Source organism: Pipra filicauda, unplaced genomic scaffold (genome assembly GCF_003945595.2).
Source record: "Pipra filicauda isolate LSUMZ 115617 unplaced genomic scaffold, ASM394559v2 scaffold187_size1440530_pilon, whole genome shotgun sequence".
Lineage (NCBI taxonomy): Eukaryota > Metazoa > Chordata > Aves > Passeriformes > Pipridae > Pipra > Pipra filicauda.
The window spans coordinates 138,955-283,133 of NW_024104295.1; the positions used below are offsets into that span (position 1 = coordinate 138,955).

A 144,179-nucleotide genomic window follows, 5' to 3' on the forward strand; every position below is an offset into this window, starting at 1 on the left:
ATGCTACGCAGTATTGAATATCTAGATAATTTTTAGTAATTGCTGAGACTTCATAGCCTAATGATTGAGAATTTTTTAATTTTCCAAATGTTAGGAATTTCAGTTGTGCAAAGAAACTTTTTGCTTTAATTATATATATTTCCTTTAAACTGAAATCATAAGCTGGTTCACTAACATGCTCCATTTGTTGTGACAGTGTTAAGAGTGCACCTTCAAAAATGGGTTTTGCGTAACTGCAAAAGTGGAAAGGAAAGCTGAGAGTTAGTTTTAGTAATTGAATAAGGTTAATCTTGTACAGTGAACTTTTTGTGTGGATAATCACAAATGTGAGCAATACCTCAATTGATGGCTGATGTCCTATTGCCACTAGTTACAACAATATAAATTATATTAACCGTGTGATTATATTAAAATAAAAAATCCTTAGATACATTTTCATGATAGAATATAATTCTTGATAAATAAGTGGAAGAAACACCTATACTTAAACAACTGTATATAATGTTAATGGTTTTATGCCAGCCAGTGAGAATCCTTTCCCCTAGGAAGGCAGCCAGAATACCAACATGATGTGGGTTGGCAGACCCTAACTCAGGGATTAATGGCATGAAGCTGTGACGGAGGAGATTTAGATTGGATATCAGGAAAAGGTTCTTCACCCAGAGGGTGGTTGGGCACTGGAACAGGCTCCCCAGGGAAGTGGTCACAGCACCAAGCCTGACAGAGTTCCAGAAGCATTTGAACAATGCTCTTAGGCACATGTTGGGATTCTTGGGCTGTCCTGTGCAGAGCCAGGAGTTGGACTCGTGGGTCCCTTTCAAATCAGGATATTCTATGATTCTTTGTTTGCTGATAGAAGTCAAAGTGCAACTGCCAGTGAGAAGTTATTTCAGTTGATGCACCTTCCTGTACAGCATCTACAGAAGCGGAGGGAGGTGTTATTCCTGGATTTGCTCCATATTACATTATGGAATACAGGTTAGTCTCCTTGTGTCTTGCAGGCCTAACACCATCAGCAACGCAGCTGCCATGATGTGTTTCATTTTACAGACTGCCATGCCACACCATGCCTTGTGTGCAGGGGATTTCCCAGACAGAAATTGCTACACTTTTACTGCGTTTAGCCTGTGCAATGAGCCTGAAGCTTCTGGGAAGAGTCGGATTTACTGTAAATGTGCAATAAATTTTGCACTTGGGAAGTATTTCAGGCTTACTGTGAATGTGTGAATCAGTTGTGCAGTCTATTAATAGCAAATCTGAAGCTTCCAGGCAGTGTCTGACCTATGGTGGGTGAATGTACAGTTAGAATCACAGGTTGGTTTGGGTTGGAAGGGACCTTTGAAGACCTTTCAGTTCACCCCCTCTGTCATGGGCAGGAACACTTTTCACTAGACCAGGCTGTTCAGAGCCCCATCCAGCCTGGCCTTGAACAATTCCAGGGATGGAGCACCCACAATTTCTCTGGATAACCTGTTCCAGTGCCTCACCACCCTCATTGTAAAAAATTTCTTTTTCATACCTAATCTAACTGTCCCCTCTTTAGTTTAAAGCCAGCACTCCTTCTCCTATCACAGTTGATCTGGACAAGAACTTCAGAAAATGCACTGCATTTCCACATGACAAGTAGCTGGAAAAGGGGACATGTTTGGGGAAACCTGGGCTAGGGCAGCTCAGTGCAGATTGTTGCGGGAAGACTTCAGGCTTTATCTTAGGCTTCTTGTTCCTTAAAGTGAAAATTGCAGGGTACTCAGCTCCTGTTGAGAGATAAGGAGGGCTGTGTAAGGCCAGAAAAAACCCCAAAAAACCAAATTTTTTTTTCATTATGGCTTTGCATGGTCTTTCCATAAGCTATGATGAGGCAGTGATGGAGTGGAAAATGTGGAGCTCCCTAAGAGGCAGCGTGTGTGTCCAAGTTTGTTCTCCTCCTGAAAGCAGAGTGTGCTGCTGTGTACACACTGTACATGTGCTTTGCCTGTTTTAATAAATCAGCTGGAGAATGAATTTTTTTTTTTTTCATTGGGAATAATTTTGCTGGCTAGTCTTGAATCTGGAGGCCATTTTTAATTTTAAGAGGATTTCTCTCTTGATGAGGTGATAACCTAAAATGGCACGGGAGGATCTAATGCAGCATGTTTTCATTCAGGGGCTCTGTTTTACAGTCAAACCTAGTAATAGAAAAAGGAAGCTTGAAAAGAAATTGTTAACTTTATATATCCAAAGATGTTCAGTTTTTTGCACATGTGTATTTATGGTTTTGAACTTTACACTATGACTTAAATGCCAAAGAAATACTTGGATCCCGTGTGGTCCTCCAACTAGTTATATATTTCCAGAATTTGTTGTATATGTAGAAATACACATATTGCATAAAAAGCATTCCAGAGAAGAAGCTAGGGAAAGCTGCCCAGCAGAGGACAGGAGGGGTTTTGAGGATGGACTCCTAACAAAACACTGAAAAAGATCATAGAATTGTTTCCATTGGAAAAGACCTATAAGATCATCAAGTCCAACCATTAACCCAGCACTGCCAAGTCCACCACTAAACCTAAGTGCCACATTTACATGTCTTTCAAATACCTCCAGGGATAGGGACTCCACCACTTCCCTGGGCAGCCTGTTCCAGCGCTGGAACAGGCTTGATAACCCCCTTGGTGAAGATTTTCTTCCTAATATCCAATACCTCCCCTGGTGCAACTTGAGGCCATTTCCTCTTGTCCTATCACTTGTTACTTGGGAGAAAAGACCGACTCCCATATCTGATAAGCTGAAGTCTCCCAGGAGAACCATGATCAGTGATTGTGGGAATTCTCCCATTTGCTTATAGACTATTTCATCTGCCTCTTCATCCTGGTTGGAAGGTCTATAACAGACTCCCACCATGGTATCTGACAGGTTCTTAAAGTTCTTAACCATAAACACTCAATCCTATTGGCACCATCATTAAGCTCCAGACAGTCAAAACCCTCCCTAACATACAGGGCTTCCCCACCTCTCCTCCTTCCTTGCTTATCTATTCTGAAGAGTTTATAGCCACCCACTGCAGCTCTCCAGTTGTGTGAGCCATCCCACCATGTTTCTGTGACAGCAAATATGTCATGGTTTTCCTGCTGCACAACAGCTTCTGGCTCCTCCTGTTTGTTGCATTGATGTGGATAGATTTGCACTGGTTCCAAGGTTAAAGCCCAAACAAAAGCAAGAGGGTAGAAGGAATGCCACCACATTAGGAAATATGCACTGACAGCTAATACTATTGCTACAGATGGATGTTTTGGGTACAAGAGCTGGTACTGTCCCAGGACCAGCACAATCGGTGCTTCTGCCCTACAAGCAGCTGGTTGTGGGTGGTGAAACTGCTCCCTTAAAATCCAGTCAGGCCATGAACATCCTTTTTCTTTGCCCTTATCTTTTCTCTCTAGAATGACTGCGACTTCCAGGGGCGTCTTTAATAACCTTTCCTTGGCACATACACCAAAGGTATGTATATTTTTTTCACGTTGTTATCAGAACAGCTGCGTATTTGTTTGCAGCCCCCACCCTCACCCCGAGGACATGATAGCAAGCTGTGAACTTCTGGAGTCAAGAATTAGTCCCTTAACTGCCATAAAATGTAAAAAAAAAAAAAATCAATCTCAGTGAACCTTGGCATATTTTTCTAATTGATGTGAATGGGATGAAAGGGATAGCTGACTTCTGTGACCTCTGCAGGATAATTGTGTATCATGTGTTGCGTGAATAAAGGGGTGTGCCATGGCTGCAAAAATGGGAATTGACACCACTCTGCTCTTTAACAACATCCATTGGTGTGTGACATCCAAGTACATTAACAGCTGTCAGCCTTCATTTCTCTTTTGCTCACCTCCCACATACTTTGTTCATTTGCATGATGCAACTTGGTGAGTGAAAAAATTTGATGCTTAGAATTGTTGTGACTCTTGTTCCAACTTATTTTCATAAATGCAACCATAATTATTAGTCTGCTGGCACTATTTCCACCTTTACCGGAGCAAGACAGCAGAACAGAGTCAGCAGAACAATTGGGCAGGCTCTTCCATGTCTTGCTGTATCAGAACATGTAGGAGCAGTGCATTGACACAGGTCTACATTACAGAAAAGATACTTATCAAAGGAACAGGTTCTTCAGTGATGCAAACTGCCATGTACATTTTTAAGACTGAAGTCTGCTCTCCAATGTTTTTTTTCAATAATATTCTCTCAAGTTGATTTTATAGTATTTCTTTCTCAATCAAAAATCAGTAGTATTGAAAAGGCTTTAAGCTAAATTAGTTTTATATTATACATTTGTGAAAGAAATATTGCTCCTGTGTTTTTATTTCATTGAAGCTTTTGTGTCTGGCTGTAAACCAAGCTTCTGCCATGTCTTACTCCTCATGCAAGGTTTTGTAGCAATTCAAGCTGAAGAGCATCATCTTACTACACCATTTCAGTCCACTCAGAGTTGAAATGGTCATGCTTGTGTTTTAAATTATGTATTTAAGCCTCTTTCTTCTGGAATTGAGAAGAAGGTCTAACACACAGAGTGTGACCTTGCCTTCCCTTCCCTTGGTTAGGATAGAGAGTTCTCCTGTTGCATAGAGAAGCTGTATGGTACTAATTACACTGTAGGAAAGCTAGCACATACTCTGCGTGTGTGCTGGAGCTGGATTTGTTCTGCTCTCATCTGGTCTGTGGGAATTTATTTGACAGTTGAAAGGATGTTTGAGCTGGCTGTTAAGTACTACAGGAGCATTAGACAAATGGGACCAAAGATACTGTTCAGGAGGTCTGCTCAAACATCTGTCTTGCTAACTAATTATACTTAACATAGTTATGCTTAGTAAATCTTTTGGTGAGAAGTTTGACTCTCCCTTTACAGCCACACTCATGGGGTAAAGCTTTTAGTACAGATACAGTCATACTGTACAAAGCAGAATGTACTTCAGTAAGGACCTCAAATAAATACTGGATATGAGCTAACAACACAGGTACTTTTACCATGATATATCCAGATCCATGGTAAGAAAGACTGGAAATATGAGTTTATGCTGGCGCTGTTAAAACGGTAACACCTTTTAGTTTCACAGGGACTAACTTTTGTGAGTCACTGATGATGAAAAGGTTATGCTTGAAGAACCTGCTTCAATAACTATTGAATTTAGATGGAGTGTTTCCTGGGCTTTAGATCAAGTTGTAATTTCTAACTCGAATTATTTGTAAGTTAGAAGATATTTCAAATGCCTCTGAATTTCTTTTGATGTGTTGAATGTGTTCCAAAGTGAATAATGGTTTGAAGGAATGACATATGCTTGACAGAGTGAACTTCAGAAATAGTACAACTTATTTTTTACCACTGTAAATCTTTGCTAGAGGAAAGTCATAGCTGAAGCCAAACCTGATTATAACTATACAGAGGGCAATACAAGGGAAGCAGGTGAGACCATTTTCTTCTACAGTGACTAAAAACCAGAGCAGTGCCCTCTGGGCTGTGAGTTAGTTTGGAAGGTAAAATTTTGATTTGTGGAATAAACAAGAACAGACTAAGCACTTATTGTAAGCAGCTTGCTTAAAAACAACATTAAGCTACAAAGGAGGTCTGTTTAAAACCACTTTGTTTAGCAAAAAAGCAGCAATTAGAATTAGAAATAGTTCACCTGTTAAAATCTAAAACCAATTTCCTAGCTGAGACTTCATGGCAATATCTGTATCATATGAAAGACCTAAATGCAAACATTAGTCAAAAAAATGTAGAAAATGTCTGGAAGTATGTTTTTATGTGATCCCTGGCTGGTTTCTGTGAACTATCTGAACTTTTCCACCTTTTATTTTCAGGATAAGCTGTGAAATGCAGCCCTCCAGTTATGGCTGGCTGTGAAATTACGTTTTCTAGGAGCTGGCAAGTCCTGTAAATCCCTTTTGCAAACTCTCTTCTTTAGTTGCACCATGTAACTAATGAATGTACATTTGGAAATCACAACAGTTTAAGTATATTGGTTTTCTTTCCAACCACTCCTTTCTCCCAGACACAGTCCCTTGTATTTATGTGGGCTGTGGCTGCCTTAAAGAGCTACACCTGCCCTGGTGCCCATGAGGTTCAGTGAGCACAATTCTCTCTGAGCAGGGCTTCAGCAGGGTTTCTGTTTTACTCACAGCTTGTGAAACTCATTTACTCCCTGACTTGTGTTCCTGTGATCCTGTTATGTCCCAGCTGCATTCTTTACATTGTCCGTGCCTATAAAGCACGGATTAATTTAAATGGATAGTTTTGATTTATAATGCATTTAATAGCATAAAGCTTGGCTGTTTGAAGATCATCTTCAGCCTTCATCTTCTGGGCATCTGTCGTTGGCCATGGTTCACTGTGTAATACTTCCCACCCCCTCGCTCTAAATTAGGGATGTATTCTCCTCCTTACTAGGGTGAAACCTGCTTTGTTTCTCCCCTTTTTGAAAAAGCTTATTTTTTAGTTTAATATGTAATAGAATTTGACTATTAACAACAGCTCTGTAATTTCCTTCCCTCCTTCTCTGAAGCCATGTTTGTCAGCAATCCAGCAAATCCTGTTTTAGTAATAACCTTGCTAGTAAATGTAGTAAAAGTTGCTCAGTGTGATGCAGGGCACTGTGCCTTCAGTGCAGGTCTGAATAATGAGTCCTATTCACCAGCACAGGAATGTATGGGACAGCAGCTCTTCTCTGGAGTTTTTGAAGTACAGAAACCCATTTTGGGAAAGCATTTTGTATTTAAAACATTTGTATTTCAGAATAGCCATTCGTTTAAAGCATGAGCTTGCAATTGCAATATATACATCAGACTGGGTGACTTCTAGGATATTAGCCGTGATCTGTTCTTCCACTGCAGCACCAGCTGCACCTAATGAATTGCAGAGACAGATGATGCACTTCCCCAAGAAGGTAAGTTAGTCCTGTTTGATAACCTAAAGGCTGGACTGAGGGTTCAAGCCTACCCCAAATGCTTGAGAAGGAGGAGGCTGCTTCATAGTGGTCCTTAAGAGAATTACAGTCTTTTCACATCCATCTTCTCATCCGAAAAGCCTGTTCTTTATTATCAGCCCTCCCTCCTCCTTGCCCAAAAGTACCTGTGAAAGCCATCTGTCTGTCTGCCAGACAACGTGGTACTCTGAATGAAGCCAAAAGGTTTGTGAGGACTGTGATGAAGAAACTGAGTTAAAAAGGTGGGAGATACAGGCTACATAATGCATGAGGAAATGTTTCTGAGTCTATCAGAAGAAAATCCCATCCAAATAAACAGTGTTTCTTTCCACAGACTGGTTTGAGTCACAGAAAGAGCTTATTTTGATCATAAAAACGTTCCATGTGGCAATCCTCGTACTCAGTCTTTCCTGTATTAACATACTACTGTAAGACACGAGTTCAGCAGTTTAATTACGTTTTGCCTGGGTATTTCCTTGAAGCTTTTACTGCATTGCTTTTAAAGATGCTGGGTTTTTCTATGGGGTGCTATCATTCTGCTCTCTAGGCTGATCAGTTCTCTCTGATTTGCTCTACTTCTAATCTTACACCACAGCACCTTTCCCATTATTTCAGGTGAGAAGGGGACTATTGTAAAATGCTTTTATGGTGTTGTCAATATAATATTTTATGCCTTTCCTTCTGCATCATAATCTTTATGGTCTGAGATTTTTCTCTGCTCTGCAAGGAAAATCCATACAGGACTGTCCTCCCTGACCCTAGAGCAGCTGCAGATAATGCCAAACTCAGGGAGTATGTTCTCTGTAGCTTCTTTCTATTTTGTTTCTCGTTCTCAGGTTTATTCCCCCTATTGGCCTCAGTACTGTCTCTGCTGCTTAAGAAAAGGTTAAGCTTTTGGGTTTATGCCCTCCCCTTACCCTAAACCCTTGTTACTGCAATCTGTGATCTTTTCTCCCTAGAAGCAAATTAATCAGTTCTCTTATCAGATTAGTCCTGTCTGATTAAGCTATCAGGAAAGATAAGTGCTCAACACTCATGCTCCTGGGAAGGTGAGAACTTGGAGCAGTGATGGGACACTACTCCACGGCTTATTAGGTGTCTGTCAGATGCCATCGTTTGTGAAGGGGTTTGTGCAGGCAGGCAGTTGTGTTGGAACAGTCTTCTGACTGCTCTGTGCTTGCCCCTAGCTGCCAAATTTGGGTGGAGAAGCAGTGTCTGTGTCCATCCCCACTCAATCTTCACCAGAGGACTAAACTGGGTGGCTTTATCCACTTTGTCCTGCAATTTGGTGGCAAACAAGACACGTCCATCTGTCAGTGAAGGCGGCAGGAACCGAGGGATACAAATGCAGAAAATAACCCACATGTGCATTTTCCTAAAGCGTGGTTTTGAGGAGTGTGTTTGATGTGGAGACTGGTGTGGAAGATCAGCAGGCTACACAATGCACGAGAAAATGTTTAGAATAGATATCAAGGCAAGACTATCTATTTTCATCCACTTTCTCTTGCTCTGGGAGCTGCATTTGACAGGAGCCCCAGGAGCCCCCAGGAGCCCTGTGCCACACTTTGGTTGTCTGAGAGCCAAACAGTCAGGGTAGACAGGAAGCTCAGCAAGGAGCTGCACTGCAGTTCAGGCCCATGGCTGACAGAGGAATTGCCACGAGGAGTGATACAAGATTTTTTAAGGACATTATTAAATCCAAGGTGCAGTTTCAAACACCACAATTCCTGAAGTACCACTAGGTTGTACACAAAGTATGTTTTTCTCCCTCCAGACCAGGACCTCCAAAAGCACCATTGTACTGCTGGCTCCAGTTTCAAGGCTACAAATGCATACTCAGCTTTCCTCCTTCCAACTGACCCAGTGCCATCCTACTCTCCTGCATCCTGGGGTGAAAAAGCAGCACAGAGATGCTGCAGCTTGTGGCATGTGAAACACAACTTGCAAACTGCTGCTCCAGAGCGCTTTACAGTGTAATCAGATCACATACTGTAATTCTTCCTTCTACACAGACCTTTGCTGACTGAAGCACCAGAGCAGTACTAAGCAGGACAACATGCATATCACTGTGCTTAACTAAAAGCAGATTCTTTCCATTGTACCCTATAAAGAGATGATCATCACTGCACAGTACAATTTGATATTTTAACACGTAAATACAGAGTCTTTGGTGCAGCTGATGTACAAATAAATTTCTATCTAAGACTTACTACTGAACTAAGAGAAAAGAGTAAAGCTCTTCAAGGCAGAAAATATTTTGTTTTCTTATGCAATTCCACAGTGTGAAGGAAGATAGGGCCCTGACCCAGTGTGTAAAGTTCAATTTAGCATTCTGGGTCTGGTTAAAGTAGGCACTAATTAATCAGACCTACTCGGCAGAAAGGATTCTTATGCATCACTTGAATCCAAGCTGCTGGGATAAGCAGGCATGTCTTGGGAACATGGGACTTTCTCTTAACCAGACTCAAACACGACCCTGCATGTGGTCCTCAGGTGGTGGAAGGCAAACTAGAATGTTTGTCAGCCCAGCAACTGCAGCCTGCCTTGGTTTGACAAATGCACTCTAGACATTAAGAGTGATCAAGATATTCTTGTAACAAAATGGCTTTATGCACCCACTTAAAAATACATAAAACGGAAAAGAAAGTGGAGTGCTTTGACCTTGGGCCACAGCACAGACCACTACACAGAGATAATATGAAATACTAGAAATGTAATGAGATGAATTACTTTCCAGGTTTGTTTGGAAGTGCCAAACCTCTTAAAACACAAGGCTTTTTACAAATGCCATTTATTCCAATAGGATGCACATTGCTACATAAAATGAGTCACTATGAATGAATCAGATTGTGTTGGAACAAGGTAGGAGCTTTTTATAAATTCAAACCATATTGAGCAATAACTAAAATGCTTAGAAACATTCAGAACACTGGGTAAAAATGAATTTATGCCACCTTGCAAAGACGTATTTTTTGTATCTTCTTATGACCAAATAATTATTTTACGTTGGATCACTAATGGAGATGAGACTAGAAACCACAAAAAGGGAATATCATTAGGAAAGCTAAGATCATGATATTGTTTACTTTGGGAAAAGAGAAGATTTTATTGCAGTTACAGCAACAATTACAGCCAAGCAGTAGCTGTGCTCATTTTGAAACTGCATTCTCTTCAAACGGCAATCATGACAATTTTTTTTTATTAGATGGTAAATGGATGGCTAGAAAATTCTCAAAACAGAAATTCAAGAAGCACCATTTTAACTTTTTTTTTTTTTAAATTAGGCATTACAAAAAATGGAATAGGCCATTCTGCCTCACTCAAGCCATACTGATCATTTTGTTAAATAAGAAAAGGGAATATTCAATTTAATATGTGCAAAAGCTAATATTTACACTGTTCGGTACATAGAGGCAGGATCACATTAAGAGAAACTGAAAGAGGAAGAGAATAAACTGTTCTCAGGGTCCACTGTAGATAGAACAAATATTAATAGGCTTAAAGTGTAGTAATGTAGTCAGGTAAGATTTTAGAAGAAAATCTTTCTAATGACAGAGCTAGCGAGGCATGGGAAGGGATAGCACAGGGAAGTCATGTAACTACCCTCCTTGAGAAAGACTAACCCAGTTTTCACCAGTGCTTATCTACAGCTGAACTGCTCTGGGACAGACTATAACTACCTCTTCGAGTCCTTTCCAGACCTGTTTTTTAACAGTTTTAAGGAAGCTATTATTAATGATTTTAATATCACATGAATGGACTTTGCCACTTGGTATTGTAAGGGATATGCTGATATCCAGAAGCAATTCCTGCCGTAGAGAAATCAGGACAGACAGAAAGAGATGAAACAGGTTTCTCCTTTAAGTTAACTGCTCTCTGCTTTTATATTTTTTTCCCCATTAAATATATGAGTTTGAAAGAAACCAAATGGACAGCACATATAGAGCAGACATTGGATAAAGGCAGGGTAAGAGGCCATCAGAATGCAACGGTCCCACTCCATGCAGGCACTTGCTAACTAGTATTACTTTGGAAAAGAAGCAGGCACAAGGGAGCGAGCTAGAAATTCAGATGATACATTTAGGTTATATAGTTGACATAAAAAATTACTGTTTCCAAGAATTTTTAATTTAAATATTTCTTTTGTCACGGTCCTTGCGTTAACAAGCCAGTTGGATCTCCTACCTGGAATCACTGCCTTCAGGTTTTCTTCAGGTGAGATGGAGAGAAAATACTTCATCACAAAAGATATTCTTTTCTTATACATTGCCATATAGACACTTCTGCTAAAGACAAGGTCCTGCAGCTGCTTGCTGCCCACCGTGGCTAATGGTCCACGTAACCTGAGCAGCATTCCTTGAGCACCACGTTCACACTAAACCCTAAGCAGATGGAGCAGCTGTGTGAAGTGCAACCTTAGATTAATACTAGAGACATCATTAAGTGAGTAATTAAGAAGCTGAATCTCTCCCCTCTCTATCACTTCACCTACTTTTAACAGAATAGCTCTCCTCAGCCACCTTGTCTTTGGGGTATATCTACCTTATCATTAATTCAGTCGTGTATTTTACAGGTAAAAATACTGCTGAAAATATTGTCTTGCTACACTTGTGCAATAAACTGAAAAGTGACAAATGCATTAAAAGAATTAAAAGTAAAGTCAGAATAAAGACAAAAAGACACTTTTCTGCCATTTACCCACAATGTGCGGCGCGGTCTCTATCATGCGCTGAAAGCCCTGACAGTCAAAGCCTTGAAATTCTAGAAGGCCTTCCCTCCTTCTCATGAAAGTTTGGGCTTATTCCCAAGTACTTTTTAAATAAACTGGTTTAGCATAAGATGACAGTTAGCAAAGTTACTCCAGGTTTTTTTAAGTTTTGTCTTATTTTTTCCCTTTGCAATGCAGGCATTTAACATCCAAAATCCATCTGTAAGCGATCAAAACCACAGGTGAAACACAAGAACGAAGGATTTACCTAGTGAGTCATCAAAGTGCTTTATTTTATAAAGCCTTGCTCATGTTTGGAGTGTAATCTAAGCACTAACATACACAATAATGAGTCTTCCTTGCCCTGTCCAAATAAACAGTTTATCAACAAGAATGAATGACAAAAATGCTACACAGACAAAAAGAATGCTTCACTGTAAATGTGTAAAATGGTCTAAAAATGTACACTTGTTGGCCGCAATTAAGTATGTACTCCAAGTATGTGTACCTTATTTTCACTTGAGGGTCTCCCTGTGGCCTCATACCTTCAGAAGCCACAGAATGCTTCAGAAAATGAAACCTGGGAGAGAACATAGACAACCAGGGTGTATAGGGAGAGGACAAAAAAAAAAATCAAGCCACAGTACCAACTTATTTAAATACATACAATACAAAAGTATACACATACATTACAGTGCTGCAGACATCACTAAGTCAAACATAACAAAAAATCCTGTGGGAAAGGTTGGGGAAAGGAGAAAAAAATTAGTACACAGCAACAGGGATAGTATTGCCTTTGGCCGCTGAAGAGAGTGTAATGGGTTGCTATTGTATAGGCTCCTCTGAAGTAAACCACTACGTAAGTTATGCACAGTTGCAGGCTGAACAGCACTGACATTAGTTATGGAGAAGGCATGCTGGCACTCCTGATCCCACTTACAAACGACGATGGGGAGGTTTGACTTCTCTTACATTGCCTACAAAATCTAACAATTTCAATAAAGAAATTTTAAAGGCACAGCTTTAGCACAGTGTATAAGTAGATAAACTTTTAAGCATATGTAAATTTGTCTCTTTCAAGCATGGAGTCTTTCAGGGAAAAATACAAGAGGAGAAGGAATACAATGTTGTTTAAAAATTTTAAACAAGTTAAACATGATCAGCACAGTTTCAGGCAATGTACTATACAATCAAACTTGAGTAAATGGTAGGACAGGTAATTTTGATGCTGAAAGACAATCCTGGGAAAAATCCCTCTGAAATATCCTTTCTTATTTTATTGTAAAAGAGTCTATCACGAAGGTGAGCGAGACATTCACTTTAGTACACTACTGCACATTACCTCTTGGAAGATGACAAAGATTACTTCATTTGTACTGCAAAATAACTTTACATGTAAACTCAAAAGTCATATATTGTACACGGCTCTGAAATTCAGAAATATCCCTGCTTTCCTAATAATGTAAACAGTAAAATTCAGGGTTCATTTTTAGAGGGATAATCTATAATAAAATACCGCTGTTTCAATAGTACAACATAAGCATTTAAACTTCAAATTCCCAGTAAATTACAAGTGAATGGAATTTCTATCAGTGTGCACATCTTTCAGGAGGGGTGAAAGATGGAGCTACTATTGCCCAAAACTATGCGCTTCTTCAGACAAGCTTTTTTTACACTTGTAACATTATTAGTTTCTATATTGCAAGAATATAAAACAAATGAAAACTTCAGGTAACAAAGTGAAATAAGCAAAGTTTTCCCTTAACATAAGTTTACTATAGCAAAAATGTACACAGCATGAATTACATCAGCTCTTTGTAAGATAAGAGATGCCAAGTCTCAGACTTCTGAGAGGCTGAACTTCCTGATGCAAAGTGCTGAAAAGAAGACAAAAACAGGAGAGGGAGATAAAAAAAGGAAAAACCACAACTGCTAGGAACCAAATGGGAAAAGCCTCTGGCACCAAGGGCTATTGCAGCTGCTTTTTTAAGGAGTGCCAGTGTGCAGGGTATAAGTGTAACATTCGCAGTAAGATCATTATTATTGTCATTATCATCATCATCATCATCATGAAGAATACTGTCATGTATCTTTTTAGTTCAAAATATAAACTGATCCACAGTTTACAACTTGATATCAATATTGTAGATTTAACATGCATTTACTCTTCCCCACCCCCACCCCACACCTCTTTGCTCATTTTTATTCCATTTCAGCTGGTAGCATCAGAGTATCTGTCACAGTGCACTCTGAGTAAGCTGTTCTATTTATTGAAATTATTTTAAATTTTTTTTTTGCACACACAAAAGAGTCAGAAATAGCTAGAACTATGCTGGGAATATCAGGCAGCTGTTAAAGCGAGTACTCCACCCCACTTCAGTCATCTTTGCCAGCAGATGTAAACAAAGGGGTTGCTTTCTGCAAGATGAGCGCTTCTCTGAGTTCCTTTTTTCCCTACACTTGTAGCCACTGCTGCTGTCCCCAGGTCTTGTGTCTGTCCTATGTAACATGATAGGTTACGTCAAGATGTTGGCAATAAAGTCCAAGAATCGCTTTGAATACTGTTCAGGATTAACAGTTGAAATTTCTGCACCAGCCTATACAGAGAATCGGGAGGGGAGAGGAAAGAAGGAAGAACCAGTGTTTTATTTAATGTTTTGTCACCGAGGGTGTTACAGTAAATTTCATGTGTAGTCTCAGAACCAGACAATACAGAATACCAGAAATACAAATTGTAATGCTCCTCAAGCACAATCTTACTGATGCCTTTTTAGGGTTCACACCAATACAGTGATACTTTGGTTCTCACCACTGTAACACCCGTCCTCCATTTCTGAAACATACTCTTTACTTTCCATACTTCCCTTTACTTTCATTGTACTTCAGTCTCCTATATGAATTTTTACTGCACAATTAACCATGCTATCCACTGATTCACCAACAGGTTCTGGTCTCTTGAGCAGCAGTGCCTTCATATAGAGAAGACTGAATTACCATACTCAGATCTGGCATGTCAACATTTGTGTAACATATATTGTTATCTGAATGTTAAATAACCTGGTTTGAAATATATGGTAACAGTTATTAACATTTTTTCAACATATATGATTTTAAACCTGGACTAACTGAATAAGCTGTACAATTGCTACTTCAATGAAGTAATGATTTCATTTATATTTTTATTTGGGGTTTACAGAGCCTTAGCCACATTTTTATTCATATTTTTCCTGTTTACCAAAAGGGGTAAATTGCATGCATGCAATTAATGAATGAACTTCAGCATCAGGTGGCTAAGGGTGGAGAAAGCAAAATAAACAAAATGGTTGTATGAAAGAAATGTTTTGCAGTAAGTTCTAATCACAATCAGCTTCAATAATCATAGTTGTTATTCACAATCTATTTCTAACCCTTATTTAAGCCAGAAGTGTGAGTTTTTAAAGTCTGCTACATTCAAGGTTAAGTAATAATTGCCAGATAATGGCTGCATATGGTCTGCATCAACTTTCAGTTGCCCCGAGAGCAGAGAGAGTAATGAGAGCATTGTTTTAGAGAGGAAAAAAACACCTTCTACAGGCCTGTGCAGGTCACATCATTCTCTACTGTAAATAAAAAGCCCTGAGCCCTTTGCTTAAAACTCCTCACATGCCCTGACCCTTTAGATACTTGGACAGAGAAGGGATTTTAGCCTCATGAACGAATATGCTCTTTTTAAAAAGTTCATGAAATTTGAACCTGAAATCACCACAGGAGTGATAATGGTAGATATAAATCATTAATTTAGAAAACTGGGCTGTTTCACCATGGTTCTTTGGTGTCTGCTGCTAAGGAGGAATTTCAGTCAAAATAAATAAATTCAAGGCAGTCAAACAGAAGTCTTCACTGAACAGTCTCTGAGTACTTAATATGTACATTTTATGTTGAATTTTGCAAATTATACTTTTTTTTTCCCTGAAGAAGTCTTGTAGAGTGAGCCACATTATATGCTGAAGAACTAACTTTCAACAGGCTGTCCTAAATAATGAAACCATCACTAAGGTCCTGCATCTGAAATAAGATTTATGACAGTTTTCGTAGTGTGGTGAACAGCTTTGTTTGCATCTCACAAATTTAGGACAAAGTCCTAAAAAGGCATCTCACTAGAGCTCTTTCTGAGTAAGAAAGCTATGCACATGGTTGAAAAAGGAGTTCCTCTCTCAGTATGTAAGCTGTAGCAGTTACTTTGTACTTTTTTATTGCACATTAAACTAGCAAAAAGTTCTGATCTATTTGCCCTTTCCCTAGATCTACTGAATTGTCCTATATCAGGACACTAAGCAACAAAAATGCATGAATATAAATGGAGTAAGAGGAAAAAGACAACCAGATACTTACCCCATGCTTTACCGTTTTTGCAGCATGGGCAGCTTTCTTTTTTGCATCATAATGAGTAAGAATGTCAATAATGGCCATAAAGTATACTTCCTTCCTAGGTGCATCTGCAAATGGCAAACACAGGGCCGTAACAATGACTTTGGAAACATCTTAATAACGAGTCCTGCCTCTAACATAGGAGACTTTATAAGACTCAATCTAAGACAGGTCAATGTCAGTCAGAAGACCACAGGCTCAAGCTGACCTTAACTGAGAGTTTAACTGCATTCATATAAAATGCAAAACTCCCTAAATGACTGTAAAATAGAACAGCAGCATACAGAAATAGGAATTATTGCTCAGTTAAAGCAATATGGATTTCATCTTCCTTTGCGTAAAAACTATAAAGTTTTATCTGAAAGGTAATGCTTCTGGGTCAACAAATAAGATCACATTTTCTTTATGAATAAAACCTTGTATTTATTCATGTCAAAGCTTATGAAAAAAACAAACAAGTAGATGACTTTCCTGTCTTGAACAGCCACAGGTAACTAGTTTCATTTAGTTTCACACACTAATATCAAACCCAGTTTCAGGCTTCTTACACACTCCTTATGACAACTTTCTTAGCTGGAACACAGAAATTGGGTACGAGTATACGAATTTTCAAAAAGCAATCAAAGAAGTGAAATATAACTTGGAATGCTGCTTTTCTCATTCTTTCTAGACTGCATTTAACAGTGATATCTTATCTGCCAGAAAAGGAACAATTATAGATACTAGATTTCCTGAAAGGGATGAAAAACCCATGAACTAACTGCTAAAGAACTGCTGAAACTGAGTATCTAAGCATTATAAGAATCTTCTGCTTTCTGCTGCACCAAAGAGCAAATTTCCTTTTCTGCAAAGTGAACTTCTATTTTGCGTTTACATTTGCCTTTACATGGTTGTAAAGACTTTAGGATTCTGATGCAAGAATCAAACCATCTTAACACACAAACATTTATTACTTCTTACTTTCATGGGATTTTATTCCATAAACATCAATAGCTGGATCGAATTCCCCTGGAGCCAAAGGCAGTGAGCTGTTCAGCGTGTTTCCTGGACTGTCTGGAGGGGTTCCAATGGGGTGGGTCCCATCACTTTCACCTTCCTCTTCACCATCATTCTCTTCACACTCTACTTCTTCCTGTTCAGCTCTTTCAACATCATGAATTCCAACCAGCAAGCTGTAGTCCATGAGTTTTAACTGAGCAAGGAACTAGGAAGTGATAATAAGCAATCTATCAGTATCACTGAAAAACATAAGCTCCACTTACAGACAGAAGGTACACAAAGGTGTCATCAGTTAAGAAAAACAGGCACTTCTAAGAGAGAGCAAAAGAGAGGATTAAGGGATAAAGCTAGCAAAGAGATATTTGATTAAGACATAGTGACAGCACACAGAGAAGTTGAAACTTATACTGTAGCCCACTCTTCCAAAATCCTCAAGGAAAAAGTTTTTTGTGTAGTGAAGGCCAGTGTGCTTGCAAGCCGATGACAGTCACTCCTGTCTTGTGTTTCAGTTAGAACCATCGAATACACTGGGCTGGAAGTGACCCACAGGGACCATCGAGACCAGTTCCTGGCCTTGCACAGGACCACCCCGAGAGTCACACCATGTGCCCAAGAGCGTTCTTCAAATGCTTCTTGAACTCTGCCAGGCTTAATACTGTGACCAACTTCCCTGGGAAGCCTGTTCCAGTGCCCAACCACCCTCTGGGATACTTGGACATAATATCCAAGACAAACATCCCCTGACACAACTTCAGGCCATTCCCTCAAGTTCTGTCACTGGTCACCACAGACAAGAGATCAGTGCCTGCCCCTCCACTTCCTATCACAAGGAAGTTGTGACTGCAATGAGGTCTCCCCTCAGTCTCCTCCAGGCTGAACAGACCAAGTGACCTCAGCTGCTCCTGGTATGGCTTCCCCTCTAGACCCTCACCATCTCTGTAGCCCTTTGGATGCTCCCTAATGGCCTTTTACCTTTCTTATATTGTAGTGCCCAAAACTGCACACAGCACTCAATTTCCAGAGCAGCCTCTATGCTATCAGGCGTACAGTGTGCTTTGATCTGGTGCTGAATCTGACCCCTTACTTCCTTTTAAGTCTCATTAAAGAATCATGAAAAAGTGTTCAAATATTCTTGCAGTGGAAAGCCATGAAGTTTTACACCACAAAGACATGAAATGATGCTGTATAAACTTGTGGAGTCCATGCTTATGGTATACAGAGAAAGTGGCTGAAAATAAAAACTATTTCAGTTTTTAGAAACTCTAAATGATTATAAAAAGGAAGTTAGAGCAGATAAGGGAAGAAAGGATTTAAGCCAGACTTTGGAACAGCGATAGTGATGGTGATGAAAGAGGTGAGTATAAATTACTAGGTAATGAGAAACTACAGTTTGTCAAAATCCTGATTCTGAGAAAAAGAGACGAACCAGAGATAACAAAGTGACTCTAAATTCTAGTACTAGCAGAAACATTGTGAGATTGAGGTTTTAAGAAGAAAGAAGAAACTGTTTTTTAATGATTTCAATATAATAAAGCAAAAGACTCTTCACAAGACTAGAAGAGATCTAAGTCTGAAGAGATGACGTACAACAATATGCAATATGAACAGATGAGACTGGAGGCAATGGTGGAAGAACTCCAGGCATATCATTAGGCACTTGGTAAACAGAGGAAAAAATTCTACCAATACTCATACAGAACAGCACAAAAGGGAACAGACTCTTGGGGAAAAAAAGAGTGAACTGCAAATTAGAAGAGAACGGCTCTTGTAAAAAAGTGTGCTACTGCTAAACAGCAAAAAGACTTAGGGAGATCAGTGCAAGGAAAAGATAATCTGATTTAAAAGGGAAAAAATACATGCCTTTTCTTAGGACACGTGAGACACCACACAGAAGGCAGGAAAACAGAGCATTTGTATACAAAACAGGTATTTGTATCCAAACAGCAGCAATAGGTATTTGTGTTTGAACACGAGAAGGGGACATTATGACTTGATTATGAGAGAAATAGAGAAGAAATATACAGAGAAACATAGAAACAAAACTTAATGACGAACAAGAACCGATATAAAGTAATATAGCTCAGAATACTATTCCATAATATATGTAACTATAAATACTATGTGATAAGATAATCATATTCTAAGTGTTGTGTATTTCTTTTCATTGTGGCTAAATGTGAGTGTTTACACATTGGGTACAAAGTGTGTATATCAGTGTGTATATTTAACCAGGGCAAAAGAACCAATAAAAGAAAAACAAGGTTAAAGAACAGTTTGCCATTGTTAAAATCAGGAGCCACTTCCCACTAGTGGTTTACATGGATATTAAACAATTCTCTGTATAAATTTTAAATACGTGATCTGGAATCTGTCATTATATTCCCAATCTAGTAAATGGTGTAGAAGATCACACACAGTCCAGTTCCTGGGGTAGGAAAGTATCTTCCACATTCCTTGCACACTCTTAAGATATTATCTGCAATCTACTCACTGTAAAAGCATTAGACAGCAACAGCAGTTCATGTTAAAAGGGCAAAAATTTTAACCCAAATAAACTTATCTCTGGGGCTTTAACATCCATAGAGCAGATTCCAGCATAATATTTTAAATACAAATTAAAGACACATTGATATTTCACAAAAGATTTATGTTTTCATCATCATCACCACCATAAATTTCTCAGTTACTATGATGGAAAGTTAGACTTACTCAAAAGCAAATTATTGGGTAGATTCTGAAGTAACAGTATTTTATTTTGTGCAGCTAATGAGATACAGATCTGAAGAACCAGACAAGTCAATTCATAGAGCCCTTCTGACAGAAATAGCTGAAAGTCTTATTAACTCACAGATGCATTTTGCTATCAAGTCTCTTCCAAGTCTGTGCCTTTCCCTTGAAAACAAATTTTAGGCTTTGAGTATAAAGCTGCAAAATACTGTGTTTAGTACAAAAATACACAAATTATTTTCAACTATGCAAACTACAGGCAACTTGGGGGAACGACTTAGTCTGATGTTTATTTTCTTTTATTAGCTGAACTAAATCAGTTATATTACATTAAATTCATACAGTAACACTTTTCTATTAAGTATTTACTATATTCAGCCAATTACAAATTTGTATGAAAGATAAATGACTACATTATGATAATGAATCCAATTGCTGTACACAAATTACTGAAGCACTCTGCTGTTGTGATACTAAGAATTATTTAAAACTGGATTTCTAATATGAAATAAGACATGCATGACTGTGAGTGGGGGGATGTTGTGGACAACAGTCTGTGTATGGCCTCAGCTCCAGTGCACCTCCACCTGTAAAATACAACTAACAACACTCACCTCTCTCGGGAGCATTTGGAAGTACTAGGCTTGTAAAGCGCTTAAGCACTAAGTAGTACCATCATTTTAACATCACATCATCAAGGCAGGAACAATGTATGGCAATCAGCTATGGCAGCAAGGCATTTATGACATCAGCAAAAGCAGTGATCAACTCCTGAAAGTTTAAATTGTGTTTCATTTAAAACAGTTATGCTTACAGTCTTATAAACAAGAGTTTTCATCAATGACTTACAGGTATGATTTCCCGGGATATCTGTAATTTGCCACACATTTTAATCACATTGAAGTGAACAGGCACATTCTTACCTCAACATCCTTTTTGAGTTTCTCAAGGAACATCTTTTTGTCATTCTCATCAATATGAATCTTTTGGCCATCGTTAATAAAATCATTGTCTTTGAATGTCGGCAGCTCTTTGGCCTAAAATAAACCAAAACTCCTGTAAGAGTGGGGTTGCAAAGAGGAGTGTGGTGAAGCTGTTGGCCCAAGGCAGCCCCGCTGCTGGCAGCAGCACCTCCGGAGATCCCCTATGCCCAAAAGGGCACCACCGAGCTGCCTCTTCTCCATGACATGCAGCTCTCCACAACTGTACCCGTGGAGCTCTTTCCTTAGTTTATCCCTCCTGAAATGGCCTAGAATGCATATGTTTACTGGGCATGCAGCAAATGGAGACAGGACAAAATCTCTACCTCAATACTTGATGTGCATTGAACACTGATTTGCATGAGCTTCTTCCAAGATGTGGTTTGTCAAAGTGACTGACAATAAATGAAGTCGAAACACAATCCATACCTTATAACAAAGGGTTTGCATCAGATCTTAGAAGAAGTCAAACTGGATTGCATTTTACATAGCTACTCTGAATGTTTACAAGCGCCTCATACATATAGAAAAGCATCAAATAAACATGAATTACAAAATTCTGCTTAGAATTGGCAAATGCCAGAGAAGACTACTGCCTCTTATTCTTGATGTTGGAGCATTAGTCGATTATCTTCAACTCTCTCATGAAGTGATTTGCAACAGTGTTAAGGAAAGACAGATAGAGTAACCGCTGGATTCAGTACTAAGACACCGCAAATGGGCTCTGTTTTTAAAGGGCAGCAGCTTGAAGGTTACTAAAAAAAACCAGCAAGCCAACAAGCAAAAGAGCAGTTCCTTCAGGGTATTTGGTCAAGCAAGCTGGAAGTAACAGTACCTCCTGCAATCAAAAGACTTTAAAAAATAAGCCCATTAAGAGCAATGAACAACCTTTCTTCCTTCCTCCAACCTTTAATCAATACTAGGGAAGAACAGATTTTCTTTAGAAAGAAAATGTTGCAGAACAATGAGTACTGCAATTATCAATGGCCATGAACTAATGAATACTCTGAATAAAATAATTTCCCCTTAATCCCAAAGTCCTTCTGCTAGGAATAAAAGACAGCTAACATCAGCCTACTGGAATGTCTTCTCTAAGTTAAACTAGTCAGACATTGCTTATAATCTCACTGGAGATGGTGTTTTTCATAAAGTTTATTTTCTTCCTATGACACAGTAAGGAAAAGAATCTGAGAGGTTCTTTTCTCTGTTCCAAAATGTACATATTGGAAAGCACAGCGTTAAAATGTGAGCACCACAGTGGACTCTGAAATGCCCTTTTAAGATCTTCACAATGGCCAAAAGTTCTTTTTGCTGTTGGGCTGTGCACTGAGGTGGCAAAAATACTCAGTTCGCCAACTGTCCAAATTTATTTTTTTGAGCTGGAATTTGTGAATTGCTTGAGATCCCACAATGCTGCTTTTGTTTAGAAAAGCAATCTTTTTCTTCCAATAACTGCTCAAAACCACTTAAGCAATTAGTAACATTTTAACAGTTATGAATCCATAATTAAACTGCATTCTGACACCTATGAACTCTGGAAAAGATAACATTCTAGTCTGGCTGCTCTGAATTATTACCGTGTTGCATCTAGAACATTTTGATATATTAAAATACCCTTTAACAGAGATCCTCTATTTAAATTTATAATAAAAGGAAAAAAACCACCCAAGCAGCTGAGATGGAGCTATAACCATTTACCCATCCCACACTCCACTTCTGTGGAGCAGTCATCCTGGAGTGCTCGCCTGATTTACTTAAAAATGATGTTGGACACTTTTTGAAGCTCACAATGAATTGTTTACTGCAATATGACTGCACAGCATGCATCGATTTTCTTTCTGGCCTCCTTACTCCACTCAGTAAGTGGTTTAGGATGCAAACGAGCAGGGGAAACATCAGATAAGCATTCCAGGCTAACAGCTGTAGAGATTATCAAACACAATCGAGCATACTGTCCCATGGACAAGAGTTAATTCTGCAGAGGCGGGACTGTGGATCCAAGGATGTTGCCAACACCGGACGATGGAATCCAGTGCGTGGGATGCTTAAGAATGGAGAGGAGATTTGGATGAATTAATTTAAGATGAAACAATAATGAAAAGAATGCAGGAAACCAAGCTCCCTTCATTTCTAGCCCAAAGTCACTAAAAAAAAAAAATCCTCAGATTATTTTTCCACCTAGTATATCCAAGTTATTTATTAAAATAGGCAGAGGTTAAAGCGAAACAAACCCATTAACACTGAAAAAACCCCCCTACTAATGCTGTTTAAAGCTGGGGGATGAGCAGAGAGGAAGGATGTGCTTGTGGTTAAGATGCTGAGATGCATGTTCGTCTCTAGGCTCTGCCAGACTTCCCGCAGAGCACAGCATCAGCCAGTCAGACCGGCGGGCAGCGTGAGGGGGAACCGGCTCTGCTACTGAACACAGTCCTGTCGCTGATAAAAATAAACTTAAATTACAAGTAATGTCTTTTTGGAAGATGGTAGAGCTGGTAAGCCCTTTGTGTGGGTGCCATACTCCACTTTAACCTTGTCCCTGATCTATTTTTAATAAAAGTGAGCTAGCAAAGCTGACACTGCTGCATTTCCTGCCTGCCATCACAAGACCCAAGGGGTACTCCCAAGGACGTTCAGGGCAGTGAGTCAGCTCTCCCAAAAAGCCAGATTCTTCACTGCCTGTGTGCAGGCTCCCCAGTCCTTGATAATCCCCCTGAGGATATTTATCTGAGGTCATTTTTCTTCACCCAAATGCCCATAGCTGTGAAGATCTGGCAAGTGTAGAACCACATAACTTAAAAGCCAGTTCTGAAGTATGTGAAGAAAAATGGAAAAGCAAAAGCAGTGGGTCCCACCTAAGAAACTGAAGCTAAAAAGCTATGTGCCAGTGGTTGCCCTCACCACGTTATTTGCATGATGCCTCCCTGCCCATACTCTTCCCTCTTTCTAGGTGTTATTAGACAGAGATTTTTTTTCTGTGTGTGCTAGGCAATATTATTCTCCCTATTTATTTAAAGCTGAATAGTTCTAGGATACTGTTGCATATATTACTATGTCCTAGATATTACTAATAACAGCCAACACTAGGAGTGATTCCAGTAGTACTTTAACAGAAATTCCTGTCTTAAAATTGATTTGTGAATTTAAGAATTAAGACCTATGAAATATACAACTAGGAGGGGCTCTTGCAGTTATGCAAAATTAATAATATATGTGTTCATGTTGAAAACTCCTACTATGTTCATTTTCTTCTTATGCACTGAAATAAATAAACAAACACAAATAGAATCATATTGTGGCAGTTTAAAACACTATTTGAATGAAAAAACTGAGACTTTGCTTTAATGAAATAATTGATATGGTTAATTTTTTATGAAGTCTCAAATATTCCAATGAAGCAAAATCCTTGTTGGAAAAAGATTCTCCTAGAATGTAATTCATTATAATGAACATATTACTGTCATTAAAGAACTAAATATTTTAAGAGCTGCACAGGAGATGAACATTTAACTACTTCCACTAAATTAATAATAGATTTTCTTTCTGAACCACCTCCATTGTTTTTAATCCCCTACTTAAAGATGCAAGAAAGGCACAACAGGTTTTACAGATATGAAATATTTATTTATAAAAAAACCCATGTTATTTGCACACTTCAGGTTTGCATTCCAAAGTTTGCCATGGTCACAGAGAATTTTAATGGCAGGAAGATTTCACTGCCTTTCAAAAGGCTGAAAATCAATAGAGATTTCTTAGTAACTAAGATGACAGACTGTGTAAAGCCTTATTCAAAACGTAAAATTATACTGTAAGAGCCAACTGATATTGTTTTGGTTAAAAAAAACAACCTTGGAACGTAGGTACCAGGTGAAGTTTTATTTCTATATCAACATGGAAATAGTTTTTGTATATTTCTTAATACGTCTCAATTCACCATCCTAGTCTAATATGTTGTAATGAATATTAGCAATTATTTTTCCCCAAAAGAATTTTTTGTGCATCGTGACATCAAAAATAATGGTCATAGCTAACAGTAATCCTGACATTTTGGAAGCAGCTTACTAAAACAGCTATAGGTTACATAAGTTTCAGTGTAAGTTTTGGACCGAAAAAGGAAAAAGACTAATTGTCTTCACAACCTAGCAGAATTTCTCACCTAACAAAGGCAAAGATTAGGTTGTAGGAGAAATGTGGCATAGCAGACTTATTTTTTGTTTGGAACTAGACACAAGTCATATTATTCACACAGCTAATCATGGAAAAATTTGGCTTACAATTTATAACTCTTGAAAATGATATAAAACATCTGCCAAGAGTAAAGGTCCACACCCTGGGCTTCTTTCAGAGCAAATGCCCACATACATCTTTATTTTTCTTTTAATACTGGGTTCACCAGCATACATGGAAGGCAGTATTTGGGGGGAAAAAAAAAAGACATAATATTAAATATAGTTTGCAGTAATTTGGAACAGGTAGTTTTGAATTGAATCAAAAAGTCTGGAGTCACTAGATCTACAACACGGAAGAATAACTTCCTTTGGAAGGCTGAACACTGCAGCTTCTTCCCTCCAGTATTTCTGTGACCTGGGTCCAAACTTTTGTACAATTTGCCTTGCCCTAGACCACAGTTTCTAAACAAACAAGGGTCTGCAGCTCCACAGTGACATCACAGGTCTGTAAAAGGCAATGGAAATAGAGCTGTAACCCTAAAATGCGGTTTGAGGGGGAACACTGGAATGATTTTAGCTGTGTAACTGTGTAATTAAGCATTTTTGTAGGACAAAAAAATTGTGCTGGATGCTGTAGATGGGTTAGGTATTCAAGCATGCACCAAAATAGAAACTGTCTTTTCAATGCTCAGGGAAACGCACCCAGAATTATTCCTAGTGTTAATGTCTTCCTGCTGCAAAATGAACATGCAACATATAAAATGCAACACAAAATTCCCCTTTTATTTTTTCAGCGTATGGAAAACAGACTTTTAAACAACAACAACAAGAAAAAAACAAAACAAAGGCAAACTAGTGATTTGTTAGGAAAAACAATAATGGGGTTGATGTCATGTGAAGGCTAAACGCTGTAATAGGAATCGGAACTCTGAATGTCTGTTTGTATCTTGGCAGTGTGATGTTTTGAAAGTTATTATCTCTGTACTTTGCAACCTTGAGATTCATTTCACAAAGAAATCTAAGACTTCACAGGTCTGTTGGGTAAGACTGGCACATGAAGCAGACTGAAATCGCTAAAAGAAATAAGTAAAGCCATGCTGTTCTGAAATTAGCAATTTTAAAATAGCAGGAAATAATAGCTCAGACTTTGGAATGATCCACCTTGAATAAAGTTTTACATAATGACATCAAAAAGCAAACAAACAAAAAACCACCAAAAAACCAAACCTGAGTCAAGACTGATTGATCTTGTTGCAATGCTCCTATATGAAACCCCTTCTTCCTTAGGTTATACTTTGCTCTCAGAAATCAGTTAATTACTATATGTTGTAATATATAAAATAAAACACAAAGCTAACACCTAGTGGCATCTTCCAATCTAATTATCACAGCTATGTATTTTGCATACAATTTAACTAAGATATAACATAACTGCCAACTACGGTAATCTTTTTCCAAAGAGAAACTTGAATATAAAATCCTTTGTTCAATTGTATTTACTATAATTTTTCTGCATTTATGCTGATTTATGAAACAACCCATACCACAGAAGTGGCAATGCAACCAGTTTTAGATTAATTTTAAAACATGTAATAATCTCTGAAATTGCTCAAGGAAGATGAAATGTGGTGGGCATCAGTTCAGTTAGGTTTTATTTTTCTTAAAATTTCCTTCTGAGCTGCTCACTCACAAGCAACATGTTTAAGTTCTTTTATCAGTACAAGCAGACTCAGCTGTTACTGCTAATTTAATGTCCTACTGCAAGTATGGCATAATTGTGAGCAGGCAGACCACCAGGGGAGTTCTGCATTATCCTCATTTCACTTAAGAGGGCAAAATTGTCCAAGGAATGAATAGAAAATGCCCACTATTAAAATAATAAAAATAAAAAGAGAACTAAAGCCTAAAAAATAAAAAGGAGCAGCTGTCAGAATTTGACAACTGTTGACACGTACCATTCTTTTAAAATTCAAGACAACTGTAAGTGCATGTTATGATACATGTTGCCAAGAAAGCAATGCCTTCTTTATTATTAAAAATATCATTTATAACGCAAATGAAAGGAATTGTGTGTTAAGGTGAAATCCAGGGGATGGAGCTTGTCTCTGCACTGACTATCATGAAATACTGAAATGACAGCTTCAGAGCTTCTCGTCAGTATGTTAGGATATTAAACAGCTGAAGACGGTCAAACAGGAGGTAAACTGAAAACAGGATGGAAAAGTACCATTCTGAAAAGTCAATCCAGACAACTTTTCTTCCTAAAAACTGATTAAAAAAAATGTTTGACTACTAGTACCTATTTTACACAACCAAACTAAAGTAGAAACATACTTTCCCCCCCAATTTCTTATATTACAGTCCACTAAGTCTTTCTGCGTAATTGTTTCTTCTTTATAAACTCAGTAAATAACAACTTGCTGACTGATAGGAAAAAGATTCAAGAGCATCATAATTTTTGCCAAATTTGCCTTTAAAAAGTAATTTATCTAAAATTTACAGTCTGTATCGGAATGTGACTGAAAGACTTCCTCTTCTGTTTTCTGACTTCTCCAGCTTTAACAGAAGTAAACATGTTATTCTTGATATTCTGGAAACCATTTGATTACTTCAACATTGGCATTTGAAATTCAATATGAATTACTTAAAAGCCTGCTTAAAACCTAGAGCATTGCTGGAAATCTTAGCCATATATTTTAGCACCAAAAGCTTCCTGTTTTATTACTGTTTCTAAGATGTGAATGGCAATAGACACCTTCAAAAATAAGTAATTAAATAATGCTACCATTAATTGAAATTATATTAGTGTCATTTCAGAATAATATTAATACATTGATGATTTAACTTGCCTCTGGCTAAAAATTAGCTAATAAGTTACTACACCAGCTACGGTTCTCAGATTGTCTGGTTTTGTTTAATCATTCAGGACAATTTCTTCTAAGATAGGAGATGCCAAAATCTCTTCAGAGAATTTGCTAAAATGTCTTTTTTTTCCCCCCTTCCTTTTCAAGCCAAAATTTTCCATCTGTTTTAACATCTTTAAGACTGATTTGAGATTCCCAGAGATGACAACAAACAAAAAGTTTGAAACAATGACATCTACTTCAGTGAAAATTGAAGTGATAAAACATGGTATAACTTGCCAGTTATGAGTAATGGACCATTTACATACTTAGGTCAACACAGTCCTCAAGGATCTGGAATCAGTGACACATATGCAGACATACACCTCATAACAGCAGCCCTTTAGAACTGCTCAGAGTTTCAAAACAAAACTTTGCTTGTCTATTTGTAGAAATATGCAACACCTTTTTTATTTAACCTTAAAAACTGCCTTGGAAACATCTGAGTAGCTTAGGTGAGTAAATCACTGCTGTTCTCATGCCTATTGCAGATTCAGATCATAGTGACAATGAATGTCCTGAACATCTGCAATCCACAGGTGCAGCATATTCTTCTCACCCTTTCAAATCAAACAGCAGACTCCAAAACTTAACAAAAGCCAAGTAATAAGGAAAGTAATATTTTTCCCTTGCTTAAATCTCTAGAAGTATTTCTTAAAGTGTAAAATGTTGTTCCCTCAATGAACTTAGAAGTCTATCCAATAATTCCCTTTCTTAAACATTTGTTCTGAGTGTGAGCTTGTGGCTTCCCTGCTGCATTGCACTGTTGTTGGAGGAGAAAGCTGTTCTGAAAGCCTCAGACCGTCTGCTTGCAACATCAATAAGCTTTGTGCAGTTCCACCTCCAAGAAATCAAACTATTAAAATAGCAAGATAAGAATTATTTCTTTTAGAGAAGTACTCAGAATCAAAGAGGAGGTCCTAGATGTGAAGTTGATAGGAATTTTTATTTGCCTTACCAAAGTTATGATTTCACATTAAATTTAGAGAATAATTGTGGTACACAGCTATACAAAACTACACAATTTAGTTTCAACTTAGGTATAAGCAAGTTCAATAGTAATTTTGCCATGAACTTCCATGGGAACAAAATAAAGGTACTGTTTCTTTGAGGTCCTTACTTGATGTATTAACTGCACTATGTGTGTACTATTATTAATCTATTTATTATTACGAGGCATATTCCTAAAACTGCTCAAAACTACTGCACTAAATATCTGTATAGTATCAGCTCCTGTACAGCTGAATACGCAAAATATTGTTCAATTTTACATTATTATTATTCCAAGCATTAATGTTGCAACCTGAAGTAGTCCCATCGAAATAATCTGCCCTCCTCATCTCTGTCAGACTATTTCAGCACTACCAGCAGAGGTTTTCAGTGACGTAAGTTACTGTTTGTAAGACAATGAAGGGTTAATCCCTCCGTTTTAAAAACACTAGAGTTGCACTCCTAAACAAGAACAAAAACAGATGACAAGAAAAGAAAGGAGACTATTCAGGACATGTTCTTGAGGGCCCTGTACAGCAAAAAGAGAGCTTATGCTGACAATCCTAACTGCAGCTGGCATTTGGGACATGGTAGTTGCCTAATGCTGGAAAAAGAATTTTAAGTGTTTGGTCATGCCTTGGGACAAAATGGAAAAACTCTGCACAGAGTTTTTCATGGAGCCAGAACTGTAGGGCTGACAGCTACTGCCATGTCCCTTACTCCTTAGTTCAGTTGTGTGATCTCTAGAAGGCTCAGAGAGGCAGGTACGATACAACTAATGCTTAGGAAAAAAAAAAAGATCTCAATGGAATTTGGGGACAATATAAAATAAAGTCTCTTAAGTGAACTGTTGAATGATCTCATGCTAATTCAGAAGGAATGTGCTTGGAAAAATTAAGAAAACAAGGGTCATGGGTTCACAGAATCACAGAATACTCTGAGTTGGAAAGGATCCACAAGGATCATAAAATCCTACTCGTAAGTGAATGGCCCCTATGGGGATCAAACCCACAACCTTGGCATTATTAGCACTGTGCTCTAACCAACTGGGCTAATCTCAGGGTCATTAGCCTTCACCCACATTTGAAATCTAAGAAGTCTGAGATGATGGAGACTATGTTCCACTTTCAATAATCTGTAGAATCTTTAGACAAGCCTCTCCTAAAGCACCATCAGGTTATTTCAGTAAAACCTCAAAGAAAACCGGATTTTGAGGATATTAAATGTCTCAAATGAACCGAAGTTGAAGGTGCAGAAAAAGAAAGTGATCAATTTCCTTTTAGAGGAAAACTTCAGCCCAGAATTTGAGGGAGACTGTCTCTCAGTATGGCTACATGTACATCTGTCAGTCACTCGCTCCTTTCTATGGGCTTTACATACCCAGGGTTCTCACAATTCAAAGTTTGGTTCATCTTTGCATTCACTTTAGACATGGTGCCACGTCACAACATTCTGTTAGCTGACATGGGATTTCCATAAATATCAATATTAAAAGAGCAAGAGAAAGAAGAAGAAGAAGCAGGAGGGAAGAGAACAAAGTCCTGATGTTTTCCTACCACAGGGCAGGCCCTGAAGAAACTAAGAGAAGAGAAAAAAGGAAAAGGAGGAGGTAGAGGATTGGCTCACTTACCTCTGAAATTTCAAACCACTATTCAAAGGTCTGCAGAAAATAGAGGAAAGATAAAGGAGGGATAAGGTAGAACTCAAGAGGGAAGAATATAGCAGAAAAAAAGAAAAGGGGCAGAACAGCACTGGTTATGTTTGTTCTGAGACTAGCTAGCAGGTTAGATAATTGAAAAAGAAACAGAAATGCACCATACCTTTTCTTTGTCACTGGCTTCTCGAGCCACAGTAGAGCCCTGAAACAGAAAAAATGGATCTAAAAATGTGCATATGTCAGAAACTAATTTGAAAATGTTACGATAACAGGTCAAAAAGTGGATGAACTGTATCCTTCTGAACTTGAGAGCTGTTTTAAAGAAAGGTGATACAGTAGGTAGAATGCCCAGGACTTCTGAACTGCTGCAATCACTTGAAGAAGATGTATTATGAGAGAAGAAAGATGGATTAAATCCTCAAATGTTCTACTTCTATTGTCCTCCTGATTCCTGGAGCTTCTTCCTCATCTCATCCTCATTTTGAGTCTATGATCCTGGAAGTTCAGTTTGCTCGGCAGACTTCCCACCTTTTTGTGCCAATTAAGCCATGTGGTTATGGAATAGCCTATTCTACATAACTGTTTCGACATATAAAATACACATTTCAAAAGGATGTCACACAATATAAACATAAAAAATATTTAAGAGATCATAAAGTACAAAAAAGAACAATGCACCTCACAGCAACATGGAGTAAAAAGAAGAGATGAGACCAACTGTGGATTCACAAGATTTACAGTGGTTGCCAAAGACATTTTGGATTTGTTTTTTAATCTATTTTTTATCTTAAAACCAGTAGGCAATATGGTGCTTCCTGAATAAGTTGGAGATGAAAAAAAAATGACCATATATATTTCCTTAAAAATTTCTTGAAGCAGGACCATACTTTTAAGTACCCAGCATTTGTTTACCACATAATAGCACTGCAAGAAATAGTAGCTACAAACATGACAACTGGATATTGAAAGCTGGGTAAATTAGCTCTACTGTTTGTTGGAAGGTGTGCATCGTGTAAAGAAGTGCTGGAGTGGAGTCTTACTATTTTAAAGAACGTGAGGATTCTCAACCACATCCATGTTTTTTTTTTTTTTAAGAAAGAAACTTAAAAAACATGAAGGATGTAGAGAAAAGATATATGGGACAGTATCTCTTAGTTATATGTACAGCCCAGCTTTATATTGTTAACTGATAATAAAGCCTGGCAAATGCCTGACATTTTAGTTAACTGATGAGACATCTTTTATATTGTACTCTGTGCTCCAACAGACTAGTAGGCCAGAAAAAAGATCAGCTGAAAACTAAACTGAAGGGAAAAAAAAAGATTCACAATAGTAAAAACTAGGGAGAATGCCAAATATCAAATTTGGCAAAAAAATGACACTGAAGTCATTTTAACAAAATGCCTCTGTGGCCAGGAAAATGCCTTTGAAATCCTATGCTGATCTGTGGTCTTTTTTTCTTAGTACCTACACAGGTAGAGAATTGTGCTATAAGTGACTTCTAAGCTGGTATCAAAAATACTAATGTATGAAAAAGGACTCTGAATCTACAACTGCAGATGCTGTAGCAAACAATATAAATAAAAAGTGATTTATAATATATGCACTGTCACTATAAATCTGCTCAGTGAAGGAGTTTGTTTAAAGAATAATATGATATTGATGTTAAATTTGAATTGTATGAGAAGTTAAAGCAATGCTTACAGCTGGACAAACTGAATAGAGCACAGAAGCATTCACAGAGGTAAACAACAGCAAGACCTGTTGACACCAATGTTAAGAATGTACTGCATATAAGTACTGTTTCATTTTTAATATATTTGAACATTATGATGCTCTAGAACACATACAGTTCTCTCAAATAAAAAAAAAAAAAACTTTCCCTGGTAACAACTACTGCCAGTAATACTAAATATCAAAAAGTAAATTGTTGACAATTCAGAAATCAGTTCTTATAAATCAAGTTCAGTCAACTACCTAATGAATTGCTAGGTAGAGACTTGACAGTAGGAAGGGACAGTGCAGTACATCACAGGACAATTCTCTTAATATAGAAAGATAAATGAACATTTTAAAACAAGCTTGCAGATGCACTTAGCGGTTCAGCACAAAGAAATTAACTGTATTAGAAAGAAGTAGGTTTCTAAGGGGATACTTTAGAGAGGAAATTAAAATACAATCCCTTGGGTAGAAAGACAAACTACATTTTGGGCATTCATTGTAAGCCCTGTATATTAACTACTGGCAAAATTACAATGAGCAGAGAAAGCTTCTGGAAAAAAACCCAAAACAGATCTTATGATAAATGCAACAGATATCTTGTTTTTTTATAAGAACCTTCTCCTTTTCACTTGAATTATTTTTAACATATTGAATGAATTGTGAAGCTTTTGTAATCGTGATGTGCTTTGTCAGTAGCATTTATTGGTTTAAATGATGATATTTAGTTGTTTTATAAAAGCCCTCTGCAGAATCAACTGTGGCTGGCTTTCCATAATGTTGAAAAAAACCTATAAGAAGCAGAGTTATTATTACTAGTGTGAAGTGTTTTACCTTTAACCATTAGTAACATTCAACAAACATACCTGGTTAAATTGCTGCATTTAAAAATGCACAAAACAAATAAATTTGTACAATTTCTATAAAACCCTCATTCAGTTTTGCTAAACCTAGGTGTAGAATTAAACCACTTAATGTTGACTCTTACGCAACACAATTTTAATATAATTAAAATTCTGAGCAATATTCAAGCATCAGAATAACCTAACATTTATAGTAAAGATTTTCATCTACTTTATCAGTCATTTCAACAGCAATTATTTCTCACCTTTAAATCATATTTTCTATAAACAGATAAACGATGGCTGAAGACATTTCTTGTAACAACCATATATACTTCAACTCCATCAACAGTAAGCCGGTACATGCCCAAAAACTGGGGAAGAAGTGTATTCCCATGACACTCCACAATAAACTGCAGAATAAAAAGAAAAAACAGAAATAAGGGTTGACGCACATAAATATGTATTTATATCACTTTAGATATAAAATTCCTAGAAATAACACATTTATTTGCTGAATATATATTTGTGTGGAGACAAACTTAAAAAAAAAATCATGTCAAAACAAACCCCTTCATCCGGAGGTTATCCTGCTTTTAGGCCAGTGTTTAAAAAATTAAAATCTTGAACTGCTTAACTTATAACTCTTGCCTTCTCATAGGAAGGGCAGACTACATTTGACAGACCTTTCAACTTTTTTGGTCCAAAAAGGACATCTAAGCAGATAACATTTTGGTATTGATGTTGAATACCACACTGCTGTAATCTGTACTCCGTTGTCCCAGATTATATTTAATTTGTATGTTCCTCCATTCTCAGTATTCGTTTATTATAATGAACATTTATGGTGTTGTCACAGCAAGGGGTATTATTTATCATCACCGACTTTCTGCTAGTTCCTGTGTGGTAGTAGCCTTTCAGGGTCAATAGAGCTGAGCAGTGAAGTGCAAGTTCCCTGTATTTTTTTATTTATGAATCATTATATTTCCTTAAGGTCACCATATTCCACTACAAATGGGCTATTAACCTTAAAAAAATTTGCCACCTGCACCTGCAACCTGTCTTTTTTTTTCCAACCACTTGCCTTAAAACTAATTGTTCTATTGGAAAGACCACTGGAGGAAGCAGAAAAAGCAGAGACACATTGAGGATGGGAAGTATCGAAGAATGAATTTTTATTCCCAGAATAAAAATGCCCATACTGTATTAATCCTAAAACCCTACTCAAACATATCAACTTTTTTTTGTGGAATCAAGGAAAAGTTAAACCACAATGATGCAAACCAGAAAAGGACTCACCAGTTTTCCTCTTTCTGTTAATACCAAGTGTCAAACTGAGGAATATGGAGAAAATTTAAACATTCAAGCTCCAAATAAGAAACATCAAATCTACCCAAAAGTCAGCTTTTAAAGCAGAACAGCTTCTAAATATTCATTGAATACTGAAGCTGCTCTTTCTTTTGTGGCAAAGTGACCTGGTTATTAGAAATACAGACTTGAGAAGAATTTAGAACAAGTTAACTGAATAAGCCATTTGAATTTTTTAACAAACGTAGGTAGTATTTGGTAACAAATGACATAACAAAGCACTTGGAATCCTGGAGATTTTGCAATTTTGGGTTCCTCTGCTAACTTTAAAGAATTTCTCTCACTAACTTTCTATTGGATTCTGCACATATCACAGGCAGACTTTCCTTTTTAATTGGCAAAATAAAACCAGAAGGATTTAAGAGTTCTGAAAACAATCCTGTCCACCAAGAAACAAAGGGAATGAACAACAAAGACAGAAATTGTCGACTGTGAATTGAACCCAATTTTGACTGACAGCTCTTGACACGTGAGCCCTGTTGAATCTTGCTGGAATAGTTTGGGATGCTCCTTTCTGCCTGCCCCAGAGCTCTAGTGGAGGTTCAAGCCCTGAAGCAGAGAACATGTAGTCATGATGCAGTTGTGACACTTCACCGCGAAGCGTTTTTGAGCTCAAACTGCCAAGGAATGGGCAAAACATGTGAAGGTCCTGCAGAGGCTCAGTGAATACAAATCAGAATCCTAGGAAGGAAATACGACTGTACACCCCAAAATGCAAATGAAAAGTTTGTCAGTAAAAGGCCACAAAAGCAATGTCAGTTGTGAGCAGTGCACAAAGAGAAAACTTCTGTTTAACAGATACAGAATTTTTAAGCTGGAGTTCTCAAATTGGAGGATTTTCAATCATAGGGCTATTACCAACATCACAAAGCAGCTTTAACACATTACAGGATACACAGCTCATTTTGACCATTAGTCATTTCTCTTAGAGATCCAATCATAAAGTGAAATGAGAACTATTAATGCTGAGCTTACAGAAAATCTGTTTAAAGTACTAATATCTATTAGTCAAACTACAATGATTATTTTGTTATAAACACCAAGTACTTGGCATATATCCTAAATGTAAATACTTTTTTAAAGTTTTATAGAAAGTGTAGAGGGTTGTTCCTATAAAATCATTTACTGAGAGACTTCTACTCTACGATGATTACATTCTGCAAGGATGATAAAAATTAATCTAGGTTCCAACAAGAGTTTAGTGTCACAGAATTTCAGGTTACTCAATTCTTTACTCAATGGGTTCAGCCATTCCTAATCTTATGGCTTTTAACTACAGACTTTAAATACTTAAAATAAATAACTATTATTTAAATAACAATTTTCCAGATGGGGATCTGAGATGCAGAGTCTTTATCTGAAATCATACAGAGAGTTTGTGCCACGTGAAGGAATGCCAGCTAGGCACCTTGACTAATACCCCCCCGCCCTTCCTCTCAGCTGTGAGTGCCAGAGTCTTGACACTTAAACTCTCTTTTCAACCCTAGCTACTGCTATCTCTCCGATTTTAACCTTTCTGATCCTGACTGTAAAATCTGTAAAATGGCAACATCATTAATATAACATGAGCTACATACCCACCATAATACCATAAAACAAATTCTTCTGTTAGCAGTATACAACCCCCTCCCAAACCGTTCTGTACTATGTAACAAGGACAAAAAGGCCATTAATGAGAGTTGCTTAAGTCCTATTTGTAAGTTAGGGTTTGCCATTTGCTGATGCTGCTGTTTCATTTTAATACTGTGCAAACAAACCCTTCTGAAAGGGCAGTGTTACCAGCATGCAACACAGGACATGAGGAGCTCTTCTTTCTCTTCCCTTGATAAAAAGGGATGTGGCCACATTCTTGCAGGCTTCTAAGAGACCCTCTCAAAGCACACCACGTACCGCACAGTTGTTTCCCATTTGCTGCTGACTGTGGACACTTGTGCCATTGCAATCTAAAGAGAAGCCTCTAAAATTATTTCAGTGTTTCCTTAGGACAGCATTTCTTATATTGATGGGGAGGCAAAGGAAAGAGGGAGGAATGCCACTTGCTTTCAGCATCTACAAGATTGGTCTAGAACTTCCTACCTTTGAAACTATCAATCCCCCATATCTGCATCACAGAGGAGGCAAAACGTGTCATCTGTTTGGGTGGGAGTCCAGCAGGACTTGCACTGGTGACTGTGGTTGGAAGATTTTCAATTTGTCCATCTTGATATAAAGGAAGTAGCAATTTAGTCACCTCAAGGTGCTTTTTAGGAATGATTTCCTGAAGTTTCCCACTCACAGCTGGAAAAAAAGTGAGCCTAGAAAATAAGCCGGTACATTCTTAACAGGACTGCTAAATTTCAGTGAAAGAAAAGACCTTCACTCCTGTATGTTAACTTTTTCTAAGAAGAACATTAAAACAATTCTACCAGCAGATTTCCTAAATAAAACTGTACTACTTAGCTAATACATTTACAAGACCTTATATGCAGTAACAAAATCCATCCTTTCTAAAACTAGTGTTGTAATAAACACCCTATCATTTCATTGTTATTTCAGACAATTTTAACTTTTGTGCACAGCATAAGGACACTAAGTATTACCATTAACAAGGTAAAGTAACATCAGCATATCAATATTTTATCAGCTATGCAGCACAGGTTTCAAATAAGTAATTTTCTGAGCTCTCTGGAAACTCATGCTTAAAGCTGAGTTTAGCTCATTAGCTTCCTGCTTCACCATGGCAATGCTAGTAAGGTATCAGGATGACTAAAAGATAGCACAATATTCACCAGCAAAGAAGTTACAGTACTTTTGGCTCTTTTTGGAAAAACACAGGGTAAACTTTCTGTTTCTGCTATTTCTCCTCCATCACTTGGAGACATCTGTGGAATGACTTGACATTAGTGAAAACTAAATCCTGAATTATATCTATCTTGGTTCTATGTGAAAACTCAACATTCCTATTTCTCACAGCTAGTCCTGTTTTGCAAACATTAATTTAGAAATACATACCATGCTCATTCTCTGTTATCCCTTTATATATTATTTTCACAATTTTCTACAGCACACAACAGAAAGTTAAAGATTTTCAAGTCATATAAAGCTGTTTTCTTCTAGTAAGCCATGTAAGAAAGTAATTTCATTTAAAGAACTATGCAATAAACATACAGGTTTTCATATACAAGCCCTGTGATTCACACAGGGCCTTACACTTCATGTTGTTTCAGACTTGGGCCAGTGTGACTTTTACTTCTAGGTGCAGCATAATCTCAGTATTTCCACCACATGTGATTATCTAGGCTACAGATTTGCTACCAGGAACATTATTCTTGGTATTGCTACAATCAAGTCACTGTGTGGACTGACCTCTTCTGAAAAGTGCTGTGCACAGCAGCAATAGCTTACATACACAAAATACAATAAATACACAGAAAACATCTGCTGGTGAAACCCAGGCCTCAACAGAGTCAGTACGGCCAAGTTCATTCTGCCAGTTTGTGTAGTTAGATATTTACCTATGAAATTTCACATCTTCCAGTGAAGACTTTTGATGTGTTTTTCAGTTACAGTTCCAGTCTGTGTGGTCCCTTTGTATAGCAGCCTTATGCAATTCCATTTAACCACTACACTAATGAGTTTCCAATTTTCAGAGTTACCTCTCCTATAGGAAGAGTTGGCCCATTGGATGCAGGTGAAATGTAGACTGTTTGGATGAGAATGCATATATTCTCATCTCCACTTTTTCTGCTTCTCCTATTTTTTTCAGATCAAAACTGCTTTACAGGTCAGTTATCTTAGCACAGGGCAGAGGCTGGGTTTTGTGCTGCCTCTTGATTCTCACAAGGAAATGGTTGAAACGCTTTTTTCAACTACATTTCTTTGCAAGCCTCTGAGAAATCACCACCTCTTACTACATTAGGACATACAGAACGTCAGGGTCACCACTACATGGCATACATCCTTCTTCATGCCCAGTTTTGTTCAAACAGTATTACATTATACTGCCTTGCTTTGCCTTTGTACCTACCCTTTCCCTTCTTTTTGTGATACATACAGATGCGGGGGTTGGGAGGATGGAAGCTGCTGATAACCTCTGCAAGTAATGACACGGAGGGAGGATGACACAAATGTAAATGTAGCTCTGCTTTAGCAACCTACCAGCTTGGTGCCAGCACATCTCAGTGCAAATTCCTAGGCACTCAGTCCCCACTTTCTTTTCTGGGATATTCTCCAGCCTATGTTGTCACCAATTCTGTGACTAAATTGGTTTTAGCCTGCAGTAATGTTTTTCTATCTATTTATGATTTTAATTCTTCTCCTACCTTCCACACAACATCCTTGTGCTATTCCTTGATTCCTGTATAGCCCTCAACCCTGTTCTTGGTGCAATTTCCCCCCTTTTCACCTTACTGCCTAAATTTTTCCCCCTTTCATTTGCTTTCCTGTTTCTTTCATATCTTTTTGCCTCCCCAGCAGCTAAGGTCATATATTTTTCTGCTTTTGTTTTCTCTTTTAAGCTGTTAATTCCCCTTTTTTGCTCATTCTATTCTTTCCTTTCTTACCATCTCCATCACTCCACTGTTTGCTGCCTCCGGTAAATGTGCAGTCTCTCTCCTTTACCATTATTCACTATTTCTGCTGGTTGCCAGGGAGACAAACAGGCAGTGCAATAGGTGTCAGTCCTGCACACAATTACCTGTGTAGGGAAGAGAACTGTGCAGACAACAGGGACAACTGCCTATAGAAAACCTAAAAGGTACCTGCGCTCACAAGTAGCTTTATACTGGAAGGTTTCTACGCTTGTATTGGGTTTGTGTGGCCAAGCTTTGGTAGTGGGGGGGCTACAGGGGTGGCTTCTGTGAGAAGCTGCCAGAAGCTTCCCCCATGTCCAGCAGAGCCAACGCCAGCCAGCTCCAGGATGGACCCGCCACTAGCCAAGGTCAAGCCCATCAGGAATGATAGTAACACCTCTGTGATAACATATTGAAGAAGGAAAAACAAAAAGTTGTTGGACAGATGAAAACTGCAGCCAGAGAAGAGCAGAATGAGAACATGTGAACAACTCTGCAGACACCAAGGTCAGTGCAGAAGCAGGGGGAAGAGGTGCTCCAGGTACTGGAGCTGATGTTCCCCTGCAGCCCCTGGTGCAGCCCATGGTGAGGTAACTGTGCCCCTTCAGCCCATGAAGCACCACGGGAGTGCAGAGACCCACACTGGAGCAGGTGGATGCTTGAAGGAGGATGTGACCCTGTGGGAGGCCCAAGATGGAGCAGGGTCCTGGCAGTGTCTGCAGCCCCATGGAGAGAGGAGCCCATGCTGGAGCAGGCTTTACTGGCAGGACTTGTGGCTCTGTGGGGACCCACGCTGAAGCAGTCTGTGCCTGAAGGACTGCACTCTACAGAGGAGTGACCCATGTTGCAGCAGTTCATGAAGAACTGTTGCCTGTGGGATGGACTCATATTGGAGAAGTTTGTGGAGAACTGTCTCCCATGGGAGGGACCTCACGGGAGCAGAGGAAGGACTCCTCTCTCTGAGCAGCAGCAGAAATAACCTGTGCTGAACTGACCGTAACCCCCATTCCACATCTCCCTGAACCACTGTTGGGGAGGAGGTAGAACCTGGAAGGAGGGAGGGGTGGAGGGAGGGTGTTTTTAAGATTTTACTTCTCATTCTCCTGCTCTGATTCTGTTAATTTAATTAATATCCCCACTTCGAGCCTGTGACGGTAATCACTGAGTGAGCTCTCCCAATCCTTATCTCGACTCATGAACCCTTAGTTGTATTTTCTCTCCTCTGTCCAGTTGCAGAGGGGAGTGAGAGAGTGACAAAGGTTCCCCCTTTGTTCCTCTGCTTTGAGGTGGCTTCTCAATTTCTTTTCTTTTTTTTTCTGGTTAGTTGGGTGTCAGCACTGAGGAATAATAAATTCCTTTTGAAGTCCAATTTAATGAAAAAAGAAAAAAAAGGTGTTGAAAAGGTGTTGGTTTATCTGAGACACTCAAATTACTTTCATTTATTTTTAAAAATTTTTATCCTGCCCATCATCTGTTCTCAAAGAGCATAGGGATCCACTTTTATACCAATTTAAGATTTAAAACAAGTTTATAAGTCACTGGAAAGGGCAGCGTGTCCTGCTTCTGACATTTCAGATACCATAACAGCTGCTTTCAGAATTTTACTCAACTGTCATTGATTTCTGCCCTTGAAAATCATATTTGTAGTTTAGAAAACATCTACATATATAGTAATATCTACAATAGTACATTCTGTATTTTATATAAATTAAATTTTTGCAAAGGACAATATACCCAAAAGAAATATATAAACATAGCTGGAATATATGCTGGAACAAAAAGTTTTCCTTTAGGAGGTAGCGGGGTACTACCCATTTTTAAACAGAGGGTGAAATCCAGGCAATGCACTTATCATAGATGACTTTGCTGAAGTCTCCCTTAACAATGACAAAGGGAGCAGTAAGTTTAATTCTCTTTTTCTGATCCATGCTCTTGGAGTCAGGAGCATAGGTTTAAAACAAAACTGCACTAGATTTGGAGGTATTTCCAATGAATATTTGATTTTGCTCTCAAATACTATTTAAGTATTTAACATAAAATTGCTTGATTAACTTTCACAGTTTTAAATGGTCCAACTACATCTGTGAGCCACAGCAACAGCTTTTCTAATATCTGAAAGTCTGACCCATTTGAGTATATCAATAGTTCTGCTGCATTTCATAAGTAAATGATGTTCAGCTGAGTAATACCTAAGAGTAGTAAGACTAATAACTGATAATACACCAATAATACAAACCTACTGCAAATTATCATTAAAATGTGACTAAAAGCAGTATTTCACACTATGTATCAGAAAATATTACTGTATATAGAAACTGGCCAGCATAGAGATTCACAGAAGAACTGAGCATGTTATATATATATATATATATATATATATATATATTTGTATTTACCATAACACTTTAAAATCTAGCTGGTTCACACTCTAGGCCATTTTGTCTTTCAAATGCAGATAGGCTGACCCATGCATGATGGACTTTATAGTCTAGTCATAAAAAACTAGATGCTTTGTAACTTTAGACACAGAGAAAGGCATTATTTCCCCTGTTTGCCTGGTGTTTTGTTTTTGTTTTTTTCTTCTTTTAACTTTGGGAAAGAAAATAACAATCTCTAGTGTTTCTACTCAGTACTAAAAGTGTCAGACTCATCTGATGAGTTGACAGAAAGCGTCAGTGTTTAGACTGAAGTGTTCACCATCTGTCTGAGGTTGCGGGCCTGACTGCCACTAAAAAACAAGGCATCACATCAGATAGGGTAAATGAAAGAATGCAACTCATAATTTTGCATTGCAAGTATAATTTACAACTGTCAGGACTATTATTTACAATTCAACAGTTTTAATTCAGAATTGATATACATACTTATATGATGATTCTATAGTAACTTCTGATATGCCCAGTGCACTTTTAGTTATTTACATTACTAGCATGTAGCCCTAGGCTTGGAATTTGGTCTTTGATCAGATTATCTTTGATGATTTAAGAATATCAATCTAGATTTAGAATTTTTAAACTTACAAGTGTTTACAGGCTATGAACTATTCCCTGCTCCTTCTGTAAACACCTGAGTATACAGACTGTGTAACTATAACCTCAGTTCCTCACAGCTCCAAAGAACAGACAGGTAATTGCACCTTCTGGCAGATGGAGAGAGAAAGGACTAAAAGAACTGGATGGGTTTGTGAACTATACATCTCCATGATCTCCAGTTACTGATAAAATAACCTTTATTCTGACTTTCCAGTGCCAGTCTACATCTCTCTTTCTAACCCTTCGGGGACTTCACAAAAAATCACTGGTACTTGGAATTAGATTTTGGAGGTTCATGGGAAAAGCTGCCATGTTACATTTCTCTGCTGACCACACAAGCTCCAGATGCCTCACTGGTAGTTTTGCAGTTCAAAAAGGTGTAAGGAGAAGTACAGCCTTTTTGAAATGCCAGGGATGAAAACTATTTTGGTAAATGAAGGTCATATTCAGTCTCTCACACTTCTGACTTGTCCCAGTATTCTCTGTTTCAAGACAGGTGTCCTCTGGTGTTTATTGTTAAGCAGTTCAAGCAGTCTTGGAAAACACTTGATAAGGCTTGTTTGGTCCCTAAGCAAGGACAGAGGTACTTCCAAGGTCCAGAACGATTCTATCAACTTGGAGCTGTTAGCCTTAATAAGGAAACAGTTGAGTAAATATTATGGTTTAAACGAAACTCATTCAGAGTTTCAACCTGGGGAAGGAACCTGGAATGAATTTGTAGAGATGAAAAAACAAAACCTGGAAGAGATGCTCTGTCATAAATGGTATGAATTTCACTCATATTCATGTCATAAGTCATGGAAGATAATTACTGCCTTCTTGGGCAGGTGAAAGAGGGTGCAAGATACTGAAAGTTTACAAAACACTGTTCCTAATGAGCAGATGATCTAACTTCAGTTCCTTTGGGGCTACTTGATCTCTAACGAGGGAGAAACAGTCTTCTAAAATTCATATGAATCACCTCTCTAGCCTTCAAGCACCTGAGAAAGGTTGTTCTTCCCAGGATGAGCCCTGTACTATGTAATCGGGTCTGAACATGTCTGCACACTCCCTTTCTTGGAAGGCTCAACCTTTTCAAATTCAGCTCTGTTCTCAGAGCAGACTGGCAGAGGGTATGATGCAAGGGTATGCCACTACAAGTCCCAAACTAGTCCCAATCACATCTGGGCTATGAAGCACAGCTGGGCGAGGAGTTCTCACATATCTGGTGAGTCCTGCTGGCAAACAGTGAACTGAAATTGGAGAAAAGCTAACAAGCACACTTGTCCCTAAAATTCCTGTATTTGGTAATTTAGTGTGTAATTATTAACAATTCAGAAAGATACTGGACAGTAAGGTATGTAATTCAGTAGAGGGAACTTGACATTTCCTCTACTGGTAGAAGAGAGTCTGCCAAAATAAATGTGAACTCAAGAGAACTTGTTTTATTGACAAAGACTTCTACAGGAGTACCAGTACACGGCATGTGAAATGTCTTGTACTACTGCAACTATGCCACCTTACAGAACCATAAAGTTACATCCATACAAGTGAATTAGACAGGTCTTGGATCATCTTCTGGCCTCAGTTCTAGTTGGAATGGAACAACTCACACATAAGTTATTAAGCTCTCCTCTAAAAAAGGATGCTCATATTTCAACTCGTAATATTAACTCATCTAAATTAACACCTTTATCCTTGCCCAGAATTATTTAGGAGACAGCAAGCTGGCCCAAAGCAAAACCACAGTAGGAACCATTAATGAGCTCAAGTGCCAGTGGATGGCATTGCACTGTTTCTGACTAGAAAGGTAATCTAAGGTTAGTCTGTGTGAGATGACTTGGTCAAGGGAATTATTAATACCTTTCCACCAGGGCATTGGATTCTCTAGACTTTGAAAAGCAGGTGAAGACAACCTTCATTTGTCTGAAAAACATCTAGAGAAATGGCAGGACAAACTGCTGTACATACTGATCCCAAGCATTCACCTTTCAGCAGCAAAGCAGAGGACATTGTATCAGCCATCATCAGAGCTAGTGGGATTTAATTTAGATTTTATTCAGTACATTGTTAAAGATACTGAAATTAGTTAATTTCATTGAAAAGTCCAATTATTAAACTGTCTCTGTACTTGAGTGCTTCTGCATTTACAGTTTTGTAAAGTGCTTTCAAGTTCTGAGACAAAAAGAAATACAAACTGTATGTTTATGAATCTTTTAGAGGCACCAATGAGAGTTTTTTTATATTAATGTTTTTCCAGAATAAAGTGAAATTAGATGCCTGGTAGAGATAACTTTCAGATCATTATTCCTTGTAACCTGGCCTATTATGAACCCTGACGTTGGAAAGCATTAATGAAAAAAGATTCCAAATTATTAAGTTCATTCATCTTAGCACTGTCTTCATTCACACTCTTGAAAGAAGATTACTGTTTTGAAAAGCAAAATGACTTTTCAGCTGGATTAAGTCTCAAGATCTGGATCATTATTACTAGCTTCTAATGCCAAATATGAAACAGACTATAACTTTAATTCTTCTGCCTGCCTCACAGATCAAACCCTTTCAGAGCAAAGCTAAAATTGTAACTTTGAAAAGTCATAAAAAATAAACCCCAAATTACAATTAGGTGATGGTTTAAAATTTCTCTTTGGCAAAACTGTGATTAACAGATTTCTTAGTAGTATTTCTGATAGTGATATTTACTCACATTAAAACAAACACATGGTGGTCCTACATGTTATTTAAACAGAAGGACAACAAGCAGAGAGAGAAAAAGAGCTCATATCTAACTTCCTGAAGGTTTCCCAAGCTACTCTGGACTTGGAGGGCATGCAGAGATCTCCCTTTGAGACCCACAAAGATGGCTGGCAATACCTTCAATCCCAAGCACCCTGAAAGAATGCTCGTCTCCCTTGCACCTCAGAATTAAAACCGGTTTTACAAAAGTAGCAGTATTAAAAGAACTGCAACAAACAAGAACGTTATAAAACAAAAAATAAACCACCTAATCAACAACTAAAAAGCCCAACCCCTAATGTCCTGAAGTCTTTACCTGAAATCCCAATTTACGGAAGAGAGAAGGAACATGGAAAGAAGGACAAACCCACCCTCCTATTGGGTAGCAAATTTTAGGCGATTTTTAGAGGCTTTTCTGACTTCTGCAGCTTTAGAACTTATTCAAACAGATCTGGGGCTAAGAAAAGTAGCACTGATTTTATTAAGGGTTCTCATATTTCCCAAGTTCTGCTCCCCCCTATGCCATCCACACAAATTATACACTGGCACACTATGGCAGCTATCAAGGTTGATTTGAGGGATCTCCACTGCTCGCTTTTGACTTTACTGTTGTGTATGAAAATTCACATTGTGAAAACCAATTTTTTTATTAGTAGGAATTTTACATTAACGATATTCAATTTTTCATTTCTCATACAACTTTAATTCTTTGAAATCTGTTGTTAAGTGACACACAGAACATTCAGTGATCAGATCAGAAAGAGTCCACCTGCACCATTCATACACACGTACACAGACATCTCTCTCCAGGCAAGCCCAGAATTAAGTAGCTTCAAGCCTGGAACTCCACTAGTCAAAAGAAAGACCACCTTCCTAGTAAGGCAAAGGAGCTTATGGCCTCCAAGTTAGTATCTCTGCATCATGTAGACATAACTTTGTACATAAAGCTAGCACAGATATTTAGAGAAGTGCAGCCTTGTGAATTGCAGACATACAATAAATTGCTGATGCAAAAGGGAAAAAGTCTGAAGTGACTCTTTTCCCATAATTATTCATTTAAAACTTTTAAGACTATAAAAAAGATTAGCATTGTAATATATAAGAAGAGATCCCACACGCTGATAGAGTTCATGTATTACCTGATGATATTTCTTCAGTATGTTGTGCATTTCTGCTACATCTTCACTTGTTATAGTTTTGATGATATATCTTTTGTCGTAAGATGTATGAAAGCGGGCACCACTGCGTGCTTGGGAATCATTGGCAAGGGGTGAACTTCTTGTCAATGAATTCTGTCAATTATTTAAAACAAAAAAAGCATCAAGTCAGGCAAAAGTATGTAACTTTTAATTAGAACAAATATAAACAATTCACATTTATATTAAAATCTTTTTCAATACATCTGCACCAAATTGAATTCTGCAAAACACTTATTCACAGACTACATTATCTTGAGAAAACACTTCAAAAGTATTCCAAGAACAAAAGCATGTCTGGGGGGAAGGTATTGTCCATCAGTGGTTCAAAACTCATCCTCAACATTCGATGAGAATTTATTGCACTTTGTTATGTATACAATATCAGCTTTTGGGAAGAAAGCATACAGTAATTAAAAATCCAAAAAGAAAACTGTGTTACACCACAATAATTATAAATAGAGGAGTCATCCATAGTTACAGTATCACTATAAAACTAGGAGGATGTGCTCTTGAGACAGTGTCATCTGGTACATAAACAATATCACAGGTAAATTTCTGAGTTCTAGTACCAGAGCTATTCCAATGATTTCATATCCAGAGTTAAGCAAATAATAATACTGCACTGTACCTCCTTTTGTAAAATAGAGCTACCTCCACACAGTCTCAAGAAGGGAAGATTAGTTAATGACTGTATAGCAGTTAGAAGAAAAACTGCTAGAGGTTAGGGACCATTTTTAGACTGAATTTTGAGATTACCTGTGCTTCAACAGTAGCAAGAAAAGCCCTCTGCTTTTTTTCAGAGAATAAGAAGTATTCAGAGTAGATTTTTTTATATTTATAAGAACAACAAAACTAAACAAAGTATAACAACTTGCTTTTGGCTAGAAACATCTTTCTTTACCAGTAGAAACTTATGCCAATTGTTATATACTTGAATTACACAATTTTTTTGTTTGTTTTAATAAGTAGTAACAGCAGCAACATAGCCATGAGAAAACAAGGATGTTCTTACACCCCTTGTGTACTTCCATAAATATGGACACACACTGAAAAGGTTAAACAAGTTAATTACAGACTGCTGGAACACTTCTATGTTTATGAAACAAACTTGCAGTAACCATCTGGTATATCCCTACTGGTAGCAGAATACCCCAGCTCCTGCCATTGTTCCTCATTGTACCACACTGCACAAATAGCTCTTGGTAAATTGAAATACACCTCCTCCCTTTTCACAGTCACACAGCATAATGTTCTCCCTGCTAGGTGAAAAGCCTTTTTATTTTCACAAGAAGTTTGAATAAAATTTTATATATAAATGTAAACATTGCAGGTTCCTGAACAGCAAAGGTTCAGCTCCAAAAGCTATAGAATGAGATGTTTGTGTGGTTTAATAAGGCACCCTGAACTAAGTCACAAAACAGATTTACACTGGAAGAATGATGATGCTTTCAGGTAGTAATTACCAATTACTACATCTACAATCAGGTATCAAACCCACAAAACTTTCTTTTTGTAGGAACTATGTCTTATTTGGAAGTTTTAACCATTGTTAAACCTGTTCACAAGCTCTATGGACTTCAGCAGGAGCTGGACATACAGATTCAACCCCTATGACAGAAGGTCAGTAATTATTATAAATTAGTAACCTCGACCAAGAGATGAGGGCACCTACAGTCCCAACTTAAGATGGCATTTAGAACACATACAATTATGTCTCCATATTTTGGAGATCCATTGACTTTGACTGGCCTTCAGCACAGCTAAATTTATCCCAATTGTGGAGTGCTTTCCAAAATCAATTTTATATGAAATAAAACCATTTTCCCACCAGGTTACTTAGTTCAAGTGAAATACTCAGGAGTAGCAGGAATAACACTAAATCACCTAAAAGCACACAGTTTTACAAGGGCTTATTAGAATGAAAACCTTAATTACATGTAAGAGAAATAAATCATCTTCATCTATATTTCTAGGCTTGTATAATGAACTAGAATAATTACTAATGTCTATGATAAAAAGTGACACCTTTCTCCATTATCCTCTCTATTCACTAGCAAGAGAAAGGGCATGGGTGCTTTATAAATCAACAATTTTTTCTAGACTAACCAGAACAGAGCTTTAGGGACAACCATTGCAGACATTGCAGTTCCTTCTCTGTACTGGCTTTTGGACAGACAATTTAAACAGATTGAGTCCTGATATGCCATCACTTCACACAGTATTGAAGATAGTAGAGAAGAGAATTTAAGTATCATGGCAGTTTTCCTTGGCTGTTTTCAGATTTTTTTATATTCAAATTAATTTCCCACCACTCCACCACTGAAGTCTATTCAAGGGAACGAGTATCATAAAAATAATTACATTTTCTTAATGCTATACTTGATACCAGTACTCCATTGATTTTCAAATTGAATCATAAATAGAGTTGTTGTTAGAAGCCATACTCTGTAGAAACTCTTTCTGTTCTACACTCAGACCTTGGTTTTGTTTCCAGGTCTGTATTTAGTAGTTCAAGATGAAGAACTGATAACAAAAGTTCAAAACCAAAAAAAAAGTGCAAATTCAGTTGCCTTCATCACAAATCAAAAATATGATGTAACATAATAATTATTTTTAATTATGAAAAAAGCAAACACATGGGTAACCATTAATGTATGTGGTGAATTAAACTACTGCTAAGTTATTAGGCTATAATTCAGTTAGTAATAATAAAGGCTACTGAGTAATTACTTGTTACTGTTCCCAGCAGAAAAGGGTGCATTATTCTGAGGTTAACTATTGCAATAAAGCAGTAACCGCAGTTTTCTGAATGTATTTTTTTCCATAGAACCCTAGTATTCAAACTGTAACCCATATGGTATAAACCTTGAAAGCAATTAACCTGGCAGGAGACCTAAGTTGTTTTCCTATAAAAAGCTGCAAAAGAGTGTGCTTGCTAGTCTGCCACCGAACCTCTGAAGGAGGAGGAAAAGAAGGAAAATGTGAAATAGGACTTGAACTCAAAATTTCAAATACTCTTAAGGTTTATTTTAATATCCTTCATCAAGAGATTTTCAGATATGAGTGGAATTCAGACCTGGGAGCACCTGGTATAAAGGAGGACCCAGTCAACTGGAGGTTAAAGAACATGATGCCCATCCACAAGAAGGGCTGAAAGGAAGATCCAGGGAACCCCAGGCCTGTCAGCCTGACCTCGGTGCCAGGGAAGGTCATGGAGCAGATCCCCTTAAGTGCCACCACACAGCACGTGCAGGACAACCAGGGGATCAGGCCCAGCCAGCTTGGGTTTGTAAAAGGCAGGTCCTGCTTGACCAACCTGATCTCCTTCTGTGACACGGTGACCTGCTTAGTGTATAAAGGATGGGCTGTGGATGTGTCTACCTGGACTTTAGTAAAGCCTTTCACATTGTTTCCCACAGCAGCTTCTGGAGAAACACGGCTTGGTCAGGTGTGTTCTGTTCAATGGGTAGAAAACTCTCCATAGAAGCCTGGGCCCAGAGAGTGTTGGTGAATGGAGTTACATCCAGCTGGCACCTGGGGTGCTTCCCAGGGCTCAGTGTTGGGGCCAGCACTGTTTAATATCTTTATCAATGACAGGGATGAGGGGATCAAGGTCTACTAGAGGGCAGGAAGGCTCTGCAGAGGGATCTGGACAGGCTGGATCAATGGGAAGAGGCCAGTAGTAGGAGGTTCAACAAGGCCAAGTGCCCTGTCCTGCATCGCTACAGGCTGGGGGAAGAGTGGCTGGAAAGCTGCCCAGCAGAAAAGCACCCGGGGGTGCTGGTCAACAGCAGCTGAACACGAGCCAGCAGTGCCCAGGGGCCAAGAAGGCCAGTGGCATCCTGGCCTGTATCAGCAATAGTGGGGCCAGCAGGACCAGGACAGTGATTGTCCCTCTGTACTCGGCACTGCTGAGGCTGCACCTCCAATCCTGTGTTGAGTTTTGGGCCCCTCACTACAAGAAGGACATTGAGGTGCTGGAGCGTGTCCTGAGAAGGGCAACAAAGCTGGTGAAGGGTCTGGAGCACAAATCTGATGAGGAGCAGCTGAGGAAGATGGAGCCGTTCAGCCTGGAGAAAAGGAGGCTGAGGGGACACGTTATTGCTCTCTACAACTACATGTAAAAAGGTTGTAGTGAAGTGGAGGTCAGTGTCTACTTCCAAGTAAAAAGCAAGAGGATACGAGGAACTGGCTTCAAGTTGCACCAGGGGAGATTTAGATTAAGTATCAGGAAATATTTCTTCACCAAAAGGGTTGTGGAGCATTAGAACAGGCTGCCCAGGGAAGTGGTTCAGTCACCATCCCTGCGGGTATTTAAAAAACATGTAGACAGCTGTTACACCATGAGAATGAATGAACTACTAGTATGTTTATCACGGTTCTTTCATTACAATTCAGGCTAGACAGGAAAAAAATACAAAAACTAGTCAGATTCAAATAGAAATTAATAAAGTAATATTTCAAATCATCTAGAAAAAAACTAGAAAAGTCACTGACTTTTTACAGATTCTTGTCGTTTCCAGCAGTAGCTTTTTTCCTAATGGAAATTAATTCTGCCTGATTACTAACTATAATGACAAGTTAATTTGCAAATACAGCTATCATACCAAAGATGTTGCCAACAAGAGAATATAATACATCGGTAGATAATTATTTAGCTGCACTTTACTTTTTCTTAATGCTTTAATGGGTTATAAATGGTGATGCATTTATTTTTTAGTAGATGGCTATTTTATTATTAGTTATCTATATCAAGATTAATTAAGAAAGCACACAGCTATCATTTTACCACATGCATATTAATTTGTTAGAATAAACCAACCAACTTCATGCTAAGCAGCATCTTTCCATAGAAGCACAGATAACCCGAGTGCCCTCTCTACAATATTCTGACTAGTAATAATTTAAGATCAGATGTTTAAACATTAAACACATTTAAATAAAAAACAGCCTCTTATTAAACAACCTCTTTGACACTATTTTTACTAAATCCCCACTCTTGTAATAACTCTCTCAATATAATGCGCTTTTAAGATACAAAATGTAGTTACTTTGAACTTTGAAAGCACGTGGAACATGGAAGACACTTAATACTACTATTTTCTGTGTTTTCTTTTGAGACTTGCCTATGTTTGTTAAATTAGTATGGTTTAAAAAGCAGAAAAGAAAAATCTAATTGCATCATATTGTGCAGATTACTGGTAATTGCCAGTTTCTTGTGCTGATAAATGCATGGCTGAGTTTTGTATGTGGACAGTTTTATTTGTAATGGTTAACTGTCATTTCTGTGAATAGAGAAAAGTTAAAATTCCTTCTAAAGTAAAGCTTCCAGGTACCATGCAAAATATCCTACCTCTCAACTATACTAGTTAGATTTGTTTACAGATAGAAATCAGTCTTCAGTATAATACATCTGCCGTTGCCTGGCGATGACAACAATGACTCTTTAAGTAGAGGAATGACAAGAATTGGCCTGCACTGGTAAATCATCATTAACAAGTAAGATCAAGAAACAGCTTCACTGAAACGATCAAACTGGAAGATTTTACAGGCTTCAAAGAGGTAACAATATGGCTTAAAACCACTAATATCCTTCCATTTTGATGTAGGTGAAGCTAACTTACCTGTTAGACTGTTCAGAGAAAATCAAAGCATTTTGCATCTTGTGGAGCCAAGTTAGTAAGTTAATAGTACATATATTAGAATTAAAGAGATTCTTCACTGGAAAATGTTTATCTTGTAAGTTAAGACACAAAATGGTCACTTTGAAGCACAGCCACCTATAACTATAACTACTAAGAAATACCGGACAAAAATATCAGTAACACCACATGTAACATCCAATTTCACTTTTAAGTTAGACTTTAGATATATCTAGATAAGTAAAAAAGGTTTAATTTATTCTGGGGTTATCTAGCTCAAGTTTTTAAGTTGATCAACTTTATCTTAATGCTGACAATAGTAAGAAAGTTATGCAGTTTGATGGGTAGTAGTTCTGGTGTTACTACAAGACAGACTAAAAAACTGCATTTACTTGAATTGTACTGCCCTGTTGTTCAGAGTGCTATGAGACACACTGTGTAACCTTTCTCCTACTGTTGAATGCAGTTTTGTGAGGCAATACATGGTAAAACACTCTTGTGATACAGACAACTTTTGCCAGAACACACAGATAAATTTCAGTGATGATTTGTACAAAAAGTAAGATCAGTTATACTGTAAACATCCACGCACAAATTCCTTGGAAGCAAAGCTGATTGAAACTGCCTAAACAGAGCAGTGTAGGGCTTTTCCTCTGTGTCCTTGTGTCCAGCACTCAGCTAAGGGAGACCCATCGCCGCCCCCAGTAACAAGACCTCCTTCTTAGGAAAGTTGTCTATAGTGGAGTAGGAAGAAAATACAGAATGAAACTCAAGCATCTCCCTTTTCCAAAAGGAAAATATAAATGGGGTTAAGGGAGGGGGAAAGGAGAAACAGATACATCATGGCAAATACCAGATTGAATTCCCTCTGGCTCTGCTTCTTAATTAGGGGAAGACTAAGTGGAAACTGAACAGATGGGAAATGAGCCACTCCTCACTTCACACAGATCTATGAGCCACAAAGCCAGAACTGAGAGGATAACCTTCAGATAGAGACAAATAAATGCCCGACTCTTACCCTCCAAGAGATACAGGTTTCATGATCTACCAACCCCGTTACTATCACTTACTGCTACAACACAGCACTTCCATATTGTCCAGCAGAGCATGTAGGCAGCTGTACAACATTGGAGGCATTAGTCTTATTAAGTTAATAAAAATCATCTTATGTGATAGCTTATGTGATAGCGTTAGAGAGCTCAAAACTCAAAGAAATGAGGGTCAGAGTGCCCTGTCCTCTTCAGATTTGCTCAGCCTTCGACTCAGCCACGGTGTGCCTTGGTCCTCTGGCACAATTAAAACATCTGTCAGCCACGCATACCCTGTTCCACTTAACAACTTCACTTAGCAACTCACTGCAAGTCTCTTGCTCCAAGTGTGTATGTTCTGCCAATTCCCCATTCACTTCTCATTTGTGAAGTTTTAATCTTGTGCCTGCTGGTTTTTTGGTCTCAGGAGAAAGAAAAGGTTTTGTACTTTTAAAGTGTGAATACTTTCATGAGGTCACTTAAAGACTACGCTAAATTACTTGTGTAATTACTTATACAACTGAAGACACATTTCACATGCCAAGCTCACAGATACCTCTGCTAGATAAATATCTCTTTTACATACATCCCTCTCTTTCCCGAATAGTTTCCCTCTGACAAGCCTCACTGCTTTTACACAAATTAATATAAAAAATATCACCTCTCACTAACTAGCAGGCAACTAGAAATATCCATCTGGTCTTCAGTGCTGAGAGGCTACAAACCACAAAGAATTTGTCCCATACCATGGAATTAATTTTGATAAAATAATAGAAGTATAGCTTTAAATATAAGTGACTAAAAGCTACACCACTTACTTGTATTTAACTTCCCAAAGAGTTGTTGATTAAAAAAGTTAATCAGCGCACACAAATTACATGTCATAATTTCACCCAAGAACAGCATATTCTTTAGCAAATTACCTGAAAGGTTGTTTAATTTCAGTATAGACCCAGTCTCTACACTCAGCAACTCTTTCCCAAACTCAGCAATCTGCACAGTTTTATTTCCTACAGTAAATACATATTACATAAGGAAAAAGGTTTTTTCCACAAGTGCTCTTAGGACCTGATCCACAATTCTTTGAAGTTCACAGGAGCTTCTTCTGGAGCCTTCGACAAAATTTCATAAACTAGAATCCAATGCAACTGCTACCCATCAGTAGTAATTTCATTTCACACAGCACTTCCTAAACTGAACTCCAATATCTGCTTCTGGTTAAGGTACCAATTCTGGAAAGACAGTCTTTAGTTTTTCCAACTTCAAAAGACAAAAATTCACCACTATAGTTTTTCTAGTATTTAATAATTTGTGTTGCTGAAAAGATGGGTCTAATTTCAAATTTGAATTATTTTCTTTTCCAGTCATTCCTGAAGTACCTAGTATTCTTTTTCTGCAAAGATACTCACATACTGCTTACTTCTCAACTCTAATTTTTTCAAGTGCAGCAGGTCAAACTCTGTCTCTCCCAACCACATGACATTCTCTGTCCTTAAATTCCTTTGACACCATTTTTTCTATATCCAAATTTCAACATCCTTTTTTAAAGAAGACTAGCATCAAAACTATATATAGTATCAACTTCAGGTGTAAAATAAACAGATGTCAAAAAGAAGTTAGAGCTCTGTCTGATCTTATTTTTATACCTTTCAATTTATCCACCCAAGGGTGCAGTTACTCCTTCTAGTCTGAAGGTCACACTACTGCTAAATTCTTGTCCTTTTCGACCTCTTGTTCCTTCTCAGAGCTACTACCTCCCTGAACACAGCCTTCACCTCTGTAGTTTCGCACTTCTTTTCATCCATATGAGTATTCAGCTGGTTGTATTAAAAGGTATCTCATTTGGACGGGCTCAGAATGCCAGGTGATCAAAACGGGTTTTGTACAAAATCCTTGTCTTTATCCCACTTTGACATTTGGATGGATTTTGCATTTTTTGCAATCTTTCACTACATCAAATGTCAACTGCTCATTGACAATTAAATTTTGATTGTTGCCATTTAATCATCTATTATTTATATAATTTTAATTTTTTTAATTATAAAGCTCTGCAAGAATTAGCATATTAAAATCCAAGACACAAAATATCAAGGCAAATACTTTGTAAGAGGCATCCTTAAGAGTCCTTAGAAGCCAGCTAAAATGCCACCTAATACCTTATCCTTTGGAAGTCTATTTTTACCTTGCACATTGGTCAATAAAAATAGCAGCCCATTGTAATTAAGTAACAGTAAAGATATTAGTCATAATGCTAGTCATATGCACCAATACCAGATCTCAAAAAACTAAACTAATTTCCAGAGAGATTTTGATTGTTTCTAAGAGTAAGTTAAGCTGTTTGGAGCTATTTTTTCCAACTGAAACCATTTTTGTGAGGAAAACACATGGAGCAAAGCCACTAAAGTACAGGAAGAACTCGTCCCCCCACTCGTACCATAATTGCAAGCTATATTTATAACTGGCAAAGTATTGCCCCCCTCTTCGAAGACAAACTGCTGGTGAGGCTCTTCCTCCGCTGCCCACTTTGCTTAAAATGTTCACAGCACGAATTTTTATCTCCACAGTGGGAGGCCAAGGATTAGCCCCAGTCTCCAAGAGGGTGGAGAGATTTAAAGGTCAATTTAATTAGCTCATTCTAATCTCTTGCACGACTAACGTAAATGTCATTGTTTTCTAACTGCTACTTTAGCAGACAAGATTGTATTTTAAAAACTTTGAACACACGAACTATGTGTTGGATGTAATACAAATACTTTGTGTAACTAATCTAAAAAGGGAGTCTAATAAAAATCGTCATTGAGTCAGAGCTTTTCCTAAAAAAGAGAAAAAGGGCAATAGGAAAATTCTGGTGGTAAAGCATGGAGAGCTTTAGAAGAACAGCAATCTTTCAAACTGACTGGCTTAACAGCTTCTCATTGATTTAAACCTTTCCCATTTCACGATGTCTGGACAAAGGCAAACAACAGTTTCTGGTACTGTGATCTCATCCGAAAGTTGTGGAACACTAAAACAAGCTTCGCAAGCTCAACGCACCCTAAAGACAAATCAGATCACATCCCAGGCTATTTAAGAGTGCCTCTGGGCAAGCTTTGCATGAACAAATAGGCAAAAACAAGTGCACAGATGATGCTCTGTGATGACTGAAATCATAGGTCAGTGGGAAAGCCTGGCAGTTGTTCATTGCTGTTAAGAGAACGCTGTACACACGGTCTCGCTGTTCTGTGGCAGCAGTTACAATGCTGCTCTCTGGCCCATGTAGAGCTTCCCAACAAGACAAGCTTGCAGCTCCCCTCATCCGTTTTTTTCTTTTTACAAGACCTCAGGAATCACGGATATGGATGAATTAGACCTGGATTATTGATTAAGAAGCATATCAGAGAGACAGCATCATAGATGCTCCAAGGTTCTTCACTGTAATTTGAAACAAGCAACACACTTCTTGGATGGTGTTCAGGACAGCGTTTTGTCAGTGACTTCTGGAAGGAAGAAAGGCAAAGCACTAGTGTTTTAATGTAACAACAGAAGCACCAAACCCAGAGGTGTCTGGGTTTGTCATGTAGGGATGGGTGGAGAAGACTTCTGGATTTATTTTGTATGCTGGCAGTGTGCACTCTTGCAATTAAGCAGGTTCTTATCTGGAAACACTGATCAGGAAACACTGATCTTTGACACTGAAAAGTGTTTAAGAAGTTTGGTCGGGATGCAAAGGATACCTAACCAGTAACACACACTACAAGCACATTCAGGGATACAATCCCCCTTCTGCCTTTGACAGATGTACGGAAATACTGCACGATGATTTCTTGTCAGCTCACGAGCACGGCTCCCAAAGGACCTATGGTGAATGTCATGGGACCTCCAAAAGATGAAAACAGGACACTACTGGTCCTGTGGTGCACTCATCTGAAATAGTGAGTCATTACCGACCTTGTTAAGATGTGGATACACATACATTCTGAACACCTATAAACATTTATAAGCAAATTGCATTCAGGGAGTGATTACTGAGGAGAAAGACTTTGACAGAGAAAGGAGAAACACCAACTTTTTCTTTTTTGCTCTGAGCTATCCTTGCAGGAGAAAGGTTATGGGTTCCTTGACTTTGTTGAATGAGAGTTTTATGAATAAAACATGAGATTCTTTCCTAAATCAAATTATTCTTTTGAGACTGTAGATCTAGATTTGGAGCTGTCAGCTTAAGGCATGCACTTGCTTTGGAAAGAGTTAGGGCTCTTTTTCTGGGAGCCTTTTCCCTTCAGCCCCGCAAAGCTTGGCTGGATGCCTCCCTTTCAATAGCTATCTCCACAAGAACTCAGGGAGCGCCTACCAGCTCATTTTTTTGATGTTGCCAGTACACACTAAATTACTATTTTCTAGTTTGAATGCCCAGTTGTGAATGATACTTAGTTTAGGCAAGGAATGGTCAAAAGCAAGGGAAATCAAATGTTTTCTCTAGGGAAAACTAAGAGACACCAGAAGTGAGGGTTTCTGCTGTCATACACACTAAAGTTAAGTTCTACCATCACTAAATTCTATTTTGGCTCCTACTTAAATCCTAGAACATAATCCTAGAATGTAAGATATAGATTGCAGACTTCATTTTTTACATGCTGGAAAGACCACAAACCCCAAAGTTCTTGATACTGTAGCTGGTACAAAACCTTTGTGCTGCTACTGCCTATTCCCATGTCAAACAACATGTCAGCAGTTCTGAACATCTTGGTGTCAATGCCCAGTTGGGACCCACATACTCTGCTACAGGAATCTCATCTAACAGATGAGATTTTCAAGAATTTTTCATGCACTGACAGACTTACTATGCTAAAATGACCAGCATAGGCATTTTCTGTTCATGACAGTTCTTGCTTCCAGGATTTTTAATGCATTTTATTAAATTAATTGAAAAGGTCATGTTTTAGGAATAAGATCCAACTCCTAACATAGTTGTTACTGATGTATTTGTTGCTGACCTCGCTGTCTGTAGTTTGATGCCAGAAGTGGTTTGTTCTTTAACAAAACAAGCGCCAATAAATGGAAGCATGAATTTCTGTGCAGAAGCAGAGAGGTCTGATTAATATTTGTTTGTCTGAAGAAACATATGATCTTAGATTGCAAAACAGTTTTTAAGCTCTTAAGATGATGTTTTAGGACTGGCTAAGTCATGCAAAATGAGCAGAAATATTTAAAGATTGATAAGAATTTTGATGATCTGAGGTTTAGACACTTAAAATTATATTAAAGGTTGACATCTGAAAAATTAATCTAGAATTTGCATTGCTTTCCTGATGCCATATTAAGAGTCTGGACTACAAATCCTCTTGCACAGAAAGCTTGAGAGATATCGAAAAATCTCATTGACACCCTTATCAGAAGGAGTGAAAAATACCAAGTTAACATGGTTTGTTATTAGGGAAAATTGCTTAAAAGCAGGAATTCTCAATTATCAATTGAGACTCAAATCAAATCAAAATCAAATTCTCAATTCTTCTCAATTTTAGATGTTGATCTTTTACATGGAAAAATGCTTAGAGAAATATTAATCAGCTCTAAATTAAAAAGAACTTACAGACCATCTGCTAAAAGTTCTTTATTAATTCTTTGTCCTGTCCAGAGAATCTCTACAAATTTCTCCTGCAGACAGGAAAAGTCAGATCTGAGCCTGTCACTATTACACCAAGTACTAAAACTTCAAGGGAAATGGGTTGTGCTCTGCCCCATCCCCAGAAGAAGGCTCATTAGGTACACTGGGATGTTGGTGCCCTCTGGTATGAGCAATTGTACTTTATTGGGCAAGAACCCAGTCTCCCTCTTTTGCCTAGCAGAATCCAGATGTAGGATTCAGCAATAACTTTAAGCAAGAACAGATGTGTTGGAGTACAGTAAAATAAGTTTCCCTTTCCAGAGCAACAGCAGTAGAAGCATTTGTAACAGTAGTAGATCCTATTTTTCTACAGATTGTTGGGGGGTGTCAGGCTAGCTGCTTGCCTGTTAATCTCTCATAATTTTGCAGTTTACAGAAGCTAATCCTATAATTCTTCTGCCAGAACTATACTCTTGGCTTTTCTAAGATAAACTATGTCAACCAAGTTGATAAGAAACACTGATGGGTCAACAGCTACCCCATTTATTTTGTAAAAAAAATCCAGACTTTTGTAGAAAAGCCTTTACAGAACCAATGTCTAAAGCTGAGGGGGTGCAAAGAAATTAAAAATTATTTTAGTGCTTTAGTGAGGGACTTACTTTACAACATCTGTTTTCTAATCCATTTTTTCTTTTTTATTAGAAATAGTTAATGCTCTAAGGTATTTTTCTATCAATGTTAGAAGGATTCTTTCTCAATTAAATAAGAAAACACTAACAAAAAATACCTAATTTACCCTATTAAGGCAAAATCTGTCATTACTTAATGCTCTGGCTTGTGGAATTATTTTGACACTTCAAAAAATCATCTTCAATCTGAGATCCATATGTACTTGTAACATCCAACAGCACAAAATGAAACAATAGTTTCTTTCCCTTTGATAATTTATAGTCTTTGTAAGTGGTTAAAATGGTTTTAAAGTTTTTCCATCATTCAAATGAAATTTTGATTCATACTGACTGATCACCTCTTGTGTTCCCCCTTCAAAGCAAAGACAGCCAGACCAGTTTTTAATTTGGTGCAATAAATATTTTAGAAATTTTTTTTTACGTAAGAACAAAGTTTCTTAAACTACATTGAAGACTTAATTGTCATAACAAGTTTCTATAGGCAACCTTTGAATAAAATTCAAGGCTTCACTAACTTCATACTATATTTTCCACACTGCTCTCCATAATAAGGAATGAATCACAAAAAGCCCTCCACTCAGTATTAGCAACACACATGTATCTCCACAAAACTTTAATTCTAGTTTAGTACTAAATGCCTCTTGGAGATGCCCAACTAACTATGAAAGACAGCAGATGCAGGACAGATTACCAGAAACATCTCAAAAAAAGGAGTTGGTTTTCATCATGTGAAGGAAGGGAGTCCATTCCAGAAATTGTAATTGCCATGACTAGAAATGGTTTCCTGTAAGGCATGAGCCATATACAACTTAAGGAATTCCTCTGACTCTGAAGTCACACTACTTGGAGGAAGTTCCATATATTAACCATTCCATATATGAACTAAGTCTATGTGTTAAGCAGTCCAAAAAATTACTGTACAAATCGATAAACATAATGTAAAGCATTAAAATTAGCATAGCCCAATGAGTAGAGCATACACTACCAATTTTTTCCATGAGACAGGTTATGTTTTTTTTCATGCTTACTCATAAGGAAAGACTATGTGCCCTCTGGAACAACTCATCAAGGATATCTATAGAATATTCTGAAAACAAAAACATTTAAAATGAATGTTCTTAGTGATTTAAACTGATGCGTCTGACTAATGAACAAAGTAATTGGGTTTATTTATCTAAATCAATCCTATCTTGCTCAATAATGGGAATGACATTGTTCACAATTGATTAGGACTCCCTTCCTGAAAATTGTTATATAAGAAAAACTGTCCAGAGAAAGTTACTTGATTTTTCCTCCATAAGCTTTCCCTTACTTCAACACTGCAAAGAATTTTTCAAATTAATGTTTTGTTCTGAGTATAAGACAATCATTTTAACCAATATTAATTGGAATAACTTCCTTGAAGATAAAGATTATCTGAAAAAAAGTATATTCCATGGATCTCCCTTTGTCAAATGAGATTTCCTTCTTAAATCACAGAGACTGTAACATTAAAATGAAAGCAACTTCTACTCTTAATAGGGATAATCCTTATCTTACACATGGGGTGACATGTTTTTTATCTGTATTTTTAGAAGAATAATTTAATTTTGAAAGTGTGTTCAAAATACATTAATACTTTGAGCTCATAAGATTTTTTCTTTTTAATCAGACTACTCCAGTTGAATAAGAATTCAGAGTGATAAACTGCTTGGGCTGAGGAAAAAAAACAATAGGCAGACACTGTCTTCCCTTGGGTTAAAATTAATATTAACTATCTTCTGTTTTTCACTAAATATACTTTAAATACTAAATACATTGAAATTTTTTTCTAACTAATAAATAATTTTGTTGTATCAAAAAACAGGATGTCATTATATTTTCTTATGTTGGATTGTTCTTTGGTTGCATTGTCAAAAAACCCAAAATATGTAGCTACGAAGACGTATTTTTGGCTTTAATCAGAAAATGTGGACAGTTTGTCCAATGACAGTTCCTTAATGCTGTTTTATCACTGTTATCATTAGTAAATCCAAACAGCAGTATAACATAGTTAGAATAGGAATTTTTGTTGCAGAACAGCAGTGCAGATGGAACCATTTCACTGTGCTGTGGAATGCAACATTTTTGATTACGACAAGTTTGCCAGTTTTAACTAACGACAGCATCTTAAGTCTTCTAATATATATTTAATGAAATTTAACTTTAATTGTGTAGTAATGCCAAAAACCCACCTTCTGAAAAATAGCAAGCATGAGCTGACACAACAATTTTAAGTTTAGGAGCAATCACACATCCTTCTTTGACACTCATCCTTTTCTTTTGTCAAGAAAAAGGAAATCTTCATATAAAGGGATCAAATAACTTCCCAAATGATAGGATCCTCCTTGGTCCATCAGCAAAACTGAACTAGGAATGCAACTGGATGCAACTGTTTTAACTGTTGGCCTGCGTCTCAGTGTATTTCCTCTTAAAGTAAACAGGATAATGAAAAAATCACACAATATAACCACAACAGCTGTACCAAAATAAACCAACCCAACCCTCTTCTCCACTGACTGGCAAAACATCTTACCAAGGTTACAGTGGCTGTATCCTGAGATTCATAAACTAATCTCCATCTGCACTCCTTCAAGTGTGTTTTAACCCACCTATGTGTTTCTAACACATTGTTTGATAGTGAAAAGGGGAAAATTGGTAGAGGATCATCGAAGGACTCAGATGTAGATTTCAGCTGCAGTATTCAGTTTGCTCTATTAGCAAGAATGGGAGCATTATTGTACAAATGCATTTTGTACCATTGGTTTAGCTACTTAAAACCATTTATTAAATATTCTCGCAATGTATCACAGTGACAAGTTATAAATACAACTGCAGCTCACATCAAAATAGTTTAAAAAACAACATGAGAGGAAGCGGTGCTGGGTTGCACGGCATGTATTCTTTAGGACAGGACATCTTGCAGTGTGACTGCAGAAGGAATTATCCCTGTGACCCAACACTGTGCATTAGGAACCGCTAATGGAAAAGGGAACTGTCAGCGAGAAGTGGAAATCAGACTGAAGCAGAGTTCAAGGACTTTCTTTTGCAAAGACAGAAAGAAGCTTTGACTGCATGGAGCAGTTCTGCCAAATCTGGAGCAATTTCTTGGTTTGTTGTATCCGCTTTACACAAGCGATTTGTTTCCAGATCCTCTTAACAACAGGAAAATGAGACATGATGAAGCCAGCAGGCCACAGGTCACTCTTTTCTAACCAAAAAGAGCGTGAAGGGAAAAAAAGAAAAAAAAAGGCTATGGTCATTTCAAAAACCACATCTCACACAGACAGACCACTGAAGTAACTGTTATCTAAGTTACTCAGCTGAATATAGCATATCTTGTCAGTAGTGTCCAGACATTATTTTTTCTCTCTATTGAAAGAAGTATTACCCTGCAGATTCAATAACATGGTTTATGACTGGGAGGTACTCTAATGGGAAACATGGAAGACCAAAGACGGCAGAAGGATAGGAATCAGAAGACAGCTAGGGCAGGCCAAGAGGTAAAACAGAAATGTTCTGGCTGCAGGTGGGGGAATATGTAGAAAGAAAGTCGTCTTCTTCTCTTAGTTTTCCTCCAACTTACACAAAAAACCCAAAATCTTATTTCAGCACACTGGCCTGCTTGTTCACAACTGCATCATCACTAAACTTTAAAATCTCTGTACCACCAGTTTAAGTGTTTTCAGACTGAACTTACCTGAAAGTCTTGATCATCAATTCCAAACCTCTCTCTCAGATTACGGAAAACCATTGGACAATATTCTTTAAATTTGAAATGACTTGGCATGTTTTCTCTGAAAGAATATAAAACCAAATCAACTTAATCCATGTGCATTTATAACACGTATCTCTAAAGAATTCTGTCTCAATTCTGTTCATAGAAAGCAGGGGATAAGGAGATTTACAATCTCTCTTCTAATGCTTTATTTTTTCAAAGAGATTGGGTCTTGTTGTGTTATTTTCTTCATCTTCACAATGTTTAATAAATGTATACACATTTATTAACTTAGCTATTAGCTAAGGAGCTACAACATAAGGATGAAATAAACACAAACCATATTTTGACAACTTTGAAACATGGACTCAAAAGCAGAAAAGAATGCTTTCCCATTGCCCTAAACTTACTTCAAGGGTGAAATCTTAGATTGGATTACACAATAATTACTGTACCATCTGTGACACCAAAATGTATTGACAGTGCCAAAGCTTCGAGAAAATTTAACTCATTCAATACATAACTAATGTTAATATCCTAGTGTTAATTTTAGACTTATACAAAAGCAGAATATATTCTTGAATAAAATTCAGGTTACACATAAGCATTAATAGTTTTGTATGTCTGTACATACTGCTTATGGTGGATTTATTTTTAAAAGACATAGATATTACATGAAATGACCTTAATACTTTTGAAGCTTCTATATGATTGGTACGGCTTTCTGTTACGGAATATAAAAAGCTGAACACTATTCACATTTGATATATGCTTTAGATTCTCATTCTTATTCAAATATTACATTTAATAAAAAGTACATGTGCATGAATTTATGTTTTTAAAAATATCCAAATAAAAACTTGTATCAGCCATAAATAATCACACCAAGAAAGGATCACCTTCAATATCTAAGATACTCATAAGGCAATAATAAACCATATGGAGGAAAAATTCTACCCAGCATCCTTTGCTGTTGCTTTTTAGAACAGCACAGATGGTTATGTTTATCACAGGATTAACTTAATCATCAAAACTTCAGTCCCATGCACTGAAAAATAACAGAGTTCATAGTACTTCATAAAAATATCACTGCCACTATCCACTTCCACACAAAATTGTTACTTGTACTTACTTGTTGAAAAGGTGATTGTCCACCTTTATCTTTGAGTATGCTTTGAAATCATCTGGCATCAACATAACAGGGATTTGAACATGGCTCAGTTCATTGATCTAGAGAAAACACAATATATTTATTTGCTGATGTCTCTGCAAAGATGCTGCATATGTCTGAACTATGAAAATGTTATTCAGTCAACTATTTCTTGTCTGTCTGTCCTGGGAGTGAATGTAAGTAACAGAAGAACGCAAAAGCAGTTTTATTCTTTCCAGATTAAATGCAATCTCAAGACTGATACTTTGAAAGAGAAGAAAGACCATTCCATATTTGTACTTGTTTCAGAAAAAAAAAAAAAAAAAAAGGGCTTCAAAGCACACTTGGAGTGTACTTTCTACGGAAGGTCAACAAGGATGCCAGCAAAATGTCTCCTATCCTAAAATACTGTTCTTGTTTCTTCAGTTGCACAATGCTTTCCAAAGATAATTCAAATTCTGTATTTCCAATTACTATTTACCCTTGTAGCTTACACAGTAGCCTTACATGACTGTGTCTTGAACTATTTATAGAAAATAAAATGAAATTTTTCATACATGTGAATGCATACACTTTGGGTTCAGTAAGCACAGCTTTATTTCTCACGGTAGTGCAGAACTCAGATGAGTTTTTCTGTCACAGTATTCAGACATTTTTTTGATTGCTCAAGTTGGACAAAGTATTTAAATAGTTGGATTTTACTTAGAAATAGATGGGCATGGAAGTCCTAACATTTTCCTTATTTTCTTATATTTATATGGACCATCTACTCTTTCTAGCTTTCAAAATAATATTGCCAGTATTCTCCAGATTAGGATTTTTCACATATATTTGAAATCCACTTCTAACCACATCTCTGTGATAAAATGTAGACAACTTTACCATGACCTAGTTTGTAGGCATGTTTTTATTATTGCATGTATTAATCTACCCTTACTTTAGTAAAATTTAACTAAATCATGATAAATAAAAGAGAATTGTTAGCTTGCAGTGGTGCTTCCAAACCAGGAATGAGATACTCATTACAACAACAGTCACCAAATACCCATAACATACATTTTACCTATGTTCTTACAGTACTGTACACCCTGGTCATGCATCTCGATTTACCCAGTCAAATGTTTTTGCTCATGCAAAGCACATTCTGCTTCAGCAGTTTTCTACAGGGGTTAGAGGGAAATCCCACTCTATATGAATACTAATGCACACTGGGACTCTCGGCTCTCAGTACTGCTTATCCACCACTGTTTTCCAACTAGGAAGCTGTTAGTTGCCTTTAAATGCTATTTTCTTCCAGAGAGGCTTTTGGAGAAACCCTCACTGAAGCAGCCATAGGTTATAAATACAGGAGGAAAAAAATGCACTCCCTGCAAGTATGACCTTTTGCAGAACTGAAGTTAAACAAAGTAAGAAAACAGTGAGGAGCCTTTTAGCTCTTAAGCAGAGGAAAGAAACCAACGCAGGCAGGTCAGATGCCCTTGTTACTTTTCAATATTTTAAAGTCCCAGTAATGTTCCCTGTCATATCTCATTTTTATTATTCAGATCTTTGCAGTCTACATGAAAACTGATGAAATCAGTTGAATTTACTTTAAAAAATGCTTCTTAGGAAATCCCTGGAAAGCTCTAGATAGAGGCCTGGCAGCTATATAGCAGAATGGAGAAAGGAAATAGATATCTGGAATGAGCTGAGTGTGCTCTGCTCCCTGGAGTTGTAGGGAGAATGCTCTTTTCTCCTTCTAAAGGGAGAGAAAGAAGAAACTCCAGTAAATTTTTGAAAATACAGCTGTACAAACCTAATAAATCACAATGACACCTCATTAAATACAACATAACATAACAAAACACTGATCGAAAATCACTACATCCAACATACATGCTCTTTACTGAAGTTGATACTGCTGTACATCAATCTCACCCTGAAACCACAGAGTGGTTCACGAGTCTGCAGAACTAGTGTAGCTGCTGTACAAATAAAAGTAGGGACATGTAACTATATTACGCGGAGATATGAAACTTTAGATTTGCTTATACAGAATTACCTTCTCTTTTAGATTGCCAGATCATACAACAAATTCCACGCTGGAACGAAAGCCAGCGGAAATCTACATGCATACACATTCCAGACAAAAGCGATCCCAAGAACACCTTCTGCTGAATACTGTCAAAAATGCTGAATTCAAACATCTTCAACTATCTACAACAACAGAAAGTTTGCTTGCAATTTTGCATGTTAGATTATCAAAACTGCATTGATCAAATTTTCACGTACATTTGCTTTCTTAAATTGTTGATGTAAATTTTCTCTACATACATCTACAGATTTGCTTTCATGCTGTGAATACTTAAATTTGTGCTACAATGGTACAATTTTACTTGTACCTGTACACCTTACAAGCATCATCTGCACAGCAAAATAACAAAGCCAAATGTGTTTGTATGTGCACACTTTTGAGATTCATCTATTTTAAGCAAAAATTCCAAAATACTTCTCCTAAGAAGTTCCAATAAGATCTGAATGCACACTCCCCCCATTCCCCAATCAGGGAGAAAAATGCGGACTAACAGAATGTTTGGGGTTTGTTTGGTTTGGTTTTTTTTCCCAGGGGTGTTGGTTTCTGATTTTTGGGGGCTTCTTTTTGTTTGTTTGTTTGTGGTTTTGTTTGGTTTTGTGGGGGTTTGTTTTGATTTTTTGAGATTCGTCCAACTCCGAGATATGCAAAAGTAATTTCTCTAATATTTTAGGGAATTCCTCTCTAGCAGAATAGGAAAATAAAAAAGCAGGTGATGAACACACAGTAGAAATGACCTTTGGCATAGCACACCAGCCGAGTAATGGCATGTCCCAGCGGCACAGGCCATTAATTAATTTAAACCTTTCAAGAATAAGGTCTGGTTCTTTGTGCAATAGTCCATTTTTCGGACAGATTTGATGAGGCCAGACTGGAAAATGCACACAAGACAGAATGGAATACCCGTGTCATTAGATCTTGGTGGAAACTGGAACCACATTGGGGGGAGAGGGAGGGAGAAGAAACAATATCCAAAACTCCCCCACAAACAGCTCTTGAAAAGCTAAAAGAAAAGGGAAAGGTCAGAGGGATCAATTCTCTGCCATCACTGTGCAAATAACAGTCACATCTGAAAGACACTAAATATGAAACGTAAAGAAAACATTTTTAGCCCCCCAACTTATCTCAGATGCAAATTTTGCTTCTTTTTGTCTGCGTTTGAAAGTCGAGCACAACAGAAAACACATTAAGATGCATGCGATACCTTTGACAAATACTCTGCGCATCTCTTCGTGTTACCCATTAAATACAGCCAGCTCCCTTAGCAATAGCAAATGAGATGCGCCTGTGAGGATGAAAGTTCATCCAATTACAACAGAAACTGTGTTACAATAGCCGTAATAATTACATAAGAAATACCCATTTTCCTCTAAGGAGTGCTTTTGAAGGTAATAAAATCATAAGCAAGAAACAATTTCCTGCAAGATAATGGCGGAGAGTAAATGAAGCAAAAAGAGCTCACTGGACAGAGGACGGACTTGTTGCTGAGGGCTCAGGATCAAACATTCATTTAACAATTATATGAGAATCCAAATGCATAGCATCTCCATAATAAATGTATGTGCATCATACTGAGAAGAAAAGTTCCTCTAGTCCTGCAACCTATGTCGTTTAACTGCCTTGAATTATTGCTGTCAATGAAAAATTTTGCTAAAGTTTGTCTTGCTATTTGAAACAGACAATGCTTGCTCTATCTTTGAAGAATTTAAATCTCATATAATAGTCTTAGAGAATGTTGTTTTAAATATGAACGACTAAGATTTTAGTTGCACGGTTACCATGCATATTATGTATAAATACCTCATGAGTATTAATAATGCTTGTAAACTCATGCACACAAGATATTAATAAGTGACTCAGAAACCTCTCTTTAAGTAGTTAATTCAAATTATCTTTTGTAATATTAGTATAAACCCAGGTGGTTATGCGAGATGGAAACAACAACTTGCAAGCTTTAAGGCAGAAGAATTTTAAAAGCCTTAAGACTGGTATCACCTCTTTAAACATATGGTAGAAAAAACTGTGGCAGTAGGGATCTGCCCAGAGTGGTGGCTTGGTCATGGTAGGTGGGAGGGGGCTGAAGCAAAAGGAGGCTTTCAGGCAAAAAACGACTGATTGCAACTCATTTTGCTCCTGCAGGTTTAGGATTGAATTCACACTGTCAGGAAAACAGAGGTTGTAATTAAACTGCAAATAAGGGAATAATAAAAGCCTACTGGACATTGAATAAATAGTAAGACTCAGCTGGTAATGATTCCGAAATTAGCACACAGAGAGGTGTTCCCACAAAGCCATTTTCATATTGGTGACATTTCAAATAAGCTTCTCTAATTCATATGATTTGAAATCAAGCAATGAATATATCATAAATTGTTAGGCATTATTAACGGCCCTTATTTAATTCAGATACATTCACCCTAAACACCACATTACTAGGGCAATGCTTAATTAAGCATTAGTTTTCATTCTGTCAGAACATAAGCAGCAATAAATTGCTTGTATGCAAAGCAGACAATGAGATATTTAAGCAGCATATAATAAAGGCAATTTACAGCATATATTGCATGTTTAGTTAGGAGTCAGGACAATGATCCTGTTCTCCAACAGATATGAGCTGATGCCTATTGCTACAGTGCTACAGCAAGAAACCTGTGTTACACATTACAGCTGGTATTATTCATTAAAAAATCCCCAACCAACCAACCAACTATAAAATAAAAATCAAAGAAGCCATGTACGATGTCCCAAATTTCATCCAAGCACATCACAAATCACACTCAGACTACTTAGCAATGCCTAGTTGTTCCTTTTGACATTCCCTTCCTATTTAAAGCCTTCATTCTGTACGGGGTTCCTTGCATTTCATAGTACAGCTTTAGTATACAGCATAGATACTGTTTCCTTTTAATTTAACATATCAGCCAGCCAGATTCGCTGAAACCATGGAGGGATGAGGTGTTTTCACACCAAACAGCTTGATAAAACATCTCAATTGCAGCTATGGCTCTTGGCAGTTTCATGCACAGGAAAATCCCTGCTGCTCCCAATGCTGGATGTAGGTAAAGTTGTGCAAGTGCTACTTTCTTTTCAGCTCTGTTTATCTCTAGCTCTTTCTGTACTGAAAGTCAACTCACAGCAGTCTGATCTGCTGAGACAAACAAGCTACAACTGGCTTTGTTACTCTGAGAGAAAGTCAAGTGCATTTTTAACAAATTTGTATTTTTAAACACAGATCTTGGAACAAGTAGGACTGGTAGAGATTTCGGAAGAAAGAAATTATTGAGGTCTAAAAATAGAATTGAACTTTTAACACCACCAGCAGTTCTGAGATTTTTATGTTCATGGTTTTACTTTCTGCATCACAGTTTCTTCTTTGGCAAAGAAACTTGCACAGAAATCTGAAGAGAAAAAATATTAAACAATACTTTTCGTTCAGACACAGAGTCACCATTTTGAGCAGGCTACAAACTTTCTCAAAGGCACAGTTAATTCATTTACTGTGAGGTTAATGCTTACAAAAGCAAGCCTATGGGCTTTTAATGGATTGCTCTTACAAAACAAGGCTGCAGAATAAGAACGCAACAGAGGAAAACTGTTTAGGGTATAAAATGTCACATTTAGGAGACTGTTATCCTTCATTCTTCCGGCACCTTCTTGATAACTGGGTACCCTGCAGGTCTTACCAAACAGAGTGTTTTCTTCATTACTAAAACACAATCACCTAGAAGGTAAAGTTTCATAATCTAATTCATTCTATTGTCCCGTGAAAAGCCATTTCCAAAGCTGTTCCTACTTTGCAAGGAGTAGGGGTTTAGGTTAAAGCACAACGGCCGAGTGGTGACAGGCAGAGCTATAGGCAGGCATTTACATCCTCTCCTTCCCAGATGTGGAACACACTGCAGTATTGCTACCAGGACAGTAAATGCCTTGTGTTGAAGTATAAACTGAAAGTGAAGTGATTATTTTACAACTCTTTGAAATCTACCTTGAAGGGTCTGAAAAGGGTGGATGAGGTCAGCAGCTAATCAATTTTGTGGAAGACATTTGCCTGTTACAGGGCAAAACTATCATTCGATAAATGCCATTTGACAGTTTAAATTACACTCAAAGCTATCCTTGCAAGAGAAATAAAAGGTTAAGCTAAGTTCTGCTGTAGAGAAATAAATCAGCTCAGCAAAATACTCCTTAATTTGTTTCAAATGAGGTTTTCATCATTTCAATCACACAAATATTCATCTCTTTCCCCATCCTTCCCCCCACCCCCAAGGTAAAAAATATCTACCCAGACTATTTTTTTATTAACTCCACAATGTGCTAGGAGTTTAAAAGGCATAGGAGATTTCTATATAAGTAATTTCCAGTTACCTATTCAAAATCAAGTCTTGAAATTAAAACAATTATATGACTAAGAAAAAAAGAGGGCAAAGCATTTAACTTTCTCTGAGTTTTTAGGATCATTTCAATTTAAGATGTATGAAGAGAAAAAAATCAAACCAACTTAAAAGCCCACCTAGCTGCCAGAGTAATAGGCATTGGAAGTTTTATGTCCCAAAATATCTACCAGTAATTATCAGAGCAGCTTTGTGTTTTTACAGTTCAGGTGATGCCTGTCATCAGATTTTTGGCTTTCAATGAAATTCAATAATCTAATACTAGAAAAGTAGGCCCAACCAAACCAAATGTATTTCAAACTGCATAAATGCATACTTTTCCCAAAGTCCTAACCACAGAACATCTGAAATACTCTGCACAAGTATCGAATACACTTCATAGATTTAGAAATTTTGAGAAATGAACACATCAATTACAGCTTTCACTTTTTATCAAAAACGGAGTAAGACTTTTCTGAAGTCTTATGGTCTGCCTTGGAATTAAAAAACCCAAATGAAAATAAAAAATTTCACAGCAAACCCCAGATACTTCTGTGAGACTTCTTAGCTGCTGTTTTCCACAGTAAAAGGATATGTTTGGGCAAGGAAGATCTGTAGTACATGCACCCACATGGAAAACAGGATATTGTGACACACTCGAGAAAGCTCTGAACAGGATATTGTGACATACCAAATACAGTCCCAAAACAGAGGAAAAAAAGTGGTTTTCAAAGAGCATTCAGGTTTTTTTTAAATTTGGAATATCAGGGTCCAAAATCCAAGCAAAGGGTTTTATACATTGGTTATCAATCCTATTCAGACGGTTTAGAGTGACAGGGTTTAAAGAACCTAGAATAAAAGCACCAAAATCACATTCCCTTCACAAATGTTTGGATGCAAGTTTTTAAGTCTTTCAAGTCTCTCGGACATTTGCGCAGTCTAGAATATCCAGAACAGCTGCTGTATACTTGTCAGAGACAAGCGTAAAGTCACATTTCTACAGATCTGGTTAAACTTCCTGTGAGTCTGCTTACACCTTTCAATGAATGCAAAAATTAACACTTCATAATGTGCCAAATAATCAAAGGCCAAAAATAAATTAAGCAGCTCAGATATAATGTCTGCCATGATAATCCCTTGTTCTCCTAAAAAGCTAGGTCAAACATCTCAGTAAGTACCAATATATTACTGAACATTAATGAAATGAAAAATAGAATAGAAATGTGACTTCTTTGTAGTGGAGATTTTTGACAAGTTAAACGCTTTTTGTACCAAATGGCACAGAAAAATAAAGCGCAGTCTCAGTTCAAAAGGCGATTTTAAAGCAAGGGAAATCCTTCAGATTTGGAAGAGTTGTGATGCATGCAATACACATGAGCTCATCTTTGTTTGCTAATGCAACGGTTAAGAAGAAAACAAGACATGACACACAAGCTCAGATAACAATTTGCAAGCTATTAGCTAGTGGGCTTGCCACAAAACTGATAAAAGAACATTTAATTTTTTGAGCAGAAATACCTTTTTGAAACTTCAATTTGTGCTGGGAAGTTAATAGACTTTGACACAATCTTTCATAGCAACAGGCATCTTCAATTATTGTTTCAAATACTGACTTAAAATACAATCACTTGTCACAAGGCCCAATAACCATCTGGACTAGATTTTTCTAATTAAAGAACAAAACCCTTATCTGGCAATAGATAAACTTTCAGTTCCCTGGGCTTTGTTCTGAAAGCTTCACAAGAGAAGGACTAAAGAGAGAAAGATGCTGGAACGCACCAGGTATTTCTCAGTACACAGGGAAAGGTTTAACGAAGATGAGTTTAATTCTATATACAAAGTAATACAAAACTCACAGATGAATGTTCTGCTGATTTTCTAAATTATCTATTTATTATGGATTCTGTAAGAAGAGTTCAAAAGGAAGAACAAAATGACTTAAAATTCACTTACAGTCTGTGAATCATGTTACTCAAATTTGGATAAAAACCCAACTCACTAACCACCCAGAAAATAAACATTAACAAGTCTATTAAATAACAGCTTTTAAGATCATATTTTTCAAGTATAACATTTCTGAACAGGAAAGATTAATCCATGCAGTTAAACATAAAATTCCAGTAGGCAGTTGAACAAATACGGAGATGCTGTAGTATTACCTGAATACTATAACAGAAAGATGAAAATCCACAGAAAAAAATTCTCTTCAAAGAAAGGCAAAGTATAATGGGAAAAGAAACTGAAGGAACCATTTCCCATATAACACGTGGCTGCTTAATAAAGAGAAAAGTTTTAAGAGTATCCTGGCTACGGACAACAAACTAGGATGGCTGCAGAACAAATGCCATAAAGCAACAATTTAAGGTATCAGATGTGCTTTATTATTTTTCAGATGTAATAACAAATATAGAAAAGCCCAATTTTTGGCTATTTTTACACTGGTATAATAAAGGTAATTAATTTCACATTATTACTAGTATTACTAGTAGTAGCACTAAAGAAGAAAGAAGACCAACTTGTGAACAGGCTTTAATGTGCTGTTATGCATTTCAATCTCACAAGTATGTTATTATTTAGGAAACGGTTGACTTGTGAAAAGATGACACTAAAACATGATTCCTTCTGGTAATTTCTGACTATGCATTAGGTGAAGGCTGAAGCTGTGAGGCAAATTTTCTGAAACAGCTGCAATGCCATTTGCATTATATAAATCTAATTTTAAAAGTTAATTAACTGACCAACAGTACACCAGAAGCAAGTACACAAAGGTCATACTACATGCATTTGCCCATTCCATAGAGCAGCGCAGCAATTCTCGGTAACGTGGACCAACAGGGTAATTGGAGAGCACAAGGGGCAGAACTTGCTCTGACAGCAAGTGTAAGCCTGCAGCTAAAACCTTTTTTTTTTTTTTCCCCTCAACCTATATCATCCAGGAGAAGTAATAACTTTCTGTGCAGCACATGCAGCACTAGAGGTCCAAATGGGTAAGAATTGCATTTCCTCAGTTTAGAGAAATCCCTCCATTCACCTCCCTGATGCACCTTGGTTTCACCATATTGCTCTTGCATTTACCATACAATTTTTTACTTCAAAGTAGTGTAATGACTGAGGTCAGGCTAACAGGTCTGTAGTCACCTGTGAGGGTTACCAGCCTTCCACGTTTTATCAGGACGCCATCCAGACAGTTTTTGTTGCATGAAGCACTGTATGGGCTCGGTTTATGAAAATGCTGTCAGAGCAAAAGCAGAAGCTGTTACTGGTCAGGACAGTGTGACAGCTCCTGGGAGGGTACATGAAAGGCCTTAAGTCCCAAGGAAACCAAAAAGAGTCCAAGCTGGGTAGCAAGCTCAGAACAGACATTTGAGTTTGTTTACGCATTATTTTAGCACTTTCCTGTCCACCTCCTGGTCACCAAGTCAGGAATCCTTACTTATTGTTATATGTACAGTTTCTAAACACGCATTAATCATCCCTTCTCACAGACATTAATTCAGGTATATACTCTGTAGCTACTGGCTACTGAAGCAATGAGTTTATGTGCCAGTTGTTCAGTGTTTGGGAAAGAACAGTATCCTGGTGTGGTTATAACAAGGCAAGTTTTGCTTCTGCTCTGGATATCCTCTCTCCTCACAGAATCCTAATTTATTTTGGCAGTAACGCTGTATACAAAATTTCATGAATTTATTATCATTACTTATGAGATATTAACTGCCCAGATATAACAACTGCAATGTTCATTTTGCTGCAGGTGAAGTATTTAAATTACTGCTCAGTATTTTATGCCCACAGAGAGCCCACCCAACCCAGCAGAAGAAGAGAGGAGTAAGGGATGGGTGCAGTGGAGCCGCCAGGGGCTCACCAGCTCCCAAGTCCCATCACCCTCCTAGTCCAATAAAATTGAGAGTTGAGATGATTATACAACTCAAGGTAAACATCTTTTTTTATCCTTTGATACCAAATAAAATATAATTTGTTAAAAGCAACAGAATGTAATTGCATGACCTTTTTCCTCAGTTTACAGGTCAGAACTTTGCTACCAGAGGATTTCATGAGCTTAGGGGGACAATAGGACACGTTCAATAGGCAAGATGACATAAATCCGCTTTCTATTTTTATTTCTTATAGCCCAAAAATAAAAAGCAACTCCAGTGGTTTTAGTGCCGTTAATCTGAACATGCACTGGTGTCACAGTGCCTCTGAAAGGAGATCAAACTTCGTCATTCAGTAAGCACAGCGACAGCAAAACATTGCCTTTACTGTAAAGATAAAGACAAAACCAAACTGTAATGATAAGAAGTTTTCTGTAACAGTTTCTACTACACTACACATGGTAACACTGCTCCAAAATCCAGTCAAAAAGCATTTCCCATGATGAGGTAGCTGGTGCCAGTATTTGATCAGCTGTCACTCATTTCCTCCCCTGGACTCAGGAATCACATTTCCAAGACTCAGAGAGCAGAACCAGCCCACAGAAACTCTCTCTCATCACTGACATTTGACTCAGGTTAGGTACTGCTGCTGAACAGTATGAGAAAGGAAATCTAGCTTTTTGATTACTTCCATACTTGAAAATCCGAATTAAAAAGTTAACAGATTTAATTTATCCCTTAGGCAAGAATTTCATATACATACATACATATTTTACATATACACATAAATAATTTAATAAAAAACCCCCTGAGCTATCAACACACATTTTCAACCATTAATGCTAATCTGAACACAGGAAATTCTCCAATGGAAAATTAAAAAAAACCTATATAAAAAATTAGGAGTTCTGAATAATGCCCCCACAGTGAGCACTACATTGCACTTTTGAAGAGCTGAAGTCACGTAGTATCAAGCCAAGCAATATTTTTGGGACCAGAGGCAGGAGCAGACTGCCTGCACAGTACAAGGGCTGGTTAACTCAACTCACAGCTGCTTTGCATCACTGCACCAGCACAGGCGATCTGGAATGTGCACCCTCATGCCCTCCACGTTCCTCTGCACACACATACTCATTTTTCCATTTTCAGTCTTTCTAAGAAATATTTTCTGAAAAACAGTGTTACAAAGGAAATACTGCCCTTAGTTTTCATTTGAATATGAAGAACTGAAAAGCATATTTAAATTTTTTTTTTTTGAAAGAGAAACTCACAGTAAAAGCTACTGCAATTTTTCTCCAGGAAACCGAGACCACAAGCTGCCATACTTTGTAAAATACCTCATAAGATGAGAAGTAACAGTAAACTGTACTAATGACAAGACAGCCACTGATTTCTACTGTTAGTTAATTTATACAGCAGCAGAAAGGTGGAGTAGCTTCAGGGTCAGGTGTGAGGTGGTGGCCCTCCAAGCCACCAGGAATCAGAGGGAAGTTCACATGCACAAGCTAAGGACTGTGCTTGTCACTTTTAATCCATCAGGAAGCATACAAAACCCAGGATGGATGTAAAAGTATCTACTTCAAGCTTGTAAGCTCAGGGGTTTTTTTCTTGTACTTAATATCCCCCCTCCCATTATTTATAAAAGCATTTATGATTTTGTACAAATTTGACTGAAAATGCACAGTTAATTGTGGGGTACTTTTCCAGGAAATCTAGAAGATACACCTCTATCTAGTTACAAGAAAGGACTTAAGAGGAAAACAGGTTCAATGAGCCACAGGTGCTTTCAGAAAACCATAGAGAGGTCCAAGCTTCAAACAAGACAGTGTTGCCACCATCACCCCCAGAAGCAACACTTCTATCTTCCCCATTTTTGCCTGCTTTGGCACCAAAATTTTTCCTCTTCTGACCTACATGGGTGTGTGGTTGGTTGTGTGATAAACCAGAGCTAAAACCCAAACTAAACCTGCCATAAAAGGATTTTTGCTCATTTGGATGACTTGCCAAACCTGCTCACTGCAAGGACGCAGGGGAGTGAAGGCAGCAGAGAAATGCTACCTTCTGCAATTCCTTTAGTGTTTGGACTGCCTTAAGTGTTTGGACTATGAGCTAAAGCCCCTCAAATGGGGAGTGCTGCCTGCAGTCTTTGATGTGATTATTACAAAGTGAATAAAAATTCGTCCAAAAAAAGTAATTTTGAAATTTAAATGAAGTTTTAACTTCAATGCTTGTAAAACACATCACAAAATGAGAAATAACAATAATCAGCACTAATGACCGAACTTCCTGCACACAAACCGATTTTGACATTTCTTTTTGCTGCCAACATTTAAGTACTTAAAAAATCTCAGAGTTTACGGAACTGCAAAACCAGCTTTGGGTAACCAATTTGTTTTTCAGGTGCAGGCAGAATATTTTCTTCATTTCAGCTAACAGAGTTGAACAGATAGGTCATTCAGAGTTGAGAAACCAACCAGGAGTCAAAAAAGCAAAAAATACTTGTTTTCCTTTTCTGGTCCCCTAATTAGAAAATGTTATGGAAGATGAGATCTACTTTAGAAATTTGAAGGCATGTTTGTGAGTTGAACTGATTATAGTCTTCAGATAATATTTCCTTCGTTTAAAAAAAATATTATGATATCAAGTATATGTAACTTGGTTTGATTAACTTATTTTCCACTTTGTGTATCCAGGATATTTAAGGTTGCTTTATTTAACTTAGGAAAAAGAATGCTGGTTTAGTGTATTGCTTCTCAATTTATCAGATGGAGCCTGACAAAGAAGATTTAAAAAAGGATTTCTGTTAAAAAACAAACCCTTGCCTGCCAGCCCACTGTCAAGGATCTTCAGAGATGGGCATACAGTGGACCTTCCTACTTCAAGACAGTACTGACTTCATTAAATGTAAAACAGAATTAAAATGAGACACATTAACAAAAATCAGTTTCTTATGAATTTAAGCTTCATTTAAATTTAAACTTCTGTTTAAAATTCACTACAGTCTTCCGCCTCAGCTCTGTAGCTCACTTAAGGAGAGCCTTGTTTGACGTGTTTTTTATCTCATGCTACCTTTTGGAACCCGAATGGATGAGATTTCTCTAATTCCCAAGCAAATAAATCTGCATTTTTTCACAGCAAGGATATCTACAATTGCTAAGCAGTCATCAAGAAAATGGAATAATCCTCAACACTTGGCTAAGAACTGCCACGCCTAAGCATCAACAAAACTGAAAAAGTACACATTATTTAAAAGAAAAGCATTAGATTTCTTTTTGTCTTAAAATATTTTCCTTCTTTAATTCAAGTCTGTAATGACAGGTTTTCAACATTTACACATCTTTACCAGATAAATTTACTGCCTCAATACAAAAGAAAACTCATAACCAATTTTATATATTTATCAAATACAAACCAGAAATATCCTATCTTGGACATCCAGCTATAAGAAAAAAATACATTTACTGCAGTGATTCAAAGTATAAAAAGAAAAACTTAAGTCGAGGTTTGTAGAACTTCAAAGTTTGAAGCAACAAACAAATAGTGAAGAACACTATCTCTGCATAGGCTTACAGCTGCAGTTATGTATGACCATAAATAAACTCTTTATCAGCCAACAAGCTTTATATCACAAATATATCACAAATCTGAAATTCGAATTCAAGCGGCAGCGCAACCAAAAGCTCTGCTGAACTCTTCAGCTAGGAAGATTATCTTTCCAATTCTCATCTCTGCTTTCCTTATGCTGAAGACATCTTTGCAGGCTTCAAACACAGGAAGGCTGCCAGCACTGCAAGGACGTCTTCTTGTTTTCAAGCTTTCTGTATTGTCTCCCTCCCACTTCTACTGACTAGTAGTAGATAAGTCCAGAAGGCAAGACAGATCAACTAAAGCCAATTTTGATGAGAGCTGCACTTGGCAGAATACAAGAATGTGTTGTTTTTCTAGGGTCATAATCCATGGGAAAAAAAAAAGAAAAAAAAAAGAGGTAAAAAAGAAATGTTTTGGACCACAGTGTGTAAACTTAATGGGATAAAGATGACTCATACAGCCCTGGCTGGTTCAAGTGACCTCAAATACTAACACAGATACCATCAAAGAAAACACTAAATAAATACACATTCTAAAATAACATACCATCTATCTGCCAGTGCTAAGAATAGCCTTGTACTAATCTCTTAAAATACTGAATGATGGATAAACAGATGCTGTCATACTGTGATCTCTCTAACTGTAGCACTGATTGCGCTTACCAGACACAGGACTGAAAGACCTAGAAGCAAGAATAAGTATTTTGCTCCGTATTTGTTCCACTGCCTAAGAGGAAATGTCCTCCATTTCCAACACGAGGGCCCCTGAGCATCACCTGCTGTGCAAATAGGCTCTAGAGGGACCCATATATAGGTATTCACAAAGAATTGAGATAATTTATCCCTCTCTGTAGAAGCAAAGGTTTTGTTTCTCAGTGACTCCTTAATGAAATAAAACATGTTAAAGAGAGCATGACTAGTTCTGATGAATCCCACAAGGAAAGCAGCCAAATTTCCTTGACAGTAAGGTACAATTAAGAACTGGTACCAGCCAGGATGGCATTTGAGTTACTTCTTTTGAAGTTTTAGTACACGTGAAAATTGTATATAAAGAATACTGTATTCTCATATTATTTTACTTTTGTTTACCATCTGAAAATTATTAGTTTTATTCAAGTTGTAATGCAGTTAGAGCTAGCTCTGCACTTGATAGTGTCACCAGTAAACCACAAAATGAGTCTAATTTACGCCAGCAAAAAGTTACACTTCTGCCATTGTAGCTTATTTCATCTCACGAGAGCCAGAGACATTGGTACAAGCCGTTTTGGAAGGAGTGGTTTCACAAGCAAATTGAAAACACAGAACAGCTCTTGTCTATCAACTCTGCTTGTACACCTGGGTCTTCTGCACTCAGCCTTCCATGTATTTTTGGGTGCCTACTTTAGAGTACTCCTCGCCCGGATTTCAGGAACATCCAAGTTAAACAGCTCCCACTGAACTGTGTTCAATTTTGGAAAGTCTGTGCTTCCAAGAATTAGCTAGACGATGTTTCTGACTGAGGTTTGAACATGAAGAAAAACCTTACCAGCAGAGATTTATTTAAGTCATTTTTCAAATTGAAGTAGCATTAATTGTCATTGAGATCTCTCAAGTTACAGTCAAAATAAAAATCCACAACAGATATAAATAAGCTAGCATTAAATGATGAATTTACTGTTGACTACTGGTACTGTGCAAGACATGTTTTTTCTATAAAATATATGGCTCTTACAGCCCAAGAAAGTAATTAAAGGCCAGTGACATAAAACAGGAACAACCTGAACTTTAGAAAGTACGAATTTTCCTATTTAAAGAATCTCCTGATAGAGCAAAAAGTGGAGAGTGATATGAAAATAACTGTTGTCCAATTTCCCTTTCAGAACCTCTAACCCACAAACTGTCATCAGCTTTAAGCTTTCTTTGTTTTCGAAAAAAAGGAACAATTTTTTAAACTAGTATCACTGCCATAACTCTCTTTCAGCTCCTGAGACCATCTCAGCATACCAAACATTTCAGCTCTGTTTTAATGAGTGCCCTGAAGAAAGTAAAAAGTCCAGCCCACAAGGAGGACTTAAGGCTCCACTCAGAGAGAAGAAATGTATTTGCAGTAAAATTATTGAAATGCTTATGTGGCTCTTTAACAGCATCTATCCCATCTTTATACAATTGATCATTTTAATATTTTTTGTAGCAGACTCTTTGAAAGGAGGGTGCTTAAAGGAAAACTGTTTCTGAGCTCACAAATTACTGGCTTTGTTGTTTTATAGAACCTTGGGAAAAACAGAAGTTTAATTTATCCTTAAAGCATGCACTTTGTTGTTAACACCTTAAAAGTACGTTGGAGGCATTTGGTGCAATAAAGAGGAAAATAAAATAATATTTAAAACATTAAGTAGATTGTTTCAACAAAGAAAAATTATGTAACTTGCTTTTTACCTTACTAAGACTTACAGATTGCCTTCTTTCCTTATGCTACTAATGTTATCTGAGTAGCAGGCTGAATTTGGCCACAAAGTGCTTTTTAACAGTACGCTTAAGTGCCCTGCTTACATTAACGCCTCCGGGCAAGCAGTAAAACCATAAGCAAATCTGGCATTCACTAGCTGAGGTGGAGGCACTTCCAAAGTGGTTTACTTGGGTGTTTTTACTAAAAAAAGAAACACCCCACGCCCAAAACAACAGCAAGACACTTCACTAGCATCTACTTACTGGTCAGACTGGTTGCTTTTTCAGTTACTATCAAACATTTTCCATTCACAAGTGTAAATTAAATCCAAGATCCAACCTGCCAGAGGCTGTTACTAGCTGACAGCTATACCGTGACCATGAAGTGCCTGAAGCGTTCACACCAAGTTAAGTTAGCATCCTCCTAACCTCCTCTCTTCTTTATCCACTCCAAAATCAGCCTTTAATACTCCTGATTTACAGGAAATACAGAAAACACCTACAAATTTCTCACTTCCTTCACTTTCCTTCTTCTATCATCCTTTAACAAACTTTGGTCTTCCCCAGGCAGAAATTACATCATTGAAGGATTTAACTGTAGTCTGCCTTAAGATTCAATGCAATAATTAAAGTTGTAAGTAATTTCTGCAACCATTAATTGAGCAAAATTCAACTGACCATGGAAATAACATGAGATGAGGCATAAGGCTCAGGGCACTTATCATGGTGGAGATCTAGTCAACAATAAACTGAGTCCAGAATGACACTGTCATGGTGAAGTGTTTAAAACAAGCCATAAGATGTTATGCCCCTAGAGCAGAGAAAGGGATGCTTCAATTCCAAGTGGAGTTGAGTGTGACTAGTTCAGCTCTAGACATCTGCTACTGTAGAAGCACAGAGGATTTCACTTATCATTCCTTTGCTACTCTGCTATTCAAATATTTGCAAAGCACCTACTTACTGGGAACTATTATGTAGTATGAACAATTTTTGGAAACCAAGGATAAAGATTGTTGACTCTTATGCAAAATACATTTTACCTCGCAGAGAATATAAATACACGAGCAAACAGCAAAGCGGACATGCAAAGGTGCCAGGAGAAAAAACCCAAACCAGAAAAAGCAAAAGGCCTGTGAGCAGCTGCTCTTTTTGCAAAGACTAGACCTGTGCAAGCCCTTTGAACTAACAGTAATTCTCACTGCAGGCTGAGGAGGGGGAAGAGAAGGAAGAAGATGAAAAAGTAAAAAGCCTTAGTTTTAGTTCCTTAATCTTCATTTGATGTGATTTTTATACATAAGCATGTGTCTTGTCAACACCTTTGAACATGAAATATGCAGTGTTACTGACAAAAAATATTTTCCTGGTTTCAAGTCTACATCTGAATTATTAGTCATTTACATTGTAACTAGCTTAAGATCTGTTCTCTTTTTAAATAAGTGTATTATTTTTCCTGAAGTCTTAAAACAGTATTGTACAACTAGCCATGAATTGTTAACTGTTTTTTAATAATAGGATAGGTAGGGAAAAGGCAAAAAAAAAAGTAATTAGCAAAAGAATCCTAGACCGGAAAAAGCAACTAGCAAACATATTTATACTGCCAAAAACTATTTACTCTTTTCTGAAGTCTTAACCATGCCAGAAGACTTTCCACCTCATGTGGAGTGAGTCTAATTCTTTGACTAGTATATAATTATTACCATGTGTAATTTTCATGCAAAATCTTTCTATTTCGTGCAGTAATTTGCCCCTACTTTTGCTGTAATTTTAGAAAGGCTTCTAAACACTTTAAATATAAAATCCTGGGTGTATTGTTTAACCTATAATCACATCAATTTTGATTTAGCGAGATTTTTTTGTTCATTAGTTAAGAGATCTGAGTTACTGAAAACGAAGAGTGCTGCCATTCAAGGAGAAGTTGTGCTTTTCTTATCTGTCACTGCCTGAATGAAAACATTTGTAGCTGGAGCACTGCAAAATGGTTAATGAACTGAAGGTATTTAACCATACCTTTAAGGAAGGATTTGACAGGCCTTAGATCAACTCTTTTAAAAAAGCAACACATATATCTTAAGAGCACAGAGGCAAAAACCTGCTGTCGCATTGGTGAGGAGCCATTTAGCAACATGGTGATGAACAACCTGCAAAGCAGCCTTGTGCTAAAAATATCCACTGTTTTCTTTTTCTGGAAAAATCAAAACACATTTAAGCTCCAGAAGCAGTAATCTGCCTTATCAGAAAAGGAAGAATGCAACTGATAAAATACAGTAAATACAGTTTCTATGGGCAATGTAAATAATTAACTGATTACAGGTTGGATTTGCTCTTTGAGAGGACCAGGGCAATCACAGGAAGATGCTCTGTTCACAATGTACAGTCACTTGCCTCCCAGTGTTACAGCTCCAGTAAAGATCTCTGCCTTTGGGCAAAGCAGCATTTAAGTCCAAACATCTTGATTTCCTTCTCCCCCTCCCTCTCAAACTGTGTTCTGCAGGAAGCCTTTGACTGGGTTTGACATAAAAATCCATGGTTGTGGACATAATCAAGATGAGCAAGCAATTATTATCAAAAATGTGTAGGAGTTTACAATCACAAAAAAGATTCCTTGCAAATGCTTTTTGGCAGTCAAGAATGGGGACTCATCTTGATGGTACCTTTTTTAAATGCATGTCAGGGTCTCTTCCAAAACAATCTCTTGGTTTTCTGCTGAATCATCAGTAACTAAGGAAAGCAGAACAGATTAAACTAGTTTAACAGCAGGCTTTTTGTGAGTAGCCTTCCCCTTTCTATGAAATGCCACACCAAGACACTGGATTCATGACAAAACAAGCCAAGGCCTTTAAAACAGAAAGAACAAAACAATTCTTTCATCTAGAAGGGGGAAAAAAGCCTCTGTTGTTTGCATAACAGAATCAATGCTGATGTCAATATTCCGTTTCAAGACAAACTAATACTGTGTGGAACCTGCAAGGTAGGACAGATTCTTTAAAGACAAGATCTTCAAAGTAAAGGTGCCTTTGACTGGAGTCTTAGGCATTCAGACAGGTAAGCAGTGCTGAAGAGACCCTTAGTGTTTCTGGGTTTGACATAATTACAGCCATGAGTGTCTTAGCCAAAATGTAGCAGACTGGTGTTCCCTGACACCAGACAGGACCACAGTCATCATGTTACAAGCTCCTGCATGACTTTTTATCCCAAAGCTGGTGGATAAAAAAATATCTGCAATCATGTCTGTGGAGCTCCCTCATAAACACACCGAAATAAAAAGGTGAATCAGATGCTCAGTGTTTGTCTTCCCATGTAGCCAAGAAACTGAGAGCTAGGCTGCAGATTCTGAACTACAGAAGATTAATGGAAATACCCACTGACACTGACAGGTTAATGGGAAGAAAAACCAAAAGCTGTAGAAAGAAAATAAATGAAGGAGAGTGAAACTCGATGGTAGGAAGGAAGAAAGCAAAAAAAAATCCAGGCAACCCCCAAGGTATCAGCATGACACTCAACCTAAACTAGCTATTTTTAGAATTACAAGTTGTTCTGGACAAATCATCTGCCCAACTATCTTTGTAGTCGTGCATGTTTCTAAATAAACAAACCAACAGAAGGTTACCTGGCCTTTCATACACAGTGATTTGGAAGGGAAACAAAAGACTGAGCAATAATATGAGTAAAACGGCAATCCTACATTGTAAGTAAAGCACTGCAAATTCAACAGTGTTATTCTTGTTCCTATCTTTTCTGACCTAAATCTTATTATTGCAAGGAACAGCTAAGTCAGCTGCTTTCTGAATTAAATTTAACTGCTTTTCTATAAGCTGAACAACAAAAATTGTAAAACCTCAGTAAGAAGAAAGGACAAAAGGCCCCCCAAGTGATATTCCCTTTTTCCCTGAAAACCACTTTCCATACAAATCATTTGTTGTACCTAATATCAAAGCAATTTTTGGTGGAGAGTTGCAAAGAGCCCAAGACAATCCTAGTGCATCCCCCCTCTGTGCTTCTCCCCTCGCTCCCTACTCACCCCCAGCAAGTCTCCTGCAGGTGCTCTGCTCTTGCTGAGCCACAGGAACAGTGACTGGGATTCCTCCTTGTTTCAGTACGTTAACTGGCTGAAATGGCTCACCACTGTAACATATCAGTGCCAAAGCCAGCACGAGACAGAGGGATGGGATGATACATGGCATGATGGCAAGCAGTGAATTAAGCAGGATATTATTCTATTGTACAGTATTTCCTCCTGAGCAGTCCACAGCACCACCCCACAAGAGTCCATTTCAAGGCTTTCCATCCATTCATTCATGCCAAATTATCAACTGGATCTAAGCAACTGTGTCTTGCCTCAGACTGAGGGGGACTTTTTCAGGAGACCAATGGGACGTGACTGTGACAGTCTAAATTGTTGGACTACAATTGTAAATAAGCAAATGACACAGCACATGCAATATAGTTTTCTGAAGCTCCAGAAATTTGATGAGATCTAGCTATAGTTTTCAAAGACTGAATTAATAAAACTAATTTTTCTCAAATTATCCTGTATTGCTATGCTAGCAGTAGGTTCTAGTATTTGATTATTGTGGAATATCTTCAGTTAACCAAGAAATACAGTGATGCTTTTCCTCAATATTAAAAAAAACAAACACAAAACCCAAGACAAACCACCAACAAAAACAAATGTTTGCAGCAAATCCCTCCATAACTTGCTTAAACAGGGGTATTTAGCGCTGTACATGGAGTCTATAGTTTATTAAATTTTTTACTTTACCTCTTGAAATAATTCCTACTTATTTGAAAGACGTAAAATAAAAATCTTTATGAACCACCACATTTATTGGTTGATATTAACTCATGAAGTAACTGCCACTGTACTACCTACATACACCCATAATACATGATTAGTACTAGAAAAATCACATATTGTTAAAGTTATGTCTCACTGTCTGTTTAAAGGCAGCATTAACACCAGTGTGAAACTGCACAGTCTTGAGTAGTAAGCTACCTGTATTTCCCTGAAAAATACCATGAAATCAGGGATTCTTATGAGAAATCCTGTATTTAACTATAGCACTAATCTTTCTGAAAGCTTAAAAATTAGTTTAAAAGTACCCACCCCCAACTTGAAAACATAAAATGCATTAAAAGCCCCTCAGCTGGCTCAGATCTTATAAATCAATCCAAATCAATCCTCAACAAGATATGGAAACACAAGGCAAGTTTTTCAAGGTTCCTCCAGCAGCAAGTGGGAAGCAAGCTGCAAAGCTGGGAACATAGACACAAGTACCTTATCAGACCTGAAATTTTACTTAGGTCTAGACAGAAGCAATAGGAGCTCACACAGGTATCTATTTAATAGGCCCCGCCCACACAGCAGTGAAACCCTGCCCACTTAGAGGCCTCACCTGGGCTACAAAACCCACTCCAGCAGCTATAAAGACTGCACTTTTAGGAAGCAGACACACTACTAGCAGTAGCAACAGAGTAGTCCAAGTACTACTGTCAGTCAGAATACCGTCAGTGTTCGTCAGGGTATTAGAAATCTCTAACCAAGTGAGGAGAAGTCTTTGAGCTGGATGCTATCTTCCACTGATGGCTTAATCTCAAAGCAGAAAGAATGAGGACAAAAATAGAAGGGTTGAGCCTGCCTTCAACTATTGTTATTTCATTATTTTAGTACATTTAAAAAAACCCCACCAATAATACTCCCTCCAACTCAAGAACTTGAAACTACACAACAGTTTTGTTCTCGTGATAAATATTTTCACTGCAAACAGATGTAAGAACCTTGGAGCAGACTTTTCTAACAAGTCATTTTATTCTCAATTCAGTCATGTTTTGTCTTTTCAATAGGAGTTTCTCATGTATACAAATTGCATTAAATTTCTTGGAGATCAGTGACAAAGCTAGCATGAATTCGAGACCAGTATTTTTTCACCAGAATTGATAGAGAAGATAACATTTGTGCAAACCTACTGGAACATATTGGCACACGCTCTGCCAACTCCTGACTTTCACACATCCCTACTGTGCATTTTGAGAACTACAGGGTGCTGCAGCAAAACATGTACTATGACTGAATTAAAGGTTTAAGGACTTCTTCTTAAAAGGAACAAGTGCCAAGCTTTACTAATTATCCCAAAGATTTCAAAGTAATGAAGATATATCTAAAAATATGAATAGTAAAATCACCCCACAAAATATTCTCCCTGTGTCCTTGACTACAGATTAGGACTAGAGGAGACATAGTGCAAGACTGTAGAGTTTGACTATATTTCACTATATTTCACACTATATACACTTTCAAACTTTCAGGTGCCTGATAAATAAGAAACTGAAGATCTAGAAAAACTGTATTTTACAGATTTTAATAGATTCATATGGAAGTGCAGTTTATGAAATTTAGAGCAGGCAATATAACAAAATACTACAGACTTGTTTTCTGTCCTCTCTTACTGAGTAACTGTTGATGAGGAAACTAGGCACATTAAATGTAAGAAGCTGACTGTTCATTACATGAATAATTTCTTCCACATGGAGGAAATCCCTTTATTCATTCCTGAAGCACCATCACTACTGTGGTTTAGTATCCTAGGCTTTTCAGAGCTCACCCCTGTCCCATCTCTGGCTGAGTTACCAGTGAGCACAACATCACACAGCAGCAGTTACTGTGCCTATGGGCTACCAGTCTGACCGATCTTTTGTTATTCTAGGGGAGAAAGCACCATTTCCCAAACCTCTAAGCTGACTACAAATAAGATTGCTGTTCCTCCTACAGTATTGATGACAAGGAAAATGCAGTGGCTTGTGCAGCTCCTTCGAGGCTGCTGGATAAGGGCAGTTTTGGGAGACTAACTCCCACACCACCAAGCACTACAAGCTGCTGGGAGTGTTTTGGAACAATCAGGACCACTGCCACCTGCCTTGTCACTCTCTTCCAGCTAGTCCTGCTACAGCAAGGAAGTGAATCCTGACAAGGACAATGACAACATTCAGAAATTACCTGAGAGATGCAGTGACTTTTTTTAAAGCATCAGAGACGAGCGTAGGCTAACAGAAGCACACTATGCTGCTCTGATCACATACTGCACGATGCCAGAATGAAAAGGAGCATTTTTCTTCCCCTCTGCACAATCCTGAGCTGTAGAGATCACACAATACCACAAGAATCCCTGTTCTGTTTCATGCCAACTATCATCAGCTGACAGCACGGTAGAAATCAAAGGATCCATTTAATTGCTAACCACTTGTTGTCAGATCAGCTGTAGATGCTGCTCTGACAAGGATGCACGTAATTTAAAAGAGCACACCACCACAATGGGAATGACTTGATATTTCTTAGGAAGATAACAGTGCTTGTGTAAGATTTTTTTCATTGATACTACTGAATTTGTTATTTTCAGTATTCCTTCAACCCATAAAAATAGATTTTGTATTTGTATTTTGTTTTTTCTGGTGCTTGATCAAACCATCACATTTTTCAAACACTTCTACGGAAAAAATACAGAAGATTACCATTTTAAGGAGCCTTGCCTGTTTTTCTTTTAAAGTCTACAGCTCACTAGCAGCTTATAGCAGTATCAACATGCTCCAGCATTCCACGTTTTGTCTTTGGAGGCTCCACTTACTCTGTGCAACTAGATGACTGAAAAACTTTTTTACTGGTTATTGTATCATATAAAGAAACCAACTTTTACACACTGTGATACAAATGTATGGAAGAGTAGCAATGGGCAACAAGAAACCCAGAAGCTTGAAGCTCCTGAGGTCTACCTGCAATGAATTAAAACACCATGTTATCTCAAATGTATCAGAGAATATAAAGAAGGATTAATACAAAGGATTAATCAGATGAAGGTACAAGTATTCAGCTCTCAAGCAATGGAGCACCTCCTACTCCTGCTACAACATAAACTACAACTAATGAGCGAGGTCTTTCTTGGGAAAGAAAATTCAGTCCTAAAACATCTACAGCTGGTAATGGTAACAATATCCTTTGTCATTTACATAATTTTTCTCAACATGCATTATTTTCTGGCAGAAAATCTTCAGACAAACAAATCAACATACTCATTTTCCCCCTCAACTTCACACAAGAACTATTATAATAATAAAGCTTCATAAGGAAGGAGAAAGCAGGGCAGATAACATCATTACCGAGATACACAACTTGGTTAACAAACATTTTTAACCCCCAAAGAAACAGTAAAAATGGGAATTGAGTGCTGTTTCTAGCACCAAGAGAGCTATGTAGAAAATTTTTCTCAGGTGTTCGCTGCTAAGCAATCTTTATCTCAGAGATGCTTATAAAACGACCAAAAAAACCCCCTTATCGTTCACCTAATTCACACAACCAGGTATCAGAACAATTACTAGCATTCTTTTTATTCTTTATTATTATTATAAGAGATGGTTAGGATAGAGAGCATAAATCCAGGCCATTACTAGGATTGCAAACTGACCTGCTCACTGGGGTATATCATATGAGTAAAGACTATTTGATTAAGGAAAGTCTGAAATCCCACGCACGGTCACAGCTGCACCAATTCCTGCTGCAGGAACCTGTGTTATTTGCTATTTACTTCAGAAACACACAGTCCTAAAGGACAGCATTCATTCTCTGAGCAAGCAGTAACTGATGTTCTATTCCATTTCCACGAGCTATTTAGCTCTGAATTTCATATTCCCTATGTTTTTAAGTTTTCACAGAAACTTGTAAACAAAGCGCTGTATTCTAAAAAACAAGTAACTTATTGAGTAAAGGTTATGCTACAACTGGCTCGCTATTGTTTCCTCTGGGGCCTCAATATTTAGGGTTTAGAATGAGAGTTCAATGGAAATTATTGTCAGTTTGAATTTTTTCATGAAATCTTCAATTGCCTACTCACACAAAGACGTTTTTTCACTGTCGCAGGATCTGTACTAGCCATTCCCATCTCGGGAGGAACATGGTGTCATTAACTGTCACACGCAGTGCTCTGAGCCTACATAAACACCACCAGGCCGGTCTGGTTTCTGCTCTTTCTCCATCACTACAGAGGTAACTATAGGATCTAGACTAATTTACATGTTAAAATATTTAAGTGCTGGTCTGTAAGCTAGATTTCTTCTAATTTACCTGTCACAGAAGAGTGTTTTTCTAAATAGTCATCATTTACAAAAAGCATTTAAAAAGAGAGCCACGATAAAGTTGTTACAGCTGTTATTTATGATCCATTTAAAAGTCCTGCAGTATTATTTTAATCGAAATTGTAAGAAAAATGTGAAGATCAAATTCCTTTTAATACCTCAAAAGCATGCACTATGAACAGTCAGTAACAAAATAAGATTGAAATGCTTTAAAGGCAACCATACAGAACACTAATCCTCCAGTCCAAAATGGAAAATTGCAGTGTAAAGTGATTATAATCCTAAATAGAACCACAGTACAGTCTGACCCTTCTCTACTTACAGGAAACAACCCCATCCCCCATTCCAAACCTTGAGTCAGATGCTATCATAACAACTACCCTGTATGGACAAGAATTTTACAGTAAAACTCAGCTAAGAAAATAAACCAGACTATGACACTAATGTTAAGATGTAAAATTTCTATTCAGAAACACCTGGTCTATGAGCACTGACAAAACAACTTAGAACTTCTGTTTTTTAGGTTCTAATGCATGTGGATTAAAATGCACAGCTGATGGGAACTGAATATATTAAACCCCACCACCACAAACCAGTTTGCACCCGTTACTTCCCCTAGATTTAAGTGGCTAAACTCTGGCTTGTGCAGCAGCACACAGACCTGATCTGCAGTGGTTAGCAGAAGTCCTGCTCTACCTGCAGACCAAACACCTATACTGAATAACAATTGCAAAAGTGTGAATTCTCTTTCAACAGAGGCAGCAAGTCTTGAGCCTGGTGCAGGTTGTTTGATAAACCAGCTCTGTCGTCTTTCAGATTTTTTAATAAAATACTTTATTAATATGAGGAAATGAAAAACAAAACTTTCACAGTGTTGTACAGAACAATGTCCGATGGTTTTGTTAAGAGAATTTTGGATTACTTTTTTCTTCTCATTTGTCAGTCACGGTGATGACAAACAAACAAGAATTAGCTATGTTCATCAACCATGAATAATTAGCTATGCTCATAAACCATATTTACATACTTACATAGTAATATGAGTATTTTTGGTTCTGCAGAAGTATTAAATACTGTTAAGTCCTTGCTTTTTAGCAAGAAAAAAAAGGTTATTTTCTAGAATGAGGTGTAGCTTCCCTTTCTCCCCGTCCTTATATTTGGACATATATGGCCTACATACGCTTAAAGGATTACGTTTCTAAGATACCTTCAAGCTTTCTGTGATCTAGTTTTCCTACAGAAAGGAGACACAAAACACAACACATCTTGGTTTTTCTCCTTTTGCCTCTGCATCTAAATCCTCAATAGTATATATGCACTATCTTAAGGTGAAAACCATATTTGTGATATCACACCTAATCACTTGTAATCTTGAAGCCTGTTCAGTAATAAAGCAGCAGGAGGTCAGAGGAAGAGCATATTTCAGAACAGAAGACTACTGTTGTGTAAAACAGAATGGGTAAAACCTGAAGGGATGCATCAACTATGTCAAAAATCCCTTGATTTATATAAAACATATTAATCTTAATGCTTGAGCTCTATCATTTTCATTTACCATTGACTAAATATACTTTCCATTGTATTCATTTTATTTTTTTGTGTTTTGCTGTGTAATAGGGTACATGCAAGCACACATGTAAACTTGTAGAACACAATGAAACCAAAGATTTCCCTGACTTTTCAGTATATTAGAAAATAACAGTTGACCGTTGTTACCAAAAAGCAGCTTTTTAATTCAGAATTTGTATAGCTTACTGAAAAACAGTTTAAAAATGGAAACTGGCTAAATATAACTCCTCAAACAGTCCTGACTAATGGCTTTAGCAAAGCTACATTTTTAAGTTATCTGTGCTTTGCTACCGAATGTGGTTACTTGTAATCGCTACCTTTCAAGATTTTGGAGATAGCATATTTCACTCTCTCATACCTCAGTTTTATTCACATGTGGAATAAGAAAGGAATACTCTTGTAATTTTAAATTACTGAGCTAAATAAGCTTAAATTAAAACAAACAAACAAACAAAACCCAACCTCTCAACATCTACAAATAGGCCTCTGACAGGCAAAGCTAATTTTAACAGTCTAAAGGCTGAATCAAGATATTCGCTGCAAATAAGCTTTTATTTCCAGTTTAATATTCTGATCTTTATAATCTGAGAAAATAATACCTTACAATACTTAAAATTTCAACTACTGTAGCTACTGACACTAACACTTTCAACTTTAGAAAAAGACTGTGACAGTGTTGCCTATTAAGTCAATTAAACACTAAAAAAACCATATTAAACTGGGTTTTCAACCATATTGTGTAAGAGATGACTGGTTGCTTGAGTAACTTATTAGCATAAAGGCATTAGGTGATGCCTTCATTGGCATCTCCTTTTAAAGAGATGTTTGTCTTCTCCAAAAATCATTGCCTTTGAAACCCTAGGCAAAAATCTCTATTTTTGCTATTTTTATCCTTAACCATACATTTCACTTCCTGAAGTACTAGGACAAATTCCTGTGCCTAGGTGGGGAGATGTGATGAGCACCAGATTTAAAGAGGCTGGATAGAGCACCCACCTTCCCAAGGCTGGTGGCAGCCATGGGGGGAACATGAAGCAGGGACGTACCTTCACATCTCTGCTTCAGATAAAGCAAACACATCCAAGCCACATTTTGCTTTTGTAGTCCAAACTCTGGGTCCAGACAAAGCTGCTAATAGTCCTTTTGGCAGCAGAGTCAGATCTGGGACGACAGGGGAGTACCAGAAATAATTTTCACATTGAGTTAGGAGAAAAATCAAGTCCCTTGTGTTCCCAAAGCCATCAGCAAATGGACAGAGTGAGAATCAGAACTCCATTAGGATCAGTTAGTCTTATTGATTTAACTGGAAACTAGATAAAGCCTTAGATATCTGATTCTATAACAATGCTTTCTACTGTGCTTCAGTCAAACCACGGCTTATTCCATAGGGAAGCCATAGTACACTTTCTCATAAGAATCACTATTTTTCTGTCATTTCAGTTCTTACTGTATTTATGTCCAGTAATGGTCAATACATGTTAAATGGGAGTATAAATTCATTAGAGAACATAAGCCATCTTGATGTTCTTAGCACACTCTTCATTTTCCTATTTGAAAATGAAGTTGAGATTATTTACACGTTCAAGAAGATTTTGTTAATATTAAAAGCTCAGACTTTACTGTTACACATTAAAGCGGATGGCAACTGTTGTTAGAAAGACCCGGGTAGTGTTGGCAATCAAGTGAATACAGACCTGCCAAAACAAACCCATAGCAAGTCCTGGACAAACCAACAACCACTGCTTGCTGCCGTTTATTTTCCTGTTGTTTTACTGTAAGCACTTACCCCTACCATCTGTTTTGTACAATCTTCTCTTGATAGGTATCTAAAATGGTATAGCTGCAAGAGGATAAAAGGGTTACTGCCTTGAAAAAGCAAGATAAAGCCTTCTCCCCCCCAAGAAAACAAAATTGTTTCCACTATTCCAAAGATATAAAGAAAAAACCCACAATAGCTACATACACTACACATAAAATCCTTATTTGATCCAATAACATAGAAAAATCTGTTACTATTGAATTTTCGGGTGCAGTAACACTGGTGTGATTTTAGTACCTTCTGCTAATTTGTAAAAAGCCTTATTGTAAAGTTCCAGTTTCTATGACCACTGTTGGCATCTGTTTTTATGTAAGACCAAAGTTAAAAGGTCCAGTCCACACTGGACTTCTTGCAGAAAGAAGCCCATATATATAACCCACAAAAGTTTGAAGCTAAAAACAATCTCTGAATGAGTTTTCATTTTTTCCCCAGGTCTTACTTTCATGTACGTGGGAACTGGCAATGGCTGCCCTGTTAATATTCGGTCTTTCACATTTTTCGGATGGAACTCAGCAGCTGATGCTGCTCTGTAGGTAGTAGGGACATGAAGTAAATTTAAAGGGAGGAACAATTTTCTTCCAGGTTTTAAATAAATGCTTATTTAAAAACTAGTCCGTTTATTTTCAAACAGCCTCTTTTGTCTTTTGCAACTCAGTCTCTCCACTAGGAAAAAGCCTGTGCTTCCAGCCACACTTGCCTCATGCATTCAATAATTAGCTGGATACAGCAGGATTAATTCTGACCCCCAAAACAACACAAGCAGGTACTACTGCTTACTGCTTTGTAGTTTCAGAGAAAAGGATGGATGGAAGAGGAAAAGTGTCATGTCACATCCCACTTCCCCACCCCCCCCTTCATGTGAAATCACTCAGATTACTTCAAATCACCCTTTAGAAATACAGTTGTTGGGGACAGTTGTTTTTTTGTAAGTGGGGGGGAGGAAGAAATGAATGGCAGGAGAAAGGCAGCAATGGGTGGTTTGTTGTTGGTCTCTGTTAAAAGCAATCTGCTGGGCAGCTGCTGGTGCAGCCAGAAGTAGGATGGAAGAGGTGAGACCTTGTGATGTATTTTCTCATGGCATATGGTTCAAGTCCCTACACTATGAACACTGGTACCTAGACATTTCATACATGCACTTAATGCACTCTCCAAAAACTGAAAGCAGCCATCTGAACACTTCATCCATCTGGAAAACTGGATGGGCACACTCTGTTGAAGTCAGTGGCATGGAGGACAGATCCCACTCTTGGAGAGGAGAGGCTCTTCTTAGATCAGCATCTCAGCTCACCTGCCTTTTACATCTGCCTTTATGCATTTTAAGAAAGTTTCAAGGCATTACAGAGCTCTTACATTTTCTTTTATTTTTGATGCTTCGTAGTTTGATTTTCCCTCTAGACAAGGCAGATGTATTCTTAATTTTGGGGGGGGAGGCACTGACAGCTGTTACTGCTGTATTTAGGCTACAAAATATTAAGGGGAAATACTAATTCAACTCTCAAGTGAAAGTATTTGTAGACATAAAATCAGGCTGGGGAATCAGTCTTGCAGTATCTTCTCCTATGCCCTTTAGCCACCATCCGGTGAGTGTACTCTACCCAATCCAGTACTGTTAAATAAAATTAAGCTTGTGTTCCTTCTAGAGAAGTCATCAGATAAGACTTTCACCTTTTTTCGATTATGATAAATAAATCTACATTAAAATGTTTTTCCTTCTAAGCAGCAGGATTAAGTCCAACACAGGAGTCCGAGTTTTCAAGAATGATAGTTAATGATTGGACCAACTTTGCAAAGATAGGATTCCCTAACCAGAAAATGTTGGTAACCTTATGGATTTTCCAGAGTTTAGCACCTCCTGAAGGTGTTGCTAAAATTTGAGACCGGATATCTATCGTTAAAGAAGATTCTACTTTCTTGTTCTTTCTCCCTGCATAAATGCAAGAGATAGGTAGAAGCAAATGGAGAATAAAACTAAGTCTTGTATGTGTAGAAGCCTGTACATAAGTGATTATAAACACTTCATGTTACTGGACCTAACAAGATACATCAGCATATTAGTAAACTACTGGAGTCTGAACTGTAGCCCAAGTTCTTTTATATACTTTGAATCCTTAAAGCAATTTACAACAGAGAGCAGAAACACATTCAGCTAACAACATATCACAGCAAACCTGTGTGAGGAGGCAAAGGTGTTGTACAACCATAAATTAACTGCTTTAGAGTATGCATTAAGGGGCAAGAGCAAGGGATGAACCTCTTACAATCCTAAAACACACCCTAAATATCCCCAAATCAAACTACAGATTAGAAGTCTAACAATGCAGACATTATTTTTTCAGGACCACTAAATGTAACAGTTTTGCACATTTCAATAACACGTTGTGATGCCACTTCATCAAGGAACAGAGCCAATGCTGTCCACATCCATGAAGCCTGATGCTGAGCAGCTCACAGATTCAACTGATGCCTTTGGTGGCCCTGATGTGCCAGGAACAATTCCCTTCATTGCAAGGTAGTCAAGGAAGACAGAAGTAAAATTTTCCTTTTGTACATTTAGATGATTCAAGTTGACTAATGAAAAGTAAAAGCATTGTCTCAGTTTCCATTTGTAGACTCATCAGTACAACTTCTGACACGGAATGCTTGCTCACAGAAACAGACCCTAAAAAGCAAAATTACAGGGCAAACCAAAGATGACAGAATATGTTCAGACTATAGTGCCGCAGTGTGTAGGCAACTTGCTTGAATTTCAAATGAAACAATAAGAAACATAAAAAATAGGGAAAAGTTACCACATAAAGGAAAAAACTTAAGTACATTTTTATTCTCTCTCAGGCACAGCAACTAGAGTGACAGACTGCTGACAATAACATCTGCATATGGTCATATCAATGAGATTTAAGAGGTTTTATATCAAGAAGTATGTCTAACTCTCAGCAATATCAACTACTAGTTTTTCAAGTCATCTTTTCTTGTAAGCTCAGTCTAAGCAATTTAAATTATAGTTTTACAGAGTACATAAGATCTGCTTTATGATAAAAGGGCAAGAGAATCTGATCACGAACTACCCAGAAACTACAAGTCTACCATGAACATAACGAATGCAAGGCATTTAAACTTCATGCTGTCATTTGAAAGCCTTTTTTAAATTAAAATATTCTAAATAATTAAAAAAACCTTTCACATAAATAAGAGTACACTGAACAGAAAGCCTTTAACTGCACATCACATATTACAGAGAAGTAGGTAAGTAGTCATTAATTGATTTCCTTTAATACTTGGATGTCCTATGTCATAAAGTCACGTTAGTAACTGCTCAAATCCTGTTAAAGCCTAAGTAAAAGCATCAAAGCAGTTTTACTAGTTTTGTTAGATACTGTAAAAAGACCACATAGTTTTCACCTCTGACCTCTCATTGTAGTGCCTTTATTTCACTTCATCATTACATTTTTTTCATTAAAATTCAAACAGAACAAGTGGCAGCTTCTGACTTTGATAAAAGGTCACTTCTCATAATTTTGTACTTTATTCATCTCCTAAAAGCTGTAGGAAAAAATTAAAATTACATCTCATTCTTATACATCTCAACTCACAAAGTGAATGATATTACTCCACGCAAGACCAGATTTTAGTCACATTTTCAAAAACCAGAATGAGATGAAACTACAAGAGCAGCACAAATACATATATGCCAAAGGAAGCCAGTGGTCCATGGAAGCAGGCACCACCACTCTTGGATGACAAAGCACTCCAGGTGAAGTTTTGTAACTGTAAAATCCCTGTGTTTGGAAGAAATCTTTAATGAAGTAATCTTCAATTTTAGCTGAGGTGGTATGTTGAGGACAAGAGCAAGATTTACTTTTTACAATGAAATCTTCAGTAGAGCTTTCCCTCCATCTGTCCCCTTTAGAAGTGTCATCACTTCAACAGTTCAGATGGAAAACTGAAAGCACCAAGCCTAGATGGTAAAGCAAAGAATAAACACAGGTCTTGATTATCAGTTACCTCCCTCGGAGCAATCAATCTTTTGTAGAGTGTCTAACATAAAACCGAAGTCTCACAGCTTAAAATGATGAAGAAAACATTAAGCTTTATCAGAGTAGCACCCTCTATGCGAACTTGCACAAGTAACTACAAATCAAAACATTTCTCAATCAGTACTATTTTTATTTAGATTATTTGATTAACAAATACGAAACACATAACCCAACTTTACCTAATTAGCTAGGGAAGCCTTTAAGGCAAGCAAAAGAAAAACATTAAAAACAGAAGTAGCATTATGTTTGGATTGGTTTCAAATTCACTACAGCAAAATCATTAGAATTCAATTAAGCTTCTAATGTGCTGTAATTGTTTAAAAACTAACACAGACAATATGCATTAATTTTGAACTGGAGTAGCAGCAATAACTTGTCATTGACAAAGTAGATGTCTGTCACCTTGACAGTTTAAAATGCAACACAGCCAGCAAGTCTACAGTACATCACAATGATTTGTGATCAAAGATGAAATAAATATTGTTAGCTTAATCTTCTAAAGCGTTAAATTTGCTGCATGAAGAACTACTGGGTGGTTTTGAACTCGGCTTCTACATCTGTCATGGAAAAAGGCAGAAATCACTTCCTACCCAGTCCTCAGTTTATTCATGGCATTTGAGACTTGTCTCCTTCAACCATCTTTTTTCCATCTTGACAATTTCTGACACTTAATCAACTATCTACATCAAAGTTGTTCCATATCTTAGATCATCTCTCTTGCTCTCAACTGAGCTTTAAGCTCTACTATACCTTTTAGCTGGAGAGGACCATACAAAGCATTCAAAATGTGAATGAAAGCTGGATTTACACAGTAGCACAGCAATCTTTTCTAGTTTACTCTTGATTCCTCTTCTAGTAATTGACAATTGCTTGTTTGACTTCTATTGAATGATGACACAATACTAAGACCTTGCTCCTGCATGGTTATGGCCAGTTTAGCATCCACCACTATGCAAACTGGGGCTGCTCTCCTCAGGTAGCCACCCTGACAAATAACAACACTGGAAATTCAATCACATGACTTCTGCTGTGGCTCTTTGCAGCTGTACCCCACTGTTACTATCCCAAATAATTTAATATCAGCAGTAAGCTTTCTTCCCCACTGGTCACCAGGGTTTTTCCAGATAATTTAGCAACATGTTAGATTCCCAGAGTTTGTCCTGCCTAGAAGTGAATTTTTCTCCTGATACAGACAGGCATTTACTTCTACCCTATGTTCTTTATAATTTAAGAAACTATTTATTGACACAAAATCCTTCCCATCTTATGCTATGGCTTACTAACTTCCTTTAAAGGTAGTGAGGGACCCTCTCAAAATTCACTTGGAAATTAGATAAACCTGAATCAATCTTATAAACATGGTTATTGACCCTTGAAAGTCTTCACAAGCTTGCAAGACAGGTTTTCTTACAAAAGTCACACTGACTTTTCCCAGGCCAAGACCATAAGAAGTAGTGGATAGCTGCATAAATAACACTACTAACTGGACTGTTTCCAGCACTTGCAAGTGCTACAATCTCCCTTACCTAAATTCTAGCATCATACCTGCCATTCTCTATACTCCTGGCACCACAGTAGAGTTATACAAGAATGTACGTGCCATCAGCAATTCTGCTATTTTGAGTTTTTTAGAACCAGAGTGAATACTACCCTGTCCTCGTACTTTGCTACTGATCACATTATCAGCTACATCCACAAACTCTTCTCCTGCCTCTACTGTATTAGACCCACCAGCTAAGGAGTCCCCCACAAAGAAAAGTTCAGAAAATGAAACACTTCGGTTTCCTCCCTAATGAACAAAGACAATTTAACTTCCCTGCAAGAGTTGTATCTATTGTATGTGCTCCATTTACATCCTGATCATCAGCAATTCCCGTAGGCAGTGTGAAACTATTCTGATCTGTATGAAGAAAGCATTGTCAGTTTTGATGAATTTTGTTAACCACAAACTTTTCACTGTGTTTGTACATTTAGACTATTAGACTCATGATTTTAACACATTTGAACATTTCTTCTGCTTTTTTTTTGTTTGCTTTGAAGGCAGTTGTCTTGCTTCCAGTTGTCTCCTTCATACTACCCAGGTTCTTCTGCTCTCTTGTAATTCTGCTAGATGGCACACACTGGCACTCTGTTTCACAATTGATCTCCATCTCCTTCACTATGCTCTAGGTCACTTTGAGAGACTTAGTTTTAAGAGCTGTTTGGTTACTTCCTTTTTAAGCAGCTTTTTTTCCCCTCCTATTTTTATAGCATCTTTCGAACAAGATACACTTTAAAATATGTATTTGATGATACAAAAAAAAGACTAGAGTGGCTTAAATCTTCCTTTAAAGAACACAAAATAGTCTGTTCTCACCTACCATTTCTTTGAGCCATGCTGTGTGGTGATAAGTGTGTAGCTAGTCCACACCACAGTATGTGTTACACGAGCAGACACTTCCACTGACTCAAGTTAGATTTCAATACCCTAAAAAAAAAGAAAAGCAGGGGCAGGAACGACAACACAAAAAAATCCAATGACACAAACACGGATTTGATAAAATTATGGCTCTCCTAAATCTCTGCCAGATTGCTTTTTGTTTTGTTTAAACTACATAAGAGTGGTAGCTGAACTTTATTTGTTCCCCAACTCATTCCCTCATTTCACAATATCAGCACTGGAATAAATCCAGTTTCCACATAAGTAATTCATATGTAACTATAACATTACATTCAAATTATAAAACAAAACTTGTGCTGCACAACAACAGTTAAAGTCTACAAGAACTACAAATTGTTCATTTTCCCACCCACAGACTGCAGACTGTGCATCACTTCTTATACAAAAGAGATATGAATAGCTATAATTTACATCACAACATTAAATTTGCATTAGTTATAGAATCAGTTTTCTCAGTTTCTAGAATAATGGTGCTCAGAATGAGGCTAATGCATTACAAAACAGGTGACCTTGAAGTTCAAGAGTGTAAAGGCAGGACCTTGATCTACCCACAAGACACAATGGAGGTTCAGAAATATTAAAAATAATTTGATTTTTTATTTCTGTAGTCTTTCCCCAAAACCTCAGTGTTTAACATAAGATTTTAGTACTTGGCATATTTAACATCCAACTGACATTCACACTTGACTTCCAAATGTTCAATATTCCTTCAGAGTAGAATACACTGAAACAGGTGCATCTAACGCTCACCACACCATAGTAACTAACAAGTCGCTTAACTTTACATTTTTCAGTGAAGGGCAGAACGTAGCTCTCTAGTTTCACCTCCCTTACATTTAGTCTTAGTCTCAAAATAATTTAATTTTTCTAGCTCCTCTGCACAATAATCATTCCCATTTTTTTTAAGAGTCAAGGTACTGTTCTGCACACAAGAGCCTCTCCTCACTTTAGAGTCTTGGCTCATCTCTTCAGTCTTGCTTAAAGATACAATGCTGTAAATATTGCTGGAGTATCATCAGAAACTCTGAGAAGTTTAGCAGGAACTTCGAAGACTTGCTATACAAACAGACTGGTGTCTATTCGTTTCCAACAATTTGCAAGCTAACCAGCACAAGAAACAGAAGTAAGACTGGAGAGAGAAATACAGCAATGCATCAAATCCATCTTTTTTTTTAATAAATAAAAAAGAATTATTTAAAATTCATAGACTTCAATAACATATTGTATGTAATAGTGCCCTACAACACTGCAAATATTGCAGAATTTAACAAAACTAGAGGTATGAAAAGGCATTTCAAAAACACAAACCTATCTATATGACATCACAGCAGTTACATCACTGTATTGTAAAATGACACATTAATAATTGAGAACAAAACCTAACTAAACAAGAACCCAAAGAGTTTCTCAAATTGTTCAGATGGGTGACTTCTATTTCTCTTACAGATACAGCCTCATTTGAAGGTTTCTCATCAGCAATTCTTTAAAAGAAGTTTACTGAGGCACAGCCCTTCATTTTTGTAGACACTTATGCAGTTATGTTCTTGCATTAACTGTCTATGATATTTTCCATGAAAAGTATTACCTCAGATTTTATTGCTGAATTCAATTAGATTGACTCCTTGACCTGACAAACTCGTAATGCAAAAAAAAAAAAAAGGAAAAAAAGGAAAAAAATCCTAATGTACTTCTATGTAGAGAGCTGAAATAATCCAATATATAGTCACCTACTACTCCCTACCATCATACCAGCACTCACATAAATGCTACAGCAATCTACTTTCCCCTTCTCCCATTGTGGTATCAATGTAAAAAGCATTTGCAACCTTTTAACAAGAGTGCTCTAGCAAAACTAGACTTGCCTTTGACATTAGCCTAACAATTCTTATATATTTATTCTTTGGAGCCTGAAGTTTAGGAAATTCCACATTTCTTCCACATTAAATTAAAAGAATAACCTCATCCTGCCACCTTGCTTTAATACATTCCTCCCTTCACTGATAAATCTGAAGTATAAGGGATCACCCTATCATTCCACTTCCTCACAACCATTTCAGCTGTAGTAAAGTGGATGAGCAATCGATCCAGTGGGCTTGCATCCAAAGTACCAGCCTGAAGTCTTGTCAAGGGCCCCATCGACCACACCACAGTTCAGCTATACTAGATTTTATTTTTTGTAACCAGTTAATTATGTCAACAATAGAACAGACTTCACATAACTAATGCAGCAGTGTTTCTTTGGAAGCTGCAAGGCTGCCAGCACAAATATTTCAAAGTTTTTACAACAGCTAGTTTTCATAGGAGAGCCCTAGAAAGTGTAACGCAGCGGCCTGCTGGTGTTTCCATCTTTAGTGTGCTTAACATATAGGAGAGATCCATGTCGTGAGGATACTCTAAAGCTGCCTTTGAGTATTAAAACAGATTTTTAAATTAAATATTGTTAGAAAAGCATACATTAACACATATAGAAACAAGCAGACCAAGACTCAGTGGCCACAGTTGAATTTAATCAGCATCCACACTCCATTAGCAGCTGGAAGAATTCCAAAAGCTGCCTGTGCCCTTGGCCATCTGCCAAGACCACTGATTGTGTTTTAAGTCCGCTGAAATTACAAGGATTTACTTGAATATGGCATTCTCCACTCTTGGTATAGTATTTGCAATTTTATTTTGTTGCACAAATAAAAAGTAGCTGCCTACCTCAGCACCAATACACTTGCATGTTACAGACATGCACAGTCAGACATACTTAATGCCACCTAAACTGCAAATATGCTTGGTACTTTTTGCAAATGAGCCATAGGAAAGTCACTAGTGACACCTAACATGAACACACTATAACTAGCATCTAAAATTTGCATTACATTTACTGAGATAAAAATGAAAGTTGTCAAGCATTTACTGGCACTGTCTACAAGTATGTTAGAGCCAAGCATCAAAATTATTGTCCAAAAGTTCTATTCAAGTCTACTGTTCATTAGAGTCATGGCATGTACTAATACATTGCTCTTACAATAGCACTGGGCAGAAAATGCTGAAAGGAGGAAGCGTTAAAACTATCACAATAACTAAAAGTCTTTACAATTACAACATGAACATGAGATAAGTTAGTTTGGCCACATACCGAGAAATGTGGGGAGTGTAAGATCTCCCAAGAACATCTGCAGATGCATGCAGTCACAATCCTCTCTGGAGACCTTCACGTGATAGTATTTTATCTATGTAAGGTATCAGAGACCATCCAGGTTATGAAAAGAAAGAAACAAAAACCAAGATAGATAGTAATGACTAAAAACTGTTGAAGAAACAATGATAGAAAGGCAAGCAGCAAAGCAGCACCCCACAAAGCACAGTACTGGTTTGGTAGCAGATCCAGAATACTCTGGAAGTATTTGATGCTCATGTCCTATGTGGAGTCAACTCAGCTCTGACTTCCCCAAGCCCACACCAAGATCTGCCATCATTAAAGAAAAGGAAGAGCTGGAATATTTGTACAAAGTGGGCATATCACAACTCACACAGACTAGAAGCTTCCCTTGAAAGCACATCAGTACCTAAGTACTGCCAGGTATCAGGTTTGATGTATGGAAGTCTAACACCACAAGAAAGTGAAAATACTCATTGTCAGAATAACTCCTTCAAACTCGGGAGGCTACTGTACAATACAGTGCAGCACTACAGTGTTAACTTTGCTCATCGCCTTCTCCGACTGCAGCTCCATGGCAGAGTGAGCCAGCTTGTCAGCCAGATCCAGCCTCTGACCCCTCTGGCATTCAACATGCCTTTTGTTGAGCTCAGCTGGTGACCTACCCAGCCAGTAGCCAGGAGCAAGACCAGCTCAGGCTGGTCACCTTTTGCTTCCCAGCCAAGGTGAATTACATGATTTGCCACTTGGCAAGTGGGAATAGTCTTGCCTCTTTTCCTCCTTTCTACCAACCCCTTCAATCAGAAAGTGAATCAATTCAGACTATGAACCCAGCAAAAATGAGAACAAAACAAAAGCCCAAAACATAGACTTTTTGCCAGATTAGTCTCTGGTCTTTTAGCAAGCTGAATTGATTTACTGGATGATCAGACAAACACTAGAGCCAGCATAAAATAAGCAGTAGGAATTTGGCCTCCTTTTACTAAAGCCACAGACACAGCTGAGAAGGGCTTGATCACAGTTATTTATCCCTGTATCTTAAGCCACAGATAGCACTGCTGATCTGCTGCAATTCATACTGATGGGACACAGTCTAATAGAAAGACTGCAAAAGAAAATATAAACAGGTCACTCAGGAGAGAAACCACTTGAATTTGAAGCATGTTTCTTATTGATGTGGCAGAGAGAAGAGACATCAGTCTCCGAACAAAGACAAATTAAAACCGTGTGTTGGACTGGCAGTAGATGCTGATGGTCTTTTTAAGAAGTCAGTTAACTACCAGATGTACCATACAAAACACACTGCAGTGCTCCATGGCTACACAAATGTATGTAATTTGAAAGAGAGTTTTCGTATTTGTTCCCCTGAAAATATTATACCTGCTTGCTCAAGACAGCTATAGAGTAGCACTGTTGTGAGAGTGAGCAGTGTACCCAACATGAGTGAAGTGAATGAGACTGAAGAGATGCAAGCCTGACACTGAAGCCAACAGCTTACTCTCATCACAAGGGGACAGACTCACCGACCAGCTACCCCTGCACCCTGCCTGGCAGCTCTGCCTGTCCCTTTCACACTGGCTCAGGTACTTGTCAGATCCCACCAGAAACTAAGTACTTAATTTCCTAAAAATATCTCTTTCCTCCCTAGAAAGATACTTTTCCTGCTGAATGGGAAGTTAAACAGCCTGGCCAAAGGTACAATACTGCAAAGAGTGAAAAAAAACAAAACAAAAACAAACAAAAAAAAAGGGAAAGAACAGGACCAAGACCAACAACAACTGCTGTGGAAAGTGAAGTAACATCTAAAAATGAACCACAAGTTATCCCTTCCAAGACTCCTACTAGGAGCATAGAGTCAGATTCCCTAATGACATGTAGATGCAAGCAAGCTAATATAGCATTACCTATCCAGCAAATTGTTATTCAGAGTAAGCATAAACTGTCCCTCAGGGGAAAGATTTACTAACACACAACCCTAGACTGGAAAGGGACACAGCCACGGAGGTTTGATACACATTCAAAAATAGAAGTGAAGAGACTCTAGGCATGGAAAAAAGGATATAATTTCTTTTCTGTAAAGAAGACTTTTCATAGTCTCACATAATGCCAGGAAGGAGCCTCATCAGAGAACTAACTGAAAGAAGTAGAATAATTTTCCCATTTCTTGACAAAGACACAGGGGAATAGTTTGCTCAGGTTTCCTTATCACTTACGGCAAAACCCACAACATTAAAGACTGAATACTAAGATGGATTAAGTCCAACACATTAATTTTTAGGTTCAGCAATAAACTAAAATTGGTGCCAGTATCTCCCATTGGGACAAACAATAGCACTTTCAAGATCCCCAAAAGTCACCATGGATATGGACTACCTGTATTCCATAGTGATTTTTACAAAATCCCAGAGATCACACCTTCATTTCCTTTACATTTTAGTTCCCTAGCATTTGCTGCAAATACATCTAAAAACATTTCCCCTAAGAGCCTGATATTTAAACTGGCAATATCAGAGTCATCAGATTTTACTGGTTCTTTTCATGACATAGAAAGCATAATATTGATTAAGTGTTAAGAGATGTGGTGTCTGTTCCTAGAGGACAAGCTCAAGAATAAAGTGGTTTATTAGGACAAGGCTGCTGTAAAACCTAAAGGAGCAGAAACTCAAAGCAGCAGCCAATGAAGAGATTTCACTTTTTCTTCTACGGCTCCTCCCCTCAAGGATGACCATTAACACTTTCCAAGTTTCAAAATCACTACCCTCCATGCAGGGAAACCAACACAGTCCAGAAAAGGATCTGGCTCACAGCTGGCACAGACCAAGACAGCCTTACCTCTGCAGCACGGCATCACACAGCACAAGTACCAGTGTGCTCTCTTGCCTGCTGTTCACAGCAGTGCTCAAAAAGGCCACAAGAAGTCATTTTGCTCATTATTTTAAAGAGCAACTCACATCCCACTACTGTCCTTTCTGCCCCTCCCTGCTTGCTTCCAGACAGAGCTAGTTTTCAGCAGGATGAGCAGCTGACCTGGCTGACCAGATACACACACACATTGCTGGCAGCCAGGCTCAACCGTGGGAAGGACAGGTTTTAGGCAGGCCCACACTCGTGATGAAGCCATGCCTTTATTTAACAACAACTTGGCCAGAAATCAGAAAAATATAACTGTCTAAAAATACGTAAACCCCCAAACAAAATTCCCCTCTGTCCTGTGAAACACTCTTCCCCTTCCAGATGGAGTGATGAAGGTGCAATGTCACCTTTACGTCTCTGGAAATCTTAAGGAGTGAAGCTGTTACACTGCAGCATTACTGGTGTTGGGATAGTTATTTCATGCTTCCTGACCTTAAGTACACCTTGGAAGGGGAAAAAAAAAAAGAAAAAAGAGGTAATAAATAATTTAAATAGTTCATTAGTAAATCGCCATGGAAAAATTAACAGGATCGTACGTCCTAGGTTTCATACTGTTGGAGCTAAGTGACAAGGAAAGTGTCACTTGTATAAAAGATATTTATATTCACACAGGAAATATTTTATATTTCCAGTAGTCATGCAACAATTTTGCAGTCATGGTCTGGATAGTTGATGATGATTAACAATGTTGTGGAGTTTCCATGGTGGTTAACTTACCTCAGCTTTTAAGTAATCTTGCATTATTTTTTGTTTTATTCCAATTTTTGGTGGCAATTATCTTTCAAAAACTTTAGACATCCACAGCATAAGCACCTCTCTGATAAGTCACCTTGTATGCTTTTAAGAAAGGATTTCAGTGTCCTGTGCCAGCAGGACTAGCCTTGGAGCAGAGCTGCAGGCTGGATTTGTTTGACTGCGCTTCGATCACTGTTCCATTTAACACGCCCCTCTAAGGTAGCTGCAAAGCTGTCTGCTCACTGGGGGAGCTGTGAAACAGGTTCCTAGTGCAACAGTGAATACTGCCAACTCCACCAGAAGCCCCAGTCAGATTCTCCAGAGCACTTTCCTCTGTGCATTACTTATGCAAATATATGTAAATGCACAGGATCTCAAGGCTTTAGGAAACACTTCATAAAGTAATAGGTTAATTAGGCAGGAAATCAGCTGTTCTGTCCTGAAATATACAGTAAAATTCAACAATACCAATCTTCTGAGTAGTTAATTTCTAAAAAAAAATAAAAATTAAAAAAACTGCAAGCTCCCCTCAGTTATGCAGTGGCAGTGCTGTGACTCACGGCACACTGTTTATTTTATGTTCAAGGAGTCTAAAAGCCGAGCATTTTCACTCCTGGTTTGTCTGGTCCCTTTTGTTCACCCTACCTGAAGTTCTAAGACATTAGACACATCTGAAAACTTAAATAAAACTAACTGCAATTAGTTTTGTCAGACACATGCATGTTTTTCAAAGAGTGGTTAAGAAGTCTAGCACAAATTGTAGAGAGATTGCTGTATGGCATATCTACATCAACAACTATGCTGTAACAAGGTTTAGCATTCCTGGACTAAATAAATTTCAACAACTGAGAGATCACTTCCATAAACTAAGCACCCTATATGGTTACAGCCTGCAGAATTACACAAAGTATTTGACATATCGAGCACATGAGGAAAGGGAAAAATGTGACTACCCAGACAACTACTACTAGCCCATATTGCAATCTGATACGGAAAATCATATCTGATATGATATATCATATATGATATGATATATCATATTGCAATCTGATAGGGTGCATGAGAAGCATGGAGCAAAGCTGCAGATATACTCCACAGCACCCAGAAAGCTGAGTATCTGCATCCCTCAGCAGAGCTGCCTGGTAGAGGAGGTTACACAGAAACTTCTGGCAAAAACTTACAGGGCTCAATTCTTTAGTCCATCAAAAAAGGGGAAAATGGCACAAAACATAGCTAGTATGAACCTGACAAACCAATTCTGAGCTCAAACTTGTCAGCTAGGGGAGTAATAGTAAGTAGTAGAGAAAATGCAGCTCAAGGATCATGCTTTACTATCTTGGTTCTGTTGCTTCTTCCACCTACTTGAAGCCATATTATTAAACTTCATCATCCAAATGATCCATAACAGCTTGCACCACTACTTGAGTCCATTTTCAGTAGCAGATGAAGAAAACAGGGGAAGCCTTTGCAGTAAAAATACTTGTCTTCATGAGCAGCTATATAAGGTCATCTTGAGAACTCCACACAACCAAATCTATGTCCTTCCTTTAATGAATGGCCTAAGGTGTTTTTTTTTTTAAATACAGTGCTTCCCATGTAAGAGACGAGTGTATCCCAAGTTAACACTTTTCAAAGCCTTTGACCAGCAAGTCCAATGTTCACAGAGCATTTCAAACTCTCTTTTTTTTTTTTTTTTGAGGAACAAACTATATATATTTCAAGAGTCTATCAGGAGACATAGATTAGCTGGGTTCCTTTCAGTTTTGCTTATCAAAAGGCCACTATTGGTCAGAGTCCAAGTGTGAATGAAGAACAAGCAATCCTGAAATCTCAGTTATGTGTTTATACATGACACAGATCTCCTGGATGATGTCTTCAGTTCAAAAGGGGTCCCATGGCACTACAAATAAAAGCAAGTAGGTTACTTCAGGTGTTACTTTCCATCACCTGAGTACATGGATGTCTATGCCCTTGTGTCGAGGTTTCAGCTGACACCTCGGCCACTCAACCACACAAAGTAACACATGTTAAAATGTGATGGTTTAAATCAATTTCTTGTAAACAAAGAAACAAAGGATCCCTTAAGCTGTGAATGCGGTTTTGAAGTGAATTTTAGCCTTGCTATTGAGATAATCACATGCACAGAGCAACAGCTACTTCAGTGACTAAATTACAGTCTGCCAGCCAGACATATTTCTATATCCCTCATCTGCCTGTTTTTAATTTCTGAACTTTTCAGCATTGTGCTACCAGAAGAATAGTATGGTATCTTGTGACAAAGTCAAACAAGAGGAATATTTTCACGACTCTAATAACTCTTAAGACACATGGACAAACAAGCATTTTTACACACCAAAAAACACAAGCATAGCTTAGCAATTTCAGCAATACAAAGACAGCCTCCAAATTACCAGTCATCACATACATATTACTGTAAAACAGTTAGAAACATGGCTTTTCAAGAAGGAGTCTCTATGTTTTAAAGGGCATTTATAATGGCATGAACAAGACCTCAGATTAGTTAGCAAGAACAAGCCTGTTGTAAGAGTCATCATCCTTTATACCCCAATGAATCTTCATCCTTTAGGTGACCAATACATCATGCAGGAAGAACCACTACTTTCAGGCTCTTCCAGTAACTTCTTAGGTATTCAGCCTTTAATTGTGAAGCAAGTCATGTTCAGCCAGGAACCTTAGGAAGTCGCTCACAGGAAAATGAAAAACTTGACCTAAATATGAAAGTCTGAGAGATTTCCTCAACAAGACAGGAATATTAAAAATATCCTATCAAATAACACCTTCCAAGGAGAAACTTGCAATAAACCTTCCCTGAAAGATTCGGACAAAAATAATGTCTGAAGAGCGATTAGCTTGAAAGGTGAACTAAAAACACCAATACCAACCACGGAAAATTGCTGTACAATGCGAAAAAAAAACCCCAAAAGGTGGAAGATGTTGTGGAGAAGGAAAAGAAATCCATCCTACTCCCACAAGAAAAAGGCATAGTGCACTACCAAGATTCAAGATGCTCAGTATTTCAATACTGTTTTGCTTTGATGTACTGCAACAGACCAAATGGAGGAGGGACAAGGAGTGCAGGATTTTGTGAGCCCAGAGACATCTGAACCCTATTAACATCCCTGAGCCAACATAGCCCAAAGGACATTGCTCACTCAAATGAAATAACCAGCCACAACTGCCTGCAGCTGTAGGTAGGAAAGAGAAAGCAGCATTGTTGAATCAGCTGAAGCCCAAAATAACAGCTGGAGACACTGCTATATCAGGAACAGAATGGGCAAGAGGTTCCAAAAATCAGTGGTTGCAGTGCTTTTTGCCTGCAAGCAGGTACGTGGATTTGTTGTCAAGCACTAAGGGTTTTTTTCTCTAAATTACTTTTACCACTTGTCTTCTGTGAGCCTAGGGAATATCCAGAAAGCTTTTTTTTTTGGTCCTGTCCACTGTGTAAGCACAGGAGAAGGCTGGTTAACATACACAGACTGCAAAGTGAATCATGAGTCAGACTGGAAACTCACTAATCTGACAGCTCTGCTTAAGACCTAAAAGAATAATTACCAGAAAATTTCTTTTCAGTTCTTCTCTGCTAACAGAGGGGGGAAAACACTGAGGGCAGCAGGGAGACACCTAGTTTGCATCAACCCCAAGCCACTGCACAGGAGGGTGGTGCTGGGCTGCAGCACCTCACCGAGCATCTGACACTGCATTTCGGTTTGAGTGAATCATTTCCGAGCCCTCTAACTGCAAGTTTGCAGTGACTGAGGAGGAGGTTGGGTATGGGCTTTCCAGTAAAGTTAGCTCATCTGAGACTGCTATCTTTCCCAGAGAGACAACCAGCTCTTTTGAATAGCCAGCTGAGACAGCATGTGTTGATAAGTCCTTCCTCTTCCAGAAGTAAAAATGGATATACGATTCCTTAACTCAACTGCTTTCTCAATTTTTGGTATTTTGCAATTTGGTCTCCTAAAACGAGCTCTAGATTCAGCTCAAAATACAAGTCAGAAAGACAGAAGTGGGAAGCCCAGAGATTAGCTTTTGTTATGTCAATCTTCTGACTTTCCTCAGCTCTAGGAAATCATAATGCATGAGATTTGCATGCTGTAAAGGGCCAAACAATCACATACTTAAAAGAGTATTTCTCTCTGAGCTCCTCTGCAAAGTTTTGCTCTAATCACCCAGAGCCCAACCCACGATGAGGGTCACACCACACCATAACACCAATAAACAGTAACTACAGACATGGTTGAGAGAGAAAACAAGTACACTCAACAAAGAAAAAACACAGACAGCAACATCGTAACATCAGAACCTGCTGTACCAAAAAAGCTTTTGGTACTCACATGATCTTAACAAAGGCCGACAAAACATGGGCAACATGATCAATGCATAACTCAACTCTGCAAAACAGCCTTAAGTATACTTTGCAACAGGGCATGCCATGGATGAAGGACATTATAACAGAACTGGTAGCTTAATAACAGAATTACTGAGGGTTGCCACCACAAGCTAATCAGATATTGCTCAATTTCAAATCAGTATAGTAAAACTATTAATAAGCTGCTTTCTTTAACTGGCCTTAGGCTAACCAAGTTTGGTATTTTCCTTTCTTCCTCCAGCAAAAAAACAAAAAAAAGTCAGTAACTAGTACAGCCATATTCTGGATAGCCTGCAAGAGAATATTTAAGGTAAGATTCTCAAGAATTGTTATTGTTTAGAAGGTCTTCCAAATGTTGGTATTTACCTCTAAAAGCAACGTCAAAAACTTCAGCCCCTAAGAAGCCATTACAACTTTTTTGAAGACACTGAGTCTCTGGATATGCAAATTACGAAGTTAGATGATTCAGCATGTTCCAAAAACCAAGCCTGAAGAGATGACCAGAAACCAATGGGTACAATATAGACAGTTCTGTCTCTTTCAAAATACACAACAAATTGAAGAGGTTAAAATAATTGAGAAAGGCCTCCCTGTTGAAAGTGCAGAATCCGCAATGAGAGCTCTCTACTCAAGTGAGCTTTTTTACTGTGGACAACAGTTTACCTCAAGGTTACCACACATGAAATTGAGCTGTAGATAGGAGATCACTGGCCAGTCAAAGAGCACACTAGAGCTATATGTGGCCCTCCAACTGTCCTACAGTACTATAAAAACTCACCTTAAAGTACACATACATCCAACTCTTCCCTCCACGCTCCCCGCAGTGTTTGCAGCTCCTCTCAAGCTGGGACTGACACCTGTGAATCCAGCCTTTTGTGGTATAAAACCCCTGCTCTATTCACTTTTCTGCGTTAGTTTTTCCTTTAGCATATCTCCCCAACTGAACTTGCCACAGGATCACATCAGTACTAGAGAGAATGGAAACAAGTCCAGCAGCCCTAGCTTTAGCAGGGCTCAGTACTGTGGAGGCTGTGGTTTGTCTAACCCTATGCTAGCTTAAACTGGTGCTTCCTTACAAAGAAGTTACTTCCCCCATCTCTTCTGTTTTTACATCAACTCCACGTTCCTTCTGCTGGCCCAGCTCTTTGCATAGCTGGACCATGAACTTCAGTGAATTATGGTCCATCTAAAAAACTCCTCAAAATGTATTATTTTTGCTGGATTATTACTGTGGAGCTGGGTAATTACTGATAAGAAAAACAGATATGGCTGAACTTGTTAACCGGGAAGACTGGAACGGCAGAGTTGATTGATAAAATGCAAACACAGGTATAACAGAGTTGTGAGACAGCACATGACTAAGACATCAGGAGAGAGATGAGGAAAAAAGAAAGACTAAACCAGTTAACTCAAGCAGCTGCAATGTGGTTCTGTAAGTCGCACCCTCACCAAGGAGCTCCACAGGCTAATAATGGCACATAAGGGAATGTGATTTTTTCAGTTTTGTCTTACAATCTAGAAGAATCATGCACATACTGTGTTAAGAATATTAATGGTTGCCTTGGGAACTTACAATGCACACAAAAGAGCTGGATTAGACTAATTACCTTGTCTCAGTACACAAGGTAGCTGTTCACCAAGCCTGATGAAAAATAAGTACTCTAAAAGGTGTATGGCCATTAAGTATTTCTACTGCAAACTATTCAGCTCCACTCTTTGAAGATAAAGCTAATGTTTTCTTTTCAGTTTGAGATCCATCACTACAGCATTCAGCTACTTCAAACAATTTTCACAACACCCTTATTAAGCAATCTCTCAACACAAAACTAATTAACTTATTATAGAACAGTCCAGGCTCTACAGGAAGATCATAAGACAGATGATCACATAGCAAACCACATGCAAGAAGTCACCATCTCAACAATTAAAAGCTAACTCTTTTCACCATGTACTAGGATGCAGACCATGAAAACTATCAAGGTTTGTCATTTCCATCCCATAGCCGAGGCAGCAACTACTTACACTGCTTCAACTCTTTTGCTAAATGCAAACACATGCTCTACCAACAGTGAAAATGAGAACAGGAATCGGGACTTTTTGTTAGACATTTACATAGTAAGTATACATATGAGAAGTGGAAAAACACACAAATATACCTTGGAAGTAAACATAAAATAGTGAATTCATACTGGAGTATGAAAATAAATGTGTACTTCTTTCAAGCCTTTAAAAACATCAGAGTTAACAGCCAAGATGACTAAGCTCTTAACAAGTCAATATATCCATAAGCCAACATCACTACAACTCTGAGTGCTTAGCTCTAGCAAGATCACACTGAAGAACTGTAAATAATGGGTGGTTTCACCTTGCTCTAAAGTTGTCATGAGGTCACCCAACATACAGGTAACCTACCAATCCCTACAACACAAGGTGTTTTCAAGGAAGAGCAGAGAACGGGACTATACAGCAGGAACTACATAATGGGGTGAGTCAGTTACATTAAACGAAGTTTGCCACCCTGAAACTACAGGAGGAAAATAAACATCTACCGGGCTCTGGCCAATGAGCATAATGCAAGTGTCTGCTTTAATGAGCAAAGAATTCAAAAATAATCCCCTAGAGACTCCTTCTTAAGGCATCTGGTGCGGGATACTCAAATAAGACAACTAAGTTGAGCCAGCAAAACAAATCTGTGGTGCTTATTTGCTTCACTGAACATTGTTCAGCCCTCTCTGCTGTGGTTAATGAAACTCAGTTTCAAAAACCTATAGGCAAAAAACCCACCCTAGCCTTTGCAGCACCTTTCGGAGTGGAAGAAGTGATAGAAAGCAGTTTTGAAACTGCTGTAAAAGCTCTTTCATAGCTCTTCCCCTTTCATACCTAACAGAACCTATTGTATGTGTCCCTTTCAATAGTTCAGAGAAGGACATGAAATATCACTTCCATTTGTATTTCATGCAGGCATGTTTACTAGCCTTAACCTAACCATAATAAATATTTACAATTTGTATTTTTACTAGTCCATCAACGCAGTTGCAAAAGCAGTATCAAATTAATTCCTGCAGTAGACAGCACTTGACACCCAAAAAAGAACTAAGTTTCAATAAATAGCTCTTCCTGTTCTACTTCCTTCTATATACAAACATCTGGGCTCAGTGCCCAGCTGACTTTATTTTAAAATAGTTTTAATTGCTTTATTATCTACTCTGATGTAATCAATGCTTAATACATTGTTTCTTCCTGCTTCTTAGAAAGAGCCTTTTCCCATCTAGTCTTAACATTACCTCCATTAAACAATTCATGAAGTTTCTTCTCCAAGCTCACTGTTTAAAATCTTGAGTAAACTCTAAGATCAGTAACTTCAGTTTTACTTTGCCTCAGTTTTGAAAAGCCACTTAGAGCACAGTTGCAGCAGTGATGTTCTACATTAAATACAAATAGTAGCTGACAACACAAGCCCACCCCATCTCAAGACAGTTTCCAATCAACCAGTTGTGCTGACAGCCAGTGCCACAAGTCAACATTATGGTTCCATATCCTCTGGGTGTCGCCTGTCTCATCATCACTTAAAAGTATATTAAAAATACAGACCCAGAAGTTATCAACTCCTGTAACTTATGAAGACATACTGCTAACAGTAAGTGCTGCGTGTTTGTTTTTGTCGATTGACCTGACCCCTTCTTTCCAGGAAACCAAGCAAATATGTAGTTTTTATTCCAGAGGGCATAGCATAGTTTATAATTATTTAGGCTGCATCTTTCTAAGGAACCAGTCAATAACTTCTCAGTGTCCTCTTCCTACACATACAGTGTTTCAGGACAGAAGTTCTTACAAGAGAGGCTAGGTAAGTCAGGACTAAGAAATGTAATTTATGCCACAAGCAAGAGGTTCCACTCTCCAGCAACACATTAAAACATAAGGACAGGCATGAATAAGTGAGCTACTTGTGTATTTCACAGAATATTCTGAGTTGGAAGGGACCCACAAGGATCATCAAGCCCAACTCTCAAGTGAATAGCCTGGCCCATACAGGGATCAAACCCACAACCTTGGTGTTATTAGCACCAGGCTCTGACCAACTGAGCTAATCTCATTTGTCTGGATAAAAGTTTGTTACAGGAAAGACAAGGATGCTAGCTAAGAAAATACCCAAACTAAAAACTGACCGTAACACAAACATTTTATAGCTTTTTGTGGAGATACAGAAGCTTTCTTAATCAAACATATCCTAGTGCATCTGAGGGGGAAAGATGCATTTACTTGTCATGCCTTTTTGTTTCCCCCTCCCAACTTCTAATTCTAAAGGTGAAGGAATCCAGGAGGTCCACTGGTAGACAGGAGTCCCGCAGCTCTCCTTTTATTACTGTCACAATATTGTTCCATTTCTGTAAAAAAGATCAAGCGAGATTACAACTGAGTGCAACAGTAGCATCAGGCTCACAGTGAGCAGTTGAAGAAGGTCATAGAGTTTATTATGTGTTGAATTCTTCACCCACAGAAACTACGCTCTGATGTACTCTACAGAACGTTGGGGGTGGAGGTTTATCCATGTATTCTTGTTCCACTTGCTTATTTAGGCAGCCAGTGCCATTGAGAAGTCAGGCACTGTTAAATTTTTAGATCAGCTTGTAATCATCCAAGAAACAGATGGCGATTACAGATTCCAGGGGCTGGGGGGGGTTGTTTGTTTTTGGTTGTGGGTTTTTCTTAACTTGTACAGTATGCTCAATAACTTCATTAGGCATTCATTCTCTTCTCCTAAATATGTTTAATTTAATGGTTGACACAGTAGGCAAGGTCTCCAGCAGTCTGTTCTTTGCCTCAAAATTAGATACCAAAAAAATCCACTTGTATTAGTTTTCTTCCATCTTTGAGAGTGATGTTGTGAAGGACCTAAGCCTACAAATTCCCAGCTTTCCTAACAAGCTCCTAACAAAAACAGGCAACCAACTCCAGCAAGAGCAGGTTCACCATCGTTGTGCCTGGTACGATCATCATAGGATGCAGAAAACACAGAATCTGTGGGTTTCATTTTTTCACAGGAAGCAAAGATGGAAGAATTACTTCCAAAAGCACTAGGCAACAAATTACATGTTACCTACCTTCCCTCTCCTTCTTCTCACAGTTACTGGAAATCTGGCAACAGTGAGAATATAGAAGTAAAAACAAGGACATCAGTTTAAATAAAATATTACAATTATGCTAACTAGTTAAATATATAGCTTTAAGTCATACTAACCACAGTTAAAGTAAGTATTTATTTCAGTAGCACAGCCAGATTATCTTTGACACAGGGTAAAAGACCAAGATAAAATCAACTGTTAATGATGCAGATGCCTGCAAGATCCAAGCACTGACAATTAGTCTTTGCTGCTACAAGTCATCAGTATTATAATCAGATCTACAAAATGGGACACAGTCGCTTTCCCTTTCACTTAGCAGCAAGTTTCATTCCACAGCATATGTCAGAATACCGAGAAATGAATTTACAGCTCTGAATGTGAATACATTTTTTCTTACTTCATAAGACATTTGGGTAATGTTCACATGTTTTCCCCTCATATGCCATTCGAAGTTATTACTGAATTTTACTGCATTACCAAGCAGGACTTTGCATTAGCTTTCTCTCTACTTCTATGTAAACAACTGAGATCACCAAAGCAAGTTGCTTACAGTTTCTTGAATGGGGGGGGGGGGTAATTTATAAGAACCCTGGGTAACAGACACACCTCTGCAGATTTTTTTTTTTCCTCATTAAGAATTCACATCCCTTCTATAAGCCCTCAGCTTTGTGGCACCAATGCTCAACTTTTCGCTTTAGAGAGTCATGTTTCCTCTTCGGACAGGAGTTAAGAGTACAGTTTTTATAACTTCTTCCTTAGCTTCTTCACACAATTACAAACTCTGAAGATACTCCACTATCTCAGATACTCAACTGTAAAGTACAGCCCTAAGATTAAAAAGTTAATAAACCTGCAGAAAAATCTGCTTTTTCCTTTTTATCTGTTTCAAGTGCTTCCTTCCAATATACACAGCAACGTCAGAAACATGGGAACTTAATCTCAGCTTTACCATTTCAATATATACTTATTCCCCAAGACAGTTAGTAAGACTCAGAAACTTCTACTGTCTCATTAATTGATATGCACTGCAAGCAGTCTTAAATATAATTTTTCAGACGATTACTATATTCTCAGTTTAATTACTATCACCATGAATTATGATCTATGCTCAGCTACTAGTCTAGCGTTCGCTTATGGATTTGTTTATTCTGCTAAGAAACCTAAGTATCCTTAATTCCTGTTCTTAATTAATTCACACATGTAGTTTATCCCTCAAGAAATTCTTTGTGATAAAAGAGTTCAACCATGCTGCACACATATTTTCATTTGCTGGACAGTGCCACATCAAGCATTACGAAATGACAGGAAAAGCATCTAACAGAGGAGCCTGCAACACTTCAATGCTGCACTCTTGGCCAAGGGGAGATGTTTAAATTTGGACGCATCAAATTAACTTGCTTTTTTCCCATGCTCTCCCATTCAGAGGGATTTTGCTTCTGCAGGGCCCCAAAGCGTTATTCATGCCTATACCTTGCAGCAGGGTAAAGAAATGGAATACTATCTGCAGAATTAGTCTTTGCTGTTACTAGTTATCACAACATGGATATTCACACCTAAAATCATCACCTTTGTGTGAACACGAAGCCGCATTTCTCTAAGCCTGCTCTGTTGCTGAGGTTGCTCTTTGAGTCCTCCAAGGAAAGGATTTTTTGTTTGTAATTTTGAATTTTGACATACATGAATCAATACACTTTATTACATTTTCTACTGGGAACAGCTATGTACGCCACAGCACATTGATCACAGGATGGTGATTATCGCTATGGTGTTGTGTTTGTCACTGTTTACTTTGTTATTATTCATACTGAAGAGGTCTTTCCTCTAAAAGTAGTGGTATTTCCAGTATGAACACACATAGCAATGAGCTGTTGCAACAGGAAGACCTCCGTCTTCATCAGCGATCTTCTCCCTCTCTCCTCAGGGAGAGACAGCCGACAGCCAGCACATGCTGCCATTCAGTACAAGTCTCTCACCCTGTAATTACCAGGTTGCTTTCTTTCATTAAAGAGGCCTCTTTGGGAATTCTTTTACGAATAATGCTACCCACTAAAGAAGGAGCAAAAGAAATTTGTGTATTCAAGCCCAATTCTGGCAAATATCATATCATGCACTTCCACAATTAGAGATATTTTTGCTTTGTAGACAAATAACTGCTTTCTTATCAGTCCATGATATAGGATGTCACCGCTTACAACTGATCTACAGAAAACTGGAAACCCTTTGTCATCATTTCCTACCGACTCACAGGGCTACCTTAAGCAGGCTATTGAACCTCAGCAGAGGTACACAGAGCCAAAGCATTTGCCCTAGATCATCACTTCAGGCACTGGGATATTTAAACACAGCTCTAACAGCGCTCAGTCTTGATGCAGAGACTCCAGGCTTTGGGCAAAAAATGTACACAAAGTATAAAAACTTCATAGGATATGGACGTGTAGGAAACAAAAGGAATAGCGAGTTAATGCTACTGGCTGCTCTGCCGGTTTCATGTGGCTGTTACAACATTTGTAGTCTAATCTCAAATTGCACATTGACATTCTTACAGGCTCGTTACACAGCAGCACCAGTAATCCATGCAAAGCCGACACTGGGGCGCACACGCTTCGCTCCGCCAAGAGAAGGGAATACGCTTTTGGCTCGACTGCCCTGACACCCGATTTTGGGCGATCTTTGGGCTCTACACTTCTAACTTGCCACAGTGGCTATTTAAAGATGTAAAGTTGCGACTTTAGCTTCATAATGCCCAAACCATGTGACATCTTTACCAGGGCTCCTAATTATAACGCAGACCAGCGCTTGGCCGGGGGCTCTCCCGGAGCCCGGGCCGCCCGTCCCCGCAGGGTGATGGAGCACTTCGCGAATGGTGCAGTTCTGCCGCCTTACCACACCAAACCCTCCCTCCTCCCCTCCCCCGCGCACACCGGCAGCGGACACCCGCCAAGGCGAACTGCACGGACACGGGACGAACTCGGCCAGTTCCCGCTGATAACCAGGATTTTTCCCGACCGCAGCACATCCATGCGACGCCCGCGCGCGGTGGGCGCCAGGAGCGGGGCGGCTCGGGCTCCGCTCGCAGCCTCGTCCCCTCACGGGCACCACTCGCCCGCTGCCTCCGAGTGGGCCCGCGGGTCGAAGGAGCGGACCCCGGGTACCGGGGGCGCCGGGCACGGCCCCGCGCCCTCGGGCAGCCGGGCGCGCATCACCCCGCCCGGGCAGGGCAGGGCACCGCAGCCGCTCCCGGCAGCGCGGTCCTGACCCCGCCGGGGCGGGCGGCGGCAGCGGCGGGGGGCTCCAGGCAGCACGTATCTCCGCCGGTGCCGCCCGAGCCCCCGCAGCCCCCGGGGAGCGATGCCCTGGCGGGGCGGGCAGTCGGCGCTGGTCGAGCCGCGGGCGCTTACCGAGTGGTTGACCCCCCACATGAGGACGCTGAGCAGCGGGTCGCTAGCCCGGAACAACTTCACTTTTTGCGCCACGAAGTGCTTTTTCTTGGTCTTGGTTTTACTCGCCATGACGGGCACGATGCTGCTGGGGGCCGCCATGGCGCTGCCGGCGGCAGACGCGGAGGGTGGTGGGGGCAGAGCTGCGGGCGGGCAGGAGCGGGAGGCAGGGACGGTCAGCGCCGCAGTCCCGCGGGCAGCGGGGCAGCGGGCGGGCAGCCGCGGGACGCCGGGCGCATCCCGGCCTGGGCGGCTGAAATGGCCCCGCTCGGCGCGGCGGCCCCGCCCCGCCCCCCCCGCGGGGAGCGGCCGCCGCCCGCCCGCCACGCACCGCGCGCGCGCCCCGCCCCGCCCCCGCGGGAGCCGCGGAGCGCCGGCCCCGCCGCACCACTGCGCATGTGCCCGCGGGCCGCGCCTGCGCCTGCGTCCGGGGGCGGCGGGAGGGGAGAGGGGATGGAGGGAGCGGCGGCGATGTATGCGGGGCTGAGGGCGCTGGGGACGAGTCCCAGCGCAGCCCGGGGAAGGAGGTGGTTCTCGTTCGCCGCCCCCCGCCCTCACGCTCATCTCCAGCCTTCTGGGAAGCAAAGCCGACCAACGCCCTGCTCTTTACCCAGCTAACCGCACACACCGTAACTTTGTGCAGTTTCTGTCATAGTTGCTCTGGTTTTCAGTTGCCCCCTCTGTGAAGGGATCTGTGGGAGTGAGAGGGATCTCTGCGGCAGGCCTTTGCCAGCTGCCCCAGCTCCGCTCCCCGGGCACGGCGGTTCCCGCAGCCGATGAGCAGCACACACGGAGCGCTGGGTCTGCTGCGGGGGCTTTGCACCCCTGTGGTCTCGCTGTGCTGTTATGCCCCCAGCAGAGTATGTTTCTTGACTGTCTCACAGAGGATGTGGTCAGTGACATCCTGCAAAGGCACTGCTGCCCAGCTGAGAAACATCGAACACAACGTACACTTTCTCCACTGTATAATGAGGAACCCCTATGACGTCTGCCCTCACTGTTCGGGGTCAGTACACACAGGTAACGCAGAGCACACCCCCCCCCCGTGCATTCACAGTAAGTCAGCCATCAGCTCCTGAATAATACAAACCGACCCGCCTGCTGTACATCTTGCTTTGTGCATCAGCTGACACTTAGCAAGGTGACCAGATCCTTAGGAAGATGCAAGAGCAGGGCTGCTCTGTGAGGGTGGACAAACCCTCATGGAGTGAAGGTCATCCTCAAGGAGTTAAGGTAAGCCTCAAACACACTGCTGAAGGTCATCCCAGTGCAGGCAGTGCCCTCAGTGACAAGGCACAGCCCCACAGGGCCTGCACTCAGTGTCAGGGCGCTGGCAACAGCACACACCAGCAGTCCCCGAGAAGCTGAGGTGATGATCCGGGTTCATCCAGGAAGGCACGATGTAGGCACAGGGTCTATCCCGGGCCAGAAACAGAGGTGCAGGCAAGCTACTTACAAGATAGGCCCAAGGTATGTCCAGGATACAGTGCATGAGGTGGATATACCTACAACATAGCTCAGACAAAGACCTAAATTGTGCCCTACCTGAGCTGAAATGGAGATCCTGGGCAAAAGGTGTTCCCAGGTGTGGTTGTTCAGGGCAACCAAGGTCAGTACATGAGTCTGGGGTCCCAACACAGACTTAACACAGCTGCTCATAAATTTAAAAACTTGTTGACCTCTCCACTTCTCTTTTGCTGTTGTGATCAACACCAAAAGCATCTATCATGCTGGAATCCAAAACAGTAGTGTTTAATCTCCCTCCTGCATAGAAATAGTTACTGGGATTTATTATATGGTCCCTTTCCTGCATCTTATGGAGAGTAGGAGAAAACAGAAAACAGAGATGTTATATTTCAGTTTCTGTCCTTTTTTTTTTTTAGTAGAGTTCCATAGGAGTTACAGAGAGACTAAACTGTAATTTTTTGTTCTTGAAAATAGATTCAACAACAAAAACATCCCTTATATTTCTGCTGTAGTCAATGGAAGCAGCTGCAGTCAGCACCTTTGAATAAAAGCAGGTCGCTTAGATGCCTAAATATAGATTTGAAGTCAGACTTTCAGAGGAGTTTGGTACCCCTTTTATTCCTTACACTGTGCTTAGAACATGACATCTGAGCATCGTACAGTGCTGCACACATCAACACAACATGGCTAACATCTGTCACATACATGTCTTTCATCTTCTTTCCAGAGTAAATTCATATAGTGAAGCATTTTGGTTTATAAATGAGTAATAAGTAACACACATTTTCATAGGTTTGTTATAGGGAAGGCTGAGGAAGGCTTTTTTTTTCTAGAAGACTTTCTTGTCATCACAGCCTAGATTCTAAAGAGCTCTTCCCCGCAGATATGAGTTCTCACTAAGGAAGGTTGTTTTATCAGAGGAACAGATGTTGACCATTACATTTACAGCACAATTAAAAAAAACAACAAGGGTCTGGGCTATCTTCATGACAAGGCCCAAGGCAAAGATTTGTCCTCTCCAATTTTAAGAACAAAGAACAGGACAGTTGCCTGTACCTGTCTTTCCTCTAGGAACCACTGTGGACACAGGTTTTCTACTGAACCCATGATATAGATGCAGCTGGACACAGGGGTCGCTTGAAGAGACAAAACTTGATTACCCTTGCAGCCTACATTTCTCTTGGGAAGTCTCTTTCTCTCAGTTGTAACCCTACCCCTTAAAATAAAACAAAACAGAGGCTGAGTCTAGGATCAGGCCCTCCAACCAGTGCCCACAGTAAAAATTTCCCCAGTCCAGTTCTTGCAGACTAGAATTCCCTTTCAAACCCCATTTAACTCCCCTCCAGCTGGAGCTCCAGGCCTGTCTCCCTGACCATAAGAGCAAACCTAATCTTATGCTGTCATAACACAGGGTTTCCAGTCATTGCCCACACTAAAACGTTCTCACAGCCATGTTCTCTTCACTGTCTATCCTTTCCTTTGGCATGTTCCCTTTTAAACCTCACTCTATCTGCAGCTCTAGGCTCTCTCTGTCTGAATGCCCACCTTAACACTAAAATAGATCCTTAGACCAGGACCCCCAGCCAGTGCCCTCAATAAAATATTGTCCCTGCCACATTTTCTCTGCCTCACACCCTGTGTTTTCAAAGTTCCATTCCAGCTGCACCTCCAGGTCCTCTGTGTCACCCAACTCTAACCTTAAGCCTCAAACAAACCATATGCTGGGCTTCGGACGTGGCTTCCAGCCAGTACCCACACCAGGAAGTTCTTGCTGCCAAGTTCTTCTGGCAGCCTACACTTCCCTTAGACAGTCAGTTTCTAGCCCCAAGCCAGCTGCAGCTGTTCTCTCTTTCCTTCTGTCAAACATAACTTCAAACCTCACCCTACACCTGGAAGTTATGTTGAGTCTTGGACCAGGCCCCTCAGCCAGTGCCTCCACCTACAACTTTTTGCAGCCAAGCTATCCCTGTGGCCCAGACTTTTCACTAGCAGCTGCTCTCAAGCCTCTCTCCACCTTGAGCTCTAGGCTCTCATTGACTCTCAGCACCAGCCCTAACCCTCACACTAGCTGTATGGTGAGCCTCAGACAAGGACTGCTGAGCATCGTTCACAACAAAAAATTCTTGCAACGAAGTTTTTCCTGCACCCCACGTGTCCTAGGCCTGTTCTAACAGCAGCACTAGACTCTCTAGTGTTGTGAAAAATAACCCCAGCTGTAAGTCCAGCCATAACAGTAGGCTGAGCCTCAGACCAGGCAGCCTGGCCAAGCTCTCCTTGAAGTTAGACTTCCCCTTCAAAGCCCCTCTCTAACTCACTTCCTGCTGGAATGCTAGGCTCTCTCTTTCTCCCAGCCCTAACTCTAATTCTGATGTAAACATAACTGTATGCTGCAGCCACTCAAACCAAAACATTCTCCCAGCCAAGTTCTCCTTGCAGCCCTCCTCCCTTCTAACCCCACTCTCACTGCAGCTCTAGGCTCTTTCTTTTAACCCTGACCATAATGCTAGTCTCTATTGGACTTGCATGGCAAGATTTTGGTACTTGGGGGTGGGGGGTCGAGGGTGGTCGGGGGCTACAGTGATGGCTTCTGTGAGAAGATGACAAAAGCTTCCCCCATGTCCAATAGAGCCAATGCCTGGCAGCTCCAAGATGAACCTACTGCTGGCCAAGGCTGAGCCCATCAGTGATGGTGGTAGCGCCTCTGGGATAACATGTTCGAAAAGGGAAAAAAATTCTGCAAAAACAGCAGCTGGAAGAGAGGAGTGAGAATATGTGTGAGGAACAACTCTGCTGACAGCAAGGTCAGTGGAGGAGGGGGAGGAGATGCTCCAGGCACTGGAGGAGAGATTCCCCTGCAGCCTATGGTGCAGCCCATGGTGAGGCAGCTGTCCTGCTGCAGCCCATGGAGGTCCATGGTGGAGCGGAGATCCACCTGCAGCCTGTGGAGGACCCCACATAAGAGCAGCTGGATGCCCAAAGGAAATTGTGACCCCATGGGAAGCCCACACTAGAGCAGGCTTCTGGCAGAACCTGTGAAAAGAGAAGCCCACGCTGGAGCATATTTTCTGGTAGGACTTGTGACCGTGTGGGCGACCCACACTGGCGCAGTCTGTTCCTGAAGGACTTGCATCCTGTGGAAGTGTCCCATGCTGAAGCAGTTCCTGAAGAACTGCAGCCTATGGGAAGGAATTACAATAGAGAAGTTTGTGGAGAACTGTCTCCCATAGGAGGGACTCCACAGTGGAGCAGGGGAGGAGTGTGAGGAGACATTCACCTGAAGAAGGAGAAAAGAGCAGCAGAGACAGTGTGTGATGAACTGACCACAAACCCCCATTCCCCATCTCCCTGCACCACTGGAGGGAAGGAGGTAGATAAAATTGCGGAGAAGTTGAGCCTGGGAAGAAGGCAGAGGTGGGAGGAAGGTGTTTTTAGACTTGTTCTTGTATCACATTATCCTACTCTGATTTGATTGGCAATAAATTAAATTAATTTCTCCAAGTTAAGTCTGCTTTGCCCATGACAGTAACTGGGGAATGATCTCTCCCTGTCCTTATCTTGACCCACAAGCCTTTCACCATATTTTTCTCCCCCTGACCAGTTGAGGATGGGAGTGATAGCGTAACTCGATGGGCACCTGGCATCCAGGCAAGGTCAACCCACCACACAGCTGTATCAATAAACCCAACCAAAGGTTGAGCCTTAGACTAGAATTCACAAGACCAAGGTAGGCTTGGGGAAAACTATTTATTTTGTGTTGCCTAGTCTGCTCCATTTTTTTCTGCCATTGGTAATAAAATTTCTGCTTTGTCCCACTTCTGGTGCAAGATGCTCTCAGCTGGAATCTGGTGAACAAGGGACAGAAAAGAATCAAAAATGATCTAGCAAGACTGTGCTAATAAATGGCTGTCCTTGACTGACGTCATCAACAGTTTGAATAAATTTTAAAAAGAGTGTGAGCTCTCACCTTGACTTTTAAGAAAAGCCTGGGATTAACCATGACTTAGCAAGCAAGCTCGCTTCTAAAATCTATTTGCTTTTTTGGATGCTTGCCACAAAGTTTTGTGTAGCATTGTTGTTTATACATAATACTAGTTTGTTACTTTATTCCACTATGAAAAATATGTGAGTAACTTGCTTTTTCTCTCATTAGTCGCCCAGAGCAATTCTTCTGGTGAGTTAGGGTCTCCAATTTGAAGGAAAGGGATATGACAAAGTTTGTAAGTGAAGCTTTGCCTAGCTACTGGAAGGTGATATTTCCCTTTACAATTATATTCTGCAGCTGCAAAGAACAGAAGGCTCACAGAGTTTCCCTGGGCCAACTGCCATAGAAACTAATTTCAGCTAAGGCAGACTCATAAATTGTTCCATTACTCCATAAATTGGTCTGGGCACATGTCACTTCAAGCCAAGCTGGGTTACTTTAAATCTACCCTGTAGTTCTAAAATGCTGCCTCTTTTTTTAAAGAACGTGGCTTAAAGACATGATGAAAATAAATAGTGTCTGAAGTGAGTTAATATTCTACAAGAGCACAAAACCTACAAGGATGTCAAATTATTAACCATTACCATTTTTTTGGAAATACATAAAGACCAGACTAAATATTTCGAAGACAAATACTTTCCTTCATTTGCAAAACAGAAAAGGAGAAATAGAAAACCAATATCTACTAACTATTTAAAATGCAGACTCCTTAATTGCTCTGTATTCAGAAGAACAAATACAATCTGTATGTGGGAATGATTACTGGCTACATATGTTTACAGGCAGAAAGCATCGCCTGCCCTTTTCAGATGTGCCATCAAGAGCTACAGGATTCATAGAATTTCACATTATTACAGAAGATTCCAAATAGTCTATGGAACAATTTAAAATACAAATTCAAAAAAGTTAAAATTAACTTAGGAAGATAAATGTAATAATTTCCCGAGCAGAAAGGATTCTGACATTTCATTTTAAGCACTACCAGTTTATTTTTGTTCCTCAACAGGAAGCACAATACAAAACCAAAGCCCTCAAAGAGACTATCAGCCCCAATTTGAGATTAGGCATCTAATATAAGTGATGCTTTCTTTTTTTGTTTCGTTGGTTTTTTTAAAGGTGAAAAAATAGGCATCCCATTTCAGGCTAGGCTTGGGAAATTAGTGCAGGCAGGTGCAGCTCCTGTAATCACAATCCTAAAAACAGCGGAAGCCAGGACATCTTATTTTCACCTTGCTCGACTCTCCATAAACAAGCCAACTAAAAGTCTCCCTACGATCAGCATCCAGCCGCAGCAGTGTCCATTTTAGTTCAAACAAAGACAGTTCTCCACAGGCAAAGAAACGCAAAAGCCCAACTGTCCCTCTCCCTCTGGGGCCCTCCGCTTCCCTTTTATGACTTCCCCGCTTCAGCAGCACAGCTGCCAGTTCCACCTCCCAGCAGTTTAACAAGCCACAACTGCCAGGTTTTGCAGTTTATATAGTCTTTAAGGGCTAACCTCTTCCTTTTTCTGTAGAGAAGGCTTTTAACCCTTTATAGGTTCACAGGGCCTACAGCTCAACCTTCTGAGTTGTTTGTGTGCAGCTTTCTACTGTAACTGGGATTTTCTAGTGTCTCTCTGTTGATCCAACTCCTGTTTTATCAGGTGTAGTCAGCTAGGAAATTGCAGAACTGTTCCTGTATGCTGGTACTCCAGCTGGGGGGTTAGAGGGCAGTATATAAACTAATATATAAATATTTTTTCTTCCCAGAAAATACCTCAAAGCTAATAGATTTTACTGTTAAAATAATGATATTTTACAAATGGCATCAAATGTAAGCTTAATAAGGACATTCTGTATATACGTCTTTTTTACTCTTCAACTTGAAAAGTGTTCTGCTCAACATCAGGTAATAAATATAACTTTGAATAATCTACTGATTGCACTCATGCCTGTATAAAAGCTTTTTTTTCCCCCAAGTATGCTCTTTATCTTATTGAAAAGATTTTTAGCTTCCTTTATCTGCTTTCAATAACCTTTAAAACATAAAAGGACATGCAACGTAATAACAGATTAAGAAATAAGATGTAATATTTAATTCTTTAATTGCACATCCTTTAATAAAAAATGCTTGGTGCAGAGTTTATATTACTTTGTAAAAAAAAATCACTATAGGTTCCATTTTCCTCTAGCTGTTATTTTTATTATTTGCAAAATTTCAGAAGACTTTTCAATTTGTAGCCCAGAAATACAGCTTCCTCGGCATATGCCATTTTAGCATTTTGTGCTTACTGTGGTTAATCACAGGAACTGCAATAGCTGAAGAGCTGTTAGAGAACTACAGTCATTCCCATGTGTTCTAATTTAGACAGGTGCCCCTGGAACTGCAGATTTCGTTTTGAGAGAAGGTTATGCTTGTGCACTTTTTTGGTGTTGCTTTAGGGCTTTCTAGTATTATTCTGCTGAAGACATTAAAAAGCTACACTGATGCCAACTAGGTTAGCCCTGGGAAATCTCTTGAAAGTCAGGAAGAAGTAATATACAAAGTTTTCAAAGCTCGGTTAACAAAAACATCCTTTTGTTTTCAATGCGTTCATTTTGGACAGAAAACATCAGATACCAAGACCCTGGGCACTGACAATAACTGAATATTAAAGCTCTAGCAAACCTTGTGAAAATCAGGTCTTACATGTATCCAAGAGTATCTAAACAAAAGCCCTACCTACATTTAAAGAAATCACATGGTCAACCATTTTATCACAGGTCAGTTTGATCCAGACTTCATCCATTCCAGTTCTGAAGTCTCCAAAGAAGGAAATCCTGCAACCTTTCCAGTATCTGGCCACCTGCACAGGGGAAACACTTTTCAGTAAATCTAATTGAAATTCTGAATGGTCCAACTTGTGTCTGCTGCTGCTTGTCCTGTCACTGGGCTCCTCTGAAAAGAGCCTGATTCTGCCTTCTCTGTGCTCCTCTCCCATTAGCTATTTGGAAGCAGCAGTGAGACCTTTCTTTTTCTTCATTTCTCACTGCTAAACACACCCAGATCTCTCGTCCGTTCCCTCACAGCACGTCATGCAGCCCCTTAACCATCCTGGTGGCTGTCCACTGCACTTGCTCCAGTATGTCAATGCTTTTCTTGTTGTGACTACCCCCAAACTTGACACATCACTCCAGATACAGCCTCATAAGTGCTGAATAGAGAGAAGGGAATAAATGCAGTGGCTACACTACATACAACTCATTTATTCTGTCCTAGATACAAGATCCCAGATCCCATTTGCACTTGAACTTCATGAGTTTCTGTCAGATCATTCTCCAGTCTGTAAAGATTCTTTGAACTGCAAGTACTCCCTCCAATGTCGTACTGACCACAAACTTGCTGAAAGTGCACTCCATCCCACCACCCAGATCACGAATAAAGGTATTAAACAGTGCTATCCCCACTATGAATCCTTGAGGCACGCCACTTGTACAACCAGTCACCAGTTCTGCTTCATATTGTTGATTACAACTTTTCCAGCACAGTGATCCAGCTGATTTTCTACCCATGTTATCACCCACTTACAGAGTCCATACCCCCACTAATTTAGCTGTGAGGAGATAATGGGAGACCATATCAAAGGCCTTGCTAGAATCAAAGTACACAACATCCAGTGCTCCTCCCTTCATCCCAGAGCAAGTCATCTCATCACAGAAGGCAATCAGGTTGTTCAGGTATAATTTACACTTGATAATTCTTGTGCTGGCTGTTCCCAATCACCTTCTTATCTTTTCTGCACTTCAAAATGCTTGTAGGAGATTCAGTCCATAACATTCCCAGGGAGTGCAGTTCAGCTGAGTGGCCTGTACTGCTTCAAATTCTCCTTATTGTCCTTCTCAAAGATGGATGTGAGTTTCCATTCTTTTTTCTTTATGGTTTCTTTGTAATATATTATTATTTCAATCAATTAAAAAAATTACAATGGGACCCTGACGTGCTATCAGAGGGTTAGAATCTATCAGGTCTCTCTTTTATGGAAATTTTGTATTCTAATGTAAAAAACTTGCAATATTTAGGTTTCAGTATATTGTGATGTGGTTCTGCTAGAGAAATTGTTAACCTAGCTAACAATCTTGTCTAAAATTCTCTTGATTAGCATGACAAATACATGTTTTCCAAGAAATATGTTGTAAGAAAATGAAAATTAGATGTAGTAAATTCTTTAAATTGCTTTTAACTACTAAAAAAACTTTCCTGATGCCAGTAGATAATTAAAATATTATTTTATATATAATAAATGCAAACAGTCAGCTTGGTAAACACCAGAATAAGAAAGGAGAGAAAGCAAATGATATGAAGAAAAACTTGTCCATCTAACTACTTTGTAATTACTACATAAAACTCAAAGGATTTCAGAGAAAATGAAAGTGATTTCTCAGGAGAGCAGAGGGAAGATTGGTGTAAGAGCTGCTTAAGCACATGACCAAAAGATTCTAGTGACATCTCCAAGGAACCACATAAAATGCTGTAGACCTGAATAAAGAGGAAGGTTTTTGAGTGTATCATCATGTGCTGCAAACCTGTGCTTGAGCTCATCTTTGATAGATTAAGCAGCTGCAACCCACAAAGCCGCCAGTGCTTTATGTGAGGCTGTGGTAACAGTTTTGTTCAGTTCATTAAAACTCTCCCCTCTTGGACATCTGAATGTACCTGTGCATGAGGCCTGAGCTACACATTTCTTTTTTTGCTAATGTTTTGTCATTGAATGAGTAGTGTAACTTTTAATTTAAATAGTTATCCAGGTGCAGAGGTGGCTGCAGCTGTTTGCACTAAACAGCCAGAAAAGCTAGGCTATTTCCTGTTCTTAGGAGAAGCTGCTACACTATAAGAGCATCTTTTTACACATATGACGTCTTCTACCCTCGTAGTGCTTTGCCTATTCTGGTTTTAAAAAGCAGGCTAAACAAAATAATTGCAGCTATTCTAGAGCTGAGGAGTAGCCTCTTTGCCCAAGGTTTCTTCCTTGGTAAGCTTCAGCAGTGGAGGTGGCACTTTCTGGCGATCATGGGGATGATAAGATACTGCTCAGTCTGCATGTGTGTGGCTTGGTGTCAGTAACCAGAGTCCTGCTATGAGATTAATTAGTAGGGATTATCAGTGTTGTTCAAACAATGTGACCTGTGTGCAGACAAAGCTTTGATCATTATGCAGTGTCATTGAACACTTCATAGCAGTCTGCAGCAGCACATGTCCAAGGTTTGTTATCAGAGCTAACAGGTTTTAGGTTCTCTCAGTTTCACTGGGGAAGCATGATAATTTCCAGGAATTCAGCTTTGGAGAAAGCCGGTCCCACGGTGAAAAAAGAGCCATTCTAGGCTGGAGCAGTTTGTTTGCTCCAAATTCATTGTGTTAAATCACTAACAAAAATTATTCAATATGTAGTAAAGGACTTGGGAAGGCAGATGTGGCCAGGGTTAGGACCAGCACAATTTACATTGCAAATATTGTTTTGAGAAGTAAATGAAAGTAGATTTGCCCCATTTTTTGGTGGCAGTAAAAACATGGTCAGCTAATATGTCACGTTTTATTTTAAAATTACACAATCTAGTCATGTGATTTATAATAGCTTAAAATTGGACATTAGTATACTCTCTGTTGGTTTTAACTATTTTTCTTACTTTTTTTTTTAAATGTTCAAGAAGCCAGTTTGTATTTATTTTGCATGAGAGCAAAATCCAGCAATCCAGCAGAGTGGATTGACAACTGACATAACACAGAGGAAGTCAGGCTATAGGATTCTCCATGTGAGTTACTATAAGCAAAAAAGAATGTCTTTTCTAAACACAGAACATATCTTAACACCAGCTAGTTCCTTTTCTCACAAAAAATACCCAAAAAAGGTATAGTTCCTTTTAAGTCGAAGAAGCTACAGTGGTTAGCACCAGAACAGCATCTTATCTGTGATTTAGCTAGACTTGGTGATAGATTCATTGTGGGGGTGAGTGGAAGAACTGAAATCACAGGTGGACAACTGATACATGGCCAAAGCTCTCTCTAAAGCATATGAGTTTACGTGTGTGAGGTGGGTAGGATTCGAGTGGCAGCACACGGAAGCAGAAGACGTACCACAAACCACAGCTAATTTGGCCCTCAGCTTTCTTGCGCTGTCACTGTTTCTACCCTTGCAGATGAAGTTGCAGCCACATTTCCTCTGCAAGGCAGGCAGAAAAGGTAGCTGAGAAGCTTTCAAACTGCAGAATAAGTGCAGCACTGCATGAGTTTTCATATTGATATAAATATCAGCTCTTTGATGTTAGGTACTGCACAGTCCTGCAGAAATTAAGGCAGAGTTCCCATCCAATGTTGAAGAAGACAACAAGGAAGCCGAGAGGTTTTGTTTTGCTTTGAAGCAAAGATAAACAGAGACTGTCTACAAATGAAATATTCATGTGTTCCAATGTGTTTTTCAGTTCCTTGAATAACTATAGTTTGTTTTGAGCTCAAGTTTAAGAAATATCTTAAACTACCACCTCACGGAAGGGAAAGGCTCCAAGGCCTAAGGGCTGTGCTCAGTAAAGAGCCAGGCTATTAGTGACATGGACCAACACTACACTCACTGTTGCAGGTCCTACTTGTCAGTTTAGAACCAATATTTACTCAAAGAAAATTTAAAAAAAAAATCAGACATGCTTACATATTTGTGATAGGGCAAGAAATTATTTCCCTCCTGCTTGTGGTTTGCAGACCACATGGTTTCTGTTCAAGTCCTGCTGGGAAAGAAGGGGAGGAAAGAAAATCTGTGGCAGATTGTGGGGTCTCTTCTACTTCCAAAGCAGAGAAAACGCCAGTAAATATAACTATGTAACCTGATATTTTGTGTCCTTTTCTCTATTATTTTGTTTGCTGAATATTGCCATGGAGAGACTTTAGCCATTCTTACACATGGCAAACAGGTCAGCTATTTGCACTAATTGTCAGGCAGAATCTGTATGTCAGGATTATTATCGGACTACCGAAGAATAGCGTTAAGGCACCATTAAAAAATTACAAGAAAATATTATTCCTTGTCATTTACTGCTTGCACAACTAGGCAGACAAACACACACAAGTATACGAGTCAGAAAGAAGGACTGTTGCAGGAAATATCTCACAAAAAGGGAAATGGAGAAGAGACAAGTACATAATATAAAGAAGAGGGAGGGAGGAAGCCGTGGGTGTTTTCTTTTCTGCACACTCTTAATTACTTTGGAGTTTTAGGCATTAGATATTAAAAAAAAAAAAGAGTAGCAGAAAAACCGTGAATGAGACTGTTCTTTTGAAACAAGCACTACCTTATAAATGAAATCAAATAGCTTCTGCTGGGACAGCAGGTGTCATGAAGTATGCCATCAAAGTGACCTACTCTGTCAGATAGCAAGTCATGGTTCCCCTTTTGCTCAGAGAAAATAATTTGAATGACTTATCATGTCAGTATTTTATTAATTTGGTTTCTCATCCGTTACTGGGATGTTTTCTATCAGTTACCAAGTTCCTCTTGACTCTGTCCTTCATTATGTTTACTGAAAGAAAGTAGTATTAGCTTGAAGCAAATCTCTCAAGGAGAAAGATGTACTTCTCTAGGCATTCCAAGAAGTCTGAAATATTGTTGCTTCCAACAGTCTGTAAGGAAAAGTAGAAAAAAGCCAAGTCAGAGTATCTTTAGCATGAGAATCTACTTAAAAATATATGTAGTCTTTTACATCTTAGTTTAGTTTCTATGAAGAAAATAATATTTACATGTCAGAGAGCACAGTGTATGGTAAAGGAGTGGTCTGTGCTGTGGGTAGCCCTAACAAGCTGGAGAGGGAAATGCGCCCCCCAGCTACACTGGGCAGCTCTTCATTATGTTTTAGGAGTATCACAGACACCATTCCTGAGGCACTATTCCCTGACAGTACTTGCTGTCTAGTGTTAGGGTATCCCATCTGGTGCACAAGGAAATTATATACTAAATTCTTAACATTCTTCCAAATACCACACCACTTGTTAGGTAATAATAGCAGTAATACCTAAGTACTAACTATGAATATAGCAATATTAAACACTGAAAAGACAAAAAGATCCTCCTATAAAATTTATAGGAGAAAGTAATTTCTCTGTACTGCAGCCCTGAGATTATTCCCAACTGTTTCAAGAATAACGCTTTAACAATTTTAGGTGATAGTATAACAAAGTGGATAGATACATTAAATATAAGATGAGAACATAGTATACATGTGAAAATTTACAGCCATGTAAATAACATGAGCATAAGGGACTAAGGTTGATGGCTGAACCAGTTAAAAGCTCCAGTTTCTAAAAGCTTCACCACTGTCCTGGAGAGTTTCATAACAGATTTCCACATAAATAGGAAATTTTTAGTTTTAAAAATCTCATCCTGAAAACTGTCCATAAATATGCAGACATATTTTCCATGATTTCCAGGTGAAATTTCTCAAGTTTAAAAGTAATGATCAATCTCAGAACTCAGCCTCCAATTTGAAGATTCCTTTTCTTTTTTTCCCCCCACTTATCTCTGACACTAAAAGTTCAGCAGCACAAATGATGCCCTCATTGACTTCACCTGGTGAACTAACTGGGTTGGACCTCAATAAAGAGTTCTGGTCACATACCAGAAGTCCTTTCAGAAAGATGAGCTCTGTGCTGTAGGTGCTAGTGAAGTGCTGTAACAATATTTTAAGCACTTCTGTAAAGAGTCACCACACCAAATATACACAAAGGAGGGATCTGAGGAGTAGGAGAGTGGCATTGATTATTTTTTTATCACCAGAGTGCACTTGAAAAACATTCAGATAAGAAGAACTTCCTGAAAAATAGTTCAAACTGGTACCAAGAGAGAAGAAAATGTGAATAACAACATCTGAGGACTGGTTCTTTTGATTTTCACTCAGGAAAATTACTTTGAGGAGAATTTTGTCCAAAGAAGCATGAGATCCACTGGATGCCTTGGGATTTACTTACACTGGCCTTGACAAAAACATTTTTGCCTTAGAAATGAAAATTAATGGTTTAAAGGAAAGGCCATAGTGCAAAAGGAAGACAGCACTGAATGTAGTCAGATACAAGTAGACCTCAGTGCCCAGCAGATGACCACAGCATGGGAAGCTGCTGCAAGGGAAAAGAGGGAGCAAGCCACAGGCAGTCTTAATGTCTGAAATGAAATGAAACCATGCACCTCCTACCTCTAAGGCTAAAACCAACCGGTTTGGGCATTCTTAGCTTCCTGATAGGGAGAAATTGCCAACATGGGGGCCCTTTACAGAATGCACATTTTGCCTGCTGGGCCTTGTTCTGCTGAGACAAACCTGAAGTTTTAGCTGACAGGACACATAGAACCTGTTGTTATCTTAGGAAAAGTTTTATGAAGTATCCCGCAGGAAGTTACTAGTATTATTTGATAGATAGATATCAGATTAGCTTTTTAAAACATGGAACTGCTGCACGGCTCAACCTGGGGAGATCCAGTTCACAAAACCAACATTTTTTCTGCTTGTTTAAGTCCCTGAACTGGTACGTGGATCAGATGAGCACCAGCAGAAGAGAGAGGCGAGGAGGCAGGTTAATTTATGAGGAAATTACAGCCTTAGGCATGCTCTGAGGTGTCTTTTGGGCGCAATAGCCAGGAGTCATCTCATCAGCTCTATGCCTCTAAAATGTCATCTTTAGGAGTAAGTTCCCTTTCAATAAACATATATTCAACCTGGAGGTTTTCTAGTTGCCACTGGATATGCAGAGAGAGTCAAATTTCTGAAAATTGTCTCTCTGGGAACACTGTATTTCTCTATTTCTGGATCTCTTTGATTCTACTCTGATTAAAGGTGTGGATTAATTACTCATCATTTGTGGGAATGAAATGGAATAACCTGAAATTTGCTTGAGACGGCCCCTCCTGTGAAGGACAGAGTTCAGTTCCTTCCCCTCTTTTGTCTTAGGAATAGAAATATTTCACTGTAATTTCACTGATTTTGAGAATCACATGTCATTAAAATGTTCTTACTGTGTGGAAATTTCAGCCTTTTGAGACAACCAGCATCTTACACATATCACACATGCCACGATGATACTGCAGTTTTAGTTTCAGAGGCCAACATGGCACACTCCCTCCAGTGTCCCATTTGTACTCTTTGAAACATTGCTCCTTTTTTGCACTTTCAGAGGCTTTCATGCATCCCTCCCTTGCAAAGGGCCAAACTTGGACACCTCATTCTCTAAATATGGCTATTAAATTAAAAAAGTGCTAATGGCTAAACAAGGTACAATCCAAGATTACTAAATTAATGAGAACATATCGTCCACTTTTTGCAATATAGGAACCTGCTGCAGTGCTGCCTACAAACATGTCAAAAGAAAAGATGCTCAAAAAACCTGAGAACCATACTGGTACATAACTAATCAGAATCTGCCTTAGCCACAACAAAGCAAAGTAGCTTTTTCATGTGTTATTTTAAAGAAACGGTAAAAAGAACCACAAAGACCCCCATCACACACACAATAATATTATGCTTTACCTTTTCTGAGGATTTGCAAAAAACTCACCAGGGAATGGTTCAGTATTACCTGTCATACCCATAATGTGTATATTACTATTGAAAGGGCAGCTCACAGAGCAGATACTCAGACACGCAATGGCACCAAGGAGTTATTCATATGCTGTGTTTTTCCCTTCATATTATCCTGTACACTGGTCTCCAGCACTCAAATCATACTTCATCCTTTTGTTCTGCTCAGGTTTGACCCCAGTTTTTAAATGGAAAAATATATTAAGCGAGTCATAATCATAATGCTCCCTCTGGTTCCATTAGCTTTGGAAGAACTGCGTTTCATACATTATACGTGACCAAATTAAAAGGCACAAGTTTTTTGTGTGCAATTCCTGGCTTACAGCGGCTGGGTATAATTATTTCTTCTAGGGTATTGCATTATACTGTAATTTGCACAATGGCCCAAACACCTTCCAGTGCACCAGCAGAATCAAAAACTCCACCACTTTACACTCAAGTGCAGTGCTGCTGCTCTGCTTGTTTCAGCATGGGTGGACAATTAGATAAATAAAGTGGAATTAACCCCCTCATCCCCAAATGAGGGGTTGTACTAATAAATAAAAAGAAACATTGAAGCTGGAATATGAACCTATTGATCTCATTTCATCAGAAGTCGCCAACATAATATTAAGTAACATATGAAGTAATTATTTTTGAGTGTACAACTTGAAATGTTGAAGAGGTTCTACATTACATTTTCGTACTGAAATTCATGCAGCTGTTTCCCCTGCAGTCTTTGAAGCAGAAATCATCCTTTCTGTTCCTCTGTACATGTAAAATTAGGTACCATTGAGTCACAGCTGTCTCGGTCGACAGAAAACATTTTTATTGTGACAAAAAGTACCCTCATATGAAGCATTTTAGTAATGTCACTGTTTCAGCTGTCAGCTGACATTCAGCTTGACATTTACAAGGTGACTTCAATGACATTTCTGTAATTTGACTAACTAATGACCCTGAATAATCAAGTGATGACAGCTAAGATCAAACCCAAGCATCTGAACCACATCTTCAACTTACATTTATGTCACAAATTGCTATGAAATTTTGATAATTCTAAATATTTTTGTGGTCTGTTTAAATCTTTGTTGAATAATGAATATCACAAAAGCAAAAAATAGAAAAAAAAAATTCTTATCAAATCATTGTAGAATTTGTGCACCTGGGCTTGCCATTTACTTCTTACAGAATGGGGTATCTTATTCTTCACATCACAGACATTTTTTAATAGTTTATAATAAAGCCCAATAGTTTTTCTGCGCTCAGATTAAATTGTACTTTCTTGAGATTAGATTATTTCAGTGAATTGTGATTTTCAAGAGATTGGTTGAAATGGAAAAGGTAATTATTGTGAAATTGTACCAAAGAAAGATACCAAAAAAGTAAGTTTAACTTTTTTCTTTGACTTGTCAAACCAATTGTTTAAGCTCTCCTTTCATGCATTTTTGAAGCAATTTCAGAGTTTCCTATTATATTCAGAAAATTATGTCAATTATTCTGCATTAGTACTTTCATTAGATATAGAAAGTAAATGCTCAGGAAAGCATATAATACTTTATATTTCACTTACTGAAATACATAATTTCATTTATATTTTCCGTTAATGTTCTGAGTTCATCTAGTACTTACTCTGCAAGTATTATTTTAAGGACGTCGGGACCTGCAAAATTAAAGCATGTCATTGCAATGAGTTGTTGTCACTCATTCTTCCTCTTGTTAATAGCATGGCTAACATCAACATTGCGAGACATTACAGCTATTCTCTTAAATACTTTTATTCAGATATAGCTATTTTCTTTTTTCCTTTGGAAGTGTTGGAATCTAAATATATCCCTCACTATTATAATCTTTGAAAGAAATGCAGTTCTTCTTAATAAGTCAAAGAAACCTGTTATTTCTTCATTTGGTCCCTCAAGCTTCTTTTCCCTTCCCTTCCTTCTCTAAAAGCTTTGCTTTTGTGCCTAGAAGCATTTTTTTTTTTTTTTTTCACTCAGAAGGTTTCTTCATCTGAACTAGTCATCTGGACTCCTTTCTAAGCACTGAAGATCCAGTGATTGCATCCTATAGCAGGACAGGTGGACTATGTCTGGAAAGTTTCTGTTTCCTCTCAGTGGAATATGAAAGGAGGTTAGGATGACTTGGTCTGACAGAAACCTTTTGCTGTTGCCATGCAAAGCTAGAGATGAAGCTCTCTCAAAGCCCTACCTGTATATCAGCTACAAAAGAGCCACTGGAAACTGGCAGCTCTGGCTATGAAGAAAGATCAGCCTGCTTAACAAAACCAAACCAAAACAACACATGAGGAAAGATTTGTTTCTGATAAGGCAACCTAAAAAGAGTAACGCTATTGGGCATCTGGCATTTGTTTCCTATTACAGGGAACAGTAAGGACGGGTCAACGCTACAACCAAGAGAAATTAATTTCCTCACAGGAAGTGTACTGGCTGTTTTTTTAATTACTTCTGTTTCAAATGCTTCCATTTTATGACTTTGAAAATATGCACTTTATTTTTATACTCCAGTGGATGATCATGTGTCTATCTGGACTGGCAAATAGAGTGTTATCTAGAGTATTTTTTCGAGGGGGGAAAAAACCCCAAACCTCACAGTATTTTGGAAAACTCAAAGTTTAATTGGTATTTGGGTTCATATTGTCATTCTGTGGAATAGTCTATATAGGGACAGAGCTTTTAGGGCATCACCTCCAACCCAATTTGCATGATTGTAGTGGAATGCAGCTGCTTTTACGTAGCCACTCTCATTCTTCTTGTACCTAAGTCTTTCTCACAAGAGCAGTAGTTGCCTCAACTAAGCGGATATAACCTGAGAAGAGACTCAGAAGTCCTCATGACTTGGAATGTTGTTTATAGGGCTGAGTGGGGATTTTCTGAATATACTGATTTGCCATGAAATATTCATTTAATAAAGGAAAAAACATTTGCATGCACATTTGTACCATATTTGTAATGGTTTAGACTACCAGTCTCCCACTTGCTTTTTAGTTGTTTCGTTGGGTTTTTTTGGTTCATCCTTTCCTATTCCACTGTGCTTTTCTGGCTCATTATCTTTGTCCACTGATGGGATACATGCCTGGGAAACCATGTGATCACAGGGCAAGCTTCCTGTCATCCTACAAGTTCCCTAGTAAAACACTCTCAGCTCTCAGTACTTCTTTGCCCAGAATTCCATGTATTTTGTTATTTATTGGGTGTTAATGGATTTCACATAGGACAGGATCAACTTCAAGTTCAGCCTCACCTCTTTGAAAATGTAGCTCATCATAAAGAAAGTTGGGCTTTGTCCCTGTGTCACCGGGTTGCAAAGATGCTCTTGTGAAGTTTTGGCAATTTTGGGAGCTGTCAAACATGTGAGTAGCCTAGGAAAAGTGGAATTTGCACATTTTTTAGTTTCAAAATGCAAATTTCTCTACTGAGCATGAGTGATCTATGATTTTACAAGAATTTACAAATCTTACAAGAAGGAAAAATTGGTTGCCTGAATATTTTTTTCTATGTAAGATGGACATTTTTAGCTCAAATTGCTGGGGATGTGCAAAGCTACAAGTAACTGAGGGACAAAAATCTATAATGGAAAGTATCAGCTGACCCTGACAAATGTGCTGCTCTCTGCCCTGCCTCACAGTCATCTGCCGACCTATAGGGCACAACACAATGAATTAGGTATTTGAAATGCTGTTTACCCGTTTGCTATAGACAAAATCAACATTGTACCACCTTACTAGGAGGGCATATTACCCTGCTTCCTTCTCTTAACACAGTAAGCTGGACTTTCTCCTGCCCCTCCCTGTGATCTCTGCTCTTTTGCCCTAGTCACTCAAAGCTCGGGAGTGATGCAAGTCCCTTTCGGTGGGGACTTAAGGCTCTTGCCCCAAGCCCATCTTTTAGCTTGTGAAGTGAGAGGCACACTCGAGTCTTAGATCTGGTCATAGCAGTTTTGCATCCTGGCCACTTCAGTTGGTATTTCATGGATGAGAGGCTACACCTAACTCTGTATTCCTACAAAGTACCATTTGCTGAGGCTGGGGCTAATAAGAAATTAGTCTTGACATCAAGGAACTTCAGCAGATCCAGCAACCCTCATCTGCATCAGGAGACTATTTGTGTACTGCCAGCACAGGCCATTTATGAGAAACGTAGACACAGAAAGGGAAAGCTGGTGTTTATGCTGATGTCATGAAGCAGCATAATATATTAATCTGGAAAAAATATCACAGCTAAAAACTGATACATTTTCAGGACAGGGATGTGTGTGTGTGTGTGAGTTTCAATAATGGTTTTGAACACAAATTTTGCAACTCTATTCTCCCGGCTTTTTGAAGGTTTTTTTCTAGCATGTGCAGTTTGAGGCACCACAATATAAAAATGACATTAAGCTGTTAGAGAGTGTCCAAAGGAGGGCCATGAGGATGGTGAAGGGTCTGGAGGGGAAGCCTCATGAGGAGTGGCTGAGGTCACTTGGTTTATTCAGCCTGGAGGAAAGGAGACTGAGGGCAGACCTCATTGCAGTCTACAACTTCATCAGGAGGAGAAGAGGAGGGGCAGGTGCTGATTTCTTCACTCTTGTGACCAGTGACAGACTCGAGGAAATGACATGAAGCTGAGTCAGGGGAGGTTTAGGTTGGGTATCAGGAAAAAGTTTTTCATGCAGGGGGTGGTTGGATACTGGAACAGGCTCCTCAGGGAAGTGGTCACAGCACCAAGCCTGTCTGAGTTCAAGAAGTGTTTGTACAATACTCTCAGGCACATGGTGTGATTTTTGGGGTGTCCTGTGGAGGGCCAAGAGTTGGACTTGATGATCCTGATGGGTCCTTTCTAACTCAGCATACTCCATGATTCTATGTTTCCATGTCTCACAGCCCTGCAATATCTCAATAAATCTTTCTGTAAAGCCTTATAATTTCAACAAGGTCTGTTTCCACAAGTATACCCCATATTACTCCTTATTGCAACCTGCATATCAAAGCCATGTAGCTAACAGAATACCATACACTCTTTTAGCCTTCCTCCCATACACAAAATTGCATGTCAAGAAGCAACAATTTAAAGACACAATGGATGTTTGTCTACTTCTACAGAAGCCTGTACTAGCTAGTAAACTGAAATCTTTCAACTACATTAATATCTCTGATAGTCTTCAGGATTTATGTTTATTACAATGGGAAATAAAAATATATTAAATTACTACCAGTGTGAAACACTGTTTGCAGTCCATGGTCTGATAATATTTTATTTGGTTAAAAAAACCCCAAAAACCACATCAAAGACTAAGCCAAATCCACCCAATAGCTCAGTGGGTCTCCACTTCAAACTTACAATTGGTAGTGTTTTACTGAGGGAGAATATGGCCTACGCCTTTAATTTTGTTTGATATTAGCAGTTAGCTAATATAATATTCCATATGAAAGGATTTCACTTACATTAAGAAAAATATGTTGAGTAAAGAGAAAGAGAAATGGTTTTGCAAGTAAGTTAGCAGAAGTTGAGAAAAATATGAAGCTGAACATTTGTTCCTCATATTTGGACAGTGATGTCTTACTACATTTATGAATAATTTCTTACAGTTTTTTATCACTTTCTGCCCCAGAAGCTAAATTAGTTTTACAACTATTAATTGAATTGTCTAACTTCACTACACACTGGGAGATAGAAAGGATTATTAACTCCACTTTACAGATAAGGAAACTGAGACAGGGAGAGGAAACGATTAGCTGGAGGTCACACAGGGAATCAGAGACAGATAAATCCCAGATCTCCATCCAATGCATTAAGCGCTGAACATTGCTACTTCTCCACACAAACAGCCAGCAGAAATGAGACACATTGCAAAGAGAAACAATTAAAGCAACATTTCATCAAAGATAAAAGCTTCTGAAATTCATCCTATGCTGGTGATACCAACCATTGTTCTCTTTTGTCTCTGTCACATTGTTTTAAGTGCAGATTAACCCTCCTTCCTTGTTTCCTGCACCATTAGGCCAGCATGTGCAGCACATGCACTCACATCTCTCCTGTAGCCCTCCTGCAAACATCTGCCCTACCTACATACTGCACACTGCTTTGTGCTTCCATTGTAGCGAGTACAAAAGCTGATCGTTCCTTAGCACTCGCAGTACATGAAGCACGTCTGCCTCTTCAAAAAGACCAGTCTATATACAGATGTAGGATACTTTTTCTATTAATAAGTTAATGGACAAGTTCAAAAGTAAGTTGTGTAATGTTTAACTCGGAAAGGATGGGGAGGGAGGTGTAAGAAATAAATAAATAACAATATACCTTATACTTCTGAGATTTTCTCAGCCAGACCTCACTCGCTCTGGGTGTCTAGGAGAGCTCTGGCATACTCACCTTGCACAGCACTTTACAATTTCAGCTATCACCACTCTGAATAAGGTACTTGATTAAACTAATTAAAGTAGTGTTTATTAGCTGACAGCCATTAATAAGAGAGCTGGTTTAACGCTTGCCACAGTGTATCAATCAACAGATTAGAATTTTCTTTGTTTTAATTTAGGCCTACATGTCTTTGTTATAATTACCTTAGTACTTAGATCTAATACTGAAATTCTGTAAATCAACACATATGTTGCCATTAATTTCCACAGGAAAATCACCAGGATCTCTATGAAAAACATTTTATAAAGCACTGTATGTGAGCAAATCAAGTCGCTATAAGATCACAATTTTGAAGCAACTTTAGTTTCTGGCTTTAGGACTTCCCTGTGTTCTCCTGTCTCCACTTAATACTTGTACACAAATTATTTGCTGCATTTCTAACAGAGTGAATGAGGTCTCATGACTTTAGTTTAATGGGGCAGATCCATGCTACAGAAGAAAACAGAATTATTACATAGTAAACATTAGGGCAAGTGTGTAGATTCATATAAAACAACTCCAAAGGCTTCAAGAGGTAGCATTAACATTCAACAAATCTTATTTAAACTACAATATTGTTAAAAACCATTTTTAACTTTTGCTGTGTAAGTTGGTAAAATACAGACTTTCTAAACAGCAGCATGGATCAAAAATCAATGTATTTTTAAAATACTTCTTAATGAGTGCTAATTCAGTGTGGAACTAGCCTTCAGAATTTTTCAAAGTTAAATAAGAATATGTGTGTCTGATTGGTTTCAGTGGAATCACTGGGAATATGATCCAAGGAAGGATTTTACTAGTACTTGAAGATTAAAGCTTAAAAAAATAATCTGGAAATCAAGAAAATTCAATTACATAAAATAAGAACAACTTACTAATCATTACTGACATTACAATGGTTGTCTCTTTCTATTGCTTTTTGTAATTATACATAGTTTTCTACTGGATAGTTCTGATGTCTCTTACAAGGCCGAGACCATGAACATATTGCAATTTACCTATGGCATTCCTCAGCTAAAAAGTATAATGCATTAAATTTTAATAGTTGGTCTAGATACATAAAACAGGTTTTATTTTGTTTGTGAGGCAAATACTCCTCTTATTTGCTTATAATTTTTTGGGGGCCAGTTACATTTTGTTGGAACAAAGTATAATGTGTAAAGAATGATAGATGAATACTTGAAAAACAGCCAAAGTGAGTTTTGTTTATAATAAGACTTTTTCAGGGTATCTAAGAAAGAGAATTTGTAATTAAGGACTTTTGTCTTCTTAATAACAACTATAATAGCCCTTCTTAAACTCAAAGCCACTTGTTTAGACTGTAGGCCAGCTGTAGGCCATTAAACACCTGTGACCTTCTCCTAGGAGCAGTCGAAGATCTTTGAAATGGAATCTTTACCTAATGGCAACTGTTTAGTAAAAGAAAAACAACCCCAAAGCAAAAAAACAACAATAACAACAAAAGCAACCAAACAAACAGCCCCAAAAATTCCATATCGAATCCCAAAACTCTGCAGTGAAGCACTGGCCCCCTTCCAGGGGTCACTGCCCTTGTTCTTCCAGGATAGAACAGGGCCGGGGGACGACTGGCTCGGAAGCCCAGGAAGTTCCTCCACCAGTGTTACTCTACAGAGCGAAAATTTGGATGGTGTACGATCTCATTAAATGCCTAGGGCTGTGCAAAGGCACTGGATTATCACATCTACACACAGATTAATTTTCAAACCCATGTCCAGAAATCCTTCTCATCTTCATCTCCCAGGTCCCAGTGCAGAGGCTTGGTCTGTTTCAGCTCCATTCTAGATGCCAAGAAGAACTGAATGTTCTGCCACAAAATCCAGGCTACAACTGCATCTATATTAGTGTTGTGTTTTGAGGCAATGCAAATCTTGACTGTCCTCATTTACTGCACACTGGTGCAGTCTACAGAACAGTGTTTACACTAACTGGGCTTCCTTTCAGGGACATCTAACCTGATGGTGGTGCTCCATACGGCCACCAATTGCACTTCAGCCCCTACAGGGGACACGTGAGCCCATAACAGTGCTTGCTGCTTCAGAGTCCATCGACATTGCATCTTGTCAGTTCTGACACAGGAGTGCGTTTGGAGCAGATCTCCTGGCTGTCCCACTTACTCTTTGATTCGCGCTTCAGAGGGGTCTCAGAGATTCTACACTGGATTCCTTGTAGGTGAAACTAAATTAGCAAATGTACCTCGGGATTTTCTCCTAGGGCACTGCAGCTACTAATGGAGATTCAGTGCATAAGACCAGATGAGATCTAATTTGAAACACCCCGCTGAAACACGGAGAATGTGGTCCTCAGCACCAGCTGCTTCACTCTGCAGGCCTGCTTTTCTTGCAGCACATTACGTGCTAGCTTAAACACAGCCTCAGATAGTCTCAGACTGCATGTGTGGTGACGATGATTGTGGTATTTCAGGGGACCAACTGCTCCAAAGTAACACTCCTGAACTGCACATAATGTAGATGTACAGGCCTCGTGATGTTCACTTCATTAACTGTTACTTTTGTTGCACCAAATTACTTGATAATGTGGACATAGCAGAGTGCTCTTTGCCATTAGACAGGAGTCATGCCAACCAGAGGACATATTTTAGACCTATGAAAAAATATATGCAGTTTTATCACAATTTTTACACGCGAATACTTACATTTATCTCTCTGTTGCTTTAACTCTATGGCATTACTGACAGTAAGGACACAAGTAGGGAGAAGTGGGACACCTGCCACCATGGAATGGGTTGAGAAGGACTGTTGGTTTTTATAGCTCTGTTTAGTTAAGATTAAAATTCCATCACACAGCTTTTACTGATGGTTTATTTAAATCCTGCAAATGCAGTTTTATTTTATTAATGTATCAGATTAAATTGTGTGGGGTTTTTTTTTATCTCTGTATATCATCTAGCATTAAAAGTAGAGTAACTGAAATATAAATAAATACATAAGTGAACTCAAATCCACCATAATTCTGCTGGTCTGATTCTGATTTCATG

At 38.6% G+C, this 144,179-nt stretch overlaps 1 protein-coding gene and 1 long non-coding RNA gene across 4 annotated transcripts; both read right to left on the reverse strand.

Annotated features, from left to right (window-relative positions):
- Nucleotides 1-11,918: 11,918 nt before the first annotated feature.
- On the reverse strand, nt 11,919-119,039 carry PIP4K2A (phosphatidylinositol-5-phosphate 4-kinase type 2 alpha). Of its 3 annotated transcripts, none has more exons than XM_027751742.2 (10): nt 118,743-119,039; nt 63,718-63,815; nt 62,568-62,664; nt 45,850-46,002; nt 33,312-33,458; nt 30,648-30,686; nt 20,712-20,825; nt 17,023-17,266; nt 16,027-16,130; nt 11,919-14,252 (listed from the first exon to the last, which is right to left on the reverse strand). In XM_027751742.2, exons 1-10 carry the CDS (start codon nt 118,881-118,883, stop codon nt 14,172-14,174), a joined length of 1,218 nt encoding a protein of 405 aa, XP_027607543.1. In that variant the 5' UTR covers nt 118,884-119,039; the 3' UTR covers nt 11,919-14,171. The 3 variants fall into 3 exon arrangements, with proteins under 3 accessions (XP_027607543.1, XP_027607546.1, XP_027607545.1); XM_027751745.2 differs by lacking the exon at nt 118,743-119,039 and adding an exon at nt 98,959-99,065; XM_027751744.2 differs by lacking the exon at nt 30,648-30,686.
- A 12,654-nt stretch (nt 119,040-131,693) lies between these two features.
- Nucleotides 131,694-138,138, reverse strand: LOC120323037. The gene is made up of 3 exons (XR_005563097.1): nt 138,030-138,138; nt 136,401-136,431; nt 131,694-131,850 (listed from the first exon to the last, which is right to left on the reverse strand). It is a non-coding gene; the product is annotated as an uncharacterized LOC120323037 (long non-coding RNA).
- Between the last annotated feature and the right edge of the window lie 6,041 nt (nt 138,139-144,179).

Bases quoted from the DNA above. Each gene is read 5' to 3' on its own strand.
- PIP4K2A (XM_027751742.2), bottom strand. From the start codon at position 118,883: ATGGCGGCCCCCAGCAGCATCGTGCCCGTCATGGCGAGTAAAACCAAG. The intron at 46,003-62,567 runs GTAAGTTCAGTC...AATAATTGACAG, and splicing joins TTGATGATCAAGACTTTCAG to AATTCATTGACAAGAAGTTC. The intron at 33,459-45,849 runs GTAATACATGAA...TTTATTCTGCAG, and splicing joins TACTGAAGAAATATCATCAG to TTTATTGTGGAGTGTCATGG.